The 144,179-nt window shown below is 47.7% G+C and overlaps 1 pseudogene; it reads right to left on the bottom strand.

Moving 5' to 3' along the window:
- Positions 1-57,381: 57,381 nt before the first annotated feature.
- On the bottom strand, positions 57,382-125,007 carry LOC141022738 (uncharacterized; annotated as a pseudogene).
- Between the last annotated feature and the right edge of the window lie 19,172 nt (positions 125,008-144,179).

Below are 144,179 nucleotides of genomic sequence, written 5' to 3'. Positions count from 1 at the left end.
TATCAGAAATTATTGTGTAGTTGCCAAACTTCCCAGATTGGCCACCTAGTGCTACCTTCAGCTGATACAGAAACCAAGTCCAGGAATCTGTGTCCTCCTTATCAACAATTCCAAATGCAATGGGAAATATATTATTGTTCCCATCTCTTCCAGTAGCAGCAAGGATCTGTTGACCAGTAGTGAGCTTTATAAAGCATCCATCCAGACCTATAACAAGTTAACACATTAGGCAAACTATTTGAAAACACACATGATTCAAACACACATTAGATACCAAGGAATTACCTATCGATGGTCTGCAGCCACTGAGAAACCCTTCTTTGCATCCATTTAGGCAATAGAATAATGCATGAAACCTAGGGTTTGTGCTTGGATGCTCCCTCAAATGTCTTGTTGTCACTATACACCTTGAACCTGGATTAGTATCTAGCACAGCCTGCAAATAATCCCTAATCCTGGTGTACTGGGCCTTCTGATCTCCTAACACAACATTCTTTGCTGCCTTCTTAGCCCTGTATGCCATGTGGGTTGATATTTCCACTCCATACTTGCTCTTTGCAGTGTTAATTATAGTAGTGATTGTTGTGCATGGGTCATTTCTGATTGCTTCCTCACAAAACTTTGCAACCCACTTAGCAGTAACTTTTGTGTTCTCTGACACAGAAGGACAAGTGTGCACTACATACTGCTTCCTTATGGTAAAAGTCTTCTCATTTGCAATCTGAGAAGCTGCTATATAAAAAGGGCATGTCTCATCTATGCATTGTGCTATAACCCTGTCACTGCAATTTCTATGGTACTCATAGTTCCTATTCTGTGCAATGTGCATTGTTTGAAGTGCATTCCTGAACTGGTACACATCAATGAAGCAAAGATGCTTCACAAATTGCTCAGCTGGGTGAGCTCTCTTCTCATCATACCCATAACCTTTTCTTCATCTTCTTAGCTCTGCTTTTCCTGCCATTGGGCATAACATATGCCAATGCCTCTGCACCATCATCATCTTCCACACCCAAGTCCATTCGTTTCTTGTCTTCATCAGAAGATGGTATCCAGTCATCCTCAAACAACTCCTCTACACTTGCATGTGATCTGCTTGTTGGGCCTTTTCTGTGTTTCTTCTTCTTTTTCTTCTTCTGTCCATCTTGCTCCTGCTCCAGATTACTCTCTTCCTCCAGAGTACTCTCTTCATCCTCTTCATCCCCTTCCTCCTCTTCTTCACTTTCAGGCTCATATAGTGCATCCTCCTCCTCTGTCTCATACATTTCCTCAACATCTGTGTCCCCTTCAAAATGAAGGAGTGGATCTTCCCTCTGTCTTTTCATCTCCTCAAGCCTAGCAAGGATATCACCATATTCTTCCAAATCATCATCATCACTGTCCTCCTCATTATCCATCACTGCAGCTTTTCTCTTCACAGAACTGACCTTCTCTTTATTTTCTTATTCTTTCTAAACATTTGAATTTCCTTCCTCCTTGTCTCCTCCATAACCTTTTCAATTTCCATTTGCTCCTCTGAATTGTATACATGATTTTCTTCCACTTGTACATAACCTAAAGCAACTTGCTCCTCCAAATTGGTGCTATGCTGTGTTTGAAACTGTATGGGCATTGGCTCCACTTCTGCTGCTTCTGAACTTGCTGCTGCTACATGCACATCTGGTGCACTGAACAGCACTCCTTCTTCATCTATCTGATACAGTTTGGGCTCTCCAATTTCTTCTAGAGGGATTTGCTGCTCAATAACATTGGAGCTGGTGTTTATACTTGCAGCATTGGGAGAACTGGCCCTAACAACTGTCACATTCAATATCTTCTAATTTTGTAATGCTATGTTGTCTAGAATTTCCTCAAGCTTGTCATCATCATCTATTTCTTCCATTCCTTCTATCCCTAGCCCAGGATCCCTGACATAGTACATGTAATCTTTAAATCCATAACCTTCTGTTTCTATCAGTGCTACTAGGTTGTAAAATGTTATGTCTGACACCATCATAGATCTCTCAATGTTGTCTCTGTCATGGAAATGCATCCTCAATTCCCAAACCTCATCATCCAGACTGCAAATAATATAAAGCACTAATGAAACACTAATAAAACTAATAACCAAATGTAAACCCTAGGGCACAGGACAAACAAAGCACAACATCAGAACTAATCTAAAAATGTCAACCCTAGGCACAGGACAAACAAAGCACATAATCTGAACTAATCTAAATAATGTCCTAGGGCATATGACAACAAAATCACAACATTTGACACTTGTACTGCATCTGATAGGATAGAACAATATGAACACTAACCCTAGGAGTACCCTGGCAACGCAATTGAATGGAGAATGGGAAGAGAAGAGCAAAGAAAAGTGGATCTCACTATACGCCGCCGAAGGATGACGCGATGTGCTGGCTTCCCGTCGGATTGGCCTTCACCGCCGCGGCGAATGCTCTGGCCGCCCTGCATTCCATCGAATACCATGGGTCCTCCTCCTCCTCTTCCTCCGACGGCTTGCTAGGGTTTGAGCTCGCGCACAGCTCGCCTAGATCCACTGCGGGTCCTCCTCCACTACGTACGATGCGTGCGGCGCTGCCGGGCGGAGAGCCGCCACCAGCATCTTCACCTTTCGCCGGACTGCGCATCTCTGTGTTTCTATGGAATGGCGACGGCACCAATGGGGGAGGGCGACGGCAGCGGGAGCGAGGAGGAGGGGGAAGAAGAATGGGGGAGGGCGACGGCGGCGGGAGCTAGGAGGAGGGGGAAGAAGAATGGGGGAGGGCGACGGCGGCGGGAGCGAGGAGGGGGAAAAGAGACGGATGTGGGAGTGGATGACTAAAGACGAGCCCAAACGGCGCCGTCTAACGCCGTCTAACGGCTGTCGGGACGGCCTGGAGTGCCACGTACGCGAAAAATGGGCCCCACCTGTCATAAACTCACTTAACTCAGCCCGATCCGCCGATCAGTGGTTTTTGCAAAACAATTACGCAAGACGTGGTGCTTTCTGCAGAGAATCTGTATCCTGGTGTTTTTCGCAAACCGAGCCCTCAAAGTGGTGGTTTTATGCAATTTACTCTACTTCTCCTGTCGCTGGTGCTTCTTCTTCTCGTCCGTCCTGCTACTTAACCAAAGTGCTTCTGCTTGCTGCCTCGGGTAAATAGGCTGTTCTGTTGCTTGTATGCCCGACGAGTGGTCATTGCATGCCAGTATGTCATTATGCTCTGACCGCTTGTTTTTTGTGTATTTCGCAGGTTTTAAGATCTCTTCTGTCGTTGTGTCGTTCGACTCATCAAGGTTTCTTCTTTCCTTTCTACTACATGTGTGCGTGCTTTACTTTCAGTATCTTCTATGTCATGCTGTCTGCCTTGGTGATCTTTTAAATATCTGTATTTCATGCTGATCGTTTAAATGTTCCGGATATGGTCGGGCGTTGTGCGTTGTTCGTTCTTGTGCTACTTATATTTCGTGTATGCCTATGAGCAGGATGTGTATGCTTGTTTCCGTTGTTATACCTGTTTTGGAGGCTGTGGGTAGCTCGATGCGCTTTGTCGTCCCTTTCGTGTCTGTGTGTAGTCTCAGAGAATGGCTCTGTTCTTGCTGGTGTAGAACTCGAGCTCCCAGTGGGACAGTTCTGGTCCTATGGAGAAGCTTGATGAAGAAGCCGAGATGCAGCTACTTTCAACCCCTCATGTTATATACCCATATATACACATGTCTCCTTGATTGGTTTTGTCTCACGCACAAGGCGAGCTCTAGTGGTAAAGCTAAAACTTCATCGCCTACTATTGAAGAAAAGGATGATGAAAATGACCAGGCTCAAGTGACCAGAAACAAAAGGTGCTACTTTTTATGTTGCCCATCTACCTAAGCAGCCACCTAAGTTACTTCCCGTGCCAGCAAGACCAAATAAACACGAAAATAAGAGGAGTTCTTTGGTGTACACTCATGCTACTCTGAATAATTGCTGCAGAATGAAGTGGCAAGCATAGAAGAAATGTAGAGCCAGTTTCCCTCGGATGCAGTGTATTACACTGAGTCTGAGGATACACAACAGTCTATTGAGGTTGGTTATTGCAATTAAAAGGTTTCTATAGATCTTAATTCTTTATGCTTGGCTTGTCTTACTGCATGCTCTTAGTTACAAGTTATGTTGGTTAATATTGATCATTTCGTGAATTAGATCCGGTAACAACCAACAAAATTAGTTCCTGTTGCTATGACCTGGGCAATGAACAACAGATGCAGTTTGCCTCATTTCTAATGTTCCCTATAAACACTGTTGTGAATGGAACAACTTGAATTGATCACTGCTTAATATGCACTGGAATTCCTTTTTTAGATATAATTTCCTATAATCACTACAAAAAAAAGACACATCCGTGACATTTTGGGCCAAACGAAACTTTTTTCTATCATACATATGACACTTCTATGATGATAATTGTGACAAAACCCGGTATCATCACAGATGTGGTGGGCTCCTACTTCTATGACAAAAAATCATGACAGAAAATGGGCCTTTCGTCCTGGGCGGGCCGGAGACGTAGCTGCATGACATTCTTTGGGCCGTCCATGACGGAAAAAACCGTGGTAGAAGCGAGGGCGAGGAAAATTTCGGGGAGTTCCCGGTTACGGTGGGTGGTCAAGGGACGAGCGATGCGTGTTTCTCTCGTACACGTGTGCGCGCGTGTGTGCGAGGCGTTGGCTCTAACTGAACCCGAGCGAGGCGTTGGGCTCTAACTGAACCCGAGCGATTGCACTGTAGGCTACGCGTTACTGAACCCGAGCGATCGATCGATGGCTGTTAACTGAACCCGATCGAGCGATTCCTTCGCTACTGCTGCTAACTGAAGCCGATCAATGCTGCCTCTCTGGATGAACAGTGAGCGTTGCGCGGGGGGGGGGGGGTTGGATGAACAGTGAGCGGTGGCGTTGCCTCTGGATGATCAGGACCCCGATCGATCGAGCCGGTTGGGGCTGGATGAACAGTACCCCGTGGAGGGCTGGATGAACAGTAGACGGTGGAGGGGTGCCCGTGGAGGGGTGGTTGAACAGTAGCCGGTGGAGTAGCGCACGGTGGAGGCTGGATGAACAGGAGCCCGTGGAGGCTGGAGGAGGTCGACGTAGCCCGTGGAGGCTGGAGGAGGTCGACGGTGGAGATGAACAGTATCTCGTGGAGTCCCGTTTTGCGGTACGCCACACCCCTCCCGATGAACAGGGCCCTTGTTTCGACCGTAGCGCTCCAACACAAGTCCGTTTCGTCCGTTTTGCGGTACGCCACACCCCTCCCTATCTACAAGACCCCCGTTTTGACCGTAGGAGGTCCGTTTCCTCCATTTTGCGGTACGCCAGACCCCTCCCGATGAACAGGATCCCGTTTCGAACGTGGCCGGTCGAACACAAGGCCGTTTCCTCCGTTCTGCGGTACGCCAGGCCTCGTTTCCATCGCCTGTTCCGTCCAAGCCGGTTGGCTCCACGCGTTCTGTTGCCTCTCGATGAACACGACGCATCCGTTGCCTCCCCATGAACACGATGACAACGCTGTTTCTCCGTTCCGACCCAGCCATGTACACGAGCCCTGGCCGTATGTATGCGCGAGTAGGCGTTCGAGACCCCACCCGTATGTACACATACGTGGCCGTATTTTCTTTCTTCCACACTGGCCGCTGTACGTACGTGTACATGCTACGTGCGCGCCTCTACTACGACACGTGCGCGCCTCTACTACGACACGTGCGCGCCTCTACATCGACCAGTATATATGTACGTATATGTTCGCGACCAGAATGACAACGCTACGTACGCTTCGACCAGGCGGGTCCCGACTGTCAGGCACTTCCTTGCGTGCGAAGATGTAGCTGGTGGGTCCCAGCAGTCAGGGGGCGAATCATTTTTTTGCCCAGACGCACTTCCTTGCGTGCGAAGGTGTAGCTGGTGGGTCCCAGCAGTCAGGGGGGAAATGTTTTTTTTGCGAAATACGGTGGCCCGTCCGGTGGGTCCCCGCTGTCAGGTGGAGGAATAATTATTTCGCGTGTAATAAGGAGGCATTTCCTTGCGGCCGCCGTGGACCCAGCTGTCAGCCTCTTCACGCACAGTACTCTTCCGATGGAAGTCGGTCGTTGACCACATTGACCACGCCGCGCCGAGAGCACCATGGCGGTGGTCGACGGCCAGGCCTAGGAAGGGGACGACGCGGAGCCGGGGAAGACGCAGCAGTGGATGCCCACGCGAAGAGGGGTACGAGGGTTCACTGGTTCGGCTGCGGTGTGAGGCTGCCGTCGCCGCAGAATAACAGGGGGTGTGGGTGAGTAGAGGGATGGCCTGGCTAGCGGTGGGGGTAGTAGGGGGCGGTGAGGCCTCCGCGGTATCACAGCCGGCCACGGGAGGCAGATGCATGCGGCACGACCGGCGCTGCTTTGGGCGGCTGGAGAACGAAGACCAGAGGTTGAAGAAGCACTACGGCCGTTGGATGGACATCGTACGGTCACTGGAGTATTGACTAAGTTGACAAAGCCCTCTGTCCCCGTCAACTTAGTAGGCCCACAAGTCAGCCTGCCACTATACTGGGTCCCAGCTAGCAGGGGGAGTATTAATTTTTTTTGCGTAATAAGGAGGCACTTCCTTGCGTGCGAAGATATAGCTGGTGGGTCCAAGCTGTCAATGGCGGTAACGTTTTTTTCACGAAATACAAAGGCCCTTTCGGTGGGTCCCAGATGTCAGGTGGAGGAATCATTATTTTGCGTGTAATAAGGAGGCATTTCCTTGCGTGCGGCCGTGGACCCAGCTGTCAGCCTCTCCACGTACAGTCCACTTCAGATGCATGTCGGTCGTTGACCATGTTGACTAGGCCGCGCCGAGAGCACCAGGGCGGTGGATGATGGCGGGGCCTAGGAAGGGAACGACACGGAGGCAGGGAAGACTCGGCAGTTGTTTCCCACGCGGAGGGGAGTACAACTGTACGAGGGTTTACTGGTTCGTCTGCCGTCGCCAGAGAATAACAACAGGTGTGGGTGAGTAGAGGGATGGCTAGGCCAGCGATGGGAGTACGGTGGGGCGGTGAGGCCTGCGCGGCAGCACAGCCGGCCGTGGGGAGGAGGGAGCAGGCAGTCCCGCCGGCGCTTGTTTGAGCGGCTGGAGCAGGAAGAGCAGAGATTGAAGAAGCACGACGGCCGTTGGATGGAAATCCAACAGTCACTGCTTGTGCGTCAACCTTTTTTTAGGAAAGCCTCAAATCTGTGGAAAAACAGCATACAGCCCATCTGCCATTATTTCTAATAATTTATAGCCCATTTGCTAATTCTTAAGGTTTTTTTGGAGCCCATATTATTTTTTGTTAGCATTACAGCCCAAATTGTGGCCACGGTTAAAAAATTATACGAATTTTTGCATATTTTGGTGCGGTCCGAACTGTTTTTAATCCCTAAATTTCGAGTCACATTCAAAATGATTTTAAAAATAAATGTATATCAATATAAAATCCAACAAATTGTCCACACATAAAAATAAATGCAATTTAAAATCTCGAAATGAAAAAAAGATATTTGAAACTAATTGCCGGTTTGATGTGTTTTAAAAATGTACAGCCCATTTCTCATTACTGATAGGCCATTTTCTCGGCCAGCCGAATGAAGCTCTACTCGTCTTGAAAGATTTGCAGCCCAACAGGCCTGACAAAGCGACTTACTTGGCAAATCACAAAAAACTGGGTTGTGGCCGTGGACCTAGCTGCGGCCGTGGACCCAGCTGTCAGCCTCTCCACGTACAGTACTCTTCCAATGGAAGTCGGTCGTTGACCACATTGACCACGCCGCGCTGAGAGCACCAAGGTGGTGGATGACGGCGAGGCCTAGGAAGGGGATGACGCGGAGCCGGGGAAGACGCGGCAGTGGATGCCCACGCGGAGAGGAGTACAAGGGTTCACTGGTTCGGCTGCGGCGTGAGGCTGCCGTCGCCGAAGAATAACAGGGGGTGTGGGTGAATAGAGGGATGCCCTGGGCCAGCGGTGGGAGTAGTAGGGGGCGGTGAGGCCTCCGCGGCATCACAGCCGGCCACGAGAGGCAGGAGCACGCGGCACGACCGGCGCTGCTTTAGGCGGCTGGAGCAAGAAGACCAGAGGTTGAAGAAGCACTATGGCCGTTGGATGGACATCGTACGGTCACTGGAGCTAGAATCGTTCATATTGACTAAGTTGACAAAGCCCTCCATCCTCGTCAACTTATTAGGCCCACAAGTCAGCCACCCACTATGGTGGGTCCCAGCTAGCAGGGGTATTCAATTTTGTGTGTGTAATAAGGAGGCACTTCCTTGCGTGTGAAGATATAGCTGGTGGGTCCGACCTGTCAGCGGGGGGATTTTTCGTGAAATACAAAAGCCCTTCCCATGTAGAGTCCACGTATAGTGCATAATAAGGAGGAACTTTCCTTGCGTGCGACCATGGACCTCATGGGTCCCAGCCGTCAGGCTTTCCACGTACAGTCCTCTTCCGATGACTCTCGTATGTTGACCACGCCGCGCTGAGCGCACCGAGGCGGTGGACGACGGCGAGGCCCCAGACTGGAATGACCCGGAGACTGGGAAGACGCGACAGTGGAGTCGCAGACGGAGAGGAGTGGGAAACTTGACTGGTTCGGGTGCGGGGTGGGCCTACACTCGACAGAGAATAACAGGAGGTGCGGAGTGGAGGGATGGCCTGGCCGTCGGCGGGGTAGCGTTTCACTGAGTTGCGCAAAACAACGCCGCTAGATGCCGAAGGCTGGAGCAGGCGGTTCCGGCAGCGCTGGGGTAAGAAGACGAGAGATTGAAGAAGAATGCCGGCCGTTGGATGTAAATCCAAGCCTTCTTAGGCTTCGACCTACTGGCCCACATGTCAGCCAGTCCATTTGTTTTTTAGTCCATTTGGTGGGCTGGGTGAAACAATGATGTAGCATCTATGCATCCCGTTTAAATCCCATTTGCATTTTTCTCGAAATCCGCGGACTTGCTGGGCTGGGTGAAAATATCATGTTGGGCTAGACGGAGAAATGTTATAAAAACATAAACACATGATTGCACATCTATTACTGCATTGGTCAGTAAAATCTTTGCAAGCTTATGTACGCAATCACTAGGAGTTAACTTGCCAAGTTATATATAAACAATTATTATTATTATTTTGTAAGAACTTTCAACTTACGAATAAAATATCATTTAAATTTGAGAGTTAATAGTACGTGGGTATTATTATTTTTTAGGCTAGATGTGGGACAGTTGAGTTGGTTCTAGGGAAAAGTACTGGGAGAAAACTCAGTTTACATTGAAAAAGAAAGTGGGAGAAAATTCAGAGACCTGCTGGGTCCACCTGAGGAGGGGAATATGTTGGGAGGAAGGAGATTCAAAGCACGGCAGCCGAGTGAACTAGTTTTTTTAACGAACAAGTGAACTAGTTACATACATAAGCAAATAGCCACTAAAAAAGCAATCAAGTTAATGGGTTCTTAAAAGAAATATTTCGGACAAAACAGATAATTACGACACATAGGCTAATGCATGAAACACTCAGATGATAAAGGTGCTTATAAACAGATAAAGTACAACATCTAGACCTTCCTGGCACGCTTGATCATGACGCTGCGGCTGTCCGCGTACTCGTCGGTTACGGGAAGCAGACACGCCCTCATGTCCAAGATTTGCCTGTACATGTCGTAGCATGCGTATGCGTCCTTGGCCGCGTAGGTTATGTAGGCTAGATTCAGAGGTACCTCCCACGTGTTTAGGTCATCTTCTTTCATGTTGGCATATCAGGGGTCGATGATGGTCTCAGCGAGGTCAACCACGGAGTCCTTCTCCTGCCCGTTGCTGATGATCTTGTATTGCTTCTGGATGTCGACAAGCTTGTTGCACCAGATGGCCGAATCGCCGCGTTCTTCCTTCTCTCCACTGTAGCGAAGGTGCACTCGGCGCTGCCGATGAAACGGGCGAATGCTCCAAAATTTGGTGCAGCCATAGGACTGAGGCGAGGCAGAGCTTCACCGAGTCCGTATCGTTGGTGTACATCACATTCAACTTGGTGTAGCCATAGGACTGAACGGCGAACTCAAAGGGGAACTCCTTGCTGAAGTCCATATCCAGCAGGCTCACCCCTCGGATCGCCATTGGAGTCTCTTCGAGTGAACGAGTGTGTAGGCGGCGACAACAGTTCGTTTTTCAGCTCTTGGGGAACTGGATTCAATAGTAAGCTGAGTGTGTACAGGCGACAACAGTTACTACCCCTCGCTCGTCCGCTGCACGCCCGGGAGAAGATGCACCCTCGGCGCATTCAAACGCCTCCATTAAGAAACCTATTCCGGCCACACGTCGGTTCACGAGCGGGTCTGTATTGGTATTGTAATAACAGGAGTTAGTGGTCACTTTACTTAAATTTAATTAGCTTTAATAGAAATTTATACTTAAAACAAGCAATGCATTGGCTTGTTCTATCAGTGCCACAGGATCAACATGCACAACAATTAGAATTATTATTCTCAGGACGCACACGATCAGCACATTTGTCGCACTTTCACAAAGATAATACTACCAAGTTTGAACTGTTTGTTATGTTTGTTGTCCTCTGCATCATCATGCCGTGTTTCCCAGCTTGCAAGATTCAGAACCAACAAATAAGATCCAAATAATAAGTACAACAAAGATGCCTACACATCTCATTGATTCCCAGCTTAAAAGATTCAAAACCAACAAATAAGATCCGAATAACAAGTACAACAAAGATGCCTACACATCTCATTGATTCCCAGCTTGCAAGATTCAGAACCAACAAATAAGATTCAAATAATAAGTACAACAAAGATGCCTACACATATCATTGATTCCCAACTTGCAAGATTCAGAACCAACCCATTAGAGCCTTTTGATAAAGTGAATATCGGGATTAAATCCATCTTGGCTAGCCATGTCATACAATCGAAGAACTCGGCGAATGCTCTTGACCGTCACAACATCTGTAGTTGAGTATTCCTGTTTGCACAACACAAACAAGGAGATAGGAGAGCATGATTTTGCTTTAATGGTGGCCTCCTTGAACTCAACATGCATCTCCACTAGGATGAGGTCTGCCTGGAGTTCCATGATTCAATTCATGCGCCTTTTTCTCCAGTTCACCTGAAATGAAGGAAAGATTGCATCATTCAGCTAGCAAGAAGTACTTGCTCTCGTGAGCTGGCAGGTTCTTCTTTAGTAGTTGCGCTAAAATTGAGGAACATTAAGGTTCGCTGTCCGGCTCATGTAAGGTGCAACTATAATTTTCTTATCCTTTTGTGCAGTTCCACTAAAATAAAGTGCCATTTTGGTGACAGTGACGGCTCCATCTTGTAAAGGCTAATAAAATGTTGCACGAGATTACCAGCAGAACTTGACGGAGATTTTGGAAACTCCAATCACCATTTTGTGCAGTTCCACCAAAATTGAGAGATGAACTGCACAAGACACTCATTCCAAAAAAAGTGTCTTGTGCAGTTCACCAAAAGGTCACACTAGCAACAAGGTGAAATGGATATCCCTATCTGCACAAAAAGATAGAAAGTAAACAGTTGCTGGTCAATAAGAATATACGAAACATATACAAAATGAAAAGAAGCATCTTAATTATGTTCATGGCAATCACGCAAGGACAGTAGAAATTTTAAAACGTCAGCAATGCTTCATGTTACCAGAAGCATTACGATCAACAATGAGATTCCTCAAATATGGGATTACTTTAATGGTGGCATTGCTTGTTTACCAGACACAGTAAATCAACAGCAGCTAAAGAGTTGGTTTAAGGGCATGGGACCGTGGGGACACCAGGACACTCAGCAGCGTAAAGGAGCAACTTACTTATCATACTGGGGAAAACAGCGGGAGTGCCATTTGTAAAACAGTTTAATTGCATCTTATCACTGGAGGCATTAGATTAACAATAACACTGGTTAGACATGTTCCTAAGGTAACAGTGTGATCGCTTCATTTTACATGCGCCCTTACATTAACAACAGCAAAAGGTTGGTATAAGGACATGCGACAGTGGACGCATCAGCACAATGTACCTACAAGGAGGCATAAAGTGGTGATGCCGAGATTGTTCATGCTATGTGAGGGCAGCAAACCTAATCCTGGAGACCTTGTACTATGTGAGGGCAGCAAATCTAATCCTGGAGACCTTTTACTATGTGAGGGCAGCAAATCTAATCCTGGAGACCTTTTACTATGTGAGGGCAGCAAATCTAATCCTGGAGACCTTTTACTATGTGAGGGCAGCAAATCTAATCCTGAGACCTTTTACTATGTGAGGGCAGCAAATCTAATCCTGGAGACCTTTTACTATGTGATGGCAGCAAATCTAATCCTGGACATACTCTGTTGACTTGTCCACCAGCCGCCACTTTCTATCCTTTTTTCAACCAATAATAGATCTATTCCTTATCCAGTTTGTACTGCGTTTTCCCATTATTTCCCTTTTCAACCAAGAGACCGGTTGGGTATCCGGTCTCTACTACTTTCACCATATTATTTCCTCTTTGAATCAAGTCCTAGATACATGCTACAACTTTCCCCCTTTCTTCATTGTTTGAACAAAGCCCTAGATTCGAATGCATGAAGTAGCTTTACCTCTAATAATACTAAAAATTTAGGTGGCTATGGAAGAGCTGATGGGAGTAGAAAAAGATGCACATGCAGACACGTGGGGAGCTGGGGCAGTAGAGCAAGGCCGCTTTCGAAGAACTTATACCTGAGGGTCGCCGGGATGTCGGCGGCGACAGGTCGGATCTGCGGACAATACGGCAGGGAGGAAGAAGGGTCGGAGGACCTCCCGAGCCGGCGCTGTGTCGGAGAGAACGGCACGGACAGAGGATCGGGCCCCTCCGGCAGCTGTGAGTTTCCTCCCTCGGTGGCGATGCCGCGTGAACGATGCACCTTTTAGTCCTCTACACACACCGGCCGAAGGGATCCGGCCGGATCTGTGACCAGTGGTGAGCAGAGAGAAAATGTCGCTACCGATGTCTTGTTTATATCTGGAGAGGATGAGAGAATGAAGAGAGCAACCCTAGTAAAGCAAGCGCTCAGGCCCCTGCATACATATATAGTGGAGTGATTATCTTTTCTCTCTCCACAACAAGCGTTTCAATTTGTGTACGTGGCATTAAAGAAAAGAAACTGTCTATTTAAGGTGACTACTGTACGACTCCTACTTACTACTAGTAGTACTACAGTATTGTTCACTTGTGCTCCCCGCCCCTCCATTCATTGAACAACCCCACGGGTTAATAAACATACAATAAGTACTGTATTTATATAGAACGAATAAGCTCGAACTATTTTCGCGTAGTTAAAAGTTGAGGGCGGGGCTTTTCCCGGGCAGTACGCGCGACAGTTTTCGGGTAGGCGGTTTGACAGAGAGGCGAGGAGGGTGAGCGAGTGGCGGATTCTCAAACATACTGCTGGAAAGGTCGGGCTGTGCGATTTGACGGTGTGTTACTGCTGGAAAGACTTGTGATATGACCACTCACTATAGTCATGAATTACTGGTGCTCCGACCGGGGTGATGCCCCCCTTCTGTTTGCGCGCTCTAATCTAGTGCATGACACGTCGACCCGGATGCTGGCTCTCCCACATGTCGGAGTAGTAAGAAGGAGCAAAGAATGATGCGGTATATACTAGTACTACTACTACTCAGGTCGGAGGAGTGCGAACCATGGCAGCCCAATGAACCAGAAGTGCGAACCACGGCAGCCCAGTGAACCAGCAGTGCGAACCACGGTAGCCTAGTGCCAGCAGTAGAAAACAATGTGGTGATATGGCCATAAAAAACAATGTGCTACGGTCCACACTGTAGCATGTACAGTAACACTCCTCTTTGTTTGGATCCCCGAGTTAGAGCTAGTTTGGGTTGAAATAGCCTCAAATTATCGAAACAAGAGGGGTTAGTTTGAGCTAGTTTGCTCTAACCCAGCTAAAAAAATAGCCCGGTGGAGAGGTTCTAGTTGGGTTAGTTATCCTCGGGCCCACTAAAAGAGAACTAAAAAAATCTCCCCTGCCCGCACTAGATCGCTCCCCTCCCCCCTCACGCACGACTCCTCTCTGTTCCCCATAGGGCCGCCCGCCCAAGCGCCGCTCGCCCTCTCTCTCCTCCGGCCGCCCTCTCCTTCCGGCCTCCGCCGCCCTACTCCGGCCGCCCTCTCCCTCCGGCCTTCGAAGGTCGCCCCGCTCCCCCTTCACCAGTTGTTTTTCTCCCTCTGTCGTGCGCGGCGACGGCGCATCTACCAGGGAGGTCGCGAGAGGGGTGAGTTTGTTCGTTCCTTCTCTATCTCACGACCATATCATTGATCTTGCTTGCTCTAGTGCTAATTCTGATTTGGAAAAGTAGATCCTGATCAAACTTGGTATAGATTTGTGGTGCACGCGTGGAATTGTTTGATGCTGCTTGAGGAGGTAATAAATCTTTCTAGAGGCCCAAAGATTCAGTTCACCTTTCTAGGTATTTCAATTTCAGGCTTGCATTATTTCTAGAGGCCCAAAGATTTAGTTCACCTTTCTAGGTATTTAAGTTTCAGGCTTGCATTATTTCTAGAGGCCCAAAGATTTAGTTCACCTTTCTAGGTATTTTAGTTACAGGCCTGCATTATTTCTAGAGGCCCAAAGATTAAGTTCCCAGTCGGCGGCAAGCGGCCCTGCTACCCATGCCGGTGTCGACCTCAACTCGCAAGGGCCGGCGTCGGAGGGGTTCCCGGGGCTTGGGCTCTACAGAGCCTTCCTCCAGAGCGACGATGGTGAGCTCCTCCCTCAGTGCGTGAGGTGCTCCGGGCTCCCTCCCTATCGTGAATGACTTCCGTGATGAGTTAGCTCATGCTTTGTTTCATGAAGGTTTTTTTTTATGTTGTGAAGCTTGATTGACGACTTGTATGTTTAAGTGGGATATCTCATTTGTATGGACAAAGTAAAAATTATCATGTTTTGCATGCTTGATTTGTATAGATGGTTCGTTTATGTCAATTGTGAGCAGGAGGAGGCCACAGAAGAGCCGGCCACACCAAATCCGGCAGGAAATAGGGTCCAAAGTAGTCAAATGATTGATAAAGAGCATTTATTGGCAATCTAACCCTGCCATCCATACACCTCTTTGGTTTAGAGTTAGTTCAGGGTTAGAATCTAACTCTAACCTCTAACTGAGTTAGAGTTCTACTCGTCTCGGTTCATCGCCATCATACTTTCCCCATTCCTGTGTTTTCAGTGTCCTGCGAATCAAAGAGGCCCTTTTTGCGGGAAAAATCAAAGAGGCCCTTAGACTGGTTTAGGTCCGGTCATTTTTTATAAACGTGTTATGTCCAAAATTTAATGAACGTGCTCTAGTTTCTATGAAAATAATCCGATTTCATGTAGTAATTCATTTATTTATTTATTCTTCTACGGGGGGTTTGCATGTAATTTGTGAGGTCTGAAATGTAAAGTACCCAGGCATATGCTCCGAGTCGTGCATGCACTACGACCCAGATGCTCTATGTCCCACATGTCGGCGAATGGGAGCACGTGGAAATAGCCTAGGAGTACATATAGGAGGATAAATGCGTGAAAAAATATGTACTGTGAAGCGTAGCTGCGGTTCGAAAAGGAGACCTAAAGTGATGACAGCTATAGGTCGCACGCACCCAACTAGTGGTACTAGACATACGACTAATTTTTCCCTAAAAAAAAGAGGCACGAGTGCTCAGTACTCCTATTCTATAAACACGAGTCCCAGCTGACAACAGCGTCCGTGCTACAGCTAGCTCCCCCCCTCGTTTCTCTCTTCTAATTCTAAACTCGGCCGACGCCCGGTGGGCTGGGTGGGTTTGCTCAACTGCGGCCCCACCTCATAGTGAAAACGTTACGACTGGAATAAAAATGCCATATACTCCCTCCGTTCCTAAATATAAGCCTTTTAGATACTATTTCAAATGGAATACAGCATACAGATGTATGTAGACATAGTTTAGAGTGTAGATTCACTCATTTTGCTCCGTATGTAGTAGTCACTTGCTGGAATCTTTAGAAAGACTTATATTTGGGAACGGAGGGAGTACTATACTAATAAAACATTAAGGCCACGAGGCGATGCAGTGCTGGTTACAGGAGGCAAGAAGAAGAGATGCATCCATCGACGACGTCGACATCCTCGACTCAGGGCGCCGGCCCACCGAACGGCGCCTAAGTAGCAGCGGCTTTCGTGGCCAGGTCGACGTGCTTCTGAACAATGGCGTCCAAAGATTCCAGCTGCTGGAAGAAGGCCAATGTCTTTTTGTCCTCGCTTGCCTTGTAGTGGCCTATGTAGACGATTTCCTCGTAGAGGTGGATGTGCAGGTCGACGGTTTCTTGCATGGCAAGGCGCTGCGCAGCGAGCGCGGCCTCGAGGTGCACATTCTTCGTCGCGACCTCCGGCACCTGCAGGGCCACCAGGGCTTGAAAGAGTTCGTCGCCATGGAGGCCGATGAGGGTGGCAGGCAATGAGGAGCCTGGGCGCGCGGGCTGGAGCAGTACGGCAAGGTCGTCCACGCGCTTCTTGACGGCGGTGAACTTGTGGATGGAGTTGACCATCATGTCGTCCATGCGAGAGGCGAAGCCGGCGTCGGTGAGGGCTATGATGCTGGCGGTCGCCAGCACCGTCTGGAAACGCTGCACGGTGCGGGTCCGCAGGCCGGCGCCTTGGATGATTTGGCACAGCCGACTGCCGCTCGCGTCCATCGCCTCCATAGGTGCTTGTGGCTTCTGGTCACTTCGTCTTGGATTGGAGTGAGCAGTGTTGCGCAGAGACTTGGGAGTAGATGGATTGGAGTGGTGGGGCGCCTTTATTATATGAGAGTCCAAACTCTGTTGCATTCACCAATTAATTCCCTCTGCATGTAATTGAGGATGCATCATTGACCGTTCAACGTCTCGGGAACCGCTACCCTCTCCCTCCTTGGCATTCAAGCACCTATGGACCCCTCGACGACGAGGTGCCTACGGTGACTTCATAAATTTCAAGATGATAGTGCCGTGCATGTGTGCGTTCATAGGGGTGAGTGTATGCGCATGTGTATGAGCGCTTGTGTCTGTACTGTGTCAAAAAAACATAAATGCGTGTCAAAAAGAGACTAGTCAGTATACTCAATAATGTGCACCTCGGAGAGGAAAACGATAGAACTAGTACGTATTTATTTACCATGCAGATTCACTCATTTTGCTCCATATGTATTCCGTCTCGGTGTAGTCTAGTCACTTGTTGAAATCTCTAGAAGGGCAAATACTCCTTTCTGGTTTACAGGGCTATACTAGCAAGTAGTTGTACGTACTAGTAGAATAGTGGGCTCACATAGCAATTTTGTCTCATGCAAGAGCCTGGCTATATGCGTGCTCCAATGTTCGCAACTGCAACGTTCGGTTTGCGCTTGGCTCTTCGCCTCTTCGAGAAGACGAACAATGATGTTACTACTACTGCTTCTACAGTGTCAAATCCAATGCTGCATATCCGTCCACCGCGAGCGGGACAGATAGCTTGTTGTAGAAGTACTACTAAGCAAAATCCTGTCCTCGTTTGCGAGCAACCGCGCGCATGGGCGAGGGAGAAGGCGTGTAGTAGTAAAATCAAGCTTCTCCTCGTTGTACAAGTTGACGCGACACATCATAGCACTGGCCCCACATGCTTGCCTCTAAGAGCATCTCCAATAGCATGTGTATATTTGGATGTCTTTATATTCATATAGACAATGGTCTAAAAAGATTTCCTTATATACACATCCAGTTTTGCATTAGAATGTCTATATACAGGGACCATGACAGGTGGGTCGTCGCTGGGGAGAGAAAGAAATCATGACTCCAGCTGAGTTTAGACAACGCCTTCACAATGTCCAGGCATGGACATTGTCGAGGTCGATTTAGAGGATGTGTATATTTGGACGACCATATAGACAAGCTGTTGGACGCCTATTTTGGACTCACGTCGTGGAAAACGAGTATAGACATCCATATAGACAAGCTATTGGAGATGCTCTAAACTTGGCTGAAAGACCCACAGTGTACAATATATTTGCTGCAACCTCTAACATTTACCCACCACAAATTAAAATATATGTGGTCGTATGCATCGTTCTGATGCAGAGGCCGGGGAGTCCCCCCTTTTCGAAAAAAACAAATTAAAATATATATTCCTGTCTTGACCAGATGAGCGTGCAAACTACAATCACCAGGGTGACAGGTAGGGCCAGAAGACTATTTTTTTTAAAAAAAACTTCAAGACGGCCACATAGCATGGAGCCGACCCCAACGATTTTAAGCTTACAGGCACGGTACATGCTATCCTAAACTACTCTACACATGAACTGCCACACGAGCGTCCAGGCTGCGCTTGGCTCTTCGCCTATTCGGGGAGTCGAACAATGATGGAGTACTACTGCACTGGAGGAGGACTACAGTATGCTTCTGGCCATCTGACACCGATTGAACTGTTGCATGTCCACCGTGTGCGGGAGGGAGAGCGTGTAGCAAAAGCTTCTCCTAGTCTTGCCAGCCACCATGCTCATGGGCGAGGGAGGGACGCTCCTGCCTTTGCGTGTATGACAGGTGGGCCCGACAGGTGTGTGGCCAACCTATCATACGGCTAAAGGCAGGTGCAGTTAAGTCCGCGAGGGAGAGGATAATCAAACTTCTCGTTGATGTACGAGTTGACGCGACACATCAAAGCACTGCACTTGATATATTTCAATAATTTGCGTTTACCGATGCATTAATTACAACGCATGCATGCATGCCGTGACTCTCCTTTTGATACTTGCATGTGTTGATTTAATGCACCTTGAAGTAGTATAAAATATGTGACGGTAAAGCTTTGTAATGCCCCGGCCCAAGTCAAGAGATGGTTGTGCACGAGGAGGGCGAGATCATGCAGACCGAACAGGACCCGACGATGGAGCTCTCTAAGGTCTCGATGGACCTCACCGTGCTCCACTGCCCCTTGTGCCTCCGCCCCTTGATGCCTCTAGTGTATGAGGTTCGAATACACCTCGTCCGTTCGGCTGATTGAGCAAGGTGCATGTTTCTTGATTGATGTGCTGTTCGATTGATTTCTGCAGTGCAAGGGAGGGCACCAGGCCTGCGCGGACTGCCGCGTCGAGCGCCCCGGGAACCAGCGACAGTGCCAGAAGTGCGAGCGCGGCGGTGGCTTCGATGTGCGGAACACGGTGGTGGACTCCGTCCTTTCGTCGGTGAGGGTGGAGTGCCCGCACGAAGGCTGTGGGCTCTACGTCACTTACCACAAGCTCGCCGATCACCAGAGCGTCTGTCTGATCGCGCCCTGCAAATGCCCCGTGCCCGTCTGTGGCTACGAAGGCCCGCCGCCGATGCTCTACCACCACATCAGCACCGCGCATCCCATGCCCGTGCACAGGATCCAGTATGGCAAGGTGCTCCAGCTGCAAGTGCCAGTGTCGGAGCCACGGCTCTTGCTGTTCGCGGAGGAGGACGGCCGCGCGTTTTTCTTGGTCGGCGGCGTGTTCGACATCGGCGCGCCTATCGTCGTGTCGGTCGTCTGCATCAGAGCGGGGGCATCCCCACTACCGCACTACGTGGCCAAGCTGTGGGCGAACGGCCCGCCGGGGGAGCCCAAAGGCACGACCGACGCCGTCAAAGCGGAAATGGAGGTGACAAGCAGCAAGGATCCCGACGACATCGACGTGCAGGAGCTGACCTTCTTCACAGTTCCGCCCAAGCTGCTGGCCGGGGTTAAGCTGGTATCCCTCCACATTCAGATTGACAAGCTCACGTCCTAAATGTTTCTACAGTGCCTTCTATTTATCTTAGTAATATGCTAATATAGGGATTACCTCGGTCTACTTTAGCTTACGAAATGGTGGGTTTTGGTGGCGATGCAGCAATTACTTCGACATCAGATCAGTAATTTTCCAACAGTCGAACGAATATTTTGTGTCTGTTGGATATAAAGTTCCTTTGGGTAAGAAGTACTACTTGTCATCAAAATGGATAAAAGGAGATGTATGTAGACATATTTTAGTTCTAGATACGTCCCTTTTTATCCATTTTGATGACAAGCACTCCCTCTGTTCCACAATACATGCCTTCCATTTGTCAAAATATAGATGTATCTAGACATGTTTTAGTATATAGGTACATCCATGATAGAGCCAATCAGATGGTTGAGAACACTACAATTCCTAGCTACAGATGCGTGTGTGACTCCCAGATGCAGAGGCCGGGGGTCATCGTCCTCCTTTTCGAGAAAAAACAGACGCGTGTGTGAGAGGACGAGTGCGTGCGTGCACCTCTTCTCTTCCTGTATAACGTACTAAACTCAGAGTACAAGTTTTTGTGGGTGGCACGATGGTGCGTGCGAGAAGTCCCGAGAGATAGGTTTAATGTGTCTGAAAAAAAGACTAGCCTAGAGCTCGCCACGCGGCTATTCCTGTTGAACGCCCCATTAACCGTAAGATATGTATACGACGGTGCCAGTTATTGCACGTACACAGCAGTACTCCCTCCTTTCCGGTTTATAGGGCTTAATTCAAAAATCTCACCAACCAAGATGGTGAGTGGTGGAATATTTTTTGTAGTTTGCAAAAGCACCTAATTAATGCTCTTGTTTTTCTCAAAAAATTATGTTTATCAATGCATTAATTGCAATGCATGCATGCATAAAGTACATGCATTGGTCAATTTTCTCTTAATACTTGCATGCAATGATTTAATGCACCTTGGAATCTGAACATGTGATGGGGAACAACCAAATTGAGCCTTATAAAATGGAAAAACTAAAATTTTGAGATAAGCCCTATAAACCGGAAAGGAGGAGTAGAAAAAGAACTACTCCATCCGGGAATAGTGCCACACTTCGAAACTAGAACCATCAATAAATTTGAGCTTGCGTCTCATCACATTCCAAATTACTCCATGCTATATTGAATTGCAAACCTGTTCACACGATCACAACCTAAATGGTTTCCCACTTAGGAGTGTGTTAGTACCACGCTATATTGAATTGCAAACCTGTTCACACTGATCACAACCTAAATGGTTTCCCACTTAGGAGCGTATTAGTACTCCGTTATAAATACTAGTATGCCAAGATGACTGCACATTCCTCCTCAACTCCTCATCCACAAAAACAAACAAGTCATTCAACATCCTTCCCTTGCGTCTGCCATGGCCAGCGTGAGTTCTGGGTCGAGAGATTGCCACCAGGGAGAGGCAAGCATGGAAGCGAAAGAACGAGAGATGTCCCGCCTCGCTGCGAGAGCAGCCGACATGTCCCGCCGCGCGGAAGTAGTAGCACAGAGGTCCCGCCGCACCGTCGATGCAGCAGACTGGTTCGGCCGCGCCGCGGAAGCAGCAGAGATGTCCCTCCGCGCCGCGAATGCAGCAGAGATGTCCCGCCGCGCCGTGGTGGCCTGGGAAAATTTCTCACGGGCAGGCGGCGACTATTACAGGCGCATGCATGCGATCGTCCATAGCTAGATGGATCAGATCTCCGGCTGGGCGAGGTTGTAGGACGACATGAAAGCCTCATTTGAACAGGCTACCGGCGTCATCCGGCAACTAAGGAAGGGCAATGAGAGGCTCCGGGCCGAGCGCGACCTGCTGAGGGAGAAGATCGTCCGAAGTGCAGACCAGTAGGAGGAGACCAGTGCCTTGTTGAAGAGGACCGGCGTCATCGTCAGGAAACTTATGGAGGAGAATGACATGCTCCGCAACGAGCACCAAAAGCTGGTGGAGGAATCCGTGGATGTTCTCAAGCAGCGTCTTGAGGATACGAAAGAGCTCATCACCGCTCACCGCGGAGACTAGTTCGCGCGGCCTGCAGCAACGCATCAAGAAAGTAGAGATTAGCGAGCCAGATCCTTGTCTTCCTTCTTCTTTTGCCCTTGTGTATTTCGGGCGTAGCCGCATGTGGCTTTTTAAATTATCTTTCTAATCATGTAAGACAATTAATCGTCCTTATATATTCATCAGTCTTGCTATAAGTCGCAGTAGATGCTATATAGGTCCGTCAGATCTTACATCAAGATCCGTGCTTTCAGATTTTCTTTTTTCTCTCTTAAATCTCAGTCGAGTGAGACATAGCCACGCCATTAAACAGAGGCTCGGGCGCCATTAATGGAGACCTTGGGAGAGAGGTGGACGGCAGATGGAGGTTAAAGGGATCTCCTCCCGATAAGCACGCAGGGGTCTGATCGCACGCCTCACATACTCAAATTGCTACCCTGCACGGCGCCTCCTAGCTAATAAAAAATGGGGATGCGTGGCGGCACGTAAATGGTACTAGTAAGTAGAATGCCCACAGTTTCAATAATACTTGTGTTTCCGATTGTAACGTGACAGCACTTGTTCCAAAATGACTTTGTTGATTGTTAATGTGTGCGCCTTCGCAAATCGGACTGCAAAATTACCACAGCATGTTGGTGCCATGTCATGGCACCAAGACAAGTTTCATTATTTTCATGCGTGTTTTGGATTTACAGGAATTAAAAAATTAAGTTTCTCAATGTTTCCAACCCAGCCACGACGCCCAGAATTTTGAATTTCATTCCCATTTCTTGCATGGAACCTAGAAATTTACCCGAGGACACACATGTGATTTTTCAACCAACTTTGGTGCACTGGAACATGTGCTTGTATTTCAAATTTGAATTATGCACACAAAGGTGACACGTTCCCTCCCAGAACCACGAGCCTTCTTGAGAGAAGCTCCGATTTGCAAGAAGCTTATACCAAAATTTGTTCCTATTCGGCCAATTTTTTTACCACGGCATGGTACTACCATGACATGACACCATGCCAAGTTTCATGATTTTAAAACCAAGTCTCTCAATGTTCTCGACCGAGCCACGATGCCCGGATGTTTGAATTTTATTCTCATTTTTTGCATGGGACCTAGAAATTCACCCGAGGACACAAATGTGATTTTTCAACCAACTTTGGTGCATGGGAGCATGTGCTTGTAGTTCAAATTTGAATTATGCACATTAAATGACCAAAAACTCAATTAATGTGTAAATAAGGCCAAACGAAGCCGGAATAATTCCAAAATTTAACAGGGCACTCATGTAGTTCTATGTTGCCTTTGTAAATAAACTCAAGGGGGACAGCGTATATCGTTTCGCACTCAAAGGTGGCACGTTCCCTCTCAGAACCATGAGCCTTCTTGAGAGAAACTTCGGTTTGCAAGAAGCTTATACCAAAATCTGTTCCTATTCGGCCAATGTTTTTACCACAACATGGTAGTACCATGACATGACACCCATGCCAAGTTTCATGATTTTCAGACGTGTTTTGGATTTACAAGAATTTTAAAACCAAGTTTCTCAATGTTCTCGGCCGAGCCACGATGCCCAGATTTTATTCTCATTTCTTGCATGGGACCTAGAAATTCACCCGAGGACACAAATGTGATTTTTCAACCAACTTTGGTGCACGAGAGCATGTGCTTGTAGTTCAAATTTGACTTATGCACATTGAATGACCAGAAACTCAATTAATGTATAACAAACGACAATTGAACCCAGAATAATTCCAAAATTTAACAAGGCACTCATGTAGTTCTATGTTGCCTTTGATAAGAAACTCAAGGGGGGGGGCAGCGTATATCGTTTCACACTCAAAGGTGGCACGTTCCCTCTTAGAACCACGAGCTTCCAAATCGGCCCAATTTTTTACGACAACATGTTAGTGCCATGACATGACACCATTCCAAGTTTCATGATTTCCAGGCGAGTTTTGGATTTACATGAATTTAAAATCTAAGTTTCTTGATGTTCTCGGCCGAGTCATGACGCCCAGATGTTTGAATTTCATTCTCATTTCTTCCATGGGACCTAGAAATTCAACCAAGGACACACATGTGATTTTTCAACCCACTTTGGTGCACCGGAGCATCTGCATGCAATTCATATTTAGATTATGCACATTAAAAGTCCAGAAACTCAATTAATGTATAAAAAGGCCAAATGAACCCGAAATAATTCCAAAATTTAACAGGGCACTCATATAGTTCTATGTTGCCTCTGTAAAGAAAATCAGGGGGAGGCAGCGTATATCATTTTGCACACAAAGGTGACACGTTCCCTCTCGGAACCACGAGGCTTGTTGAGAGAATCTCCGTTTTTGCAAGAAGCTTATACCAAAACTTGTCCCAATTCAGCCAAAAATTATACATATGAAAACAGGGTTAAGATTATCCCGAACATCTCGCTACCTAGACCAATAATGTACTATGATTTGAATTCAACATAAAATGTATACAAATATTTGAATTGGAGAGCGTATGGTACATGTAGTTCATAGTGAAATATGATTACTGCTATATGCATGTTTTTTGTTATCAAGATAATATTTAAATTATTGTATAACTTGACAACAATCGTATTCAAATAAGGAAAATTGATTCAAATTTAGTCCGTATGGTAGACGACAATATATATGTTCACATGGTGGAGTAAAATGTTCATATATGATGGAAGATCAAAATGTACGACTACATCAATTATAAACCGTAAGGTCACCTAACGATATATTCGAATTCAACATAACGTGGATTCAAAAATTGAAATTCGAGATCCTGGCATTTGTAATCATATAAATAGGGACATTACTCTTTCTTTAGTGGGAATTGATTTGTTTTTTGTTGTTGTTGAGGGAAGTGCGAATCGATTTGGTACAGTGCAGGGTAATCTTGTTCTCCCGATTTTTTTTACATTTTTCTTTTATTTTTTTCAATGGCATCTATAGCAATATAGTAAAAGGGGACATGACTCTCTTGTGTCTTGTATGAATTGTTTTTTTACACGTTAAGTTTGTTCTGCCGAACAAGGAATCCGCACCTTGTTATCCCGAAATTTTCAAGCTCGAGTATCTTTTGTCTCACCTGCTTTGAAACTCTCGCCTCTTCAACCCGCGCCGCGCCTTGTTATCCCGAAATTTGGACGCGCGCGAGAACTCCCTCCTCATCCGAAATCGGTCCCGCAGCCCAGACACGCGAAATCCCCCTTCTACCCCTCAGCTGGAAATGAAGCTCCACGTCGCGGTGTCAAAACCGGTGGGGGTACCTGGTAACTTACCCTACATTTCGGACAAGCGCGTCCCTAAGCTTGGCTCCCCCTCCCCCTTCGCCCCCCCATTCGTACACCGAGGCCGCCAAAACCCGCGAAACCCCACGCTCCTCCGTCGGCCTCCCGACCGCCGCCCAGCCGGAGACTCTTCCCCGACTACGTCGTCCACCGCAACAGCTCGCCGTCCCTCATCCACCGCACTGGATGAGGATCCGTTGTCGATCTCGTCGTCCCGCCGGATCAGCCGCCTCGTCCTCCACCTCCAAGGAGCTGCCCGATGTTCGCCTCATCTATCGCGCCACCTCAATCCCCACAGCGCCGTCTTGACCTGCCCCACCGGAACCGCAGCACCCTCACCAATTCCTCCGATGAAGCCGAGGCCAACTCGGCGCCACCAAGGAGGTTCTGCACTCACCGCTGCATTTTATCTTTTATTCGATCTCACGGGGCTGCCGGTGCTTGACACCGAGCAGACATGGCGGGTCTCCATCAACGGCGCCATCGCCGGCCACATCATCCACGACGTCTCTCCCCCATGTCGTTGCTTCCTCGGCGGCGACTTCCACAACGGCACTAGCTGCAGCTGCTCCGGCTCTCGCTCGCGCTGCGGCTCTGTTCTTGCTGTCAGTCGCGCTGCTGCACTGCTTTTGCTTTCGTTCGTGCTGCTGCTCTTGCTCTCGCTTGCGCTGCTGCTGCTGCACGACCTCCGACAACTACAGGAGTTGCTGCTTTAGCACTCGCTCGCGATGCTACTGCACGACTTGCTCTCTGCTAGTGTGTTCCCTGCTCGAGCGTCTGCTGATTTAGATCACTGCTTCTCTGCTACTAGTGCTCGAACGCCCTAAACATCTATTGCAATGCTCTATTACTAGTTCAATCAGTTTTGACAGTAAAATTCAGTTTCGACTGTAAAGTTCATTTTCTTCAGTTAAGTTCAGAGTGAAGAGTACTTACAGCATCTGTCGGAGCGGCCGTGGCGCTGCTGATGCGTTCTTGTCAGGACCGGTTTTTCGGGATATTAATTTCCCAGAAAATGGCCTTTGTGCTCACCAGCCCCAGGATTACTGTTAGCTGATGAGGAACCAACTTGATACAAGAATTCCAAGCAAAGTACAAAATATGTAGTACAAGACCATTGTGGCCTATGAGTAAAACACTTGGTTTCTAGTGATTAATGGCGGAAGCGGTTGTGGTTCATCTGCGTCTATGGGACTCCATTTCCCACAAGAACAGCTGACCAGGGTAACTCCTATCCTCGCGAGGCTGCTATCATCATTGCGTAGGTTCCGGGGCTGTCATCGCAATGCTTATCTCCATGCGAGAAATCTGGCCAAGACAATAGCCAGGGACAAGCCAGTGAGTACTTTGGAATGTACTCGCAAACATTATGAACACGGGTATAATACAATAAGGGATAATCATGCTCCGAAATATTCTATGATCATAACGTCTGTCATGAAATATACGAAATCCATGATGCACACATGCGGGTAAACTATGAATATGCAATTACGGGAGTAGGGTTATAGAATGCACCGATCGAGTGTCTGAAGCGACGCCTCAAAAGGATAATAAGATAAATCATGCCTCAGTCGGGCGTCTGAGCGACACCACATAAAGGGCTTATGAATAAAAGAAAATAACAAGCATGCCACAGTCGGGCGTCTGAGCGACACCACATAAAGGGCTTATGAATAAAAGAAAATAACAAGCATGCCACAGTCGGGCGTCTGAGCGACACCACATAAAGGGCTTATGAATAAAAGGAAATAACAAGCATGCCACAGTCGGGCGTCTGAGCGACACCACATAAAGGGCTTATGAATAATAAATAAATGACAAACATGCCGCAGTCGGGCGTCTGAGCGACGCCACATAAAGGGCTTATAAAGGATAAATAAATAACAAGCATGCCGCAGTCGGGCGTCTGAGCGACGCCACATAAAGGGCTTATAAATAATAATCGCAGTGAGTATCCAGGAGGTAGAACCGTCCCAGGGATACTTAATAATTCAAATAATGTAAATGGTTAGTCCATAATAATAATAAACATAATCCTCATATGTCATAGGTCATAATCAAAGTTCTAGTATAGCCGTTTCTCCATCCGAAGACCGTCACTATGTTCTAGTTTAACCGTTTCTCCATCTGAAGACCGTCACTATGTTCTAATTTAGCCGTTTCTCCATCCGAAGACCGTCACTATACCCATCTCAGACTGTAGTCCTTACCTATGAACATGGCTATCCGAAAAGATTTAACCTCTGTAGAGGGTGTACTCTATACCCACGCGTGACGGATTTACTTAGTCCATCGGGACTAATCCCGCCTACGGCCTTTTAATTGAAAACATGTCCGACCTGCACACACCAGCTTAACTTACTGGTGTCTGGAATCACCCACGGCACCTGTCAAGAAAAACTCTAAGTGGGGAGGCTACAACCTCGACGTAGCATGGGATCAAATTTATATCGCGCGCTGTAATGGGTGCCCCCCTCTCGGTCCCAACCGGAAACACCCATGCCCCCGGACCAGGTGGCATGCCTACCGGAGGCCTCCGGTATCTTCCACCATGGCCTCTCTGTACGGTGTGTGCTAGGACGGGGTTGACAACTTACTGAACCGTACCCTACCTGCGGCAGGGACAAGTGGTAGTACGAAACAAGTAGGGGGAGTTACTGAACAAGACTCGACCCACGTCCGACTCGGGAGGTCCAAGTATTCTCCGAATAATTAGCATAACCAATATATTTCCAATAACAGACAGAATCACCGCTCATCAAACCTCATCATGCCATACCGGACACACTCGTCTCGACGAGGAACTAGGGACAAGCTCGTGTCTACCCAAGACCACGACTTTCCCGGCTTCCTGCCGGTATGCATGAAAAGCTCGCGAGGATGATCACTATCACCAGCATATCCATTTCTAACAGGAAAGCATCTCCAATATGCACTCATGCGTGTGACTTTATCGTTACATAAAAATAACGTATGCTCCAAATCAAGGTGGTGTTGTAACCGTATCAAAACACCTCACAAAAATATTATGCCAGAGTTCAGAATGCTTGCCTTCAAGAGTATGCAAGGGGGTGCACTTTTTGAAAGTTTTCTTCTCTCTCCATTTCCTATTTTGAAAGATATTCAAATAACATACATTTCAAAAATAGTACAAAAAGTTGTCCCAAATATTTTTGAAATAAATCTTAAAATAAACTAGATGAAATTTGAGAGAGGTAGGAAAAAGAATCAACTCATTTGGAGTTTTATTTTAAAAGATATAGCCAGTCAAAGTTTGGTCAAAGTTCTGTTTTTAATAAAACCAGAAAAAGAAAACGTTTCGGGGGAGAATATGCTTTCGAAGCAGAGGAGACGTACTCAGGTGTTTATGCGACCACTTAAAAACGTGGTGGCGGGGCTGGGTCACTGACAGTGGGTCCAGCGGGCCCACTGGTCAGGTTTGACTAGTCTCTCCTCCCTCCTCTTCCTCTGCCCGAACGGAGGCGGGACTCCGGCGATTGGCGGCTCCTCGCGGGCTCCGGAGGGCAGGGATGGATCCGTGGCTCCAGGGCGGTCCTCCTGGTGGTCGAGGGGGCCGTGGGGGTGAAGGGAGTCGCCGGCGGCGAGCTCCGCGGCGGAGGAGGTTTCGGGCATGATTGGGGGTTTGGGCTGTGGTGGCTCTCGATCGAAGCTAAGAGGATGGGCGACTCCGTGAGGTCGAGGGGAAACGGATGGTGGTGTTGGATGCACGGGGGAGGGTCTGGTTGCGATGAATGGCACCGGAAGGTGGCAGCGGCCAAACCGACCGGAGTCGAGGAAGACGGCTACCCTCCGTCGAATGCTGGCCGTGGGGGTGCTATGGGGGTGGCCTGGGGTCGCATGAGTGCTTGGAGGAGCTCGGGGGCCTCCTTAAATAGGCGTTCGAGGTTGGTCCCGCGGCGGCCGTGGATAAGAACACCGGCGACCGTCGCTCTGTAGCTGCAGGGCGACGTGGCGGCGACGAGCGCGTGCCGACGAGTAAGCGGATGAGCTCGGGCTGTTCACGGGGGCAGCTGGCGCGCGCGGGTGGCTTGGGTGGCGCCGTCCATGGCAGAGCCCGCTGCCGACGCCGGCGTGCCACCAAGGGAGCCCTGACGGCGGTGCTGTAGGGCGCCAGGGGTGGCTTGGAGGGTTCTGGCGAGTGGGCGAGGGCAGGGCGTGGCTCTGCAGGCGAGCAAGGGCCAGGGGCGGGACGCGGCGAGGGCGGCAGTGCGACGCGGCGGCTCGGTGCGCGCGCGTGCAAAACGTGCGCTCTGGGCGCGCCCAGAGCACGCACGGGACGTGCTCGACAAAATGCCAGGGCAGCCTAGAGTGCTAGAGGGAGGCTGGCAATTAACAGGACTAGGTTAGGAGTAGCTAGGATCTTAGTGGACATGCTGGATGGGTCAGGGGCTCAAGTTCATAATGCCAACTAGAAAACATGCCAAAACTGTCCATGAAAACAAGGTGTTCGACAGAATGCTAAGTGTATCTAGGCAACTCTTGGAGTGGCCAAAATCTCCAGATCAGGGTCTCTCTAGATGAAGGTGATGATGGCAAGATCATTTGGCCAAAACCAGAAACTTGCTAGTGCAAGTTTTGCAAAACTTCAGTTTTGGACAGAAAGAAAAAGGTCTCATTGCATGCACTTAAAATCCTCCAATGGGTCCACTCTCCTGGACTTAAGGGTTTTGTAGGGTGGTTTATGAGTAGGAAAAGGCTCAGGGTTACTAGAGCAAAATAAAATAGGGTTGCAGTACAAATCACCAAACTGGGGCAGAATGAAGATGAGGTTGATTCACTCAAATATTTCAAAGAACATCACTGGGTTTTAGCATAAAGTTGAATCATGTGCATCTACTGACATCTCCAAACACTTGGAAGAATTTTTAAAAGAAAATTTAAATAGGTTGTAGTGCAAAAATACCTACTGGACCTGATTTGAAAAGTTGATGTAGAGCTCAAAATCTCCAATAACCAAAAGATATTTTTGCATAAAAGTGATGTGGAAACACCACATGACATCCCCAAATTTTGGTGAAAATTTTAAATGCATTAATCAAATGGTTGCAGTGCAACAGAGGCCCAAATCTATGAAAAATCATTTTGAAAGAATAAAGCCCAGATAAATCCACTGATAAAGAATTGTTTTATAGAGAGAGTATACAAGTCCAATAATACTTTTGGAAAGTTTCCACTTGAGGTAAAAACCCACAATATCAAAAGGTAAATCTAGACAAATGGAAAAGTTTAATCTCCTGGCAAAATTTTAATTAACAAAACAAGGTTAAAATTTTTGGGGTGTCACAACACTACCCCCCTTAAGAAAAATCTCGTCCTCGAGATTTGTTAAAAACTGTTTAAAAAAATAACACTCCCATTAGTTGGGACCCAAGAGTTTACTCATAGCACAAACTTAGGGTACAATCATAAGCTGCAACATACAAATAAACATAGCTATGACGTTTACAATGAAAACGGCAAATGGACAGGGTCCCTGGAGAACGTCTCTGGTACTGGGGCACACTCCTCTTCTATCGGGGGAAGCGGGTTGACCAGTCGATGAATGCGCCTCTCCTGGTCAGGCCTCAGTGGGCTGCCAATAGCGATCCGAGGATTTAAATCAGCGAGGCTCTGGAGATAACCCATTACCCGCTGAGTCAAACGCTCCTGAGCGATAACATACTGGGCAAGGTTGGCCAGTACTGGATCTCTCTCAATTCACCCACCGGGAAAAGATGCTACTTCTCCGGGTGCTGCACGACTCGGAAAATAATAATATCCTCGTTCGCTGGCGTAGGGTACCGCGAATCAAAGACGAGCGAGTGCTTCGTACGCAGCAGCTTCTATGGCCATATGCGGAGTCGGCATGGATTTCCCCACGAAGGAAACTTCCGTTGGGTCTTGGTTTGGGTTTGCGGGAGGGATGTGCACCACTGCCCAATATTTCGAGGTGGATGGGGTGATCCTCGATTTGAGCAACTCGTACTGGGGTGGATGGATGGCACTCATGGTACTGCAGGTAAAGTCCCACAATAATTTAACAAAACTACCCGGGGTTGCGTCTGGAGTTCTCAGATAAATACTGGGGGTCGGCATGGCAAGGAAAAAGGCTGTGAGTATTGCGCGCAAGGCGAGGGGTACTTGGCAAGGTCACAAGGTGGCCTTTTATATAGCATTGGGGCTGGGTTATCTACCGTGGTGAAGGGTAACTAGCTGTCGGTTCTGCTCTATGGGGTCGGGGTCAATGCCACAGATACCCATATCTCATAAATGTGACGCATTGCTGTGGGTGTCGTCGGGTGTGGTTTTGGTAGCTGCGCCCGGAATTTAAAAGATGCATCTGTACGCTGACGTACTTATGCATGGCTACTACTCCAAAAATAGGGGCGCACAAGCAGACAACATTTAATAATGGTGATACAGGATCACACAATTACAAGGCATGGAAAAAGTAAGGCTCGGTACTACTCGAGTGACTTAGTCTACTTCGTTAATGTCTAAGTGGGCTGGCCTTGCGGACGTCGAGGCTTCTCCACGGGTTTCACCGTTGGGATTAGCCGGATGAGGTTGAGGGGCTGCAGGGTCGGGGTAGTGATGATGACCATCGCGGGGGTTGTTGGCCACAATCCCGTTGGAACGTGTTCCCAAAAGGCGACGAAGCGCTTCTGGGGACACCAAAGCATTCTGATCGATGGCTGGGGCAGACCTCAAGGGCTTGATCGGGTGTCCGAACAGCACGACTGGGTTGTCGGCGTCGGGCTCCACTTCTCCTCTTGCCGGGGCTCGGCGAACCAGTTCTCCACGAGCTGCGATCAGATCAAGGGTGATTTGATCGAACAGTTGCTCTAGTGCGCTTACAAGCGCACCAGATGCAATAGTGCAGGATCTGTCTCATGATCTCCGTTGGCAACCTGGGGCGGCCTACCATACCCATCACGACTGGGGTAGTAGTAGAACGAGCGACAGTTAACTCTGGGCGACAAGTGCCGGAGTTGAACTATAGCTTCTCGAGCTGCCAGTTGGATGGCTTGTGGCTCAAAGGAATTTGTCCTTCCAGTGAACCTGTAGGGGCGTTCTGGCGATAGGCCCCTACCATAGATGTGCACAGTGGCCCAGAACTGACGGCTCTCACCGCTCATGAGTCCTTGGTACACAACATATTCTGGGGGCTCTTCTAATGCATAGGCACGGCGGGTGAGGTTTGCGAGCACAGTCACAAAACCTCCAAGGTTGGTCGCTGTGGTCTCATTGTGGACAATGGGGCCAGGCATCGTGGCTTGGTTTGGGAAAGGGGCTGTGCTGTGCTGGGTTGAGGCTAGCGTGCCCTTTTTATAGAAAAAGGGATGGAGTCTTCCTTCGCACGCTTGCGAATGAGACATGTTAGGTGTCGGTCACTGGCGCGTGATCGACAGGCTAGGCTGATAGGTTGGGCACGGACTGCCAAAAGCGTCGGGGTCACTGTGTGGCTATCTTACGTGAGAAGCTTGGCCGGGGTTAGGTTAAGGTCTGGTGGTTTGGTTAACCTAGGTTTGTTGACCTAGCTAAGATAGGCTCTGATACCAAGTTTGCCAGGACCGGTTTTTCGGGATATTAATTTCCCAGAAAATGGCCTTTGTGCTCACCAGCCCCAGGATTACTGTTAGCTGATGAGGCACCAACTTGATACAAGAATTCCAAGAAAAGTACAAAATATGTAGTACAAGACCATTGTGGCCTATGAGTACAACACTTGGTTTCTAGTGATTGATGGCGGAAGCGGTTGTGGTTCATCTGCGTCTATGGGACTCCATTTCCCACAAGAACAACTGACCAGGGTAACTCCTATCTTCGCGAGGCTGCTATCATCATTGCGTAGGTTCCGGGGCTGTCATCGCAATGCTTATCTCCATGTGAGAAATCTGGCCAAGACAATAGCCAGGGACAAGCCAGTGAGTACTTTGGAATGTACTCGCAAACATTATGAACACGGGTATAATATAATAAGGGATAATCATGCTCCGAAATATTCTATGATCATAACGTCTGTCATGAAATATACGAAATCCATGATGCACGCATGCGGGTAAACTATGAATATGCAATTACGGGAGTAGGGTTATAGAATGAACCGATCGAGTGTCTGAAGCGACGCCTCGAAAGGATAATAAGATAAATCATGCCTCAGTCGGGCGTCTGAGCGACACCACATAAAGGGCTTATGAATAAAAGAAAATAACAAGCATGCCATAGTCGGGCGTCTGAGCGACACCACATAAAGGGCTTATGAATAAAAGAAAATAACAAGCATGCCACAGTCGGGCGTCTGAGCGACACCACATAAAGGGCTTATGAATAAAAGAAAATAATAAGCATGCCACAGTCGGGCGTCTGAGCGACACCACATAAAGGGCTTATGAATAATAAATAAATGACAAACATGCCGCAGTCAGGCATTTGAGCGACGCCACATAAAGGGCTTATAAAGGATAAATAAATAACAAGCATGCCGCAGTCGGGCGTCTGAGCGACGCCACATAAAGGGCTTATAAATAATAATCGCAATGAGTATCCAGGAGGTAGAACCATCCCAGGGATACTTAATAATTCAAATAATGTAAATGGTTAGTCCATAATAATAATAAACATAATCCTCATATGTCATAGGTCATAATCAAAGTTCTAGTATAGCCGTTTCTCCATCCGAAGACCGTCACTATGTTCTAGTTTAACCGTTTCTCCATCCGAAGACCGTCACTATGTTCTAATTTAGCCGTTTCTCCATCCGAAGACCGTCACTACACCCATCTCAGACTGTAGTCCTTACCTATGAACATGGCTATCCGAAAAGATTTAACCTCTGCAGAGGGTGTACTCTATACCCATGCGTAACGGATTTACTTAGTCCATCAGGACTAATCCCGCCTACGGCCTTTTAATTGAAAACACGCCTGACCTGCACACACCAGCTTAACTTACTGGTGTCTGGAATCACCCACGACACCTGTTAAGCAAAACTCTAAGTGGGGAGGCTACAACCTCGACGTAGCATGGGATCAAATTTATATCGCGCGCTCTAAGGGGTGCCCCCCTCTCGGTCCCAACCGGAAACACCCATGCCCCCGGACCAGGTGGCATGCCTACCGGAGGCCTCGGGTATCTTCCACCATGGCCTCTCTGTACGGTGTGTGCTAGGACGGGGTTGACAACTTACTGAACCGTACCCTACCTGCGGCAGGGACAATTGGTAGTACGAAACAAGTAGGGGGAGTTACTGAACAAGACTCGACCCACGTCCGACTCAGGAGGTCCAAGTATTCTCCGAATATTTAGCATAACCAATATATTTCCAATAACAGACAGAATCACCGCTCATCAAACCTCATCATGCCATACCGGACACACTCATCTCGACGAGGAACTAGGGACAAGCTCGTGTCTACCCAAGACCACGACTTTCCCGGCTTCCTACCGGTATGCATGAAAAGCTCGCGAGGATGATCACTATCACCAGCATATCCATTTCTAACAGTAAAGCATCTCCAATATGCACTCATGCGTGTGACTTTATCGTTACATAAAAATAACGTATGCTCCAAATCAAGGTGGTGTTGTAACCGTATCAAAACACCTCACAAAAATATTATGCCAGAGTTCAGAATGCTTGCCTTCAAGAGTATGCAAGGGGTGCACTTTTTGAAAGTTTTCTTCTCTCTCCATTTCCTATTTTGAAAGATATTCAAATAACATACATTTCAAAAACAGTACAAAAAGTTGTCCCAAATATTTTTGAAATAAATCTTAAAATAAACTAGATGAAATTTGAGAGAGGTAGGAAAAAGAATCAACTCATTTGGAGTTTTATTTTAAAAGATATAGCCAGTCAAAGTTTGGTCAAAGTTCTGTTTTTAATAAAACCAGAAAAAGAAAACGTTTCGGGGGAGAATACGCTTCCGAAGCAGAGGAGACGTACTCGGGCGTTTACGCGACCACTTAAACACGTGGTGGCGGGGCTGGGTCACTGATAGTGGGTCCAGCGGGCCCACTGGTCAGGTTTGACTAGTCTCTCCTCCCTCCTCTTCCTCTGCCCGAACGGAGGCGGGACTCCGGCGTTCGCCGCCGGCGATTGGCGGCTCCTCGCGGACTCCGGAGGGCAGGGATGGATCCGTGGCTCCAGGGCGGTCCTTCCGGTGGTCGAGGGGGCCGTGGGGGTGAAGGGAGTCGCCGGCGGCGAGCTCCGCGGCGGAGGAGGTTTCGGGCATGATTGGGGGTTTGGGCTGTGGTGGCTTTCGATCGAAGCTAAGAGGATGGGCGACTCCATGAGGTCGAGGGGAAACGGATGGTGGTGTTGGATGCACGGAGGAGGGTCTGGTTGCGATGAATGGCACCGGAAGGTGGCGGTGGCCGAACCGACCGGAGTCGAGGAAGACGGCTACCCTCCGTCGAATGCTGGCCGTGGGGGTGCTATGGGGGTGGCCTGGGGTCGCATGAGTGCTTGGAGGAGCTCGGGGGCCTCCTTACATAGGCGTTTGAGGTTGGTCCCGCGGCGGCCGTGGATAAGAACGCCGGCGACCGTCGCTCTGTAGCTGCAGGGCGACGTGGCGGCGACGAGCGCGTGCCGACGGGTAAGCAGATGAGCTCGGGCTATTCACGGGGACAGCTGGCGCGCGCGGGTGGCTTGGGCGGCGCCGTCCATAGCAGAGCCCGCTGCCGACGCCGGCGTGCCGCCAAGGGAGCCCTGACGGCGGCGCTGTAGGGCGCCAGGGGTGGCTTGGAGGGTTCTGGCGAGTGGGCGAGGGCAGGGCGTGGCTCTGCAGGCGAGCAAGGGCCAGGGGTGGGACGCGGCGAGGGCGGCAGTGCGACGCGGCGGCTCGGTGTGCGCGCGTGCAAAACGTGCGCTCTGGGCGCGCCCAGAGCACGCACGGGACGTGCTCGACAAAATGCCAGGGCAGCCTAGAGTGCTAGAGGGAGGGTGGCAATTAACAGGACTAGGTTAGGAGTAGCTAGGATCTTAGTGGACATGCTGGATGGGTCAGGGGCTCAAGTTCATAATGCCAACTAGAAAACATGCCAAAACTGTCCATGAACACAAGGTGTTCGACAGAATGCTAAGTGTCTCTAGGCAATTCTTGGAGTGGCCAAAATCTCCAGATCAGGGTCTCTCTAGATGAAGGTGATGATGGCAAGATCATTTGGCCAAAACCAGAAACTTGCTAGTGCAAGTTTTGCAAAACTTCAGTTTTGAAAGAAAGAAAAAGGTCTCATTGCATTCACTTAAAATCCTCCAATGGGTCCACTCTCCTTGACTTAAGGGTTTTGCAGGGTGGTTTATGAGTAGGAAAAGGCTCAGGGTTACTAGAGCAAAATAAAATAGGGTTGCAGTACAAATCACCAAACTGGGGCAGAATGAAGATGAGGTTGATTCACTCAAATATTTCAAAGAACATCACTGGGTTTTAGCATAAAGTTGAATCATGTGCATCTACTGACATCTCCAAACACTTGGAAGAATTTTTAAAAGAAAATTTAAATAGGTTGTAGTGCAAAAATACCTACTGGACCTGATTTGAAAAGTTGATGTAGAGCTCAAAATCTCTAATAACCAAAAGATATTTTTGCATAAAAGTGATGTGGAAACACCACATGACATCCCCAAATTTTGGTGAAAATTTTAAATGCATTAATCAAATGGTTGCAGTGCAACAGAGGCCCAAATCTATGAAAAATCATTTTGAAAGAATAAAGCCCAAATAAATCCACTGATACAGAATTGTTTTATAGAGAGAGTATACATGTCCAATAATACTTTTGGAAAGTTTCCACTTGAGGTAAAAACCCACAATATCAAAAGGTAAATCTAGACAAATGGAAAAGTTTAATCTCCTGGCAAAATTTTAATTAACAAAACAAGGTTAAAATTTTTGGGGTGTCACAGTTTTTCATCTAGCACTTTTCGGTGATGTATTTTACATCATCTATTGCAGATGATATTAGGGTCCCACTTCAGATTAATGTTGTCTGTCTTGTCCTGCTTCAGCCTCGTCGCCGTACACCTTAGCGGAGCTGCTCCAATGACGGAACCGTCCATCACAGCGGATCAGTACCCTCGGCGCCGTTTCCAGAGGCCTCGGATCTTCTTCCCCGCCTCCGACAGTCACACCAGCATCATCACCATCCTCCACGTCCAACCCAATGATGCTGAGGTCCACAAGGCTATGCCAAAGAGGTTGTACACTCGTCGCATCACTTTGTTACTCTGCATTCTTGTCGATCCCTCAGGGATCCTTTGCTATGGAACTACTATTCGTGCAAATCTATTAGAAGGAGTGGAGCAAAGCAAAACTGGAGGTTTTTTTCCTTTGGTGTCTCTTTCGAAGAAAAAATGTAGGAATTTTATTCACTTGGACGTCCTTTTCAAATTAATATGCATGAAGAACAGAACTAATTGCATTACTGGCATAATAAGATTCTTATTTTTTCATTTTCACGTGGTTTGACTTTAATTTGACCACGTTTCTCCATTCCTGTGTTCTTCCAATTCATGTGAACCAAACACCCAGTTTGACTGAAATCCTATGTTTCCAAATGCTCTGTTTTGCATGTGCATTCCTATCCTATTCCAGTGTTTTTCCTTTCCCTACGTTTATAGAATCCTCCAATTCTAAGGAGCCCTTACAGTTTTACTTCATTTTCTGATAGGCGTCAAAGAAAACTCTGTGTGTTATGTCCTGCTCCTGCCGTGCCGTCATCCACCCCACCTGAGGTGCACCATCGACAGAAGCGTTCACTGCAGCAGAGATCCCCCCTGCAGACTTTCTTTTGCCGCCTCAGATCATCTTCCCCGTTGCCGGCAGCCACGCCAACTGCATTACCATCATCAGCTGAGCAGATGAACCTGAGGACTACACAGTTCCGGAAGAGAGGTCGCAGTCTTTCGTGTTTGCTTACGTTATACATCGGTTATTATTACCTGCTACTTTATTGTTCAAACTTGAGTTTTGAAATGCCCATGGGTCTCATATCGAGCCAGCAACGAATAGTATCTGTCTACTATCTGGTTCATCTGGGGTCTTCTATGTGGTTCATGTTGGGTGGGCAACAAACAATATGATCCATTGTCTATCTTTTTAAACAGAAGCTATAATCTACCTGCTATCATTAGTTTTGTATCCATCCACTCGTTTGCTACCATCAGTCTTGATTTTTTGCATGCACCCCTTAGGCCTTACAAAATCTAACTATTTTTTTATTATGCATGTCAGATATTGTACACAATCGTACTGAACATGTAGAGAAAAAGAGAAGACCGTTGCGTGGGAATATAATGTCATGCAGACGCCGCTCCATGGTGGGCGAAGTGGGCCCCCCTCCTGCATTTCCAGATTGTATTCCAGAGGAAGATAACTGTTGAGATGGAGATTCAGAAGGAGCCGACCACGCCGGTTTACCACCTGAGGTGTTTGCTCTAACCTGGCATGCTGATGTTGGTCATATCATGCATATGGCGCCTTGCATTGCTTACATTATACATCTTATATGTCATCAGCTTAGTTTAGATTTGCTTTGTGTGAATGCCACCTGTTTGGTTTCTATATCATACTCCCACCATTCCTAAATATTTGTCTTTTTAGAGATTTCAACAAGTGACTACATACGGAACAAAATGAGTGAATCTACACTCTAAAATATGTCTATATACATCCGTATGTGGTAGTCCATTTGAAATCTCTAAAAAGACAAATATTTAGGAACGGAGGGAGTATATGGGAATTATACAATGCCATCTTCTTTAGCCAGGCATCATATACGTGAATCATGCAATGCCATCCTGTTTAGCCAGTCATCGTATATGTGAATTGTATCGTGCCATATTTTTTTCCATAATGTATTCCATTTGTCAACAATGTTTATACATTCATCTACTCTTCTTGTGCATCAGCCATTTGAGTCGGTCATGGGAAAATCTGGAGTGAAAACAAGGTCTTCTGAGCAGTCAGTGCTACCTGTCGATGCAGATTTCTTGCTGGTTACAGATAGCTCCTCAGAGGAGGATTCAGAGACAGATGACCAGTCGTATCCCCCCACCCCCGAGGTGCATGCTCTAACTTGGCTGGGTTATATTGCTCCTATCATGCATATGGTGTCTTGCATTGTCATGCCATCTGCTTAGATTAGACATGCTTTGTGTGAATGCCTCCTGTTTGCTTTCTATATCAGATATGTGAATTATGCAATGCCATGTTTTTCAGCCAGTTATCATATATGTGAATTATGCACCGCCATGGAGCCAGGCATCATATATGTGAATTATCTCATGCCATCTTTTTTTATTACGTATTCTATTTGTCGACAATCTGTGTATATTGAACTAATCTTCATGTGTATCAGCCATTTGAGCCTCTTATGGAAAAATCAGGAGTGAAAACAAGGTCTTCAGAGCATGCAGTGGTACTTGTTGAAGCATATATCTCGATGGTTACAGGGAGCTCCTCAGAGGAGGATTCAGAGACAAATGACCAGTCCTATATCCCACCTGAGGTGTATGCTCTAGGTTGCAATGCTTATATTTCTCATATGATGCATATGGTGTCTTGCATTGCTTAGTTTAGACATCATATGCACAATATTGAATTCCATCTGCTTAGTTTAGAGATCATACATGCGAGTGCCAGCTGCTTAGTATATGAATCAATTATGTCAATTATATCATGCCATCCTGCATACTTAGACAACATGTATGTGAATATTTCATCCCAACCTATTTTAGAAAGACATCATATAGTTTTGTCATGTCATCCTGTTTAGGTACTCATCATATGTTGAATTATGCCATTATATCCTGTTAAGTTATCCATCATATATCTGAAAATGTGTCATGCTACCCTGTTTAGTTAGGCATCATATATGTGAAATTGTGTCATGCTGTCTTGTTTGGTTAGACAACATATATGCGAATTACCACATCTGTCTATCATACAATGTCTGTACATTCAATTTCTTTTCTTGTTTATCAGCCATTTGAATTGGAGGGGGTGATGGCAGTATCTAAGGGAGCAAAAACCCGTTCTTCATAGAAGACAGTGCTACCCGTCGATGCAGATAGAACCATGGTTGTACTAGCCCACAAACTAGCCCCACCACACATAATCGACACTCTTCCAGATTGCACAATTACACCGTTGGGTAGAGAACCAGCTACAACCCATCTAACCGCAACCCCAGCGGATAGTAACCCACTTCTAGTTGACAAAGCACCATGTCCACCACAGAGTACCCCCACACGAGCAGTTTGTAAAGCTACTGCAGTGCCCAAAGCACGAAGACCACCACAGCTAACCCAAACTCCACGTTTAAAGCAGAAGAGCAACTGTTCTCAGGTCAGATTCCATAGCTATGGTCCATACTCCTTTGCTGTTGCATCACTGTATTTACTCATACCAACTACTTTCGAATTTGAAGATCCAATTGAAACTCCAATGGCGCAACATGTATGTTTTAAACCTATTTCTTTAACTGGATTGCTGTTCTAACTTCTTGCTCTATGTTGATTTCAGTTTAAGTTGTATAAACAGTTATGTTCTCATGTGATGCACATTACAAGTGCTGCCAATGCTGTGTAGTTTCTCATGCTTATATTCTGTCTATGCTGCTGTGTCTTAAAAATATATGAGAACTGTGTCTCTATCTTGATTAGGGAACATAAACTAGAATGATATGGACAATACAGTGACCATAGTACATAGATATATGTTTGTTTCATGTTGTTATCCTGTCCACCTTACTACTGAACTGGTTTACCAGAATGAGTTTCGTATACTATAAGCTAAACCTGTGATGTGTCTGCTTGTTTCTCTTGTAGTATGCAAATAGAATATTGGAGAAGAGCACCCCACTATGCAATGGTAGAGAAAGTAATGCATATAAGGTTCAAGATAGTGAGACAACCCTGTTGCTCTCCAAGAAAGGTGATAAAAACGATCTTGTAGACAGTGAGAAAACCCCACAGTCCTGCGTTGATGTAGTGTTCGAGTTACTGGCCAGTACCGCTGGCACAAGCTCTTCGAACTCGCTGCCTGAATCACTTCAGCTTCTTCAGTCTCAGCTACAAGCTGAAAGGCATCAGTCAGCTGTGCTACGGCAAGAAGCCGAAGGACTGAGGAAGTCCCTGCAGAATTCAGATGCGTAGTTTCTTGTGCAACAGCAAGCGCTGGAGGATTTAAGTGCCAAACAAGAGAAAGTTAATAAGCTTGCTAAGCATCTTGCCAGCATTATGGGTACCCAGGATATTGTTTCTTGAACTCTTCTGAAGTGGTTTCAGTTCTGGACGTGTTTTGCTGCGGCGTTTATATGCTGCTTTGTTCCCTATATTTGCACTGGTGGCGAACTTTGATGCCCAGTGGATGTAATATGTGTAATAGCCGTGATAGCCTAGCATAAGTTGCTTGCTTATTTATTTCCTTGTTGTCTTGTTTATTTGTTTGCTTGTAGTCAGTGCAGTTCTTTTTCCACGGTTTGCTAGTGGCTGCAATAACCTATTTTTTAAAACTAGGCCACAATAACCATGGGCTAATATTTACTGTAGTGACACTGGGCCTCCTACGGGCCGTAGAAACAGTGGGCCTTCTATGGGCCGTAGAAACAATGGGCCTTCTACAGGCCGTAGAAACAATGGGCCTTCTACGGGCCGTATCATCAATGGGCCTTATACGGGCCGTATGATCGATTGGCCAAACATGGGCCAAACAGACCGCATTATGGCCGTAAACGGGCTAGAGTTGGAATCGTCCGTTCATGGGCCGACCATAACGGGCCATCGTTAATAGGCCGTATTTGGTCACGCTATGAAAATGGCCCAACGTATTAATGGACCACAAACGGGCCGACTGTAACCACGGGCTGAATTTGGCCCACAAGCAGAAAATGGCAGTAACGGGCCGTAAGTAAACGAATGCTGGAAATGAGCCCAAGAATAAATGGGCTCTGAGAAGGCCAAAAGATAACATGGGCTGGAAACGGCCCAATGGAATAACGGCCCGTTAATGGGTATAAAGTGATACACTATTCATTACGGGCCAGTTTCACCACGGGCCGTTAATGGGTGTAAAGTGATACACTGTTCATTACGGGCCAGTTTCACCAGGGCCGTTAATAGGCCAAGAGTTAGATAGGGCCTCATATGGGACGAAAGACGTCATGGGCCATACATGGGCCAGAAGTGAAAACGGGCTGGAATCATATTGGATGGCCCAGATGACGCTATTGGGCCTAATTCGGATAGGGCGTAACGGGCCTTGGGTTAGCGGGCTGTAAATGGGCTATATGCGAACATGCCGTTAACATGCTTTCCATGGGCCGGCCTGCCACCTTTTGACCAAGTCAAACGGGACGGCCTTTTCACAGGAATGGGCGTCTGTTGGGCCGTGCCACGTGTCGACGTATCATAGGCGCCTTCTGTGCAATGAGTGGATGACATCTGTCTCAACGATGAGCCGACACGTGTTTCCTCCAGCCAATGATGATTTTACACATGGAAAATCCCCATTGGTCGGGGCTGTTAACGGGTTATCGGATCCAAAACCCAACTCGATAGCTTAACGGCGTTCCGTTACGGTGGATGCCACGTGTCGGTCACCCTTGACGAAAGCATTTCTGTGACGCGCGATTTATCGTCATGGAAGTGGACACTTTAGTGATGATAATTTTGGTAATGTCATGGAACACTTCTACGACAGCACAGGTATGACTATCTTGATTCTGTCATAAAATCGTCATGGATGTACATGCATGACAGAAAACGCGACCTACTGTGACAAACACGTATCATCACGGAAGTGTATTTTTTTTGTAGTGAAGACATTTGTTGGTTCACAGAATTTCGATGGTTGCCTTCAGTAATGTCGACTATTTATTGTGTGCGTCTTTGCTATGCCAATTTTTTTCGATAGCAGCCTAGCAGGCATGGTTTACCCATAGGCTTCTGTTATTCTTATGTTTTTGGTGTCAAATAAATTGATGCCATTTTAGGCTATGCCTAACATTCTTTTCATACTCTGCAAATTAATAGCATCCATCTAAAACCACAGGCTACACCATCGGTGAAAATCCCCTACAGAATGATGTTGGATGTCCTTTTAGAATCTTTGGGCCTGCCATTGGCTGAGTATCGAACCAAAGTATGCGAGGATGGTTTGAAGTTACAAAGAATCCCATTTTCGTTCAGATATGCACACCTTTTCGTCATCTAGAATCTTTGCATTTAGGTTTATATTATTGATTCAGTTTTAGCTGTTTAGATCAAAACCGTAATCTTGTGTGTAGATTGAACAGATTATTTCTCACTTTGAGGACTCCATTTTGTTCATCGGAAAGTTTTTTCCTTGTGTCGTACTTCCAAAAATGAATTGAAATTACTAAGATTCATGCAAGTTACTTGGCGAAGAAAATTGTTCTCTGCATAGTGGATACATGTACTGATCATAGATTCAGATGTAGGCTAGGTTTCTGTTATCCGAAAACACACATTATATTGCCTTTGTTTTTACATAAAGATGTAGATGCTGAGAAGTATATTATTTTGATTGTTGAGTCGGTCTATGGTGTAACTTCGGGTTTTTTCTTTTGTGCATACATTTGTAAAGAAGTGACATGGCTTAAAAACCCATATTAAATGTTGTGAAAAAAACCATATTAAATGGTGTCCTTGAATAGGGAATAAAAGTGGGAGCAGATTGACTCTTTGTAGTGCTCGTTCAGATGTAGGTCAGGTGTTCTATTATCTAAAACAACACATTATACTGCGTTTGTTTTTACATCGAGGTGTAAATGTTGAGAAGTATATTATTCTTATTATTTTTACCATATGTGCATGCTCATAACTAAAACAACTAATTCATGTTCTTTTACAATGCGCACATGGATTCAAAAATACCCATGTACTTCCAGCGGCATGATTTTGAATGGGACTTTGTACTACCAAATTAGAATGTGTATATACATCTCATTACAGACAATATAATACCGTTGTTTCATACTAAAACGGATTAGATTTGTTACATACATATTGTTTCAAATAGAACTCTATGCTGCCAAGTTTAAATGTGTATATACATCTATTGTAGACAACAAGCCCCTGTTTTCCCCAACTAAGAGAGATTAAATTTGTTGTCATATGTGCTTGCCCGTAACAAAATCAACGAAACCATGGATTTCTTTTCATCACTAACATGGAATCAGCAGGTCTCTACGCTATTTGGCGCAACGATTTCGCGGTGTGATAACCATATTTTAGCATTCTATTATAATTATCTAATAGGTCCTTGCAAAATTAAAATATTTTCATCGACAACATGGCTTTAGCGGGTCTCTGCGCCATTTGGTGCAACAGGTCAACTAGTATACCAGAAGATGGGCACCGGAGGTGGGCCTGGGTGAGCACAACCCACCAGGGCGCGTCCAGGTGGGTTGTGCCCACCTGGTGGGCCCCCTCTGGTAGTTGTTTGCTCCAATAATTCTTAAATATTCCATAAAAAATCTATGTGAAGTTTCAGCTTTGTTTGGAGTTGTGCAGGATAGGTAGCCTGACGTAGGTTTCCAAGTCCAGATTTCCAGTTGCCAGAATTCTCCCTCTTGGTGTGTACCTTGCAAATTATGAGAGAAAAAGGCATTAGAATTACTCCAAAAAGCATTATTATGGATAAAAACATCATAAATAATAGTAAGAAAACATGATGCAAAATGGACGTATCAACTCCCCCAAGCTTAGACCTCGCTTGTCCTCAAGCGAAAACCGAAATCGAAAAACATGTCCACATGCTTTCAGAGAGAGGTGTCAATAAAAACAAAATACGGATATAGAAGCATCATGTTGATTATTATAACATCAACAAATTTAAACATAAGACTTTTATCATAGAACTTTTATCATACACTTCTCATCAATAAGTAACAGTTCATCACACAATCGAAGTATAAAGCAAAAACTATATTGAAAACGAACAAACTATGTTCTCAGCCAACTTTGCAACTACAATTCATCATGTTTTCAGCAAGGGCCATGTGTCGGAGCCTTTAGTCAAGTCCACATACTCAACCATCATATAGTCTTCTATGATTGATAACACTCATCGCGTACACATGAGCAAAACGTTTCAATCGGACACATAAAAAGATAGGGGCTTATAGTTTCGCCTCCCAACATATTCACCTCAAGGGTGATGTCAACAATAATAACTCATGCTATCTATATTCAACTAGACATATGTGCCTAGATCTTTCCTCACCACATATGATGCTTGCCAAAGGAGAAAAATAAAAAGGAATAGAAGGAAAACTTTGACTCTTTGCATAAAAGTAAATACATAAAAGTAAAAGATAGGCCCTTCGCAGAGGGAACCAGAGGTTGCCATGCGCTTATTTGTTTGTATGCTCTACCCCTTAGTGCAAAAGAATGTCACGTTGCATTACCCCTTGTGATAGCGACCTTTATTATGCAGTCTGTCGCTTTTATTCTTCACCATCACAAGTTCGTGCAATGCTCAATTTTCTATTACACTAGATGATCTCACACATTTAGAAGCAATTTTATTGCCCTTTTGCACCGATGACAACTTACTTGAGGGATCTTTCTCAATTCCGAGGTAGGTATGGTGGGCACTTGATAATAAGATTTGGGTTTAAGGGTTTTCGGATGCACAAGTAGTATCTCTACTTGGTGCAGAATTTTTTGGCCAGCAAAGATAGGGGGCAAGCATCACATGTTAAAGGATCTATGACAATATGACTTCTATGTGAATATAAACAAACATAAACCATTAAGTTGTCTTCCTTGTCCAACGTCAACAATTTTGGCATATAATATTTTGATGAGGGCTCACAGTCACAAAAGATTTCTAGGATAGTATAATTATATGTGAATCTTCTCTTCCCTTATTAATTCTTTCATGAGTTGCATCATTGACAAATGCTATATTTGTTAATCTCTAATAAAATTTTCTACTTACACTTTTCCTTATGTGGTGCCATCACCTACCATAGGATTAGTATATGATCTTATTCATTTATTTCCTTTCTTTTTTTCTTTCTTATTTATTTTCTTTATTTGCAACATGAAAGTAAAGAAGAAAAACTCAAACTAAACTTTATTACATAAGTTGCACACGATTACAAGGATAGATCACTAAGCAAACTCTCAAAGAAGAAAGGATCGAACTAAACTTTTATTCATTCTAAAGAAAAAGATCAAACTAAGATAAGTAAAAGCAAAAAGATAGTGGGATGATACGATACCGGGGCACCTCCCCCAAGCTTGGCGGAAGCCAAGGGGAGTGCCCATACCCGATACTCAATTCTCCTTTGGTGGTGAAGAAGATGGTGGTGGTGACGACAATTGTGCCTTCAACTTTTCATATTGTAGTTGAGGAGAGCAATTTCCTCCTTTAAATCATCGACTTCCAACTCCAGCTTCAAGATCTTGTCACATAAATTCCCTTTGCTTTTCTGCCGAAAACGAGAAGGAATAGATTGCTTTTTAGAACGGTTAGCTCTCTTAGGGATACTTGACTTCTTGAACTCCACGTGCATATCCCCAGGTTGAGGTAGAGGAACATCCTCCTCCTCTGAGCTTGAATCATCGCTCCTCATCAAGTGAGCATCCTCCTCGTCATCCGTAGTTCGACCATATGGAGATAGGTCCCCATAGGTCTTTGGGTCAGCAATGAGATGTGAGACATAGCTCTCTCCATCGGAGTCTCGAGACGACTTATTTTCAAAACTACGCAGAAAACATCAAGAAAAGAGAACAGAGGATTTCTCCACGATACGGTGATCAAGAGGTTCGGGAAGTATATATATAATTTTTATCTTGGTGGACAAGCATTCGGAAGAAAAACGGAGTCCGGAAGGTGTCCCAGGTGGGCACAACCCACCTGGGCGCGCCAGGCAAGCCTGGCGCGCCGTGGTGTCTTGTGCCCACCAGGGGACGCTTGGTGGAAGTTTGTTTATTTCCAAAATTCTTAAATATTCCAAAACTGATAAAAATTAGTTTTGCTGATTTTTCGAAGTCCATTTACTTACCGTATCACGTACCTCCTTATTTTCACGATTCTGGAGTGTTCCGGAAGGACTCTTTTATGTGTTCTTCTGATGTCAAAGTTTGGATAATATTACTTTCAACATTAATGGGTGTACCTAAGATATAATGCTTTATTCGTTGCCCATTGATAACCTTCGTGTTAGTACCTTCGGAATTATTTATTTTGATGGCCCCAGACTGTTAAACTTCCTCGATGACATAGGGGCCTTCCCATTTTGAGAGGAGTTTTCCTGCAAAGAATCTAAAACGAGAGTTGTACAAAAGAACATATTCTCCAACTTTAAACTCACGCTTTTGGATTCTTTTGTCATGCCATCTTTTAACTTTCTCTTTGAATAATTTTGCATTTTCATAAGCTCGGGTTCTCCACCCATCTAACGAGCTAATATCAAATAACCTCTTTTCACCAGCAAGTTTGAAATCATAGTTGAGTTCTTTGACTGCCCAAAATGCTTTATGTTCTAACTCAAGAGGCAAATGACAAGCTTTTCCATAAACCATTTTATAAGGAGACATATCCATAGGATTTTTATATGCTGTTCTATAAGCCCAAAGTGCATCATCTAATTTCTTAGACCAATTCTTCCTGGACCTATTGACAGTCTTTTGCAAAAATAATTTTATTTCTCTATTGCTAAGTTCAACTTGACCACTAGACTGAGGATGATAGGGTGATGCAATTCTATGGTTAACATCATACTTGGAAAGCATTTTACGGAAAGCACCATGAATAAAGTGTGAACCACCATCAGTCACTAAATATCTAGGGACTCCAAACCTTGGGAAAATAATTTCCTTAAGCATTTTAGTAGAGGTGTTTGATCAGCACTATTAGTTGGAATAGCTTCTACCCATTTAGTAACATAATCAACAGCAACCAAAATATGTGTATACCAATTAGAGAAGGAAAAGGTCCCATGTAATCAAATCCCCAAACATCAAATGGTTCAACAGCAAGTGAATAATTCATAGGCCTTTCTTGACGCTTACCGATATTACCTATTGTCGGCGTCCTGGACTTGGGGGTATCCAGTCCTGCCTGCCTGTGGCCCACCATGTGGCTCCATCAACGGCCTGGTACGGCCCAGCTTCAACAACAACGCAGCAAGACCCTCGCGACGGGCCAAGCCTCGCGAGGCGGATGACGCAGAGACCCCTGAAGGAGTTGGCCTCCTCAGGAGGGCTCCTAAGGGGCGGAGAGATCTATGCAGCTACCTCATGAGGTTCAGCTGACGTGAGCCATTACGACCAAGGCCAGGCGGGCGCAGAGCGCAGGTTTCCTCTTCGGTGCAAGGAAGGCAAGCCACAGGCGCAGAGTCCCGAGGAATCAGCCAAAGGTTTCCATTCTGGTGCAACAAGACCAAGACCGCCAGGACGGCAGGACGGAGGTCATCACCGAGCCCACCGCAGCGTCACGGCCAGAGGCTATTCGCAGGCGAAGACTACTTTTGTCAGGATAGACTGTACTGCTTGTCCCCTTTCAAATCCAGCCGTTGTGGAATCCCTTCCCATCATATTTGGGAGGAGGACCAAGGCACTATATATAAGGCTTAGCCACCACCATAGAGGAGGATCGATTCCTTCCAAAGCAACACACCAGCTCAAGAACACCTCGCCTCCTGAGGCTTGTTCGTCCCTGTACTAGTTCATCCATATCCCCTCGAGGCAATCCACCACACCACACTAGAGTAGGGTGTTACACGACAACGGTGGCCCGAACTAGTATAAATCTCTGTGTATTTGTGTCTTAGTGAGCTCTTCGCGCTAGGCTAGGGAGGATCGCGAGTAGGCAGGCTAGGCAGGTTGAGATCTCCGCACGCACCCCAGTGTTCGAATCTCTCACGGGTTGCCGGATCCTGAAATCGGACATTTGGCGCGCAAGGTAGGGGTGCGTCGGATCTCCTCTTCCATCGACCAGTCCTCCTCCGCTCCACCGACGCCATGGCCAACGCCCCGAGAGCCCACGTCGAGCACTGGGTCGTCCAGACCTCCTCGGCGGCACCCACCGACGAAGAAGACCTCCACTCCACCCTGCTCGCGGCCCGCGTTCCGCCGGGGGCAACCGGCCGCGGGGGGCGCGCGGTGCAACCTTCTCCTCTGGCGCCGCGCCGCAGCCGCGCAGCTGCGCGATCTGCAAACTACGCTGCAGCAACTGCTCCGCACTCACGCAGGGAACAAGCGAACATGCGGGGGGTAGACATCGTGGCCCATGAGCTTTTGCGCTGCAGGCTGCTTGAGAGCGGTCGCGACGCCCTGCTGGAGCGGTTCGCCGAGCTGCTAAATGCGGCGTGCAGGGGGGCGGTGTCATTTTGTACCCTCCCCACATCGCAGGTGACGGTGGGCGCGCGCGCTCATCCCCGACATAGCCGCGCGCCCTCTCCCAGGGACTACGGAGAGCCTCTCAACGCTAACCAGCCTCGTGGAGCAGCCCGCGCCGCCCCGAACGTGCCCCCTCGGCACGGGGCTGCTCCAGACGACACCACCAGGGGCCGTGTTGGAGCACCGGCCTCTGGCCAGCAGGACTAGACGATGACAGAAGGGGGCGGGAGCGTTAGGCGGCCGGGTGGCGCCCCTGGCGCGAGTATCCCGGAAGCCTACGTTCCTGTCGCGATGGATCCAAGGCACGTGCTAGGAGAGGGCCCCAGCCGATCCCCCACGCCAGGCTGGGCGCTGGATATACACGAGGCCGAGCTCTCCTTCGAACCACCGCCAAGCCCTGCCAACGTCCCCAACGGCGGCAACCTCTGGGTACAGTTAGCACCGCAGGGGCATGCTTACACTGACCATGGATCGCAGGTAAACCAAGATGCGGTGACCACCACGACCCTCAGGGCGACGGGCCCCCCTGAGGAGCGTGAAGGACGTTGGGAGCAGCGCAGGGGGGAGCCCAGTGGCAGGGCCCTCCTCGCGCTGCGCGGAGCAGGATCCAGCCTGGAGGTAGGTTCCCTGCCGGTGAAGGCGCCGGCGAGCCCTTACCCTCGGCAGGGGGCCTATGGTCGCCGAGGACGCCGTCAACGTCCCCTTGGCCCCTTGGTCTTGTCCTGGTTTCCGGTCTCCCCAACGGTGGTCAGGGGCGGCGCACGGCGGGGTCCTCGTTGGGCGACATGAAGCAAGGCTCCGTCCTGTGAAGGTCTCCGCTCGTGACACTCTCACATAATAATGAGTGGGGCTGTACACGCCCCGGAGTCTCTTGAGTGCCGCCCTGGGGCCTCACAAGGGCTCCCACACACGTCCTAGTGGAAGCACCATGCTCCGTGCTGGCCGTCGACACTGTCCCCAATGACTATGCCCAGCCAGTGGAAGCACTTAGCTCCGCGCTGGTGAGAAGACCGAAGACTGAAGACCAGTTAGGCACCGAACGCGGCCGCCTGCCTTTTGCCTCTCTTTTTTGTACTCGCTTGCCGACTTTTTGAAGCTGTGTGTTTTCTGTGTGTTTATAAAATGGGGGGAGTTTCTTTTTCTCGTGTCGCTCTCTTGCCTTCAGTTCTTGCGTTCTTTTCTTGGAGCTCGTGACCGCTACCCTGCCCTCTAGCACCTCGCGAGCGGGGGCTGGGTACGGTGTACGCGCTGGCGCTGATCGCTCCCCTCGGGGGCTCGGAAGTGCGGTGTCACATCCCTAGCCATGCTATGCACTTGGACTAGCTTGGTTGTTGCATCATGTCTAAATTTATTTGAAAGTTGAAATGGGGATTGCTCAAACCCTAGCATCAGATCAAATCAACTAGGTTCAAATAAAAATATTCTCAATGAACCCAAAACGCCCTTCAGAAAAGTTCATCATTTTTGGATTGGTTTAAAACCTCTGCCAAAAATGGTGCACATATTTCTAGGTCCATTTTGGATTTTCTACATAATTCATAAAGTATTTGAATTTGGGCATTTAAATGCTATAAATAATTTAAATGCTCAAATAATTCTGAAACTAAATGAGGGTTGTTGCATATATTTCAAATAGTGCCCAAAAATTATTTTCAGGATTTTACAAAATGATTTAGTATTTTTACTAATTCAAAACAGATCAAAACAAATAGAAAACAGAAACAAAATTAGCAGAGAGAGAACTTACCTGGCTTACCTGCAGCCCACCTGGCCCGGCACTGCTGGCCCAGCCCACCAGGCCCTCCACCGTCTTCAACCTCCTGCCAGTGGGCAGGAGGGCGTGTGCCCGCCGTGCGCGCACACGCGCGCGCCACCTCCTGCTTGGTTGGCCTCCCCGACCCCTCTGGACGACGCCACGTGCCACCCCGGGCCCCTCTCACTCCTCCCGCGTGCTCATCCCCTCCCCCGTCCCTCTCACGCGCACCACCGGGCGTTGCCGTCGCCGCCGCTTGCTGCCACCGCAACCACCGCCGTCCCCTTGCCCCGTGGCCGTGTCCCTGAGATCCGTCCAGACTCCAGCTACCTCTACGCCGACCCACTCAAGCTCGGACGACCCCAAGACGACGCCGCAGCCTTTCTTCCCCGTCCACGGCCTCTGGATGCCGTCGCCTGATTCGCCATCTACAACGCGTCCTCGAGCCCGCTTCGACGCCCCCTGCAACCTCCGTGAGCCACTACGGCGAACCCCTCTCTCCTCGTGCTTGATTTCTTCCTCTAGTCGCCGCCCCACGAGCACCCGACGCCATTGTCCACCATTGACGATGAACTCGAGCATCCCGAGCTCGAGTTACTCTGTATTTCCGTCTAGACGTAGCTTCTGCCCCGCTGGTTACCTTGCTCGCCTGCGTGCTCTAAAGCCACCGCCGCACTTGACCGAGCTCCGGCCGCCGCCTCGCTCGCTGCACTTGCCGCTACCGGCCACCCCAGACGCGACACAGCCACCGCTGGACGCGCCGCGTCGCGGACGTTCCAACAAGACCAGCCGCGCGTCCTCCCGTCGCCGGAGTTGGCCGGACGGGCAACCACGCCGTGTCCCGATTAGCGCCGGTGGCTAACCGTCGTTTTGGATGATGTGGACACGTCATTAGGGGCTAATGCGCCACTAATTAACCCCACAGTCACTGACACCGGACCCCACTGGATAGCTAATCACCGATTTAAAAATAAACCCTTTTGGTTAAAGCCACAGTCAATGACAAGCGGGCCCCACAGGTCAGGATTGACCTGGCCGACCCAGTTGACTTGCTAATGTCGCAGTGACGTCATGCTGACGCAGTATTTCTGTTTCTGGAATTAGTTTAATTTCCAAATAACCAGAAAATCCAGAAAAAGGCCTAAACTTCAAAAATTCATAGTAAATCAACCATAACTCAGATGGAAACAAATTATATATGAAAAATGATCAGAAAAATCCAACGAATCTGTTTGTGGCATTTGCATGCATGTGAGAGCAAATTATGCCCTCTGTTTAGGACAATTCAATTAAATGGCATTTAAGAAAGCACATATGGAGTTTGAATTTGAACCTAGTGTTCAAACCAACCCCATTTAACCTGTTGCTAGTTGCATTAGCTCAAGTCACATCATATTGCCATGTCATTATCATGCACCATAATTGTTGCATTGCATGGAATATGTTCTTCTTTGTTTGGCGGTATTTGCCCCCTCTGAGTAGACGTGGTTCCGACGATGAGTTCGATGACACCGATGAAGAGCTATTACTATCTTCAGAAGTGCCAGGCAAGCAAACCCCCTTGTTCATTCCGATACAAACCCACTCTCTCACTTCTGCTCTCTTTTACCGCATTAGGACAACAACGATTCAACTGTTACATGTTGAGGTAGTTGAACCCCTTTCCTCTGCATGACCTGTCATTGCCACAGTAAATAGATGAAACCCACTAGCATGAGTAGGAGTTGTTTGAGCCCTGATGTGCCTACTCATTCATGCTTGTTTGTCATGGCTGCTACTGTTAGAGTTGAGTCAGGTCTGATTCATCAGGGATGAATCGGAGGTGTGTGAACATGTCCTACTGTTGAGAGCTAAGTGTGTGAACACGATTTGGTAAAGGTAGCGGTGAGAGGCCATGTAGGAGTACATGGTGGGTTGTCTCATTGCAGCCATCCTCAGGAACTGAGTTCTGTGTTTATGATCCATGAATAGTTACTACCACACATTGGGCTCCGGGCGCTCCAAGCTCTCTCGACTTATTAATCAACCTGATCTCTGTCTAGGAGTTGCAACTAGTTTCTGGTGTTTGTAGGTAGTGTTAGTAGTCTACCAAGTGGCACCCGGTACAGGTGGGCTTGGGACAGACTAGGCATAGTGGCACGGTGTACCAAGTGGCACCCGGATGGTGGGCTTGGGAACCCTGCTCACATTGTTTGGGGCCGTGAGCGACACCCCGGCCGGATCTCCTTGCGGATGGAACCCGAATAGGCGATAAACCTAGACGAGAGACTTGTGTGGTTAGTCTGGTCGTGGCCGACACCCTCGCTGGGCTTCCGCTTGAAGGTTGCCGAGTACATGTCGTGTAAACGGCGATAAGTGGTGAGAGCGTGTGTGAAGAAGTACACCCCTGCAGGGTTAACGTTATCTATTCGAATAGCCGTGTCCGCGGTAAAGGACTTCTGGGTTGCGTGTACAGTTCATAGATAACTTGAAGTGGATACTCTAAAATGCGCAAGATAGTGTGAGTGCTATGGATGGCCTTCTCATAGGGAGACGGGAGCGGATCCATAGTGGTGTATTGATATGGTGAATATGTGGACTCGTGTGCGCCACCTCAAAAGAGTTACTAGCAGTCGTAGTTTAGGATAGCCACCGAGTCAAAGCTGGCTTGCTGCAGTTAAACTCCACCACCCCTTTGTTGATACCGATGCATATGTAGCTAGTTCTGATGTAAGTCTTGCTGGGTACATTTGTACTCACATTTGCCTATTTTATGTTTTTGCAGAGAGACATCAGTCTCGCTAGTAGTTCCGCGTGGACTTCAACGTTTAGCTTGTTACCTCAGCTACGATCTTGTACCCTTGGGAGGGTCTTGTAGATAGTCAGGCTTCTCAGCCTTTTCCATTTGTAGTTGTCTGTACTCAGACAAGTTAAGCTTCTGCATGTGCTTGTTGCTTGTATGCTCTGTATGTTGGGTCATGAGACCTATGTTTGTAATACCTGGCTCCTCGGAGCCTATTGAATAAATACTCTGAGTCGTAGAGTCTTGTTGTGATGCCATGTTGTATTTGCACATATCGAGCATATTGTGTGTATGATTTTGAAATGCTTGGTATGTGTGGGATCTGACAATCTAGTTGTTTATCCTTGGTAGCCTCTCTTATGGGGAAATGTAGTCTAGTGCTTCCACTGAGCCTTGGTAGTCCGCTATAGCCCGGTTTACCGGTGTCCTGCTAGCCCAGCACTACTGCTCCGGAACACTTAGACTGGTCGGCATGTGATACACTTCGTTCCTGTGTCTGTCCCTTCGGGGAAATGTCACGCGGTGACATCCGGAGTCCTGCTAGCCTACTACAGCCCGGGTTCCCGGAGTCCTGTTAGCCTAGTTGCTACAGCCCGGATTCACACGCTGCTGACCGACATGCTCGATGTTGTTTCATGTATGCCTGTCCCCGTAAGTTAGTGCCACTTTGGGTTCACGACTAGTCATGTCGCCCCGGGTTCTCTGTCATATGGATGCTAGCGACACTATCATATACGTGAGCCAAAAGGTGCAAACGGTCCCGGGCCTGGTAAGGCGACACCCGTGGGAATACCGTGCGTGAGGCCGCAAAGTGATATGAGGTGTTACATGCTAGATCAGTGTGACTTAGAATCGGGGTCCCGACATGCAGCCGCCCCGCGCACCCACCTTGCCACAATCTGGCAGTTGGCTCCTCACGAGGCACTCTACGGCAGGCCAGCAGGCCCCTCAAGAGGCGCAGGGCCTCGCGAGCTAGCTGCAGGCTCGCCTCAGGAGAAGGGGCACTGCCACGGCATCAGGCCTCACTCAGGACCCACGAAACCCAAGATAAGTCAAAAACAACTATCCCGTTCATCGGCCCGCAACCCTGCTAGGCCCCCCTCCGGGCGCTACTTCAAAAGCATTCAACAATCTCATATATCATAAGGGGCCGATACGTTCGAGTTTTCTTTGTACAGGTCAAAGCAAAAGAAATACATGCCTAAATGGATGCGCCTTCCTCGCCACTCCCATCCACGCTACTTGTGCTGAAGCTGCCGCCCTCCTCGTCGTCTCCACCCGCGCCAGCTCCTTCGGTTGCGAGCACGTTCGTGTCGTCCTCAGGAGTCAGCTCCCTCACCAGAGCATCCACATGATCGCCCACCCACTTGGCAAGCTTGTCTTGGGTGGCTGCGGGCACGGGGGCTAGCACGGTGCTGAAGTCGAAGTGGGAGTCGAGGTTTAGGAGGTTGCTGAAGATGCGCGAGAGCGCGCGTTCCCAAGGAGGCCCCGGCTCCTCTCCTCAATGAGCTGGCGGGCTTTTGCTGCCTGATCCTCCAAGCGGGTCACGACATCGGTGAAGAAGCGGAGATGGCTGGCATAATTGCTCTCGTGCGGGTGGGGCGCGCTCTTGTCACAAATGGCACCCAAGGCGTTGTTATCTCTGATAAGCAGACCCTGGAGCATAGGGCCATGTTTGCGCTCCAGCGCCTGGCGGCGGCACTTCTCACTCGAAGCCTTCTCCAGGAGGGAGGCGGCGTCCTCAGCCTGCTTCCGAAGAGAGGACATCTCGGCGCGAGCAGAATCCAGGGCAGATTCAGAAGAAGCCAGGGCCGCCCGGGCAGCGCCCTCGCGCTGCTTCACCGCCTGCAGCTCGGTCCTTAGGATGGAGGTCCGGCCCTCAAACTCAGCCTTGAGCAGCTCCAGGTCCAGGCGGTGCCCCTCGGCCAGTTCAGCACGTGCCTTCGCCACCTTCTCCTCCACCTCCACCTGGACCTGAGCTTCTCGGGCGGCGACAGCATCCTCAGCCGCGGCGACCTGTCTCTCCCTCACCACTAGCCTGTCCAGCGCCAAGCCATGGACCACGGCCTCTAGTGTCAGGTCCTCATGGCGCCTTAGGAGCTCCGCCTCGGCAAGGGCCACCTCACCTGGCGAGGAGGCCAGTAGGGCAAGACGCTCCTCGATTTCGCGCAGCAGGGCATCACTCAAAGACAGAAGATCCTACTCCCGCTCCTCAGCCGCCTCGCGACGGCGGTTGGCTGCTTCGGCCTCTTCCATGGCACGAGCGCAAGCTTCTCAAGAAGTCGCGAGTGAGGCCTCCACGCACGCTTCAGCCTCGTCACGCTGAAGCTTCCCAAGGTTGATGGCCACCTTCAGCCCCTGCCATTCGCCCTCCAAGCGGCGGTTTTCTACTTCAAGCCTGGTGTCCACATTGGCGAGCTCCCCACATAGATGGATCATCGTGCGCATCGCCTCACCAAAGAACCCGAAGCGCACCGCGCTGCGCCCACGAGCAAGCGCGAGCCCGTCGCCAAGACCTTCACCTGCTCTAGAGGTCGCTTGGGAGGCGCCGGGGGCTCCGCCAGTCGCCGGCTGGGGGCTGGCTGGCAGGGCCCCGTGGCTTGAAGACGAAGGCTGCCCGGAGGACGCCCTTGCCGGCAAGGACGAGAGGGAGGATCACCTGCGCACCCTTCACCTCGCAGACAGAATCGCGGGGAGAGGGAACAGGGGGCCCGGTTCCGGTGCACCCTCGCGGTGTCGGGCTGGAGGGAGCCGGGCTCATACCCTATGCAGGCTCAGGGCGCTGGGGGATGCACGCCCGCGCCGCGCTGGGGCTTGTGGGAGGCTCCGCCTCCCGAGGTTTGCTCTTCATGAAGATCCAGCAAAACCCCAGCCATGAGAAAACGCAGTACACTCGGAGATCAGGAGTGAAGGTGCTTACTCATCGGCGGCCACATATCTCCTCGGCTTTAGTGGCCGGCGGGTGCCATCATCGCGGCACGGCGACCTTTTCCTCTTCAGGAGCGACTCAAGGCATAGGCGGCGCCGACCTGGCCCCGGCGGGTGATCCTCAGGAGGGGGAGCGCCCGGTGTGATACCTGGAGCAGAGGTCCCGAGGGCAGGGGCGCCCGGCGTGGCCTCCTGGCTCACGGCCCCGAAGCCATTGGTGGGCTTCTCGTCGCCAGCAGCAGCTCTGGAGCCACCGGCCGGGGCGTCAGAGGCCCCTGCCTCTAGAGCCTGGGGTCGCGCAGGCTCCACAGCGGCCCCTGCCGGGACCCCAGAAGCTTGAGGCTCCTGAGCCTCTAATAAGGCCGAGCCTCCAGAGGAGTTCTCGCCGGCTGATGGAGCACGCGTCCCCCTGCCTCCACACTTGGGGCACGCGCAGCAGGGTCGATCAGGAGAGGAGCCACGAAGATTGGATTCTCACGGGGTCCCTCAATGCCCTGGGGAAGCAACCCCACTCATCAAACAGGGGCATTTGCCTCGCGAAGATCTCATTATTTGAGCACAGATAAAGGAGGCAGCCCCCCTGGAGGTCAGGAGGCTCGGACTCGCCAGTCAGGAGCTTGAGCACCACGCTCGGGGTATCAGCAGCAAGCGACGGCTCCTGCAGCCTCATCGGGTCCCCGGCGCTGGTGAAGTCCCACATCGGAGGGGAGCAAGGCGCTGCTTCACAAATTCCATCACCACCATTGGTGCCGTCACCCCCAGTTCCTGGAGCCTTGCCAACCTCTTCCAGACAAAAGCGAGGCGCCGGTCAGTGAGTTTCGCATGGCACCAGCCTAAGCTTGGCAAAGCCGGCGACCCAAGAATCGTGAGCAGGGAGCTGAACGTGCGGTCATCCATCAGAAGCCACTGCTTACGGAATCCCTCCTCGATGGGCGAGAGGTCGAAGTCGATCCCCGAGCCAGCGGTCGCGGCCACAGCTTCGAAGGTCGCGCACACGGAGCGTTGGCGAGCGTCCACCAGCCGGAGCATGAAGAAATGCCGAAACAAGGCCACAGCGGGAATGATACCCACCATGGCCTCGCAGAGGAAGTCAAAGACGACAAGGAGGATGACGGAGCGGGGATCCAGATGCAGCAGATGGATCTGGTAATGCAACATCACGATGTTGAAGAAGGGGGAGAAGGGAGGAATCAACCCAGCAAGAAGAGCATGAAGATGGATGGGAATCTTGGTGGCGCTCATCTCCCTGGTCTGCCAAGACACGGGGCGAGCGCATGGCGAACCTTGTCCATCCCTTCCTTGTTGATCACCGTCGACTGCTCGAGGGCAGGCTCCAAGGCCGGTGAAGGGGGACCTGCCGGCGCGCGTGACTTCACCTTCTTCCTCCTTGGCTTGGGAGCCATGGCGAATCCTAGGAGAGAGCAGGCGCCGGCACCAGATCTACAGATGCGGCGGCGCGATTGGGGAGGAAGAAACAAGAGCTGGGCACGGTACACCACGAAGGGCGAGTTTCTTTGACAGCGGGCGGCTGCTGGGTCTACCGGATATCAAGGTGGCGTGGGGAAGTGGAGACGCCCACGTCCCATCAACCGCCACGTGTCTTCTGGGCCGCAGGCTGTTAGGGACCGCGATGCTCCGCCCTTGCCCCTTGGCTTCGCCTGGAAGCCAAGTCTGAGCGCGCCTTGGGCCTGGGGGCTACTGTCGGCGTCCTGGACTTGGGGGTTTCTAGTCCTGCCTGCCTGCGGCCCACCATGTGGCTCCATCAACGGCCTAGTACGGCCTAGCTTCAACAACAACGCAGCAAGACCCTCACGAGGGGCCAAGCCTCGTGAGGCGGATGACGCTGAGACCCCCGAAGGAATTGGCCTCCTTAGGACGGCTCCTAAGGGGCAGAGAGATCTATGCAGCTACCTCATGAGGTTCAGCTGACGTGAGCCATGATGACCAAGGCCTGGCGGGCGCAGAGCGCAGGTTTCCTCTTCGGTGCAAGGAAGGCAAGCCACAGGCGCGGAGTCCCGGGGAATCAGCCAAAGGTTTCCATTCTGGTGCAACAAGACCAAGACCGCCAGGACGGCAGGACGGAGGTCATCACCGAGCCCACCGCAGCGTCACGGCCAGAGGCTTTTCGCAGGCGAAGACTACTTTTGTAAGGATAGACTGTACTGCTTGTCCCCTTTCAAATCCCGCCATTGTGGAATCCCTTCCCGCTCATATTTGGGAGGAGGGCCAAGGCACTATATATAGGGCTTAGCCACCACCATAGAGGAGGATCGATTCCTTCCAAAGCAACACACTAGCTCAAGAACACCTCACCTCCTGAGGCTTGTTCGTCCCTGTACTAGTTCATCCATAGCCCCTCGAGGCAATCCACCACACCACACTAGAGTAGGGTATTACACCACAACGGTGGCCCGAACTAGTATAAATCTCTATGTCTTTGTGTCTCTGTGAGCTCTTCGCGCTAGGCTAGGGAGGATCGCGAGTAGGCTGGCTGGGCAGGTTGAGATCTCCGCACGCACCCCAGTGTTCGAACCTCTCACGGGTTGTTGGATCCCGAAATCCGACACCTATTCTTTGACATTCATCACAAGATGAGACGTATTGACGGGCATCCTTGAAGAGAGTAGGCCAATAAAATCCAGACTGCAATACCTTATGAGCAGTTCTATCTCCAGCATGATGCCCTCCATAAGCTTCGGAGTGACATTTCCGTAGGATTTGTCCCTGTTCATGCTCAGGTACACAACATCTAATAATACCATCTACTCCTTTATAAAGATGTGGGTCATCCCAAAAGTAATGTCTTAAATCATAGAAGAATTTTTTCTTTTGTTGGTATGTAAAGCAGGTGGCAAATATTTAGCAACAATGTAATTAGCATAGTCAACATACCAAGGAGTACTATGAGAAACATTTATTGCAGCTAACTGCTCATCAGGAAAACTATCATCAATAGGAAGTGGGTCATCAAGCACATTTTCAAGCCTAGATAAATTATCAGCTACGGGGTTCTCAGCTCCTTTTTTATCAATGATATGTAAATCAAATTCTGGTAACAAGAGAACCCAACGAATAAGTCTAGGTTTAGCATATTTCTTTTCCATAAGATATTTAATAGCAGCATGGTCTGTGTGAACAGTTACTTTGGAGTCAACAATATAAGGTCTAAATTTATCACAAGCAAACACCACTGCTAAGAATTCTTTTTCAGTAGTACCATAATTTCTTTGAGCACTGTCTAGAGTTTTACTAGCATAACGAATAACATTCAATTTCTTATCAACTCTTTGTCCTAGAACAAGACCAACAGCATAATCACTAGCATCACACATAATTTCAAAAGGCAAGTTCCAATCAGGTGGTTGAAAAATAGGTGCAGAAATTTAGGCTTTCTTGAGTGTTTCAAAGGCTTCTAAACAATCATCATCGAAAACAAAATGAATATCCTTTTGCAAAAGACTAGTGAGAGGCCTAGATATTTTAGAAAGGTCTTTAATAAATCTCCTATAGAATCCAGCATGCCCTAGGAAACTACGAATACCTTTTATATATTTAGGACATGGCATTTTCCCAATTGCATCAACCTTAGCTTTGTCCACTTCAATACCTCTTTCAGAAATTTTATGACCCAAGACAATGCCTTCATTAACCATAAAGTGGCACTTATCCCAATTCAAGACAAGATTTGTTTGTTCACATCTCTGCAAAACTCGATCAAGATTGCTTAAACAATCATCAAAAGACTTCCCGTAAACAGAAAAGTCAACCATGAAAACCTCAACAATCTTTTCACAAAAATCAGAGAATATAGCAGTCATTCATCTTTGAAAGGTATCAGGTGCATTACATAAACCAAAAGGCATACGTCTATAATCATAGGTTCCAAAAGGACAAGTAAAAGTGGTCTTTTCTTGATTAGGTTGAGAAACAGGTATTTATGAAAAACCAGAATATCCATCAAGGAAGCAAAAGTGTGTGTGCTTAGATAATATTTCAAGCATTTGATTAATAAAAGGCAAAGGGTAATGATCTTTTCTAGTTGCTTTGTTTAATTTTCTAAAATCAATCACCATCCTATAGCCTGTAACAATTCTTTGTGGAATAAGTTCATTCTTACCATTAGGAACAACAGTTATACCTCCTTTCTTAGGGACACAATGAACAAGACTTACCCATCCACTATCAGCTATGGGATAGATTATACCTGCTTCTAGAAGTTTTAATATTTCCGTTCTTACCACTTCTTTCATCTTCGGATTTAACCTTCGTTGATGATCAACAACGGGTTTAGCATCAGGTTCCATATTAATTTTGTGCTAGCATAGAGTGGTACTAATGCCCTTTAGATCATCAAGAGTATATCCAATAGCAGCTTGGTGCTTCCTTAGAACTTTCAATAATCTTTCTTCTTCATGTTCTGAAAGGTTAGCACTAATAATAATAGGATATATCTTCTTTTCATCAAGATAAGCATATTTCAAAGTGTCTGGCAATTGTTTTAATTCAAACACAGGATCGCCTTTAGGTGGAGGTGGACCTCCTAGAGTTTCAATAGGCAAATTGTGTTTAAGTAGAGGACGTTGTTCAAAGAAAATCGTATCTATTTCATTTCTTTCATGCATATGTAAATCATTTTCATGGTCTAGCAAATATTTTTCTAAAGGATCAGTAGGTGGTACAGCAATAGAAGCAAGACCAATTAATTAATCCTTACTAGGCAATTCTTTTTCATGAAGCTTTCTACTAAACTTGGAAAAATTAAACTCATGAGACTCATTACCAAAGCTAACACTGACAGTTTGTTTCTCACAATCTATTCTAGCATTAACAGTGTTCAAGAAAGGTATACCAGAAATAATGGGACATAAGTCATCTTGTGGGGAACCAAGAACAAGGAAATCAGTAGGGTATTTTATTTTCCCACAGAAGACTTCAACATCTCTAACAATCCTAATTGGTTATATGGCGTATCTATTAGCAAGTTTAATAGTAACATCTATTTCTTCTATCTCTGTGGGTGTTATGTCATTCATAATTTCTTGATATAAGGTGTAAGGAATAGCACTCACACTAGCACCTATGTCACATAAACCATGATAACAGTGATCTCCTATTTTAACTAAGATGACAAACATGCCAACAACAGGTCTATGTTTATCCCTTTTATCAGGTTTGGTAATTCTAGCAGCTTCTTTAAAGAAGTAAATTACATGCCCATCCATATCTTCTTCCAAGAGATCTTTCACCATAGCAATGCTAGGTTCTACTTTCATTTGTTCATCAGGTTTAGGTGTTATAATATAGCTTTTGTTAACCACAATTGAAACTTTAGCATGTTCCTTTATCCTAACAGGAAAAGGTGGTTTCTCAATATAAGCAGAAGGGACAACTGGATAAACATTATATAGTATAGTTTCTTCTTTAACTGGTACCTTCTTTGATTTCTTCTTTAATAGGTGGGTGATATTTAAACCACTTCTCTTTAGGGAGTTCAACATGAGTAGCAAATGATTCACAAAAGGAGGCTACTATCTCAGAGTCAAGTCCATATTTAGTGCTAAACTTTTGAAAAGCATCGGTATCCATAAAAGATTAACACAATCATACTTAAGTTTAATACCTGACTCTTTACCTTCGTTGAGTTCCCAATCTTCAGAGTTGCATTTAATTCTTTCCAAAAGATCCCACCGGAATTCAATAGTCTTCTTCATAAAGGAACCAACACAAGAAGTATCAAGCATGGTTTGATCATTACGAGAAAGCCGAGCATAGAAATTGTAGACAACAATTTCTCTTGAGAGCTCATGGTTGGGGCATGAATATAACATTGACTTAAGCCTCCCCCAATCTAGAGCGATACTTTCTCCTTCATGAGGCCAAAAATTATATATATAATTCCGATCACGATGAACTAGATGCATAGGATTTTTTTTGGTGGAACTCCAATTTCAAACGATTACAATTCCATGATCCAATATCGTCGCATATCCTATACCATGCTAATGCTTTTCCCTTAAAATATAAAGGGAAAACCTTTTTCATAACTTCATTCTCGGGCAAACCTGCAAGCTTGAACAATCCACAAATTTGTTCTACATATATCAAGTGCATATCAGGATGTTCGGTTCCATCTCCTGCATAAGGATTAGCTAGCAGTTGTTCTATCATACTCGAAGGAATTTCATATTCAATATTTTCAGTAGGTGCAGTAGGTTGAGTGGTAGCTAATTGTGGTTCCGTACGAGGTGAAGATACCCCGAACAACCCCCTCAAAGGATTGTTTTCCATAGTAGCAAGTGACAGCGCCAGAAAATAGCATTGATGACCCACAAGTATAGGGGATCAATTGTAGCTCTTTTTGATATGTAAGAGTGTCGAACCCAATGATGAGCAGAAGGAAATGACAAGTAGTTTTCAGTAAGGCAATGTGTGCAAGTGCTGAAATTGTAAGTAGCGGAGTAGTTTGATAGCAAGATAATTTGTAACGAGCAAGTAACGATAGTAGTAAAAAAGTGCAGCAAGCTAGCCCAATCCTTTTGAGGCAAAGGACAGGCCAAAACGGTCTCTTATGATAAGCAAAGCGTTCTTGAGGGTACACGGGAATTTCATCTAGTCACTTTCATCAATGTTGGTTTAATTCGTGTTCGCTACTTTGATAATTTGATATGTGGGTGGACCGGTGCTTAGGTGTTGTTCTTACTTGAACAAACCTCCTGCTTATGATTAACCCTCCCGCAAGCATCCTCAACTACGAGAAAATTATTAAGAATAAATTCTAACCATAGCATTAAACTTTTTGATCCAATCGGTCCCTTACGGAATAGCGCATAAACAGGGGTTTAAGCTTCTGTCACTCTCGCAACCCATCATCTAATTGCTACTCCACAATGCATTCCCTTAGGCCGAAATATGGTGAAGTGTCATGTAGTCGACGTTCACATGACACCACTAAGGGAATAACAACATGCATACTATCAAAATATCAAACACATATCACATTCACATGATTACTTGCAACATGATTTCTCCCGTGACCTCAAGAACAAAAGTAACTACCCACAAGTGATAATCATGCTCATGATCAGAGGAGTATTAAATAGCATAATGGATCTAAACATATAATCTTCCACCAAATAAACCATATAGTAATCAACTACAAGATGTAATCAACACTACTAGTCACCCACAAGCACCAATCTATAGTTCCGGTAACAAGATTGAACACAAGAGATGAACTAGGGTTTGAGATGATATGGTGTTGTTGAAGATGTTGATGGAGATTGCCCTCCCCATGATGGGAGAGTTGATGGTGATGATGATGATGATGATTTCCGCCTCCGGGAGGGAAGTTCCCCCAGCGGAATCGCTCCGCCGGAGGGAAAAAGTGCTCACGCCCAAGTTCCGCCTCGAGACGGCGGCGCTCCGTCCCGAAAGTCCTCTCCTTATTTTTTCTAGGTCAAAATGACCTACATACCAGAAGATGGGCACCGGAGGTGGGCCTGGGTGAGCACAACTCACCAGGGCGCGCCTGGGCTCCCTGGCGCGCCCAGGTGGATTGTGCCCACCTGATGGGGCCCCTCTGGTAATTATTTGCTCCAAAAATTCTTAAATATTCCATAAAAAATCTCCGTGAAATTTTAGCTTTTTTGGAGTTGTGCAGAATAGGTAGCGTGACGTAGCTTTTCCAGGTCCAGATTTCCAGTTGTCGGAATTCTCCCTCTTGGTGTGTACCTTGCAAATTTTGAGAGAAAAGGCATTAGAATTACTCCAAAAAGCATTATTATTGATAAAAACATCATAAATAATAGTAAGAAAACATGATGCAAAATGGACGTATCAGCAAGCGCAGGCATGGAGTCCCGAGGAATCAGCCAAAGGTTTCCATTCCCATGCAACAAGATGAAGACCGCCAGGATGGCAGGACGGATGTCATCGCCGAGCCCACCACGCCGTCACGAGCAGAAGCTTTGCAGGCGAAGACCACCTTTCGTCAGGATAAGATGTACTAGTTGTCTCTCTTCAAACTTGGCCACTGTGGGATCCCTTCCCGCCTTCGTTTGGGGGGGAAGAGGACCGAGGCCACTATAAATATAGCTTAGCCACCACCATAGGAGGGGATCCAGTATCCAGAATCCAAACCCTCACCAGCTCACACAAGAACAGACCTCCCGAGGTTGTTCTTCCTCTGTACTAGTTCATCCTCAGCCCCTCGCGAGGCTAATCAACCCCAAAGCAGTAGTAGGGTTTTACACCGCAAGGTGGCCCGAACCTTGGTAAACTGCCGTGTCTCTTTCCTTTCCTATACATCGATCTAGGTCGTGAGAGCGACGAATTGGTTGATTGGGGAGGTTGAGTTCTTTGCACACACCCCAGAGTTCGAACCTCCTTTGGATCTATGGAGCCCTGAATCCGACACAGAGCACCACCGCGACCTCCTTCGCTCCAGGCACCACGACGGCCACGACCTCGCCCCTCCCTCCTCCTCTTGCGGCGGGTTCCGCCCCCGCATCCTGAGGTCCACAGTTTGTGGCCCATTATCTCCTCCACCATGGATGGAGTTACACGATGCACGGGAGAACTAGAAACTGACTTGGGCTTAGATTAATGAAGAAGCAAAGAAGATCTCAAAGGACAAGCAACTGAAGCTCCCTCGCCTGTGCACTTCTTAGGACCTACCCCAACGACGCCCCGGCAGTGCATTCAGGCCAGGCCTGGGGGCTCCTGCCGGCGCAACAAACCCTGGGTTCGTTGCCGAGACTGTGCATAGGCCCAAGAGTAAGATTACAACATCCGAGACCAGACCAAGTTCAAGAGATTAGCTATTCGGAGATTTAAAGTGCAGATCAGGAAGGCCAAGTTAGGACAAAGAGACAAGATGCCACCAAGGGAAAAAAACTCCCTTGCCCGGCAGGCGAGCCTGGCGAGGACGAGGATCGCCCCGAAGAAAAGCCACCAGGCCGCCCCGGCAGGCTTGCCAGGCACGAAAAAGGCGGGCTGCCCCGCCAAAGGCTTCACCGCTCCACCTCACAGCGATGCAAGTCATCGATCAGTGCGGTGTCAAGCTCCTGAGTGATTAGGTGGCTTCTCCTCGCCACATGGCGGCCACTTCCTACGGAAAACACTTCCAAATGACACCTGTCCTGAGACGTGTCAAGTAAGCAGGCGCGAAGCTGGCAAAACAGCCCGGCAAGGCTTGCCGGGCACGATGTGACATGACACTAAGCGGTGAATTTAATGCACCCCGATATGTCTGCAGGATTAGGTATGATAGCACTGTTTGCCATCATATCAGTGCATAATGACTTATTTTCCACTGTGGTGGCCCCTTAATCTACAAAAGGAGGCCCATGGCAATCATACGTAGAAGGGATTCGGATCCCCGACCACTCATACGCACGTAGTTTCTCTCACCCTAAGGCAGCCCTGCCGGGCAAGAGCGCTGCATTTTTCCACCATAATCCACCAAAGCAGGAGTAGGGTTTTACGCCTCACCGTGGCCCGAACCTAGGTAAAAATTTCCCGTGTGATCTCTGCTGTGCTGTGCTAGGCTTCTCTGCTCTTTGTGCAACATGCCCATCCCCCCGCCGAACCACAAAGGGGCCGATGGCCCCATAGGTGGCCGTGGTTTCCCACGACACCCACATAGCATCACAGGGGCCGAACTCGGCACCGTTCATCTGGTACACGCGGCATCTTAGATCCGGACACATGGTGATGTACATGGTCAAGGTCCATGCATGATAATATTGTTCTCAAATATGGCGGTCAGTAATATTGTGCAGCAAGTAGTACTACTCCAGTATAGATGAGGTAAAATAACCGGCTTATTATATATAGCAACTCTTCGCTACATGGATGAGATAGTCTGATATGGAAAAACAAAAATGGTGGGAGCTAGTGGGTTCATGTCTTCAAGGGCCTAGCTAGCTATATGCGTCCTCCAAGGTAAAAAGTACTAGTACTAGTAAGTAGTACTCCTTACTAGTACAATGAAAGAAAAGGCGAGAGGGTTAAAAAAATCTAATACTAAATTGTAGTACTAGTACAGTAAACATGTCCTAGTCAAGAAAAGAAAAGAACTAACAAGTACTACTACTCTAAAACACAACAATGAGAAAATGGAATACCTGGGTAGATGGTGATGGTCCGATCGTGGTAGATCATGTGACCATGTTGCACATCAGTGGTACCATGGGTAAAGACTGCTCAGATAGTTGATCCCAATATGCCAAAGTCAGCTACAAGGTTCTATGTTAGACCGAATCGCGGATGCAAATGCAAATCCAGGATCGGCGATCTTATTTTGATCGGGGGATGACTAGTCCCTACAAAATAATGGAGTACCGTTAGGGATGCAAATGATGGTTTGTGCATTCCGTTTGTAATCTCCAGTACCGTAGGATGGCAACCAGATGAAAGAAGTCCCCTGGCTTGTCACCGCGAAGATGCGGCCTACATGGCACACGACGTCTTCGAACGTGTAGGGGTACAAATCTATCGTGGCCAACATGTGCCAGCCTCTGCCATTACGGCCTTTTGCATTGATGGCAATCCTTATGTCGAACACCGCGATGAGATAGTAATCATCGTAGCTGCATCGCTTTTTCAGCGGGTCCGCAATTGCTATATTCTTTAATCTCATGTAGGCATCATCATACATATTCAAGCCCAGCCAGTCCGGAAGGCCGATCCCAATGGTGGAGAAGGGGTCTACGGGAACGGCCGCACTGCTGTGGATGTTGTGCAAAATGATGGTGGTATCCGGCCGGAGGTATGCAAGCCAATTTCCGTTCGCACCAACCCAGACCTACATATAAGACGGTGGGCAATAGAGAAATTACGAGATGGAATAACTAAGTACTATATTTAGAATATACACTACATGATCAAACTCCATGACTGACCTGCTCATCGGACAAAATCCGACTACCTCTTAACGTCAGCAACTCTAGCTGAGTTAACGCGTAACCACGGCCAGGTAGCGATGGACTATTCGATGGATAGTCCCGTAGAATAACCTTCCACTCAAGAACGCATGGAAGACCAACAAGCATGGCCTTTTACCAAGCCTGTTTACACACCGTCTTAAAATAGTTGGTGTAGGAAGCATCAAGTCTTGCAGCGGCGAGGACGTCGGAGCGGCAAGCGATTTCTCCTAGAGGATCGTCGTCCAAGGTCTCCCAGCCCCGACGAGGAGGAGAACCGCCTGGCGAATCCATGGGAGAAGTGATGAACTGCCTTGGTATCTTCGGGGGGAGGGGAACTGGCGAGGAGGAGATAAGAGCATAACCGCAGGGCCTCGTCCCTTCATTAAGGAAGTTATGAGGGCACGCATAGTGGTAGTGCATAGTGCGCTCACTACAAAAAAATACACTTCCGTGATGATACGTGTTTGTCACAGTAGTTCGCGTTTTCTGTCATGCATGTACATCCATGATGATTTTATGATAGAATCAAGATAATCATACCTGTGCTGTTGTACAAGTGTTCCATGACATTACCGAAATTATCATCATGGAAGTGTCCACTTCCATGACGATAAATCGCGCGTCATAGAAGTGCTTTCGTCAAGGGTGACCGACACGTGGCATCCACCTTAACGGTTTGCCGTTAAGCTACCAGGTCCGGTTTTGGATCCGATAATCTGTTAACAGCCCGGACCAATGAGGATTTTCGACGTGTAAAATTGTCATTGGCTGGAGGAAACACGTGTTGGCTCACCGTTGGGACAGATGTCATCCATTCATTGGACATGAGGCACCTATGATAGGTCGACACATGGCACGACCCAACAGAGGCCCATTCCGTTGAAAAGGCCGGCCCGTTTGACTTGGTCAAAAGGTAACGGGCTGGCCCATGGAAAGCATGTTAACGGCCTGTTCGTATATTGCCCATTTACGGCCCGCTAACTCACGGCCCGTTACGGCCTATCGAAATTAAGCCTAGTAGCTTCATCTGGGCTGTCCAATATGATTCCAGCCCGTTGTAACTTCCGGCCCATGTATGGCCCATGATGTCTTTTGGCCCATACGAGGTCATTTGTAACTCTTGGCCCATTAATGGCCCGTGGTGAATCTGGCCCGCAATGAACAGTGTATCACTTTATACCCATTAACGACCCATTATTCCATTGGGCCATTTCCAACCCGTGTTATGTTTCGGCCTTCTCAGGGCCCGTTTATTCTTGGGCTTATTTCCAGCATTCGGTTACTTATGGCCCGTTACTGGCCTTTCCTGCTTGCGGGCCAAATTCAGCTCGAGGTTACAATCGGCCCGTTTGTGGCCCTTTAATCTGTTGGGCCGTTTCCATAGCATCATCAAATACGGCCGATTAATGATGGCCCGTTATGGTTGGCCCATGAATGGGAGATTCCAAATCTAGCCCATTTACGGCCCATAATGCGGTCTATTATTGGCCCATGTTTGATCGATCGATCATACGACCCGTAGAAGGCCCATTGATGCTATGACCCGTAGAAGGCCCATTGTTTCTACGACCCTTAGAAGGCCCATTGTTTCTACGGCCCGTAGGAGGCCCATGGTAACTATAGTAAATATGTAGCCCATGGTTATTATGGCCTAGTTTTAAAAAATAGGTTATTGCGGCCACTAGCAAACCGCGGAAAAAGAACTGCACTCACTACAAGCAAACAAATAAACAAGACAACAAGGAAATAAATAAGCAAGCAACTTACGCTAGGCTATCACGGCTATTACACATATTACATCCACTGGGCATCAAAGTTCGCCACCAGTGCAAATATAGGGAACAAAGCCGCATATCATATACACTGGTTGTCAAAGTTGGCGACCAGTGCAAATAAACGCCGCAGCAAAACAAGTCCAGAACTGAAACCACTTTGGTAGAGCTCAAGAAACAATATCCTGGGTACCCCAAATGCTGGCAAGATGCTTAGCAAGCTTATTAACTTTCTCCTGTTTGCCGCTTAAATCCTCCAGCGCTTGCTCTTGCACTAGAAAGTATGCATCTGAATTCTGCAGGGACTTCCTTAGTCCTTCAACTTCCTGTCGTAGCACATCTGATAGATGTCTTTCAACTTGAAGTTGAGACTCAAGAAGACGAACTGATTCAGGCAGTGAGTTCGAAGAGCTTGTGCCAGCAGTAGTGGCCAGTAACTCGAACACTACATCAAGACATGACTTTTGGGTTCTCTCACTGTCGTCAAGATAGTTTTTATCAGCTTTCTTGGAGACCAACAGGGATGTCTCACTATCTTGAACCTTAACTGCATTACTTCCTTTACCATTGCATAACGGGGTACTGTTCTCCAATATTTTGTCCGCATTCTAAAAGAGAAACAAGCAGACACATCACAGGTTTACCATGTTGTATATGAAACTCATTTTGGTAAACCAGTTCAGTAGTAAAGTGGACAAGATAACAGCATGAAACAAACATATATCTATGTACCATGGTCACTTTATGGTCTATATCATTCTAGTTTTTGTTGCCAAATCAAGATAGAGACACAGTTCAAACAATATTTGTTCAAGACAAAGCAGAAGACACAGAATATAAGTGTGGGAAACTATAGAGCAATACCAACACTTGTAATGTGCATGACATGAGAACATAACTGTTTATTCAATTGAAACTGAAATCAACATAGAGCAAGTTACAACAGCAAACCAGTTAAAGAAACAGGTTTAAAACATACATGTTGCGCCATTGGAGTTTCAATTCCATCCTTCAAATTTGAAAATAGTTGGTATGAGTAAATACAGTGATGCAAGAGCAAAGGAGTATGAACCATAGCTACATAACCTGACCTGAGAACAATTATTCTTCTCCTTTAAGCATTGAGTTGGGATTCAGAGTGGTGGTCCTCATGCTTTGGGCACTGCAGTTCCCTTACTAACTGCTCGTGTTTGGGTGCGGTGTGGTGGAGATGGTGCTGTGTCAACTAGAACTGGGTTACTATCTACTGGGGTTGGCGTTAGAAGGGGTGTAGCTGGTTCTCTGTCCAACTGGGCAGGGGTACAATCTGCGAGAGTCTGGGTTACGTGTGGTGGGGCTGGTTCTTGGGCAAGCAACCGTGGTTCTATCTGCATCAACTGGTAGCACTATCTTTTCTGCAGACCGTGCTGTTACTCCCTTAGATACTGCCATCAACCTCTCCAATTCAAATGTCTGATAAACAAGAAAAGTAATTGAATGTACAGACATTGTATGATAGACAGGTGCAATGGGTAGTGGGGAATAACAGAGGGCATGAAATAATTCACATTTATGTTGTCATCAAACAGGATAGCATGACACAATTTCACATATATGATGGCTAACTAAACAGGATAGCATGACACAATTTCACATTATGATGGCTAACTAAAAAAGATGGAAAGACATAGTTCAGAATATGATGACTATGTAAACAGGATGACATGATATAACTATATAATGTGTTTATTAAATAGGTTGGCATGCCATAATTCACATACATGCCGCCTATGGAAACATGATAGCATGATATAATTCACGGATAGAATGACATAATTCAAAATATGATGACTGTAAACACTAAACAGGATGAGATGATATAACTATATGATGTCTTTATTAAATGGGTTGCTATGCCATAATTCAGATAGATGTTGTGTATGTAAAAATGATGGCATGATATAATTCAAATATATGATTTATATAGTAAGCAAGTAAACAGACGGCAATCCATATATGATGTAAAAACTAAGCAATGCAAGACAACATGCATGACATGGGTAATATAACCCTGCCAAGTTTGAGCATAGACCTCAGGGAGGAAATAGGACTGGTCATCAGTCTCTGAATCCTCCTCTGAGGAGCTCTCTGTAACCAGCAAGATGTCTGCTTCAGCAGGTAGCATTGTCTGCACCGAATACCTTGTTTTCATTCCAAATACTTCCATCACCGCTTCAAATGGCTGATGCACAGGAAGAGTAGTTGAATATACAAACGTTGTCGACAAATGGAACACGTAATTCAAAAAATGATAGCATGATATAATTCACATACATGATGATTGGCTAAACAGCATGGCATTGCATAATTCACATATATAATGCCTTTGCAACAAGATAGCATTGCATAATTCACATATATAATGTCTTGCAACAAGATGGCAATGCATAATTCACATATATGGTAATTAGACATTAAACAAGGGGCATTCACACAAAGCATGTCTAAACTAATCAAATGACATAGCAATGCAAGACACCATACGCATGATATGAGCAACATAACCCTGCCAAGTTAGAGCATACACCTCGGCAGGGGGGGGATAGGACTGGTCATCTGTCTCTGAATCCTCCTCTGAGGAGCTATCCGTAACCAGTGAGATATGCACTTCGTCAGATAGCATACTGTGCTTTGAAGACCTTGTTTTCACTCCAGAATTTTCCATCACTGGGTCAAATGGCTGATGCACATGAAGAGTACTCGAATGTACTAACATTCTTGACAAATGTAATATGTAACGAAAAAAAGGATGGCATGATATAATTGACATATAAGATGACTGGCTAAGCAGGATGGCATTGCAAAATTCACATATATGATGCCTGGCTAAACAAGATGGTATTGCATAATTCACATAAACGATGAATAAACTAAACATATGGCATTCACACAAAGCATGTCTAAACTAAGCAGATGACATATTTGATGTATAAAGTAAGCAATGCAAGGCACCATATGCATGATATAACCAACATCAGCATGCCAAGTTAGAGCGAAGACCTCAGGGGGTAAATAGGAGTGGTCTTCTCCTTCTGAACCCCCCTCAGAACAGATATCTTCCTCTCGATTACAATCCAAAATGGGTGGAGGGGGCTGCCTTTGCGCCTACCATGGAGCGACGTCTTCATGAAATTTTATTGCCATGCAAGGCTCGTCGCTTTTGCTCTACATGTTCAGTTCCATTGTGTACAATAACTGACATGCATAGGAATAAAACATAGTGAGATTATGTAAGGAGTGCATGCAGAAATCCAGAGTGATGGTAGCAACTTGTGGATAGACCTCAAACCAATGATAGCAGGCAGATAATGGCTTCAGTTAAAAAATACAGATAATGGCTTCTTTACTATTTGTTTCCCACCCAACATGAAACTCATAGTAGACACCAGCGATTAACCAGATAGTAGAGAGATACTATTGATTGCGGCCCCGATATGTACCCCAGAACCATTTAAAAACTCAAGTTTGACCATTAGTTTGGAGCTGACTCAGAGTCTAATCGGTGAACAGGACGATAAAGTAGCATGTAATATTAAGCGATGCATAATGTAAGCAGACACGAAAGAGTGCGACCTCTCTTGCGGACCCGTGTAGCGCTCGAGGTCATTTGCTCGGTTGATGATGGTAATGCAGTTGTCATGGCTGCCAGCGGCGGGGAAGAAGATCCGAGGCGGCAAAAGACAGTATGGAGGCCGGATCCCTACTGTACTGGACCCTTCTGTCTTTGGAGCAGCTGAGCTAGGGTGGACAACGACGCAGCAGGAGCGGGACAAACCACACAAGGTTTTCTTTGACAACTATCTGTAAGAGAAGTAATTCTGTAACAGCTCGTTTGAATTGGAGGATTCTAACAACTCAGGGATAGGAAATACACAATAATAGGATAGGAATGCACGTGCAAAACAGAGAATTTAAAAACACAACATTTCTGCCAATCTGGGTGTTTGGTTCACAAGAATTGGAAGATCACAGGATGCAAAGAAGCATGGTGAGATTAAGCAAACCATAAGAAAATGTACAGTTATAATGCTATTATGCTACTATCTCTTAGTCTTGTGGTTCATGAATAGGAATTTGAAAAGGAGGACAAGTGGATATTAAAATTCCTACGGTTTTTCTTTCAAGGAGACACTAAAGGAACAAATCCTACATTTTTCCTTTGCTCCATTCCTTTGAACCAAATGCATGAATAGTAGTACCATAGGAAACTTTCCAATTCCTATGTTCTTCCTTCACTTTTCCTTTCCAGCACTGGCGATTCTAGTACGCAAGCTTGAGCACGGAAAAGCCTGCACTCAAAAAATGTTTTTGTGCTACTTCTACTACTTTGGACCCAGGCCACGACCCTACTAGCTCAACTCCCAGGCCCATCGACAAATGCACAGCTCAAACGCGCAGAGATAAATAATGATGGCATTCAAGAGAGTCGATCACGAATAGCTAAGTTGCCTGGTACCTCACTGCTTGTTATATACACTACAAAAAAAAGACACATCCGTGACATTTTGGGCCGAACGAATTTTTTTCTGTCATACATATGACACTTCTATGACGATAATTGTGACAAAACCCGGTATCATCATAGATGTGGTGGGCTCCTACTTCTATGACAAAAAATCATGACAGAAAATGGGCTTTTCGTCCTGGGCGGGCCGGAGACGCAGCTGCATGACATTCTTTGGGCCGTCCATGACGGAAAAAACCGTGGTAGAAGCGAGGGCGAGGAAAATTTCGAGGAGTTCCCGGTTACGGTGGGAGGTCGGGGGCCGAGCGATGCGCGTTTCTCTCGTACACGTACGCGCGTGTGTGCGAGGCGTTGGCTCTAACTGAATCCGAGCGAGGCGTTGGGCTCTAACTGAACCCGAGCGATTGCACTGCAGGCTACGCGTTACTGAACCCGAGCAATCGATCGATGGCTGTTAACTGAACCCGATCGAGCGATTCCTTCACTACTGCTGCTAACTGAAGCCGATCGATGCTGCCTTTGGATGAACAGTGAGCGTTGCTGGGGGGGTTTGGATGAACAGTTCCAGGTGGGGGTGGATGAACAGGACCCCGTGGTGTTGCCTCTGGATGAACAAGACCCCGATCGATCGAGTCGGTTGGGGCTGGATGAATAGGACCCCGTGGAGGGCAGGATGAACAGGACCACCCCGTGCAGGGCAGGATGAATAGTAGACAGTGGAGGTCTGGATGAACAGTAGCCCGTGGAGGGGTGGTTGAACAGGAGCCCGTGGAGAGGGCTGGTTGAACAGTAGCCGGTGGAGTAGCGCGTGGTGGAGGCTGGATGAACAGGAGCCCGTGGATGAACAGTCGCAGATGGAGGCTGGAGGAGGTCGACGGTGGATGAACAGTAGCCCATGGTGGCTGGAGGGGGTCGACGGTGGAGATGAACAGTGTCCCGTGGAGTCCCGTTTTGCGGTACGCCACACCCCTCCCGATGAACAGGACCCCCGTTTCGACCGTAGGAGGTCCGTTTCGTGCGTTTTGCGGTACGCCACACCCCTCCCGGTCAACAGGACCCCCGTTTCGACCGTAGGAGGTCCGTTTCCTCCGCCTTGCGGTATGCCAGACCCCTCCCGATGAACAGGATCCCGTTTGAAACGTGGCCGGTCGAACACAAGGCCGTTTTCTCCGTTCTGCGGTACGCCAGGCCTCGTTTCCATTGGCTGTTCCGTCCAAGCCCTCCCGATGAACACGACGACGCATTCTGTTCCGACCCAGCCGGTTGGCTCCCCATGAACACCTCAACGACGCTGTTTCTCCATTCCGACCCAGCCATGTACGCGAGCCCTGGCCGTACGTATGCGCGAGTAGGCGTTCAAGACCCTGCCCGTATGTACGTACGTTTCTGTATTTGCTTTCTTGCACACTGGCCGCTGTACGTACGTGTACATGCTACGTGCGCGCCTTTACCACGACACGTGCACGCCTCTACATCGACCAGTATGTACGTACACGTTCGTGACCAGAATGACAATGCTACGTACGCTTCGACCATGTGGGTCCCGACTGTCAGGCACTTCCTTGCCTGCGAAGATGTAGCTGGTGGGTCCCAGCAGTCAGGGGGGCGAATCGGTTTTTTTTGACCGGACGCACTTCCTTGCGTGCGAAGATGTAGCTGGTGGGTCCCAGCAGTCAGGGGGAAATGTTTTTTTCGCGAAATACAGTGGCCCGTCCGGTGGGTCCCAGCTGGTAGGTGGAGGAATCATTATTTTCCGCGTAATAAGGAGGCACTTCCTTGCTGCGGCCGTGGACCCAGCTGTCAGCCTCTCCACGTACAGTCCATGTCCGATGGAAGTCGTTCCTTGACCACGTTGACCACGCCGCGCCGAGAGCACCAGGGTGGTGGACGACAGCGAGGCCTAGGAAGGGGACGACAGGGAGCCAGGGAAGACGAGGCAGTGGAAGCCCGCGCGGAGAGGAGTACGAGGGTTCACTGGTTCGGCTGCGGTGTGAGGCTGCCGTCGCCGCAGGGCCTGGCTAGCGGTGGGAATAGTAGGGGCGGTGAGGCCTCCGCGGCAGCACAGCCGGCCACGGGAGGCAGGAGCATGCGGCACGACCGGCGCTGCTTTGGGCGGTTGGAGCAAGAAGACCAGAGGTTGAAGAAGCACTACGGCCATTGGATGGACATCGTACGGTCACTGGAGCTAGAATTGTTCATATTGACTAAAGTTGACAAAGGCCCCCGTCCCAGTCAATTTAGTAGGCCCACAAGTCAGCCTCCCACCATGGTGGGTCCCAGCTAGCAGGGGGAGTACTCATTTTTTTTGTGCGTAATAAGGAGGCACTTCCTTGCGTGCGAAGATATACCTGGTGGGTCCGAGCTGTCAGCGGCGGTAACGTTTTTCGTGAAATACAGAGGCCCTTTCGGTGGGTCCCTGATGTCCGGTGGAGGAATCATTATTTTGCGCGTAATAAGGAGGCATTTCCTTGCGTGCGGCCGTGGACCCAGCTGTCGGTCTCTCCACGTACAGTCCACTTCAGATGCATGTCGGTCGTTGACCATGTTGACCAGGCCGCGCCGAGAGCACCAGGGCGGTGGACGACGGCGAGGCCTAGGAAGGGGACGACCGGGAGCCAGGGAAGACAAGGCAGTTGTTTCCCCCGCGGAGGGGAGTACGACTGTACGAGGGTTTACTTGTTCGTCTGCCGTCGCCGGAGAATAACAGCAGGTGTGGGTGAGTAGAGGGATGGCTAGGCCAGCGATGGGAGTACGGTGGGGCGGTGAGGCCTGCGCGGTAGCACAGCCGGACACGGGGAGGAGGGAGCAGGCAGTCCCGCCGACGCTTGTTTGAGCGGCTGGAGCAGGAAGAGCAGAGATTGAAGAAGCACGACGGCCGTTGGATGGACATCCAACAGTCAGTGCTTGTGCGTCAACCTTTTTTTTAAGGAAAGCATCAAATCTGTTGAAAACAACATACATCCCATCTACCATTATTTCTAATAATTTACAGCCCATTTGCTAATTCTTAAGGGTTTTTTTGGAGCCCATATTCTTTTTGTTAGCATTAAAACCCATATTGTGGCCACGGTTAAAAAATTATACGAAATTTTGCATATTTCGGTGCGGTCCGAACTGTTTTTAATCCCGAAATTTTGACTGACATTCAAACTGATTTTAAAAATAAATGTATATCAATATAAAATCCAACAAATTCTCCACGCATAAAAATTAATGTAATTTCAAATCTTGAAATGAAAAAAAAGATATTTGAAACTAATTGCCGGTTTGGTGTGTTTTAAAAATGTGCAACCCATTTCTCATTACTGATGGGCCATTTTCTTGGCCAGCCGAATGAAAGCTCTCCTCGTCTTGAAAGATTTGCAGCCCAACAGGCCTGACAAAGCGACTTACTTGGCTAATCACAAAAAAACTGGGTTGTGGCCGTGGACCCAGCTGTCAGCCTCTCCACGTACAGTACTCTTCCGATGGAAGTCGTTCCTTGACCACGTTGACCACGCCACGCGGAGAGCACCACGGCGGTGGACGACGGCGAGGCCTAGGAAGGGGACTACGCGGAGCCGGGGAAGACGCGGCAGTGGAAGCCCGCGCGGAGAGGAGTACGAGGGTTCACTGGTTCGGCTGCGGTGTGAGGCTGCCGTCGCCGTAGGGCCTGGCCAGCGGTGGGAATAGTAGGGGGCGATGAGGCCTCTGAGGCAGCACAGCCGGCTACGGGAGGCAGGAGCATGCGGCACGACCGGCGCTGCTTTGGGCGGCTAGAGCAAGAAGACCAGAGGTTGAAGAAGCACTACAGCCGTTGGATGGCCATCGTACGGTCACTTGAGCTAGAATCATTCATATTGACTAAGTTGACAAAGCCCTTCGTCCCCGTCAACTTCATAGGTCCACAAGTCAGCCTCACACCAAGGTGGGTCCCAGCTAGCCGGGGGAGTATTCATTTTTTTGTGCGTAATAAGGAGGCACTTCCGGTGGGTCCGAGCTGACAGCGGGGGGAACATTTTTTTCGCAAAATACGGTGGCCCATCCGGTGGGTCCGAGCAGTCAGGGGAAACAATTTTTTTCACAAAATACTGGTGGCCCGTCCGGTGGGTCCCCGCTGTCAGGTGGAGGAATAATTATTTTCCGCGTAATAAGGAGGCACTTCATTGCGGCTGCCGTGGACCCAGCTGTCAGCCTCTCCACGTACAGTACTCTTCCAATGGAAGTCGGTCGTTGACCACATTGACCATGCCGCGCCGAGAGCACCACGGCGGTGGACGACGGCGAGGCCTAGGAAGGGGACGACGCGGAGCCAGGCAAGACACGGCAGTGGATGCCCACGCGGAGTGGAGTACGAGCATTCACTGGTTCGGCTGCGGTGTGAGGCTGCCGTCGCCGCAGAATAACAGGGGGTGTGGGTGAGTGGAGGGATGGCCTGGCCAGTGGTGGCAGTAGTATGGGGGCGGTGAGGCCTCCGCGGTAGCACATCCGGCCACGGGAGGCAGGAGCAGGTGGCACGACCGGCGCTGCTTTGGGCAGCTGGAGCAAGAAGACCAGAGGTTGAAGAAGCACTATGGCCGTTGGATAAGTTGACTAAGTTGACAAAGCCTTCCGTCCGCGTCAACTTAGTAGGCCCACAAGTCAGCCCAACAATATGGTGGGTCCCAGCTAGCAGGGGGTATTCATTTTTTGGGCGTAATAAGGAGGCACTTCCTTGCGTGCGAAGATATAGCTGGTGGGTCCGACCTGTCAGCGGGGGGGACGTTTTTTTCGCAAAATACAAAGGCCCTTCCTATGGGTCCTAGCTGTCAGGTGGAGGAATCATTATTTTGCGCATAATAAGGAGGCATTTCCTTGCATGCGGCCGTGGACCCAGCTGTCAGCCTCTCCACGTACAGTCCACTTCCGATGGATGTCGTTCATTGACCACGTTGACCAGGCCACGCCGAGAGCACCAGGGCGGTGGACGACGGCGAGGCCTAGGAAGGGAACGACACGGAGCCAGGGAATACTGGGCAGTTGTTTCCCACGCGGAGGAGTACGAGGGTTTACTGGTTCGTCTGCCGTCGCCGGAGAATAACAGCATGTGTGGGTGAGTAGAGGGATGGCTAGGCCAGCGATGGGAGTACGGTGGGGCCGTGAGGCCTGCGCGGCAGCATAGCCGGCCGCGGGAGGAGGGAGCAGGCAGTCCCGTCGGCGCTTGTTTGAGCGGCTGGAGCATGAAGAGCAGAGATTGAAGAAGCACGACAGCCGTTGGATGGACATCCAACAGTCACTGCTCTCGTGTGTTGACTAAGTTGACAGGGCGTTGCGTGTGCATCAACCTTTTTTTTATGAAAGCATACGCGTCCACCTGTAGTAGGTGCACAAGTCAGCCTCAAATCCGTGGAAAACAGCATACAACCCATCTGCCATTATTTCTAATAATGTACAGCCCAATTGCTAATTCTTAAGAATTTTTTTGGAGCCCATCTTCTTTTTGTTAGCATTACACCCCATATTGTGGCCACGGTTAAAAAGTATACGAAATTTTGCATATTTCGGTGCGGTCAACTGTTTTTCATCCAGAAATATCGATTCACATTCAAACTATTCTGGAAAATAATTTATATAAATATAAAATCCAAGTAATTGTCCACGCATAAAAATCAATGGAATTTAAGATCTTGTAATGAAAAAAATTGAAACTAATTCCCGGTTTGATGTGTTTTAATAATGTACAACCCATTTCTGGGCAAACCGAATGAAACACACCTCGTCTTGAAAGATTTGCAGCCCAGCAGGGCCGATAAAGCAAGTAGGCCTTGTTTGGGTATTTCTTAAAAAAAAAGAACTGGGCTAGCCATTTTCAGCAAGAAAAAAACACAACTGGGCTCATGATGTGGTAAACATAAATAAAACCCTGGGTAGACGGGCCACAGCCCCCGCACAGCCCCGTTGTTACCCTGATCCGTCGCTAAAACTAGTATAAATAACAACTGCTTGTTCCTCAAAAAAAAACTACGCGACTTGCTGGGTCCCTGGTGGCAGCCGCTCGTAGTGTCATTCTCTCGTTTATTGACTACGTTGACAATGGCGTGAGCCCCAGATGTCCAACCATTAGGAGGAACCATATTTTTGGGCTTGTACTATAGAGGCACTTGCTTGCGTACTGTCATGACGCTGGTGGGTCCCTACTGTCATCCTCTCCACGTACAGTCATCTCCTTGTTCCTCTCGGTTGTTGACGACGTTGACAACGCAAGAGGGCGGCGCATCACGCACGGCGAGCGAACCAAGGCCGCAAGGCGGAGGACAACGGCGAGGCCTCGGACAGAACGGACAGGAGCCGTTGAAGATGTGCCGGTCCAGTCGCAGGCGGAGGGGAGTACGACGGTTGACTGGTTCGGGCGCGTGTGCGTGTTGGGGCTGACGTCGTCGGAGAATAACAGGACGTGTGGGGGAATAGAGGGAGGGACTGGCCAACGTTGGAGGGTACATACGGTAGGGCGGTGGAGGCGCAGCCAACCATGGGAGGCGGGAGCAGGCGGAGCCGACGGGGTGGTTTGGTTTGGGCGGCTGGAGGAAGAAGACAAGAGATAGAAGATACACGACATATGTTGGATGTCAATCCAACGGCTGGTAGGCAGAATCGTTTGTTGACTAGCTAGTAATTCGACACCACCTTGGATAGGCTATTTCCTCGCGGGTCCCAAATGTCAGAATCCAAATCTGTCATGGTCATGCAACCTTTCCGAACGAAGGGAAGGTAAGCGGATCCGTGATGTTGGTATATTTTCGTTCAGAGAAAAAAAAGAACTTTTGCAAAGCAGTAACCGATCCTCACTCTCTTTTTTGTTTCATTGTCATTGCGATTGTGTTTTCCTTTCAGTGGTGTCCTAGTATTCGTCAGTTTCATGATGGACCAAGGAGAACCAGGCAAAGATCTGCCGATATTGGAGCAGACGCGGGAGGCTGATCCCCACGAGACAGAGAGCTCCAAGAAGATGGAGGCAACCACCGAGCTGACCCCAGATACGCTCACGACCACTACTGAGATGGTCAACGCCCCGTTTGAGGTTACAGCCCCCGTGGCACTGCAGGAGCAGTTTTCCCCCTTCGAGGATGTGTCCCCCCCCCCCCCCCCCGCTGAGCTGCCCAAGGTGATTTCCTTCTTTGCTGATCTCGATTGTGGTTTTTCATCTAAGTATGTCATGATTTTTTTTAGAAAAGGAAGTATGTGGTGATTAATAATGCAAAATTTTATTAGCTTCGATGGCATGCTATACATAGTGGTTTAAATAACTTGTGTTTCTTATACTGAAAAGTAATTCAGAATTTGTTTCTGTTTCAATTAGAGCCCTGATGCAGACAAGGATTGTGTGGTTGTACATGTCACTCGCTATGAGGCGGAAGACCTGAATATACGCACTGGGAAAAGATAGTTCTTAGGCTATTGGATCCTGGAAGCCATTTGCGGTTATACCAATGAAGAGTTGTATTCCAGCCTCACTGTTGTCAGGCGTGTTGTCCAGGATGTACTGAAGCACAAGAAGTTCAAAGCTACTCCTTCGTTTGTGAGGCATACTGTTCTAGTCAAGCTTACGCAGGAAGATGACGTGGCATGCCTCCACAAACAAGTTTATCAGTGGCAAGGCCACAAGGTTGTCTTCATGAAGGTTCACAGGATTGAGCTGCTGTGGGACGTCCTCGATGATGTTCATGGCAAGGTCCGTCTTGTGTCCAGCCCAAATTAGATCGAGGCATGAAATAGTTGCCCCAGCTAGTGTTTAATAGTACTTTGGATTGTGTCTAATTATCCGAACCTTGCCTGTTATCGACCCCTCTGGGGCTAGTACTCTGTTTGAATCCGTCTATGGGAACTGCTGCTACTTTTGTGTGCCTGTGAATCATGTGAGAACCATCGTAATTGTTGCCGAAACAGATGCATCCTCACTAGTTTTTTCATGAATATGGCATGGTAAGACATAAGTTGTCACGGTTTATCATACGAGCAGTGTGTGTTTTGATGAAATAGAGCACTTGTTCGAGAACCGTGCACCGATGTATACATAAGTACTTGTAAACACTGTTGGTGCTACCCCACTTGTAAGCAGTTGTGCAAAACAAGGCACATTGGCTCAGCTCGCTTCAACACTAGGCTATCGACCAGCTAACAATCAACAATCTGCTGTCTGACATATAATCAACTATGTATCTTGTTACAGTGGTTCATGCAGTTAATTGAGGCCACAATGTAATAAATTCCAAACGTTCACACGCTAGTCCAGCGCTCATGTGGAACACTCACATTAAACTCGTCTTCATAAAAAACTTGAAAAGCATAAGTTAAGCAATTTTATACATCTCAATGATTCATAGAACATAACAAACATATACTAGTTCACAGCAAAAGACAAAGTTGTGAGAAGGTTTACAAATCAGGAAAAAACAAGCAAGGCTTCTCTGAGCAAAGGGCCTCCCGGCAGGCTTAAATTTCCTGGAGTTCACTCTGGTTTTTTCTTGTTGCCACCATTCAAGGTTAGGTTCTCTCATTCCAGAATAACCAATTATAATTGTGGTCTCAGCTGGAATGCTGAACTGAACCATGCAGTGTACTGACCAGCTAAAATGCTTGTGCATTCCACTAAATTTAAGCACCGCTATTTGCAGAAATAAGCAGACCACAATGCCTCTTGTCCGCGCACATGTCCAAAAAACCACCGTGCAGCCATGCCAGCTAGTCCTCGGTCCATGGATGAACTGGTAGAAAGTGCATTCCGGACTAGGATGCAGTTGTTTTCGCTCGTCCCTGCACTGCAATCAGGAAGTAAAATGTACGAATCGGCTTCTTTTAGATTGCATTGGTCATTCTACCTTAGTTACTAGTACCAATGTAGGGATACCTTCAAGACGGGAGGTTAAACGATGGCTACGAGGGATAGCCATCTCATTTTGCGCAGTTGTACTAAAACTGAGGTGTGTGCTTTTGATTGCGCGGATAGAAACGATACGGAGACAGACATCCCGAAACGATATGGAGACAGACATCCCTGTTTGCGCAAATACGAAATACGGTTATTTAAACAGTGACAGATATTACTACTTTCCCCCGTTTCCTCTTGGAACCAAGTCCTAGATTCATGCTACAACTTTCCCACTTTCTTCCCTGTTTGAACCAACGCTTTGAGTCGACTGTATGAACTAGCTTTACTTCTAATAATAGTAGAAGTCAATGTGGCTTTGGAACAGCGGACGGAAGTAGAAAAGGATCCACACGAAGGGAGCTGGGGCAGTAGAGCAAGGCAGGTTTCGAAGGAATATATACCTGAGGGTCGTCGGCATGTGGCAAAGACGGCGTCGGGAGGCCGCATCTTGGCCACAATACCGCACGGAGGAAGAAGGGGTCGGAGGCCCTCCTGAGCCGACGCTCTCTCGGAGAGAACGGCACGGCCGCCGATCGGGACGCGCGGGCAGCCGTTGGTCTCCTCCCTCGCCGCCGACGACAGTGTGAACGATGCACCTACACCCCTGCCCCTGTCGAGGTTGTCCGGCCGGATTTGTGACCAGCCGTGAGCTGAGAGAGAGTGTGGCCGCCTATGTGTTGCTTAGATCTGGAGAGCATGAGAGAGTGAACGAGAGGAACCCTAGTAAAGCAAGCGCTAAGGCTCCTGCTTTTATATATAGTGGAGTGATTTTGTTGTACCAGCTTCAAAAAAATGCGCTCCTACGTGTACCCGCGAGTGGGTGTGAGAGAACTAGTGCGTGCGTGCACCGCTTCTCTTCGTGAGAGTACAATATACTATACCCAAAGAACGTTCGCCGCAAGAGTAATAGTATAAGTGTGTGACGTGTGAGCTAAAATAAAATGTGCGCGCCGTCTTTTATTTTTTAGAAGTTCTGAGGGTAGGGTGTGAAGAGCACATCTGTGCGTGACGTCTACCTGCAGATAGACGGTGGGTGCGACATGCGAGTCTGCAAGAGTACTCGGGAGAGTCGTGACTCGTGAGGGTGCGTGTGCGTGAGAGAGAGGGGGGCACGTATCAATGCAATGCATGTGTCCGTAAATCATTATCCGACAAACGTTCGCCACAAGCCTTTTCCTGACGAACGCCGTAAGAACCGTTAGATCGGCATCCGACAGTGTCAGTTTTGCCATGTCATTTAACAGAACAGCCACTCCTCCTACACACAAATCTTCCACGTGAGTGTTAGCAATTGCCGTATGCTCCCTCCATTTCGAAATGCAGTGCATATAGCTTTATTGAAAATGCGAACCTCGCAAACTTTTATCGAGTTTTCGTGTACCAAATTGCACATGTAGAATACCATGTATATATCATTTCATTCATCTTCGAGAGGTAACTATAAAGATGGGTGAGGAGTCTACAAAGAAAGACCATCGTATCACCCGCAGCAATTTCAAGCATCCTTTAGTGTCGAGGAATATCATAGGAACTCTATATGATATGATTTTTATAGGATTTTTTCCTTTAGAGCCAATTGGTTCATAGGAATAGATTCATATACTCCACATTTCAAAGGAAATAAACATGATATCATTTCTATAGCTTTAGAGCCACTTGGTTCATATGAATGGATTCCTATACTCCCTTAATTTCAAAGGAAAATAAACATTAGTGTATATTCAATAGAAAAGTTCCTATTATATGAACCAAATTACATCTCTTTTCTAATCCCTCCTCATAGGAATTGAGATACATGTCATCTCTAGATTCAATAGAAAAGTTCCTATGATGTGAACCAAATGACATCTCTTTTCCAATCCCTACTCATACGAATTGAGATGCTCCATGTCATCTCTTTCCCTACAACTACCATGTATACATCTTCTATTCCTAAATAGATAGTACAACCCACTAGTAGCTTTTTTCCAAACATGCAACTATGGCACAAGAACTATATAGTGTGCCAATAACTTTGAAAGATGGTCGCTGGATGAAGCTAACCCGACAGTGCAGAGATAGGCAAATCCGAGCACTACTGGCCGTTGGATATCATCAACATTCCACCAGATCTGCCACATATACAATTTAGAAGAATCCATGGTTGAACTTAAGCATAATGCACAAACCTCAAAACACAAGCACTTCTCCTTTGTTCTAGAATCTTCTGTATCATAATTGATTTTTTTTTTCTAAATGAATTGCCATTATTTGTTTTTTACTTTATGATTTACAATGCACAACCCCATGAATCTTAACATTTTTTATAAAACTAATTGATTTTGAATGAGATGAACTATAAGAACTAAACGAACATCTACATCATGCATATATGACTCAAAGCTTTACATGCTATAGTGTGTATTTATTCGTAATTTGGTTTCGAAATCTCATGCGTTCAATACATGTGTACCTTACTAGTTTTGAGTAGAGTAGCAAATTTCACGCGGCCCCGGGTATATCAAAATGCAGGGCCCATGCATCATTGCCTTTGGGTTGTACGTACTATATCTCCACTGGTCCCCGAACCCAAAATGCTGCCTTGTTCCCGTAAAACCAAGCGGCCCACACATATTTAAGGCGTCGACTCGAACCCGTTTACTACGACGTGGCCCCGCACGCCGTAGTACTCCTACAAACCCTACTGCCGCACTCATCATCGGTTTTCTTCAAGAGGACGAGGGAGAAGCCGATTTGTAGTGGAGGCGCTTTAAAAAAAAGGATCTGTAGTGGAGACCCCTACCCTAGGGTGCCCTAGGTAGCTGCCGCACGCATCATTGTTTTCTCTTTTCTTTATGCTCTTGCGCCCTAGAGTGAAATGATGGTTGCTTCGTCCGTCCAGCTTAATGCGGGAAAGGTGGGGCTTTGTGATTTGACCCCTCATCACTCATTTTCTACTACTGCGGCGCTACGACCGGGGTGCCTCCAATTCCAACCGCTGCTCCGAACTGTAATTTGGTGCATCGCACGTGGAACAAGACGGTGGATGAGCCACATGTCGGCCAAAGGGGTCCTGTTAAGTGTGTCGCCATTTCGTGTGCGGACTGACCCTGCTTGAGTTGCTACGCCAACACGACAGGAGCAGCCTGCCACTTGGTTTTGCTCCTTGGTGAATCCCGACTATATTGATCTAAAAAGATACGTGCTGAACTACCCTCTCCGTCTCGTTTTTTTATTTTTAGGCGTCTCGGTTTATAGGGCCTGCGCGTGTTTTTAGGTCATCCATTTGACTAACTAAATATGAGTTACTATGTCACAAAAAGTATATCATTGGATTCTTAAGCGGATGTAGTTGTATTTAAAAGTCGAGGGCGGGGCTTTTCCTGCGCGGTAGGCGGGGCAGTTCCGCCTAGTCGGTTCGACAGAGACGCGAGAATACGAGGGAGTAGGCTGCTGCAAATGTAGGGCTGTGTGATTTGACAGCGAGTTACTGCTGGACAGGTGGGGCCCCGTGATTTGACTTGCCATTATCATTTCAACTGCGGCGCTACGACCGGCGTGAGTCTCCCGATTCCTGACCACCTCCATACAGGTGCCTCTCCCAATGCTCCACCATGTAGTAGAGGCTGGCTCTTGCATAAGAGCCCACTTCTCCACTTTTTCCTTGCCTCTCTTTCCTCCACATATGCAAAAATGCCATGTAAAGCGCACTATTGTACTTACCTTTACTTGCTCCTACAGGTGCTTAAGCTTGCCACATCGGCATAAAGTCTGATGTGCCAAGTTAATCAAGAAGAGAGAGACTAGTTTGGTGACCCAAGGAAGAAACGGTGCTAAGCGCGTGTACCTAGGTGAAAAGACAATTTTGAGTCTATAGCTAATTAAATGAAGCAAACTTAGCAACACCATTTCATTGGAAGAGGTCACTCCTTGGCAAATGCAATAAATACTGGTACTCCCTGTGTCCCATAATATAACAACATTTTTGGCACTACACTAGTGTCAAAAACATTCATATATTATGGGACACAGGGAGTACGAAGAAAGAGATAGAGAGGAGTAAAAAAATACACTTATAGCCAACCTTGTTGTAGTATGAGTGACTAAGTGATGACTATGTATGACATGCCAATATCAGATAGCCTAATGCACCATGTTAAATCTCCAAGGGCGCGACCGCGCGAGCGATGCGACGGTCGTGGTAGGCGCGACCATGATACAGGCTGCTGGCAGCCTTGGATCTGAGATCAAACGGTCGCATGCTAAGTTGCTGAAAATTTGCAGAATAACCCTCCAGGATAGGATATTCACCCATAGGTCTAGAATCACGCCATGCAACCGTTCGATCCCAGATCCAAGGGCTCTCGGAAGCCCGTATCATGGGAGAATGGAAAGCCACTACCCTGCCGTTCGCACGCTGGCAGTTCGCTCCTACTCGTCCCCGCACATCCTTCAATACTACGGCGGTTCGCTCATAGTCATCCTGTCCATTCACATACCGCAGTTCCACTAATCCTAACCCTCCTCTCAAATCCATGGCGTCCAAAATCTCCATGATCGGCGGTGAGTACAAGGTTAGAACCATCACCGGCGATGAATTCGACGTCATCTACACCCGTTCTTCCGCGACGGTGAAAGGATGCCTTTCTCGCTTCAGATGCATGTTCGAAAACTCAGATGATGAGTGGGTCGCTGGGCTAGATGTTGAGTACACCACAGTGCTGGGATGAGAGAAGGATCTAAAGGACGAAGAGAGGAAGAAGCCCGCCGTGATCCAGGTTTGCGTACATAACGTTTGCTTGGTCTACCACATATGCCATGCCGACGTTGAGTGCCTGGATTTTAAGAACTTCCTCAAGGACAAAACAGTGAAATTTGTTACTGTAGACTTTAAGAACGACAAAGAAGTCCTGGGTCGGATAGGCCTCGTTGTAGGCAACCCCTTCGACCTCCAGAAGAATCGGCTGGTGCGCTCTCGTCAGCCTTCAATGCTGACCCTGGCAGGAACCATGGTCCATCCTTCGTACCGTAAACTGGAGAAACCTCATTACACGTTTCATCATCATGCATGGCAGCGGAATGTACTAGATATAGACCACATCCACTACGCTGCAATGGATGGCTACCTTTGTTTCAATATCTACAAGGGTTGGATGAAGAGCAACAGCCATGTGTGCGGTTCAAGCAAAGAAGTATCGGCCAAGAGGAAGAGGGACAAGGACGAAGTCGAGGACGTGGACGAGGACTCCGAGTAAGGTGGCAGTGTCGTTGCTCATGGTGGTTCTAAACTTCTAATGCAGTGTCTACCGGATTAGTTGCATAGTTTAATTTCAGGTGTGCTTAGTTTAATTTGAGGGGTGTGTTGTGCTGAGCCCCCAGCAGAACTATGTTATGTTTCTTCTCGTTACTTTAACTCTTCAGTATGTACATACTACTTGTATTCCATTAATAGAATTTAGCACCCCAATTAAGCACGTACTAGCTTTTTTAATAGCACTATATGCATAATTTGGCGACGAGCGCTCTCTATATGTACCACCTTTTTTTTAATTTCAACTTTTGATCCATGGCGCAATCCATCGATAGTACTACTGTACAAAAGTATACATTTTTTAAAAGGCTAGAGTACTGTTCACCACATATATAGCCAGTTAAATTCTCAACCTAGAACGACGTGCATGCCATGTAGTAAACTGATACGGAGGAAGTATAGTAAAAATGAGGTGATTTTACCGAGCGATCGGCGGGGGAGCATGGCCTGTCATGCGGTCCCAGATGTCATGATGTACCAAGGCGATGCGCGTGTCCCTCTTGAGGCAGAAGCAATAATACGTGGTTTGAGATGATGGTGAACCGAAGTGTGAAATAATGGTTGCTTCGTCCGTCTGGGAAGGTGCGGCATTGTGATTTGACGTCTCATTGCTCATTACTACTACTGGGCCGGTACGAGTGGGGTGCGTCCCCCCTGTTGTTCTGCACTGTTATTTGGTGCTTGACACGTCGACCCGGTTGCTATATGTCCCACATGTCGGCGACAGGAAGTACAAAATTCATGAAACGGAGCGTCGACGGAGGAGTATACTACAGAATTCATGAAAGGGAGTGACTTAGTTTTGGAAAAATCTGTTTTTACGGAGTACGTACCCACTAGGGTTTATAGGGCTCATCTAAAAAACATTTGTTTTTCCGTTTGATAAGTCTCAATTCTACTATACTAGTAGTAGTACCATTACATGTTGGATTTCGAGGTGCGTTAGATCACCCGACGCAAGCAGTGTCAAGAGGAAACTAACCAATGCATGTTCAAGTTCATGGAAATTTAGTGGTCATTCATGCATTCATTCTAATTAATGCCTCGGTAAACATAACTTCTTGAGAAAAACGAGCGTACTAATTACTTGTGCAAACTACGAAATTAATTCGACCACTCACCGTCTACCTTGGTTGGAGAGATTTTGAAAATGAGCCATAAACTGGAAAGGAGGGAGTAGTAACTTTTGTCTCGATTACTATTTGTGGCCTTGTATAGATGCAAAATGTATTTTTTATATAGTGGCCTTGTATAAGTAAATGGAGGGAGTACTAACCAAAGTACGTAGTAGGGACGAGGAGTAAACGGAGGGAGTAGTAAAATTTTCTCCTCGTGCTGCGAGCCACCGCGCGCGTGGGCGAGGGAGCGGGCATAAGAGCGTACAGTAGTAGTACTACTACTACTACTACTACTCGTAAGCAAGCTTCACCTCATCCTGCGAGCCACCGCGCCCATGGGCGGGGGAGACGGCGTACTAAGCAAGCTTCTCCTCGTTCTGCGAGTTGACGGGACACATCAAAAGTTCTCCAGTGTATAGAGCCTTGCCTCTAAGGTAGGCCCCACATGGTTTGCCTCTTTTTTTAATTTAACATAACGCGTCAAGTCGCAATTTGTTTGTTCACCCGTGGTAGACGATCCTCCCTCCACCAAGTGGACAACCAGTACACGTGCCAAATTACCACCTGGGCTGCCTTTTTTGTACAGAAATGAGCTCCACCGTGTACCCGCGCGGGTGTGGTTGGGAAAGAGACGGGAGTACGTGCGCCGTGCGTGCACCTCTTCTCTTCGTGCACGCCCCCCACCTACGTGGGTGTGTGTGAGAGAGATACAAACCTAGACATAATGCGTCGTCCATCCCCATGCCTCCGCCCAGTCCGACCACTAGTCACCACCACGCCCCACTCCTCCTCACCTTATCTCTCATCTTTCTCCCTCCATTTTTATATACAAGGGGCCACTATCAAAATTACAATTTGCAGATATACAAGGCCACTAACACTAATCGATGCAATATTAATGGTGTTTGCCTCGTGGTACTAGCAAAGGAGGACATTAATTATCCCTTGCATGCATGCGGGAGTTTGTAAAAAATGCATCTTGATGTTCTGTGCAATGCAGGGGCATCTTGCTAGTCCATGAAAACAACACATGGCAAAATTCCACGGCGAACGAGGGATTTGAATCTGTTGGGAGGGGTTGTTTGGATCTTGCCCGGGGTAGCCAAAATATTGGCGACCCTTATGTCCACCGGTGCCTTTGCCACCGATGAACGAGGAATGGCTCAGGTGCTCATGCTGTCATGCATCCTCCAGCGCCCACGTTGGAGACGAGCTCGCACGAGCTATGTTTTTTTGTCCCACAACGCCGCCCGAGCCGCCCGCAGACCGACCGGCGACCTGCAAATTACGCCATCCAACCGTAGCCGCACACATTATGACAGCAACTCAACCAACCGGACGAAATTCACGCAAACACGTAGACAAACTGATATTTCATATAAACAACGACAGAAATCATATAAAATACCGAATTTTCATACAAACATGATGGATTTCATTACTTTCAAATGAACTACGCGGTGCTAGTTCTGGACAGCACAGGTATATAATACCTGGCCTAAATGGTCGCCCGCCGATCGATTTGTGTTCCTCATGTCCGGCAGCACGATCACCGGACTGCCGGGAGCCCCGGAGGTATATGCTTCAGCGCAAAGGACGGCTCGCTTCCCCACTGCCCAACTGATATCATTGGCTGGTGCCAAAGATGATGGTGGCCGGCACCGGTTCGAGTTCATCACCGGTCACTACTTCGCCATGGCCGGCACCGGCTCGAGTTCATCCTAACATTCCCCTCTTCCGTGGAGCCCATGCGGGGTCGACGAAGGTCCTCGCAACAAAAGGATCCGACAAGACACCTGCTGTGTACGCCGGCGTCGCCTCCGCGGTGGCCTTCATGGGACCCAAGCGGCGGCGGCCTCCCGTGTTCTACTTCTCCTCGATGATGGCGGCGGACGCGGAGGCGCTGGCCACCGACTCGTCGCTCTCCACGCACCCGGCTTCTGTCGCTGCTTGCATGGCGCGGCCGCCGGCATGGGAGTCTCGGCCACAGAAACGGGAGACGCGGTACGAGGTGGCGGCGTGGACGGCAGCAACGACGCCCGTGCGCCGCTCCTCGTCCAGCTGGCCTGGAGCGGCGAGTTGCTGAACCGCGCGCCGGCTTGGGGCGGCAACTGGCTCCATCGGGCGAGGGGAGGGAGGTGGATCATCGAGCTGCATAGCTCCTATCCGGCGGGCTATCCAGCCGGCTTGGATGCGGAATAACTACTCTTCGTAAGCCATTGTAAGAGTGGACAAAATGGTGGAGGAGATAGGGGAGCGGCGGAGGTGTGCGATTCTTGGCCGGCGTTTGGCCTCATTTAAATAGGAGATTAAATAGACGGCGGATGGGAGGAGCTCAGCCGGCGTTGCGTTTAACACCGGCCCAGTCATGAACGGACGTGTGTCCAGAGTGGGTTTCTCGGCTTCCACACGGGCGGGTTTCATGGAGGCGTTTGAATGCGGCACGGAGGCGTGTTCAGCCGGGCGTGCCGCGATTGGCGCCCTCGACTCTGACCTAGGACACCGCGCCGTTATTCCACCGACGTGTGGGCTCTTTGGGTGCATGGCCTGCATGTCAGTGACCCAACGCAGGCAGCGCACAGCAGAGGAACCTTTGGTGGGCCAGGGCGGTCAGAAACGGGCATTTCATAAACCGATGATTGTTCATTGAGTGTGGCGTCATCTTTTTCATGTAGATAAGCCTACTATGTTGATAGCCCGTTCGATACGTTGTGATTCATAAAGACCGCTGCAAACATCAATGTTCTGCTTATCACAGATAAGATTGATTAATACCCGTAACAATCCATGTCCTTAACAAAGGGTGCATGCACGTATAGGTTGAGCGTGTCTCTTGCGTCGTGTGCTGTGTGCATGTAGGCGTGCGAGTGTTGCATGCGTGCAAGGGTACGTTTCAGTGTTGCATGCATGGGCGCATACGTGCGTGTGTTCGTGAGTGCATGTGTACGTGTCACTGTTGCACGCTAGCATGCGTGCGTGTGTACGTGTCAGTGTTGCACGCCTACATGCGTGCGTGCATGCGTACGTGCGGGGTGAGGCTACACGTCAGTCGACTGACTTTTTAATCTCTGGTGATTAGATTTTCCAGCCGTTGGATATGAAATCAAGGGCCTCCAGTTTATCATCAAACTCCACCCCCCCTGAGCCGCCAGCCACCCCGGCCGAACCGCCAGCCCCCGCCGCCCGGGGCCGGCCCGCCCTCCCCGAAACCACTCCCCACCGCCGGTCCGCCGCCGCACCGGCCATCCCTCTAGCCCCCCCCCCCCCCCCCCCGCCGAGCTTTTTCTCTGGGGATCCCCACCCCACCGCCCAATGAACGCCCCCAACCGTTGGTGACTGCCAACCAGAGGTCTCACGACTTCGAATACCCACCGACCACTAATTTATTACCATTTCTGTCCTTCATATACGCGCTGACGGGTGGGGCCTATGGTAATGTGCGCTGCTGAATGTGGACCGTTTGACTGGTTAATTGATCGTGTTATCAACAAATTACGGAGCTGTGTGGTGAGCCAGTGACCGTATGATCATCCTAAAATGTACTCCTATTTTATTAACACAGTACAGACTCAAACTACCATTTCTTTCTTACATATACGGGCTGACAGGTGGGCCCCAAGGTTACGCGCCCCGATGGTGCAACACTAGTTGCGCCGCGTGGAATGTTTGACTGGTCAATTGATTGTGTCATCAACAAAATACGGAGTTGTATGGGTGAGCCAGTGACCGTATAATCATGATATGTACTCCCGCTGTCCCAAAATATAAGAACGTTTTTAACACTACACTAGTGTCAAAAACGTTCTTATATTATGGGACGGAGGGAGTATTTGTTTAACACGGTACAGACGCAAGGGCTCATCGCCGGAAAATACTGAAATTAACACAAGATAAATGCGAGCACCGGGACTTTAACCTTGGTGGGCTCGAGAAACCACTGTCCTCTAACCATCCAACCACATGTTGGTTAGCACGACAAAATGTATGTGGTGACTGTGATGAGCTTATTCTGAAGTCCAGTGACCATATCGTGCTTTCGCTTCAAATACAATGACCCTAAGTGTCGTCAACAAAATACGGAGCACGCATCAAATGCAAAGTCCGCCAGTGTCATCAACAAAATATGGAGACGTATCTTGAGCTAGATACCGTTGTACTATTGTATATGCTTATTTTCTTAGTGGCCGATTGCGTGTGTGGTGTGGTGGGCACATCATTTCTAGTTGTGGTGGGTCAACATGAAGACTCATGGGTCGGTTCCATCCTGCACCACATATAGGTTGGACCGAGACGTGTTATACGAAGACCCATGTGGAGGACTCGGCGTACAACACGAAGCTACCAGAGTCACGGAGGACTCTATCCCCACTGGTGATAAGCCGACTATATATGATTTGTAACCCTAGGCCCTTAGTATGTTATACAAGCTTGGGGGCTAGTTCGTCGATAGTATACACACACGCACAATGCCTGGTATTCACGTGTACTTTGTACACACCCCTATCACTAATATACAGTACCAGGAGTAGGCTCTTTCTTCAACTGCAAGAGTCTGATCCGAACTAGGGTAAAACTTTGCCTCGTATTACCATCCAGCCTAACAGCCAGGAGTATCCTACCGAATGATATGATGAAATCATATCTGCCAACTACTAAGAGAGAGGTGTGTCGGGGGGGGCAATGTGTGCGAGAGAGGCCTAAAGATAATGTGCGTGCGGGAGACATGTAGGCACATATATGTGCGTATAGAGGGCTAGTAGAGACCGTGCATGTGTATATATGCATGTGAGAGAAATAGTGTTTTCCATCTGATATTAGTGAAAAGAGTGGTACATAGTAGTCAGAAAGAGAGAGAGAGAAACAGAGAGAGCATGTGCGTGAGACACCCCGACACCCTGAGAGAGATTGTGAGCATGTGTGAAAGAGAAATGCTGATGCATATAAAGTGTGTGCACTTATGCGTTAGATAGAGAGATATATAACACGTTTGTGAGAACGGGGCGAGGCATAGTGCATCTACGTGTAAAAGGCGGTTCTACGCATTAAATTAAAATATAAATTGCATTATTATTTTTGGATGAGATCATGAATTTTGCAAATTGCGTATGGACGAAAATCGGTCTATCAGACACCCATACTCTATTGAATTCTAGCATGTGCATGTGTTTATTTCATATTATCGATCCATAGAGTGAGAGCGGTTTGAAATACAGGCAATGGATGCTCTTGCAATTCATATATAAACATTAATTAGTGCACTCCATGTGTTAGTGTGAAGCACTTCATACATTTGTCACTTGCATGGATACATTCCAAATTGCTAGCTACAAAATAGAATACATGTCGAATTCAACATAAAGGGGGTTTCGAAGATTCGAATTCATAGGAAGTGCATTCATCTATTTGAACCCGAGATAATGGCATTTGTAAATCATATGTAAAAGGGGGCATCAATCTTTCTTGTGAGTTTGAACATGCTATATATATTCATACGCATATCTAACTTTTTTTTGCAACCAAGGAGATTATATCTGGAACCATGCATGAATTGAGGTAAGTTGCATATTTTTTAATATATACTCGTGTACAATGTATATTCAAATGTACCCCCTCCATTCCAAAATAATCGTAGCTTTAGGATTTTCAAGAGTAAAGATTTGTGAAGTTTGACAAATCCTGAAAGTTCAATTCAAGAGAACCGAAAATGTTAATGCTTCTGCTCCCAAATATTGAACGAAGCGCCAAATAGGCCTCTGGTCACCCGAAACCGCGCGAGACTAATGTTTTGGTGGTAGGAAATTACTGTCCTGACTCTGGCCCGTGTAGCCTATCGGCCCGATGTCCAAAGGTCTAAACCGGGGTAGGTTTGTAACTTCACCAAGACGCCAGTCTCAACCGCCTCCGAGAAGCATTCATACGCCGTGGGCGCCTACCCATGCGCTCAGACGAAATCTATCCCGCCCACATTTGGGACACCTGACATGACTGTCCTACCCCCAACCCGCAATATGTCCAAAATTTTAGATGGAGGCAAAGTTTGTAACTTTCCCCAAATTTCAAACAAGCGCGTCTCAAACCGAAACATTGTTCCCCCTTAGTTCCCCGCCTCCCTCCATTTCCCCATTCATACTCCGTGGGCGCGAAAACGCCCTCTCCACCAGCCGCGAAGCCCCAGCCTCCTCCGTCCTCCACCCCATAGCGGCCAATCCACCGCCGCCCTCCTCCATCACGCCAGAGCCGGTACCCCGACGTCGTCGTCCAACGCAACTGCAACCGCAACGCCCTCAAGGACTTAGCAGCTGAAGCCGAGGCAGAGCTGCCTCCACGACGCCGACGCCGATGTGCGCCGTACCAGAACCACTCCGACCACGCCGTCCTGCGCCTCACTGCTGCGGCTCCACTGTCGCAACCGTCCACCACACCGGAAATGTTCCTGCTACGCCGTCGTTCGCCGCCTCGGATCTGCTTCCCCACCGCCGACAGACGGCCACCGCACCACACTCAACAACTTGGCCATGGGTTCGTCCAAGGCTGCACCGTCCTCCACAACTTCTGGTTTCCGGTGAACAACAAAAAGATCGTCGGAAAAATAGAAGGAGGACACAACACTGTCAGCAGAAAGAGGTACTCCTCTTCCCTTATTCGTGCAAATCTTACGTCTCCGCTCACACCGTATTCATCCCACGAAAGAAACTAGTTGAGCGCTTCTTACTGCATCTTCTTCGTGATACTGAATGCACAAGGTTTCCTCCCTTTTACTATTTCACCTTTGCTAGAGGTCAGTAGCCCGCCTGGATTTCAATTCAGGGCCAGTCAAACCGCAATTAAAAGAAGCAGCACCCGCTTAGGCGCGCGGAGCACCTAGTCCGCCTGTTCCCCGGGGAAACGGTGCATCGGTGTCTATCATAGGGGTGTGGGGCGCAAGAGCTGCTTGCGCCTGATCTGGAGGTCGGCAGGGCTTGAATGTGTAGGAGATATGCCCTAGAGGCAATAATAAATGATATTATTTATCTCCGAGTTCATAATTATGTTTATGTTCCATGGTATAACTACAATGATTCTCGAGTCTGCAATATCCACAAGGCTCGGAGGAAGACTCATATGCACGTGTGGAATAATAAACGGTAAGAAGTATTCCTAGTCTGGCCTCTAAGACTAGCTCAAGTGTTGCATGATGGTTCTGTTTTCCTGATCATGGGCATGTCTATGCCAGCAATTTTGAGGGCACAATGTTAAGAGAACATTTGTGTTGAATCGACCCGGATTGATGTTATGCTATGAGATTCATTCATCACAAGTTAATGGTACATAACACAGAGATGGTTAACGTTTGCATGATTCCTTAGACCATGAGAGTATCGAGTTTCTTCATGCTTGCTTCATGAACTTTGGGGTTTGTTAAATGTCATCCGTAAATGGGTGGCTATTACGGCGGCTTACGGGTTCGTGGAAAAGTGTGTCAAGTAACTTGATAGCTCAAGATTGGGATTTGCTCCTCCGACGATGGAGAGATATACTTGGGCTCTCTCGGTGTTACGGTGTCCATCATCGTCTGGCCAGACACTTTGTGATTTGATCACGGGGATGCCGGAACACGAAACGAGAAAAGAGAACAAAACCGGTAACGAGGTAACTAGCATAGTGGACAAGTTGTTGATCCACGGGAATGCCAACATGTATCACCTCGGGTATTTGCAACATATCGCGAAGCAACAGGAATAGCACACGACAACTGGAGGTTCACTCGAATATTTATTCGTGTAGGTATAGGGGTCAATATGGGTGTCCACGGCTCCGATGTTGATCATTGATCGGAAGGGGTTTCGGGTCATGTCTACACTTCACCGAACCTATAGGGTCACACGCTTAAGGGTCATCTATCTGCTAAATACTAGACAGGGAGTCTAAGAGAAAATCACCGAAAAAGTTTCGGACACCGAAAAGTTTCGGACAGCGGAATCGTACCGCAGAGAGAGGTCATCGGATAAGTTTCGATGATACCGAAAAGTTGTTTCGGGATACACCATTAAGTCAAATTGGTTTTGGCACATGCCTGATAATTCTTGGAGGATGCCAGAATCATTCTGGAAGCTTTTTGGAATTTTCTGAGATAAAAACCGGAAATGTTCCGGAGCTGCCGGAGCCACTTCAGATGCGTTTCGCAGATGAAAAGCACTAAAACCGGAATTGTTTCGGAATGCGTTGAAAATCATTTTAGTGGGTACTAGAAATGTTCTTAGCCCACATAAATATTTTCAGTTCGATCAGACGCTGAAAAATGTAGCCATGAATAGTGAAAATCAGCTTTATGGTTACTTTATGGAAAGCCACCTTTTGGGGCTTTGCTCCAAAAGATCTTGGGGATGACATGGATGGATAGGAGCCATTTTTTGGGCCCCTCCTGGGGGTGTGGCCGGCCACATGGGGTATCCCCCCTTGGGGAGCCTCTTGTTCATTGGTTTCACTCCTAGGTCCTTGTGGAAGGACTTCATTCATGTGCATTTTGGGTTTTTTGTGAAACTACCCTACCCCCTTGGGATTTCCTATAAATAGAGGTGGAGGGGAAGCCCTCCACACTCATCCCTTGCTCTCATACACATGCCATGCATTATCTGGCTTCTTCTCTCCCTCCCACGAAAAGAGTTTCGTGGAGCCGTAAGGCTGTCTGGGTTCCGGCAGGAACTAGTTCTGGACGGTGAAGCCCTGCCAGATAGATGACACCGTATGTGTGCAACTCTGTAGAGAGATCGTAGTTTCGATCTTAGTTCGTGAGTGCCTCCCGAAGGGCTGTCCATGTGACCGTCCGAGTTTCGAAGGTCCTCCCGAAGGGCTGTCCGAGTAACCGTTCGAGTTTCGAAGGTCCTCCCGAAGGGCTGTCCGCGACACCGTCCGGGGGGGCTGTTCGACCGCCTCCCGGAGGGCTATCTGAGGAGCAGATGAGGGTATAGATCCTCGCGGTTGGGAGGTTGTAAATCCTAGCTGCGGGGATCTGCACCACCGATCATCATCGACTCTACTTCCCGCTGCGCTACGAGTCGGTAACGAAAAAGATCAAACCATGTATGGAGTCTCCATAGTGGTCCTGGGCTGGTGCGTAGGTCGGAAATTTTTTGTTTTCTGTCGCGTTCCCTACAGTGGCATCATGAGCCGTGCTATGCGTAGATGCAGGTTGTGATGTAGAATACATAGAGATGTATGGGTATTGCATAATATAATTAGGTAGTAGATGAGATCTATTGCTGAAAATTATTTATGCGGGTGACAGATGAAATCTGTTACCCGACATTCTTGTTACTTCCCTAGAATTTGCGTTTGCTCAATCTCGAGACAGCATGGTGGAATTTGACAAAGTTCTGGCAGTCCGTGATCCTGATTGATCATGGAAGTGCTATCAGTTCTTTGGGTTCTGCCGTAGTCAAAAGAAAGATGAAATTCGCAGATGAAAGGGCATTGCAGATATGATCTGCACGGGGGTCATGCGTATGACGAAGTTTAGTATGGGGCTCGATATTTAATTATCTCGTGTTTCATACACCCCGAGATGTTAATCTAGCAACTTGAATAATCATACTTGATGATAAAACGTTGGTAGCTGCGGTTTAAGTCAAAACCTTAGAAGCCACGGAAAATAAAATTTTGCATAAACCGATTAGAGGCGTCTAACTTGGTTTTGCAGGATGTGCATGTGATGTGGTATAGCAGTGCTCATACTAATTCGATTATGTATGAGATGACTATATGATGTAATTTGATTAACATGACCTGCGTGTCATGATTCGGCATGATGGCTGGAGCCATATGATTGCACTTTAATGACCTGCGTGTCAACCTTGTTGTAATGCATTATTTTGTCAGCTATAGAGATAGCAATATTATATGGTGCATCGACAAGGTGGTGGCAATCTTCGCGAAGGTGAACACCGACGCGAATGCCAAAGACGAAGAAATGAAATACTTCTCCGTCAGAAAGGGCTATACCATATCATGCTATTATGAATTGCCTGAGATGTTTATCCCTTATGATGCACCCTTCTTGATTGGGCGGTAGTCGCTTTTTATTAGGGTGATCTCTCACTTAAAATATCAAAGTAGTTAGTGTTCACCCAAGTGTAGCACCGTCTGAAATTCGTATCTTTTCGGGGTGTGCCATCTACACATGAGCACGAACGAATCGAGAGGAATGAGGCGGGTGATGTCAGACCTCGCAGCAAGATCACTTGGTTGTTTTTGATGTTCAGGCAGGAGAGTCCTGGGCTCGGAACACGCCCATCGAAAGATGAACAAGAATCACATAGAGATGTGATCGGCAAGTTGGCCTACCGATTGAAATTCGTGTCATCAGTGATGAACCCGTCAATGGCATCGAATAGAAATATGGATCTTGAATCAATCTAAATCAATTATGAGAGATATTGATTTGAGTGGGAGCGCACTGTTGAATTAACATGTTTAATTCTTAGTGCAATTAATTATGAACATTGTCTAAGTGTTTCTTGCATAATAGTTGTAGAATAATGGCTTGCATTTCCACCTTCCCTATTAAAATTGAATAACTGTTAAATATCTGGTTAAAACTTTACGATTGGTAACGTGATATGAGGATTGTCCTCAAAAGTGCCGAGAAGGACTTTGTCCTATCGCATGCTTTCCGTATCCTCCCGCTAATGCTATGGATCATGTGACTCTCGTCCTTCGATCCAAAAGCTAGAATTCTGTTACGGTCAAGTGGAATATGTTTGCTTCCATGAAACCCAAACTTCGAAAGTTGGGATAGTTATATGATATTCATGGAACTGAAAACTATTTTCAGATACAAACAAAGAAATGTTTGTTTGCAAGTATTAGTAAAAGTGTTTACTATGCATTTGACTGTTGGGAAAGGGATCCAGAAGAACGCCTGTCATATAATGAAAGGTGAATAAAACAACAACTTAAGGAGAAAGGAAGTGTCCAAAGGGTGTTAGTATGACTTACACGCCTAGGAAGTCCGGGGCTAATGCCACTCTTAAGTTGGGTGCTTCTTCTGAAAGTAGGAGAAATACTAAAAGTTAAACTGCTAGAAGTATAAAGGCAAAAGGAAAGAAGACTGGAATATCCAGCTCATGTATGAATGTCATACAAGTTTTTGATGTATAGAAGGTTGGTCAAAGATATAGTTCTTGCGAATTATGGTTAAACATGTTAATCACTAATTCTTGGGTATTGTGAGTTCATCACAAAAATGCCCGCTCGATTGCATTCTGTTGCAACTCGATGTAAGAACTACTATGGCCTGAAAGACTAGCTAGAAATGAGGTTAAGGTATACACAGGGAACATAGTAAATGTGACTATACCTTCCATCCTTGTATTGCCGTCTGTATTTATTTTCATAATTCATTTAGAGTTTTACAAACTCTATCCCATTGCATAAGGTATCTTGCAAGAAGGTTGTTCATAAGAGAACTTTTTATGTTCGATGTTATGAATAACACAAGGCCCATACTTTCATTATGAATGAGATGTATGTTATGAATATTGATAATAATACAATACCTCTGGGTTTACTTTCATAATTCATTTTAGAGTTTCATACACTCTAGCCCATTGCACAATGTTTGTTGCAAAAGAGTTGTTCATAAAACAACAATTATTGTTAAGTATTATGAATAACATAAGGGCCATACTTCCATCATTGATGGGACGTATGTTATGAATATTGAGGGTAATATGACACATCCATAACACTGACGCTAAATGTCGCAAGACTAAAAGAATACCACACAAGTGTGGCACTACATTTGGTCACATTGGAAAAACCCGCATGGAAAATTCCATTATGATGGATTTTGAAGTCTTTTTGATTTTGAATCATCTGACACTTGCAACTTTCCTCTGAAAAGTGAAGTGACTAAAATACCGTTCACAGGCCATAAGGAACGAACAACAAAATTATTAGTGATCATACATTTGATGTGTGTAGTCCGATAAGTGTTGTTAGTGGTGGATTTATTTATCTTCAGAAATGACTCAAGTAGATATATGGATATCTACTTGATGAGACGTAAGTCTGGATCTTTTGAAATTATTCGAAAGGTTCTCAAAAATGAAGTAGAAGTTATTGTAACAAGAAAATTATGTTTCTGCAATTTGATTGCACAAAGGAATATTTGAGTTACATGTTTAGCGAATGTCTGATGAGTTGTGAAAGGGGTTTCATAAACTTGCACCTCCCGGAACACCACTGCAAGTGGAAAGTCCGTGGAGATGTAACCAAACAATTTATGACATGGTAAGGTCAAAGATGACATAAATAAATTTGCCATTATCCCTTTTAAAGTGATGCTTTAGAGACTGCGGCTTTTACACTGAAAAGAGCTACATCGGGTCTGTTGAAATGAAGCCATGGTATGGTACGCCCAACCATGTTATATCTTTTCTTAACATTTGGAATATGGGGCTTGTGTAAAAGGTTACAAACCTATTCCAAATCAGACAAGTGCTACTTTGTAGGTTATACCAAAATGTTGGGTATTCCTCCCTCACTATACCGAGGCAAATAGTTTTGCCGCGAAACGGTGTGCTTTTAAAGAGAATGGTTCTTTCAAAAGGGTGAGTGGGAGAATAGTGCAACTCGACGTGATAAACAGTATCTACATCATCAGATCAAAGGAAAGAGACCTTGGAAGTAATTCCAGAGTTTCCTACTGCGACTGATACGGAAGTCTCTACAATAAAATGTATGAACTTCGGTCGAACTTGCAGCTGAACCACGTAGGCAAGGCTCGTGCAAACCTCTCAGGTGTGCAAACGAGATATTGTTGTTAGACAACATTATACCTACGATACACAAGGAAGCATTGATGGGCCCTGACTCCGGAATTGGCTAAATGCCAATACAACCCGAGTTAGTTTCCATATAAGTGATTCAAGATTAAAACCTTGATACACCTTTCGGAAGACTTAGAGTCTAACGAATATTTATGGAACTTAAAACTGATACGGATAAAATGTTTTATCCATAAAACTCGACTTGTTGAAATAACAAGTTCAAGAGTTGACTACGATGAGGTTGTTTTCATCGTAGGGATGCTTAAAGTCGGTTCAGGTTGAACTAGCAATTAATACATATTTCAATCATGAGATATGAAACATGGATGATAAAAGGATTTCCATCTGATGGAAATGAAAGCTAGGACTTGCATATGACACAGTCCAAAGTAATTTGTCAATCCAGAGGATGCTAGTAGGTATGCAAACTTCAGAGTTCCAGCAATGGACAGAAGAGAGTAAAATGGAGTTGGAATCTTCGTGTTTTGATGAAATGGTCAAAGGGGTTTTGACTTCATCAATGGGTAACGAAGATGCTTGTAATTCAAGATAGTAAGTGGGAGCGTAATAATATTTCTAAAAACCTTATGTGCTTGGCACATTGGTAATTGGAAATAAATTTCTTGACACAAATTAGGTTCATTTGAAAATAGTTTTTCGATGAAGTGCTTAGGCTAAATAGCCTCAATATTAGGCATGATGATCTATGGAGATAGATTTACCTAATGGGGCTAAGCAATGAATACATATAGACAAGATGCTAAAACTTTTTAGCATTTAAAATGCCAAGGAGTGATTCTTGCCAAAGTCACATGGAAAGAGTTTTTGCAAGACTCGGTGTCCGAAAACACTGATGAGTAAAATACATGATGCAGATTCCACACACTTTTGTGTTTGGATTAATCATGTATTCCATGGTATGTAAAACAACCAGATATGTCCGATACTCCCAAGGTGTTGCGAGTATGGATACCAAAGTGATCAAATTACTGATCATGGGACAACAGTGAAAGATGTCATAGAGTACTAGAGTAAGTACTGATGACATGGTTTTCTCGCAAGCAGAGATCATGAAGAGTTCGTTGTAAAATGTTACATCGATACAGTCTTCATCTTTTCTCCATGCGATTTTCGATTTAAATTAAGGGTTTTGTGTAACACACAATGTGGTGCACAGTTAGTTGGAATTTGTTCAAACTAGTTACTGTGGCGAATTCTATAACAAGGGCTAAGTATGTTGACGCTTTAGAAGCGACAAAGAAAATGTTGAATCATATAGTTCATTCATGAACTTAGTATAGTTCCAAGATGGCTTTTGACAATGGGACACTACTGCAGGTAGTTGCTCCATAACTCAGTCTGAGGAATCCAGGTTCGACCTGTGATTCACATACATACAAAGCCAAGTCCACACAAAATATGAATTTTGTGAAAACGTGAAAATGTGAGGACATGCAAAGATACACACGGAACTGAAGTCATCAGATCCGTTGGACATCAGGCTATACCACAAGCGAAGCATAGTTACACCGGTGTGCCACAGGTGTGAAGTGCATTAGCATAAGCTAGATTATTGACTCTAGTGCAAGTGGGAGTCTGTAGGAGATATGCCCTAGAGGCAATAATAAATGATATTATTTATCTCCGAGTTCATAATTATGTTTATGTTCCATGCTATAACTGCAATGATTCTCGAGTCTGCAATATCCACGAGGTTCGGAGGAAGACTCATATGCACGTGTGGAATAATAAACAGTAAGAAGTATTCCTAGTCTGGCCTCTAAGACTAGCTCAAGCGTTGCATGATGGTTCTGTTTTCCTGATCATGGGCATGTCTATGCCAGCAATTTTGAGGGCACAATGTTAAGAGAACATTTGTGTTGAATCGACCCGGATTGATGTTATGCTATGAGATTCATTCATCACAAGTTAATGGTACATAACACAGAGATGGTTAACGTTTGCATGATTCCTTAGACCATGAGAGTATCGAGTTTCTTCATGCTTGCTTCATGAACTTTGGGGTTTGTTAAACGTCATCCGTAAATGGGTGGCTATTACGGCGGCTTACGGGTTCATGGAAAAGTGTGTCAAGTAACTTGACAGCTCAAGATTGGGATTTGCTCCTCCGACGATGGAGAGATATACTTGGGCCCTCTCGGTGTTACGGTGTCCATCATCGTCTGGCCAGACACTTTGTGATTTGATCACGGGGATGCCGGAACACGAAACGAGAAAAGAGAACAAAACCGGTAACGAGGTAACTAGCATAGTGGACAAGTTGTTGATCCACGGGAATGCCAACATGTATCACCTCGGGTATTTGTAACATATCGCGAAGCAACAGGAATAGCACACGACAACTGGACGTTCACTCGAATATTTATTCGTGTAGGTATAGGGGTCAATATGGGTGTCCACGGCTCCGATGTTGATCATTGATCGGAAGGGGTTCCGGGTCATGTCTATACTTCACCGAACCTATAGGGTCACATGCTTAAGGGTCATCTATCTGCTGAATACTAGACAGGGAGTCTAAGAGAAAATCACCGAAAAAGTTTCGGACACCGAAAAGTTTCGGACAGCGGAATCGTACCACAGAGAGAGGTCATCGGGTAAGTTTCGATGATACCGAAAAGTTGTTTCGGGATACACCATTAAGTCAAATTGGTTTTGGCACATGCCTGATAATTCTTGGAGGATGCCAGAATCATTCTGGAAGCCATTTTTTGGGCCCCTCATGGGGGTGTGGCCGGCCACATGGGGTATCCCCCCTTGTGGACCCTCTTGTTCATTGGTTTCACTCCTAGGTCCTTGTGGAAGGACTTCATTCATGTGCATTTTGGGTTTTTTGTGAAACTACCCTACCCCCTTGGAATTTCCTATAAATAGAGGTGGAGGGGCAGCCCTCCACACTCATCCCTTGCTCTCATACACATGCCATGCATTATCTGGCTTCTTCTCTCCCTCCCACGAAAAGAGTTTCGTAGAGCCGTAAGGCTGTCTGGGTTCCGGCAGGAACTAGTTCTGGACGGCGAAGCCCTGCCGGATAGATGACACCGTATGTGTGCAACTCTGTAGAGATATCGTAGTTTCGAGCTTAGTTCGTGAGTGCCTCCCGAAGGGCTGTCCATGTGACCGTCCGAGTTTCGAAGGTCCTCCCGAAGGGCTGTCCGAGTGACCGTTCGAGTTTCGAAGGTCCGCCCGAAGGGCTGTCCGCGACACCGTCCGTGGGGCTGTTCGACCGCCTCCCGGAGGGCTGTCTGAGGAGCAGATGAGGGTATACATCCTCGCGGTTGGGAGGTTGTAAATCCTAGCTGCGGGGATCTGCACCGCCGATCATCATCGACTCTACTTCCCGCTGCGCTACGAGTCGGTAACGAAAAAGATCAAACCATGTATGCAGTCTCGATAGTGGTCCTGGGCTGGTGCGTAGGTCGGAAATTTTTTGTTTTCTGTCGTGTTCCCTACAGAATGGATGGCCGGGGGGCGGTGCCAAGCACGGCGGTGCGGTGAGGTCGAGGGGAGGGCACAGGCAGGGGAGGGATACTGGGCCGGTGGTCGCTGGCGTTTTGAGGAAGATCGTCAACACTGACTGGCTGGAGGTAGAAGAAGGCGATCTGCCCGTTCTTTGTACATCGGACGGTGCAGAAAAAATGGACTGACCTATTTGCTTTCAGTCGACTGTTATTTTCATAGTATCCTGTAGTAATTTAGTGTGCCATGCATGTTGTAGAGCTATCATATGTCTCCCGTCATTTATTTCTCACCGACCTGCTATCTGCTACCTTTACACTGTACTAATTGTGCACACACTTCACCCGTACTCACACTATTGTTTTTTTATGCATGGGTATTTCAGACTCTGACGCAGTGTTGATGAATGCAGAAAATAAAAGACAGAAGTCGCTCCAGTGTAATTCGAAGATAAGCACTAAGCGTTTCAGCGCTCTAATGGGTGCAGTGTCAGCAGTTGGAGACAGTAAACGTAGCTCTGCAGTTGATGATCTCAATTGCCACACACAACCATCCCAGGTGCTTGCTTTAACTTCGCGCTGTCAAATGTGGTTGCATGTTGCATATGGTGTCTAGCTTGTATTGCTTCCAATTTGGTTAAATTGCATCTGCTTACTTTACACATTATACCTTTGATAATGACATGCCTTCCTGTTTTTGATACATACTACATATGTCTATTAACCATGTTCGTACATCAAACTAATGCTCTTTTGTATCCCTCGTCAATCACTTATGATGAGACAGTCACCCGAGTGGGTTACTGTGAGACGCCCTACTCGTTTAAAGAGTGCAGTGTCATCCTCCCCACATGATTCTCAAGAAACAGCAAGGCTAAATGAAGATAGTCAACGTAGCTCTCTAGTTGATCACCGCAATTCCCCCACACCACCATCGCAGGTGCTTGCTCTTACTTGGCAGTGTGATATGTGGTTGCATGTTGCATATGGTGTCTACCTTGTAATGCTTCTAATTAGGGTAAATTGCATCTGCTTAGTTAACACATTATACCTAGGACATGCCTTCCTGTTTTTGGTACATACTACGTCTTTCTATTAACCATGTTCTTACATCAAACTACTTTTCTTGTGTATCCCTCATCAATGCTCCTAATTTGTTAAATTGCATCTCCTTAGCTTACACATTATACATGTGAATATGACACGCCTTCCTGTTTTTGGTACATACTACATCTGCCTATCACACCATGTTCTTACATCAAACTACTGTTCTTGTGTATCCTGCGTCTATTGCTTATGATGAGACAGTCACGCGCGTGGGTTAATATGAGACGCAATACTCTTATAAAGAATGCAATTTCATCCTCTCCACATGATTCTCAAGAAATAGCAAGCCTAAATGAAGATATTGAACGTAGCTATGTACCTGAAGACCGCACTTCCCCTACACCACCATCACAGGTGCTTGCTCTAACTTCGCAGTGTGATATGTGGTTGCATGTTGCATACGGTGTCTAGCTTGTAATGCTTCTAATTAGGGTAAATTGCATCTGCTTAGTTTACACACTATACTTGTGAATATGACATGCCTTCCTATTTTGGGTACACACTACATCTATGTGTTAACCTTGTTCTTACATGAAACTACCTCTCTTCTGTATCCTGCATCAATCACTTACGATGAGTCACCTTTATTCGTTGCATATTGCATATTATTTCCAGCCTATTGCCATGTATTGCTTCTAATTTGGTCAAATACATTTGTTAGGGCACCCTTTTAATTTGGCAGAGTGATATTGGTTTCATCTTTCATATGGTTTCTAGCTTGCATCGATTCTAACAAGTTCAAGCACCTTGTGCTTAGTTCACACTTTATACATCATACATGTCAATATGTCACGCCGTCCTGTTTTTCATACATATTCCATCCTCCTATCATGTGGCTGCCTTACATGAAGGTAGTATTCGTCAGTATCATGCATCAATGAGTTCTGAAGAGCAAATTTTATTCCTTTTTCTTGTGGGTTTGACTTGACAAGGCAAAATCAAGAAATAGGAAGGAAAAGAGTAAGGAAGGCGATGATGGTGGTCCTCTGCAGCAACGTAAACGGAGCATCTGTACCGATTCTCCTTGTACTGATAGTGCATTACAAGGTCCAAGTCTCCCCTCCCCTACTCCACCATCCAAGGTGCTTGCTCTAACTTGGCAGTGTGATATCTGGTTGCATGTTGCATATGGTGTCTAGCTCATATTGCTCCTAATTAGTGTAAACTGCATCTGCTTAGCTTACACATGATACATGTGAATATGACACGCTTTCCTGTGTTTGGTACATACTATATCTGTCTATCACACCATGTCCTTACATGAAACTACTCTTCTTGTGTATCCTGCATCAGTCACTTATGATGGGACACCTTTAAGTTGGTAGTGTGATATTGGTTTGCGTCTTGAATATGATTTCTAGCATGTATTGCTTCTAGTTTGATGAACGCCACCTATGACGAGACAGTTTTAACTTGACAGAGTGATATTGATTGCACCTTCCATATGGTGTCTTGCAGTGTTTCTAATTTGTTGAAGTGCCTTCTGCTTAGTTACCACATCATAGGTGTGAATATGTCAAGCCGTCCATTTTTTCGTACATATTCCATCCTCGTATCATGACTTTGCCTTTCATCAGAGTAGTGTTCGTCAGTATCATGCATGAATGAGTTCTGAAGAGCGAATGATATTCCTTTTTCTTGTCGGTATGACCTCACAATGCAAAATCAATAAAGCTGAAGGAAATTGGCAAGGCATTGGATGATGGTGGTCCTTCCGAGCAACTGAAACGGAGGTTCTCTACAGATTCTACTCCGCCATCCTCCCAACAAGATTCACAAGACAACACAAGGCTAGACAGTCAACGTAGCTGTGTAGATGATGAGCACATCTCCCCTACTCCACCATCACAGGTGCTTGCTCTAACTTGGCACTATTATATGTGGTTGCATGTTGCGTATGATGTCTAGCTTGTATTGCTTCTAACTTTGTTGAATTGCATCTGCTTACTTTACACATAATGCCTGTGAATATGACATGTGTTCCTGTTTCTACATCAGACTACTATTCTTGCATATCCCGCATCAGTCACTTATGATAAGGTACCTTTAAGTCGCCACTGTGATATTGGTTGTGTCTTCCATATGATTTCTAGCATGTACTGCTTCTAATTTGTTGAAACGCCATACAGTTTGAACTTGGCAGAGTGATATTGGTTGCATCTTTCATATGGTGTCTAGCTTGCAGTGCTTCTAATTTGTTGAAATGCCTTCTGCTTAGTTACCACATCATAGGTGTGAATATGTCACACCATCCTGTTTTTCATACATATTCCATCCTCGCATCATGTGTTTGCCTTTCATCCGAGTAGTGTTCGTTAGTATCATGCATGAGTGAGTTCTCAAGAGCGAATTTTATTCCTTTTTCTTATCGGTTTGACTTCACAATGCAAAATCATTACAGCTGAAGGAAATTAGTCCGGCAGTGGATGATGGTGGTCCTTCGGAGCAACTCAAATAGGGGGTCTCTACAGATTCTACTCCGCCATCCTCCCAACAAGATTCACAAGACAACACAAGGCTGGACAGTCAACGTAGCTGTGTAGATGATGAGCACATCTCCCCTACTCCACCATCACAGGTGCTTGCTCTAACTTGACACTATTATATGTGGTTGCATGTTGCGTATGATGTCTAGCTTGTATTGCTTCTAACTTGAATTGCATCTGCTTACTTTACACATAATGCCTGTGAATATGACACGTGTTCCTGTTTCTAGAACATACCTGTACATGATGAGCACATCTCCCCTACTCCACCATCACAGGTGCTTGCTCTTACTTGGAACTGTTATACGTGGTTGCGTTTTCCGTATGATGTCTAGTTTGTATTGCTTATGATTATGTTGAATTGCATCTGCGTAGCTTACAACTTATACCTGCAACGATCACTTACCCATAAGACACATTTAACTTGGGACTGTGATGTAGGTTGCATCTTGCATTGTCTTCTAGCTTGTACTGCTTCTAATTTCTTGAAATGGTAGTTACGACGAGACACTTTTTACCTGATAGAGTGATATTGGTTGCATGTTCATATGGTGCCTAGCTTTCATTTCTTCTAGTTTTGTTGAAATGCCTTCCGCTTACTGTTTTTTCATACATATTCCATCCTCCTATCGTACGTGTGAATATGAAACGCTGTCTTTTTTTTGCATATATTCCATCCTCCTATCCTGCGCTTGCCTTACATCAAAGTAGTGTTCGTCTGTATCATGCATCAACCAGTTATGCAGAGCTAATTTTATTCATCTTCTTGTGGTTTTGACTTCATAAGGCAATATCAGAAAATAGGAAGTAAAAGAGTAAGTTAGGGGATGTTGGTGGTCCTCCGGACCGACGCAAATAGAGACTCTCTAGATTTGCCACTGCTACTGCTAATGAAGTTGAAGTCCCAAGTCTACATGATGAGTTTATCTCCCATACTCCACCATCGCAGGTGCTTGCTCTAAGTTGACAGTGTGATAATTGGTTTCATGTTGCATATGTTGTCTAGCCTGTATTTCTTCTATTTTGATTAAGTTGCATGTGCTGAGTTCATAAGTTATACATGTGCATATGACATGGCTTTCTGTGTCTAGAATACACTTCATCTATCTATCATACCATGTTCTTACATCAAAGTACTGCTGTTGTGTATCCCGCATCAGTCACTCATGATTGGACGCTTTTAACATGGCAGTTTGATAGTGGTTGCATCTTGCATTGATTTCTATGTTGCACTGCTTCTAATTTTTCGAATTGCCACTTATGACACGACACTTTTAACTTGGCAGAGTAATATTGGTTGCATCTTTCATATGGTGTCTAGCTTGCATTACTTCTATTTTCTTGAAAATCCTTCTGCTTAGTTTGCACATCGTAGCTGTGAATATGTCATGCCGTCCTGTTTTTCTTACATATTCCATCCTCATACGGTTGTCTTACATCAAAGTATTGCTTGTCTGTATCATGCATCAATGAGTTCTGAAGAGTGATTTTATTCTTTTGTGTTGTGGGTACAGCTTGACATGGCAAAGTCAAAAAAGAGCAAGGAAAATAATATAGTAGGGAGTGCTGTTACTCGTCGGGTGAAACGGAAAAGGTTCTGCCGTCGAGATTCTGCTGGTACTTATAGTGCAATAGAAGGTCCAAGTCCACCGGCTAAATCTACAAACACAGTATCACCTGCTCCACCAGCTGCAACATCCGCTTCAACTGTACCAGCATCTCAACCAGTTACTCGTTCGTTTGCTCCGGAACTGGACAGTTCCCAAGCTGCCTTCACACCTAACACTACTTCCGAAGCACTGCTGACACAACAGGACTTGGCAAGATCAGATGAACCTCATGAGCATCAACACCAAGACGGTACCTGACTGAGTCAAGTTGCAGTTGCATGCTCCTTTATATGTACTCTCACAGTTTGATGTACACTAACACTTTCCATATTCGTTGTTAAACTAGCACCACGGCGCAAGCGGAAACAGACATCAGGGATAATGTTTGACAGATTAACAAAATCTAAAGGAGGAAGAATGGAGATCCATTTTGAGGCAGGTTTAAAAAGGCCACGTGATGCTACAGAGTCAGCCAAGTTAGTATCAGAGGCAGCCGTTGCCGTTAGGTGTCATGCACGTATCCTCCCAACGTGGATCCAGTACAGGAATGAGAAAGACAATACCCAGTTTAACACCTTCCTTGACCATTTATCCGTAAGTAATGTTATTCATCGCAATTAGTAATATTGTCTTGCTCCGTCCCATACTTTCTAGCTTCCTCCTAATAAGACTCACATTCTTTTTTCAACAGATGAGGTTCAAGTTGGATCCGAAAGATGATGCAACTAAACAAGCATGCACTCATGTGTTTTAGTCTGCTCTGCGACAATATCGGTACCACCTTAGAAAATCTCACTTTGAAGGCAAGGCTAACAATGAAATCGCCCAAACATCTCCAGTGGAATATATTACAAATGAAGAATGGACAGCCCTCGTTAAACACTGGTCTGATCCAAAGTATCAGGTAGGCTATATGTATTTGATCAGACCACATATTGAACTTGTATTTATGTATGTGCCTTACAAGTGTATCTTCTTCTAGGCTAACTGTTTGAAGAACAAAACCAACCGTTCTAAAGTGAAATTCCAACAGACAACAGGATCTCGTAGCTATATTGCACACTGCGAGGCTCTTGTAAATAGCTGCTACTTCCTTCTTTTTTGGTGCCATATTATCGTATCTATATTGACTTGTTCCAAATACAGAGGAAAGCCCGTGCGGACCAAAAAGAACCTGAACCAAATGCAGTGCAAATCTGCAAGGATTGCCACACCAGCAAGATGAAGGGCATGAGCACACCAGTTCAAGCCGCTGTTGTAAGTCCTTACTCCTCCTGCCTTGAACTGATTGGTACTGTGATGTGTTCATTTAACTACTTGGTTTGCAACCAATGTCAGTTACTCTGTTCACTTTTATTCACAGTTGTCTTAACGTATCATTTCACCTTACATGGTTTAAAAGAGATGAAGGATATTCTTTTGGTCTTGATCTGTAATCTAGTTGTTATGTTCACGTGCGCACACAATGATAAAATAGCCTGTTTGTTTTATATCTGTTTGCCCATGATATGAATGATGTCATACTATGTTCATCCTACTTTAAACCATGTCTCTTTATCCTTAGATGTCAACGAATGTGAGGAAATAGACAATACAGTAGGCATGCTACATGGACATATGTTCCAAAAGTGATTTTATTATGTAGTTGGCACTACAATACATGCTAATGTATTACAGTAGTTCACCAAAATAAGTTATGTATAAACGTTTAACCTACTTTGTTTGTTTTTGTCTCATTAGTAACTTATCTGGTACACTAATCTACAAGTTCAAACTTTCAGGAAGCTATGGAACAAATGATTGAACAGCCACAACCACCTGAAGGTGACGAGGCTACTACAGGCACAATGTCACCTCTTGCTGCAGTGCGTCAGTATCTCTCCACTAACATTGCAAAAAGCACCTTCCTGCGTAATTCTGGGTTGGTTGTCAAGGTAACCTCGTCCAAATCGCCTACTGAACATAATCTTCCTGCTAGACAGAGTGATATATCTGCGCTCCAGACACAAGTCCAATCCCTAATGGACGTTGTTTCGGAAACAAGAATAGTGGTTGAGAAATGTCATCAAGATATGAATGGTTTTGAAACCAGACTATCAGACATTCGCTTCGTTGTTCAAGAGCAATGGCGGAAAAAAGGTGGAGATCGTGCTGCTCCATCAGATTCTACAGCCTGAAACATTAGCACTCAGGTCAAATGATCCGTGCTTCTATACATCTGATGGTGCTTTTATCTGGAAGGACTGTAAACTTTATGCCAATAGGCCTTTTGTTGTATGGTTCGAATTTATTTTGTTGTGATACAACATTTATGATGCCGCCTCAGGCTGCAGTAATTACGACGCTATTTTTGTATAGTGTAGGTTTATCTTAGTAATGTATTCGGCCGAAAGCTTCGTAGGAGCCCAACATGCGAACATTCGTCGGGCCCATTCCAATTGGGCTAAAAACGATTACGGGCCGAAATTGGCATGTAGCCCACTAAAAATATCTGGGCCTAAATCAGCATAAGCTTTCATATTTTTCTGGTAGGCATGTGCCCATAGTGGGCCTTTAACAGGCCTAAACATAATTTGGGCCTTCAGTAAAAATAGGTCGTTTACAGGTGTAAATATCTCGAGCCCATAAAAAACATGGGCCTTTAATAGACCGAAAGTGAGATTGGGCCCATTTACGATGCGGATCTTTGACAGGCCGAAATTCGGACGGTCCGTAAATGTGCCGACCTAATACACGGGCCTTTAACAGGCCGGAACTTCAGTCGGGCTAGATTATCGTCATTTTTATATGGGTCGTTAATGGGCCCGATATGACGTTGGGCCACATATGGCCCATGGTTTACGTACGGCGTTAACAGGCCGAAAATGACAACAGGCCGAAAGTGGCCCAAAGCTATAGTGGGCCTCTAACAGGCCGAATGTCAGACATGGCCGAATATGACCCAAATCCTTCACGGTCGTTTATGGGCTGAAAGTTTTGATGGCCTGTAAATGGGCCCAATGAAGCCGGACCTTTAACAGGCCGGAAATACACCGGGCCGTAATTCGGCCCAATTACTTAGCGGACTGTTAACGGGCCAGAAGTGACAATGGGCCGCGTTGATGACAAGTTTAGGACAGGCCGTTGACGGGCCGATTTGATAGAGAATGTTGGGCCTTTAGCTGGGCCGGCCCATTATGGTCTGCAGAATGTTGGGGGCCTTTAGCTGGGCCGGCCCATTGTGGTCCGCAAAATCTTGTGGGCCTTTAGCTGCGCCGGCCCATTATGGTCTGCAAAATCGTGTGGGCCTTTAGCTGGGCCGGCCCATTATGGTCCGCTAAATTTTGTGGGCCTTTAGCTGGGCCGGTCCATTATGGTCCGCTAAATCTTATGGGCCTTCGGTTGGGCCGACCCATTTAAACTTTGTGGGCCACTTTTGGGCCGGTCCACGTGTCAACATATCATAGGCCCATCTCGACCGTTGGATGAGTGACACCTGTGCCAACACGGAGCTGACGCGTGGATCCGTCAGCCAATGAGAATTTTACACGTGGAAAATCGGCATTGGTCGTGGCTGTTAACAGGTTATCGGATCCAAAATCCGACCCGATAGCTTAATGGCGTTCCGTTACGGTGGATGCCACGTGTCGGTCACCCTTGACGAAAGCACTTCTGTGACGCGTGATTTATCGTCATGGAAGTGGACACTTCCGTGATGATAATTTTGGCAATGTCATGGAACACTTCTACGACAACACAGGTATGACAGAAAACGCGACCTACTGTGACAAACACGTATCATCACGGAAGTGTTTTTTTGTAGTGATAGTAGGAGAAACTAATTGTATTTCACATTACTACGTGTGCTCAGTGGACAATATATATAACATGTAGAGTAAGAAAGAGATGCAACAAGTATACAACCTCTTTGGCGAAGCCATGTCAATCTCAGCATGATTGGGTTGGTCAGTGAGGATGATCCGGCTGACTTGGCTATCGGAGGAGGGGAAGAAGATCTTAGGCATCTTGAGATGGAGCCCGGGGTACTGCTCCGCTGTGATGGAGGGTTTCATCGTTGGAGCAGCTCCGGTGAGTTGTACGACGCCGAGGCTGAAGCCGGACAAGAGAGACAACGTTAACCTTAGTGGAATTCTAATAGCATCTCCAATATATGTCGTAAAATACATAACCACAAAGTGCTAGATGTAAAATACATCAGCCACTCATCTTTGAACTTAACTGTCGAAACTGAATTTAACTATCGAAACTGAACTTAAGTGTCGAAACTGAATTTTGCTATCGAAACTGAATTTTACTATCGAAACTGAACGCACTAGTAGCAGAAAAGCAGTAGCAGCAGCGCGTGCGAGAGCCGGGGCAGCTGGTCATGTAGCAGCATGAGGGTGAGGCTACACGTCAGTTCACTGACTTTTTCATCTCTGGTTAGTCGATTTTCCAGCCGTTGGATACGAAATCAAGGGCATGCAGTTCATCTTCAACCTCCACACCCCTGATGCGCCAGCCACCACCGGCCAAACCGCCGCCCCCTGCCGCCCGCGACCGGCAGTGTGCCGCCCCGCCCACCCAGAAACCATTCCCCACCGCCGGTCCGCTGCCACCCCGGCCATCCCTCTCGCCCCCCATGCCAAGCTTTTTCTCCAGCAATCCCTACGCCACCGCCCACCACCGCCGGCGACCACCGCCCCCACCCTGAACCCTAAGATAGATAGTGGGGTACCTCTCGAGCGACCCCCCTCCCCGCTGTGGCTGGTTCTTCCTTAACTCCGGCGAGCCTCCCCCCCTGAAAATCGACTGACCCAAAAGTCGATTCAGTCGACTGAAGTGAAACCAAATCGGAGCAGCATCGCAAGCAAGAGCAAGAGCGAGAGCAGCAGCGCGAGCAAGAGCAATAGAAAGAGCAGATCAGGCAGGGGACGGAGAGCAAGAGCAGAGCAGCAGCGCGAGCGAGAGCTAAAGCAGCAACAACTCCTACTGATGTGGACGTCGCTGCCGAGGGAGCGGCGCCGTGGAGGAAGTGGCCGGCGACGCCGCTGATACATCTCCAACGTATCTACTTTTCCAAACACTTTTGCCCTTGTTTTGGACTCTAACTTGCATGATTTGAATGAAACTAACCCGGACTGATGTTGTTTTCAGCAGAACTGCCATGGTGTTATTTTTGTGCAGAAACAAAAGTTCTCGGAATGACCTGAAAATCCACGGAGGAACTTTTCAGAAAATATAAAAATACTAGCGAAAGAATCAAGGCCAGGGGGCCCACACCCTGCCCACGAGGGTGGGGGGCGCGTCCCCTCCCCCTGGCGCGCCCCCTGCCTCGTGGGCCCCCTGGATGGCCACCGACCTCAACTCCAACTCTATATATTTGCTTTCGCGAATAAAAAAATCAAAGAGAAAGTTTCATCACGTTTTACGATACAGAGCCGCCGCCAAGGCCTAATCTCTCTCGGGAGGGCTGATCTGGAGTCCGTTCGGGGCTCCGGAGAGGGGGATTCATCGCCGTCGTCATCATCAACCATCCTCCATCACCACTTTCATGATGCTCACCGCCGTGCGTGAGTAATTCCATCGTAGGCTTGCTGGACGGTGATGGGTTGGATGAGATTTACCATGTAATCAAGTTAGTTTTGTTAGGGTTTGATCCCTAGTATCCACTATGTTCTGAGATTGATGTTGCTATGACTTTGCTATGCTTAATGCTTGTCACTAGGGCCCGAGTGCGATGATTTCTGATCTGAACCTATTATGTTTTCATGAATATATGTGAGTTCTTGATCCTATCTTGCAGGTCTATAGTCACCTATTGTGTGTTATGATTCGACATCCCTAAAGTGACAATAATCGGGATACTTCTCGGTGATGACCATAGTTTGAGGAGTTCATGTATTCACTATGTTTTAATGCTTTGGTCTGGTACTCTATTAAAAGGAGGCCTTAATATCCCTTAGTTTCCATTAGGACCCCGCTGCCACGGGAGGGTAGGACAAAAAAGGTCATGCAAGTTCTTTTCCATAAGCACGTATGACTATATTCGGAATACATGCCTACATTACATTGATGAATTGGAGCTAGTTCTGTGTCACCCTATGTTATAACTATTACATGAGGAATTGCATCCGACATATTTATCCATCACTGATCCAGTGCCTACGAGCTTTTCACATATTGTGCTTTGCTTATTTACTTTACCGTTGCTACTGTTACAATCATTACAAAACTTCTACTATTACTTTTGCCACTGTTACCGTTACTATCATATTACTTTGCTACTAAATACTTTGCTACACATACTAAGTTATCCAGATGTGGTTGAATTGACAACTCAACTGCTAATAATTGAGAATATACTTTGGCTCCCCTTGTGTCGAATCAATAAATTTGGGTTGAATACTCTACCATCGAAAACTGTTGGAATCCCCTATACTTGTGGGTTATCAGCCGCCGTGGATGGAGCCGCGCCTTGTCGGCTCGGGACCGAGCGCCGATAGCACCGTGAGATCGAGTCAAGAAGAAAATGCGGCGATTAGTGCACAACCTCTTTGGTGGCGCCGATTAGGCCTCAGCTTCATCCGAGGAAACAATGATGATTGAGGGAGTCCTGGACTAAGGGGTCCTCGGGCGTCCGGCCTATAGGCATGGGCCGGACTGATGGGTTGTGAAGATACAAGACCTAAGACTCTCACCCGTGTCCGGATGGGACTCTCCTTGGTGTAGAAGGAAAGCTTGGCGTCCGAAGATGAAGATTCCTTTCTCTATAACCAACTTTGTACAACCCTAGTCCCCTCCGGTGTCTATATAAACCGGAGGGTTTAGTCCAGAGGTAGAATCACAATCATACAGGCTAGACTCCTAGGGTTTTAGCCATCACGATCTCGTGGTAGATCAACTCTTGTAATACTCATATTCATCAAGATCAATCAAGCAGGAAGTAGGGTATTACCTCCATAGAGAGGACCCAAACCTGGGTAAACATCGTGTCACCTGCCTCTTGTTACCATCAACCTTAGACGCACAGTTCGGTACCCCCTACCCGAGATCCACCGGTTTTGACACCGACATTGGTGCTTTCATTGAGAGGTCCGCTACGTCGTCACTACAAGGTTTGATGGCTCCGTTAATCATCTACAACAATGCAGTCCAGGGGGACACTTTCCTCCCCAGACAGATCTTCGTATTCCGCGGCTTCGCACTGCGGGCCAACTCGCTTGGCCATCTAGAGTAGATCAACAGCTACACGCCTGGCCACTAGGTCAGGTTTGGAAGCTTGAATTACGTTGATGATATCCGCGGATACTTGATCTTCGACGGATTCGAGCCCATGGCAGCTGCTCCCTGCCACCACGATGAACATGACCTAAATCTGTCATTGGACCGTGCCCAGGAGATAGCACCTGTAATTGCTCTAGCCCTGGATCCGGAGCAGATTGCGCCATCCGAGGACGGGAAGCTCAACCCCGCCACGGAAGCCGTAGACTCAGCGGCGTTGGAGCCACACACAGATCCAAGCTTGAGCGGGGTCTGTATTACCGGAACCTCGGATTCGTCTCCGGCCATAAGTTCTGAACCGCGTGCATCCGCGCCCATCGAACCTGATCAGGCGCCGATCGTTGAATGCAGCTCCGCGGACATCCTCTAGCACTCACCATTAGGCGATGTGCTAAACTCATTAAAAGCCCTCTCCTTAGCAGGGGACTCTCAACCGAACTATATACGGTTTGAATTGGAAGCTGATGACGAATTCCGCTTCCCACCCACCATCCACTGCATAGCCACTGTCGAAGACTTAACCGACATGCTCGATTACGGCTCCGAATACATCGACGGTATGGACGACGATGCCGGAGAGGAGCAGGCACAAAAACCACCACCTACAGGGCGCTGGACAGCCACCTCCTCGTATGACGTGTACATGGTGGATACACCCAAAGAGAACAACGGCGATAATGAGAAGGATCCAGTCAAGGATAAACCTCCTGAGATACAGCCAAAGCACCGATGTCAGCGGCGCCGCTCTAAACCACGCCGTGGAAAAAGCAGCAATACCGCCATAGGAGAAAATAATACTCCAGACGACGCCGAGGATAACGAAGACCCCGTTGAGCCAACGACCGAACAGGATGAACGGGAGGATGGGCGAGTCAGCCCTAATGAATAGGCCGTTAATGAAGACTCGGAGGACAGCAACTATCTTCCACCCTCCGAGGATGAGGTGAGCCTCGGCGACGAAGACTTTATCGTGCCTGAGGAACCCATCGAGCAGGAGCGCTTTAAGCGCCGGCTAATAGCCACTACGAGGAGCCTGAAAAAGAAGCAGCATCATCTTCAAGCTGACCAAGATCTGCTCAATGACAGATGGACTAATGCCCTAACAGCCGAGGAATACGGCCTCGAGCGCCTAACCAAAAGTTACCCGAAGCAAAAATTGTTACCCCAATTCGATGACGAGGCACTGGAGCCCGTCCCACCAGCTCGCAATGCGGCTGACCGACCACCACGTGGCCGGGACAAAGCGCCAACTCAAGACGAACACCAGCCCGCACTACCTTGCTATAAAAACAGAGACACAACAGCTCGGGGATACACATACGACCTGCAGCGTGACCTGAGAAATAGAGCAGTTCAGACCAGATCGATCTACGGATCACGGGGCCATGCCCCGATGCGTGACGATGGCCATCCGGCTATACGTGATAAACATAACCATGCCCGGGCCGACAACCGCAGACAGACTCCATCCGAGCTACGTCGCGACTTGGCCCGATATAGATGTGCCGGACACCCCCTTTGCTTCACCGATGAAGTAATGGAACATGAATTCTCGGAAGGGTTTAAACCCATGAACATCGGATCATATGATGGGACAACAGACCCCGAGGTATGGATTGAGGATTTTCTTCTCCATATTCATATGGCCCGCGGTGATGATCTTCACGCCATCAAATACCTCCCGCTAAAACTCAAGGGACATGCGCGGCACTGGTTGAACAGTTTGCCCGAAAACTCAATTGGCAGCTGGGAGGACTTGGAAGACACTTTCCACGACAACTTCCAAGGTACATATGTCCGACCTCCGGATGCCGACGACTTAAGTCACATAGTTCAACAGCCCGGAGAGTCAGCGAGGAAATTCTTGACTAGGTTCTTAACTAAAAAGAACCAGATCATCGACTATCCGGATGCCGAAGCCCTAGCGGCCTTTAAACATAGCTACCGCGATGAATGGCTCGCCCGACACCTCGGCCAAGAAAAGCCGAAGTCCATGGCTGCCCTCACGGCTCTAATGACCCGCTTTTGCGCGGGCGAGGATAGCTGGCTAGCCCGTAGCAATAACAATACAAGTGAACCTGGCACCTCTGAAGCGAGAAATAGCAACGGCAAGCCCCGATGCAACCGACACAAGCGTCAAAGCAACGGTGACAACACTGATGACATGGCGGTCAACGCCGGATTCAGTGGCTCTAAGTCCGGTCAGCGAAAGAAGCCATATAAAAGAAACAATCCGGGCTCGTCCAGCTTGGACCGCATACTCGATCGTCCATGTCAAATCCACGCCACTCCTGATAAACCAGCCAATCATACCAACAGAGATTGTTGGGTTTTTAAACAGGCCGGCAAGTTAAATGCCGACAAATGGAGAAGGGGTCGCAAAGCAAGGACGATGACGAGGAGCCCCGGCCACCGAACACAGGGGGACAGAAGAAGTTTCCCCCCAAGTTAAAACAGTGAACATGATATTCGCTACCCATATCCCCAAGAGGGAGCACAAGCGCGCGCTCAGGGACGTCTACGCGCTGGAGTCAGTCGCCCCAAAGTTCAACCCATGGTCGTCCTGCCCGATCACATTCGATCGCAGGGACCATCCGACCAGTATCCGTCATGGCGGTTCAACCGCACTGGTACTCGACCCAATCATTGATGGATTCCATCTTACGCGAGTCCTCATGGACGGCGGCAGCAGCCTGAACCTGCTCTATCAGGATACAGTGCGTAGAATGGGTATCGATCCCTCAAGGATCAAGCCCACCAAAACCACCTTTAAGGGAGTCATACCAGGTGTAGAGGCCCGCTGTACGGGCTCACTCACACTGGAGGTGATCTTCGGGTCCCCGGACAACTTCCGAAGCAAAGAGTTGATCTTCGATATCGTCCCCTCCCGCAGTGGCTATCACGCACTGCTTGGACGAACGGCATTCGCTCGATTCAATGTGGTGCCACATTACGCTTATCTCAAGCTTAAGATGCCCGGACCACGCGGTGTCATAATAGTTAATGGAAACACGGAACGCTCCCTCCGTACCGAGGAGCACACCGATGCTCTTGCCGCAGAAGCACAAAGCGGCCTTTTCAAGCAGAACCTTAATTCGGCGGCCAAGCTCCTGGACACTGTCAAACGAGTCCGAACAACTCGGCAGCAGGACAGTCCAGCTCGTCAAGAGCTTCACTAGCAATTTGGCCTCTGCCCTAGTTCCGACCAAACAGCGGCGTTCGTACCACGCGTACATAATTACGCACTCAAAATACCATGGGCATAGACGGAGGCACAACTAGATCATGGTCCATAGTACGGCTCAACCTCCCTTGGATCCACATAATTTCACCTTTTCTTTTTCATCCTTTTCAGGTTTCTTTTTTCCTAGGCCTTTTTGGTGGCCTGACTATCGGACCCAGCGAGGGATGGATACACCAAGACGGCAAAAAGCATCAACGTATACGGGAATCTCTAGGTAGTCTTTTTGACGATCACCCTACCTGTTTTCAGGACCCGCACGCAGCTCTCCCTTGGTCGTGGCATGTTAAATAGCCCTGCTGCTTATCGCACTACTTGTATAAATACGCTTTGATGTATTAATCAAACTATAATGGAAAATAGTTTGCGGCCCAATTTCTGCGGCATTAGCCTATTACTTTTTTATTTTTCTTGATATTCTTATCAATTGCACCCGTACACTCTCGTACGCCTTAATTCGCCAAGGGCTTCATTACACCCCATAATACGGCAAAAAAGTCCGAAGACTTTTTTACAGTATAGTTCGGCACCCCGAACTTTAGTATTATATGCATCGGCTCCGAATCATGTCTTTGGTCAATAGTTGGGTTGCCCGGCTCCTATGCTTACTACCTTACATTCCGCTATATCGGCTAGGGTAGTAAAGGGAGAACTACTGCGATTGTGTCCTGGTTTACCCGGATGAGCACCTCAGTAGAGAAAGCCAAAAACTGACTGTCATGATGCGGCGTGAGCCGGTCAGCTGTTCGAGAGGCTACAAATCTTTTGCAATTTTTTCCGTATTATGCGACGGATCGGCCTTTACCCGATCAGGTGTTTACAGCACCCTAGTTTGGATTTACGAATACTAGGGGCTGCGCCTAACATTCTATTGTCAAAGGGTGATAAAGCCACATAGTCCGATTGCCTGGTTCGTTGCGCTAAACACCTCCTTCAAGGACCAAACCTTTGGATCAAGAGTGTTTAGATTTTATCCCGAACACCCCCATACTACCTACGTGGGGGCGGAAGCCGACGACTGGCCAACTCTCAGATTTAATAAAAAGGGCCGCACAGGAGGTAAAATTTCAAATAATAAAACAAGCATTATATTACATATCAGCCTTGTTCACCATACCGGACAGGACAACATGCATGTATTCATTCAAAAATAATGTCCTTAGCACATTGCTCCGCCACAATGCGGGATCCCTCCAGGACATCATCAAAATACCGCTCGGGAGTGCGGTGCTCCTTGCCAGCGTGCGGTCCTTTGGTCACGAGCTTGATGGCATCCATCTTCGCCCACTGAACTTTGACACGGGCGAAGGCCATCCACGCACCTTCGATGCAGACCGACCGCTTGATGGCGTCAAGCCGGGGGCAGGCATTGACCAGCCGCTTCACGAACCAGACTATCAGATCCTTCATGGCCAGTTCGGCCACCCTATGCAGTTCGACCAGCTGTTTTAGCTGATCGCTAAAGGGCGCCGGATGTTTCAGCGCAAGGTATTGCGACCAGAACAGCTTCTCCGTTGAGCTCCCCTCTTCGGCTTGGAAGTATTCCGCAGCGTCGGAAACACTGCGCGGCAGATACGCATGCGCCCCTAGAGAACTCCAAATCTGGGCCTCTTGGATTTCCTCGAGGGCGACCTGGGCTTCCACCCGGGCATCTTGTGCGCTCTGGCGAGCCTTGGCGAGTTCGGACTCTTGATCCGCACTCTTGTGCTCCAAGGACTCGCATTTCTTAACGGCATCCTCGAGCTCCTGCTGGACTTCATCAACCCTGGCCTCATGTTTTTCACGGGCGGCTTGCTCCTTTGCCGCTTTCTTTTTGGCCTCGGCCAGCTCCTTTTTAAGCGCCTCCACCTCAGTCACCGCTCCTACAAATATCATCGCACTACGGTCATTACAAATCATCTATCCTTTCTGAAATACAGAAGGTCTTGGCACACCTTGCTTGTCCTTCAACTGCTTTTTAACATGGCCGAGCTCTTCCTCGGCCCGCTCCAGACTCTGCTTCAATACAGAGACTTCGGTAGCATGGGAGGTCGCAGCAAGCAACGAAGCCTGCTTATTCACATGGGCACATATGGTTAGTCTCCTGCGAAAAATGTTTGATCCTCTGTCCGGCTTTTCTTTTTGACCACCGGACAGTGTCTCAGGGGCTACTGTCTATATTGTGACTTCCTTTTTACATACATACTTTACTTACCTCAAAGCCCGTTAGAAGGCTTGTGCAGGCTTCGGTCAGTCCGCTCTTCGCGGACTGTATCTTCTCAATCACCGTACCCATAAGGGTACGGTGTTCCTCAACAATGGAAGCACTTTGCAGCACTTCCAGTAGAGTATCCGGTGCCTCTGGTTGGACAGAGGTCACCGGCGGAATGGGCACACCTCCTTCTTTAAAAGGAGGCTGCCTGCCAGATTCCGGAGCCATACTAGCCTCCGGGACCGTATTCGGCTGGGAGCCGAATTGGATATGGCCCTCATCGCCAGTATCCATGGGGATTTGCTCCCCCATGTGTCCGGCGGCCGAGGCTTCACCCTCTGGCACCACCCTGATGGCCTCTTGCGTCTCTCCCTAGCCTGGGATCATTCGGGACAACACCTTGGTGTCATTCATGGCCCTGGGAGAGGAGGCCACTGGAAGGGACCCGCTGTCCATCACCTACGGGTCCAGCGAATTCCCCGAAGATGAGGATCGCTCGAGGACGGAACGAGCCGGACTGCAAGTGCATGACTCAACATGTTAAAACTATGAAGTAGAGAGGCTGGATATATGAATGCGTCTGGGTCTCTGAGTAGTCACGATTCGGCCAGGGGCTCATCTCAGGGATGCCGCTTTGGGCTGCTATCGATGTCCCACGCGGAGTTATCCGTGAGGGAGACCTTCCCCTTCTTGGACGCCTCGGCTCCAGATGTGTCGAGGCCGCCCTCTTATTCCTTCCCCCCTCAGGGGGGAGTTGCTTTCTTCCTCCTCTTCGTCGTTGTCCTCGGCGGCGGAGGGGTGGGTCTCGGTGTCTCCGGACGTCACATCCGAAGCGCCCTTGCGGTGGAGACCACTTCTGATCTCCTTGGCCTTCTCCTCCGGCGCCTGGTAGGGCGCCGGAACCAGCATCTTCGTCAGAAGCGGGATGAGCGGTTCCTCGGGCAGCGCAGCCAGACACTTGATACACTCCGCTTTCTTTATCCAACCCTACAAAAATAAATAGGAGGCTCAAGCATCTTCCCTGAATAAGCAAGTAAAGGATTCACCTTGAAATGCGAAAAAACTTACCGGACTGGTGGGATGGGTCAGACTGTACCCACGGTCTTCGGTTTCCTTCGGCCACATTTCATTGGCCTTGAAGAGCACCTTCCAAATGCCTTCGTGCGTGATGTAGAAGAAATGTTGCAGGGTCTGGTGCTCGGCTGGATCGAACTCCCACAAATTACAGGTCCGGCTTTGGCATGGAAGTATCCGTCGAACTAGCATCACCTGGATCACGTTGACAAGCTTGATGTTCTTGTCCACCATGCTCTGGATGCGCGCCTGCAATGCTATCAGCTCGTCCGACGCAGCCGAATTCAGGCCCTTCTCCAGCCAGGATGTGAGCCCCATTGGGGCTCCAGACTTGAATTCGGGAGCTGCGGCCTGGGTGGCGCCGCAGGGTTCTGTGATATAGAACCACGATTGCTGCCACCCTTTGACGGTCTCCATGAAGGAGCCTTCGAGCCATGTGACACTGGGCATCTTGCTCACCATGGCGCCTCCGCACTCTGCGTGTTGGCCACCCACCACCTTCGGCTTCACATTGAAGATCTTTAGCCACAATCCGAAGTGGGGGGATGCGGAGGAAAGCCTCGCACACGACAATGAATGCCGAGATGTTGAGGAAAGAATTTGGGGCTAGATCATGGAAACCCAACCCGTAGTAGAACATGAGTCCGCGGACGAATGGGTGGAGAGGAAATCCCAGCCCGCGGACAAAGTGGGGGATGAACACCACCCTCTCATGGGGCTCCGGAGTGGGGATGATCTGCCCCTCGGCCGGAAGCCGGTGGGCGATTTCCTTGGCCAAGTACCCCGCCTTCCAGAGCTTCGTATGTCCTTCTCCTTGATGGAGGAGACCATCCACTTGCCCTGCGCTCCGGATCCAGACATGGTGGGAGTGCTTTCTTGGGGCGGAAAAGATGAGAACTTGGGCGCTGGAGCTCGAGAATGGGGGAGGCAGAGAGAGAGAAGGCGTGGGTGAAAGGGGTGAATCCTTATCTCTTTATAAAGGAAGTGAATATCAAGCGCCTCCCACTCGCACTAAAAACTCGCCTATTCCCAAGGGCCGTGCGGGTGGCACGGTTGGATTACCCACGCCCGTATTGATGAGAATCCCGCAATAAAGGGACACGATCTCTGTTTTGACAAGCCGTGCCAATAGAACCGCATCTCAAAATATGGAGCGACAGGCTGATAAACGGTTCGAAATGATGACTGGGCGGACACGTGATGTCACGTTACAAAAAGTTGTCAGCATATTGGACTCGTGTAATATTATACTCTCCGTAGTTGTGTGTGGTACTTGTTTTGCAGAGCCGAACATGCCTTCTGTGTTCAAAGACTATTTTGGAGTATTCGGAGAAGGAACCCGCCTTGCAATGCCGAATACATTCTGCACGCCGGACACCTCGTCATTGAAGTCTGGTTAAGGGGCTACTGAGGGAGTCCTGGACTAAGGGGGTCCTCGGGCGTCCGTCCTATTGGCATGGGCCGGACTGATGGGTTGTGAAGATACAAGACCGAAGACTCTCACCCGTGTCCAGAAGGGACTCTACTTGGCGTGGAAGGCAAGCTTGGCGTCCGGATACGAAGATTCCTTTCTCTGTAACTGACTTTGTACAACCCAAGTCCCCTCCAGTGTCTATATAAACCGGAGGGTTTAGTCCATAGGCAGAATCATAATCATACAGGCTAGACTCCTAAGGTTTTAGCCATCACGATCTCGTGGTAGATCAACTCTTGTAATACTCATATTCATCAAGATCAATCAAGCAGGAAGTAGGGTATTACCTCCATAGAGAGGGCCCGAACCTGGGTAAACATCGTGTCCCCCCTCCTGTTACCATCAACCTTAGACGCACAGTTCGGGACCCCCTACCCGAGATCCGCCGGTTTTGACACCGACAATGATGCTTCTCTTTCAGTGGTGTAGGTGAGGACGGCGATGTGGGAATGGAGGTGGCGCGAAAGACGAGGGGAACATCGGGGCAGCTCCTAGGAGGTGGAGGACGGGGTGGCTGAACCGGCTAGACGACGAGATCGATGAAGGATCCTCATCCGGTACGATGGATGAGGGACGTCAAGGTGTTGCTGTGGACGACGTCGTCGGGGAAGAGGCTCCAGCTAGATGGCGGACGGAGGAGGGTGTGGGGCTTCGCGGGTTTTCGCAGCCTCGGTGTATGAATGGGGGCAAATGGGATGTGAGTGGGGAACCATGGCTTAGGGACGCGCTTGTCCAAATTGTGGGGTAAGTTACAAATATACCCCACCGATTTTAGCTAGGCGGTTCTTTCGGTTCAGGGGTATCACGGGCATTTCGCGTGTCGGGATTTCACAGGAGGTGGGAGTTTTCGGGCGCATTGTAATTTTGGAATAGCAAGGCGTGGGTTGAGATGGAAGGAGTTTTCGAAGGACAATGAGACAAAGATATATCTTAAATATTTCGGGGTAACAAGTCGCGGGTTGAAATTTCTGGACAAGCCTAACGAGTACTGTACCAAATCAATTCGCACTTCCGTCGATGAAAAAACAAAAAGAAATCAATTCTCACCACACAAGAGAGTCTAGTGCCGTGTACTGTACCAAATCAATTCGCACTACAAATGCCATTCAAAACATTGAATCCATGTTATGTTCAATTAAAATATTTTCGCTACGTGTATAATGCATGCAACCTGCTATACTCAAATGAACATTTTAGTGCATTCCAAACGTATATACTACCTCTTCAACATGAACTAAATTTGAATTCGTTTCTCTATTTGAATACAATAATGATTGTTGTGAAGTAAAACCATTTGGATTCGTTTCTCTATTTTAATAAGATCTACAATCATCATTATTGTCAAGTTAAACCATCGTTTGTGTATTATCTTCACATCACACCACATGATTACTGTCGAGTTAGATATGAACTATGTGTACTATATGAACTTGAACTCGATTTTTTGAATCCACTTTATGTTGATTTCAAATCACAGTACATTTCAAGCTCTAGCTAGATCTTCATAATCTAAACCATGTCTGATATGTATAATGTGTTTATCACATAATGTATGGTGCCCTGCCCCCTACGCCTACAAGTATTTAGATGTGAGTTGCAAACACCTCACATTACCACAAATTCAAATAAAATGTGAGATTGTTTGATATATAGTATTGTTTAGATTGTTTGATATTTAGTTGTAAGCTGCAAACGCCACACATTATCACGAATTCAAATAAAATGTGAGATTATTCGATGTATAGTATGGTTTAGATTGTTCGACATTTAGCTGTGAGTTGCAAACACCATGCATTATCACATTATGGTATAACATGTGCAAAACCACAGCACGCGTATCACCGCTATATTCATGCATGCATATGTTTATAGCACTATGATCTCCTATTCAAATATATGAATTCACTTTCATATCAAATTTTGATCTTTGTTAGTCTCTTACACCCACACAATCCTCTAACCTTTGTAGCTAGCACTAACTTTCTCTCGTGAATGCACACGCCCTCCTCGCCCTCCCCTCCCTTAGCATTCTATCCATCGCGCACATTTATTTTTTTTCTTTAGGTCGTTCTCCCACAGTCTCCACAACTCCTTTCCGACACACACCGATCGATAAACCTCTCCAGCGATGTCTTCCTACAACATACACACGCACCTTCCATCTCCTCCTTTCTGTGTCCATGCCTCGTGTCTCTCATACGGTCCCACACACGTGTAAACTCTCGCCCCTCTTTTCATCGATCGCACAATCGCACACTCCTCCCCCTATGTAGCTAGTAGCTCGGCCTCTCGCACCACCTCCTAGCTCCATTCTCTCTGTCTATCCGTCTCACTGGGCCTTATTTGCCTCTAAAAAATGGATGTACACCGACCGATCTCCCTCTATACATATAGCTAGCTAGGTCCTTATAACTCATTTTTCCCCACACGTCGATCGACCTACCTCATTAGTTATGTCTCTCCCTTCCTCCGACAAACAACAATTGATCTACCGATCTAGTTAGGTTTTCTTACCAAACACATGGTTCCCCTTCATTATCCATGCATGCGTCCCGACACATCTATCACGCACAGGCACACACAGAAACACATCCCCACTCTTATTGACAATATTGCAGTTCTACCCTCAGTTTTTCTTGTAGGCCTCTCCCACCATCTTCGAGAAGCAACTCCATCACCCATCCAGCACTCTACCCCTCTCCCTCCCTCCCTCCCTCTCTCCTCTCTCTCTCTCTCTGTCCCAACCTATTTCCCGTCCTTCAGTTATGTACGGATGTCGACCGATATCCCTCAAGACATAGCTGGGTCTCTCCTTATCAACACATATACGAGTCGTTCTACCTCTCTAGTTAGGCCTCTGCCTCCCCCTCCCCCCCACAGACCGATACATCGAGCGCTCTAGTCATGTCTCCCTGCCACACACAGACTTGCCCTGTGCCCTCTGGCGTTCTGGTAGGTCAGTCGCCCTATATCTTTGACTTGCACACACACAATTTCGATGGCTCTCTTCATCGATCTCGCTGAGGGGGTCCTGGATTAAGGGGTCCTCGGACAGCCGGACTATATACTTTGGCCGGACTATTGACTATGAAGATACAAGACTGAAGACTTCGTCCTGTGTCCGGATGGGACTCTCCTTTGCGTGGAAGGCAAGCTTGGCAATTCGGATATGTAGATCTCCTTCTCTGCAACCGACTCCGTGTAACCCTAGCCCCCTCCGGTGTCTGTATTAACCGGAGGGTTTAGTCCGTAGGACGACAACAATCATAATCATAGGCTAGCTTCTAGGGTTTAGCCTCTACGATCTCGTGGTAGATCAAATCTTGTAATACTCATACCATCAAGATCAAGAAAGCAGGAAGTAGGGTATTACCTCCATCGAGAGGGCCCGAACCTGGGTAAAACATCGTGTCCCCAGCCTCCTGTTACCATTAGCCTTAGACGCACGGTTCGGGACCCCCTACCCGAGATCCGCCAGTTTTGACACCGACATTGGTGCTTTCATTGAGAGTTCCACTGTGTCGTCGCGGTAAGGCTTGATGGCTTCTTCGATCATCTTCAAAGATGCGGTCCAGGGGAAGGTTTTCCTTCCCGGACAGATCTTCGTATTCGGCGGCTTCGTACTGCGGGCCACCTCGCTTGGCCATCTGGAGCAGATCGATAGCTATGCCCCTGGCCATCAGGTTAGGTTTGGAAGCTTGAACTATACCGCCGACATCCGCGGACACTTGATCTTCGACGGATTCGAGCCCATGTCAGGCGCACCGGACGGTCACGACGGGCATGACTTTGATCGGTCATCGGACACTATTCAGGAGATCGCGCCTGCGGCGGCGCCGGGAATCAATCCGGAGCAGATCGTGCCCTCCGAAGACGGGTGGATGGACCCCGTCACGGAGGCCGCGCAATCATCGGCGCTGGAGCCGAACACTGATCCCACCCCCTGTGAGGGTGGTGTCATCGGACCCTCGGACTCGTCTCCGGCTACAGGATCCGAACCGCGTGCGTCTGTGCCTATCGAATCTGGTTGGGCACCGGTCATGGAGTTCACCGCCACGGATATTTTTCAGCACTCGCCCTTGGGTGACGTGCTGAACTCATTAAGGTCTCTTTCCGTGTCGAGAGATTCTTGGCCGAACTATGTGCGGCTTGAGTGGGAAGCGGACGATGAAGAAATTCGTTCCCCACCCACCACCCACTTAATAGCCACAGTCGATGACTTAACCGACGTGCTTGACTTCAACTCCGAAGACATCGACGGTATGGACGATGATGCAGGAGAGGAACAGGAACCACTGCCTATAAGGCGCTGGACAGCCACCTCATCATACGATATATATATATATATATATGGTGGACACCCCCAAAGAAACCAATGGTAATGAGGCAACGGACGATAACCCTCGGAGAAGCAATCCAAGCACCAGCGTCATAGGCGCCGCTCCAAGCCCCGCCATAGCAAAAACAGCGATACCGGCATAAGAGATAACAATCCGGATGGTGCCGAAGACTAAAACAATCCTGCCCAGCCAGGCTTCGAGCAAGCCGAGCAAGAGGATGGGCAAGCTAGCCCTAAAGAACAGGCAACAGATAGAGAATCAGAGGATGATAATTACATGCCTCTCTCCGAAGACGAAGTGAGCCTTGGCGACGAAGAATTCATTGTGCCTGAGGATCCCGTCGAGCAGGAGCGCTTCAAACGCCGGCTTATAGCCACTACAAAAAGCCTGAAGAAAAAGCAGCAACAGCTTCAAGCTGATCAAGATCTGCTAACTGACAGATGGACCGAGGTCCTGGCTGCCGAGGAATACAGACTCGAGCGCCCTACCAAAAGTTACCCAAAGCGTAGGTTGCTACCTCAACTCGAGGAGGAGGCGTTAAAGCCCACACTACCAGTGCATGATGCGGCTGACCGGCCACCCCGTGGCTGAGACAAAGCGGCATACCAGCCCAAAGTCCAGACCGCACCCCGTCACCAATCAAACGACAATACTAAGGCCCGGGGCTATACGAAGGACCTGCGAGATGTATTGGAAAACAAAGCAGGACAGTCAAGATCGATCTACGGATCACGGGGGCGCGCCCCAACGTGTGACAAGGATCGTCATGCCGGATACACTAACAAATCCGGCCAGGCCGAATACAATGAAGCCCGGCACAGAGGCGCTGCACATCCCCTATGCTTCACTGATGAAGTAATGGATCATGAATTCCCGGAAGGGTTTAAACCCGTGAACATTGAATCATACGATGGTACCACAGACCCCGCGGTATGGATAGAAGATTTTTTCCTCCACATTCACATGGCCTGTGGATATGATCTACACGCCATCAAGTACCTCCCACTAAAACTAAAGGGACCGGCTCGGCATTGGCTGAATAGCTTGCTAGCAAACTACATCAGGAGTTGGGAGAACCTGGCAGACGCATTCCTTGACAACTTCCAGGGCACTTATGTGCGACCACCGGATGCGGATGATCTAAGTCACATAACCCAGCAGCCCGGAGAGTCAGCCAGGAAATTTTGGACCCGGTTCCTAACCAAAAAGAACCAAATTGTCGACTGTCCGGATGCCGAAGCCCTAGCGGCCTTTAAGCATAACATCCATGACGAGTGGCTTGCCCGACATCTCGGCCAGGAAAAGCCAAAGTCCATGCCAGCCCTCACAACACTCATGACCCGATTTTGCGCGGGCGAGGATAGCTGGTTGGCTCGTAGCAACAATACAGCAAGCAATCCTGGCACATTGAAAGCCAAGGATAGCAACGACAAACCATGGCGCAACAAACACAAGCGCCGCAAAAACGGTGATAGTGCCGAAGACACGTCAGTCAATGCCGGATTCAGCGGCTCCAAGTCCGGTCAGCAGAAGAAGCCATTCAAAAAAAACAATTCAGGCCCGTCCATTTTGGACCGCATACTCGACCGTCCATGCCAAATTCATGGCACCCCAGGAACACCAGCCAACCACACCAACAGAGAGTGCTGGGTCTTCAGACAAGCCGGCAGGACAGATGCAGAAAACAAGGGGAAGGGGTCTCAAAGCGATGACGACGAGGAGCCCCGATCACCGAATACAGGAGGACAGAAGAAATCCCCCCAGGTGAAAACGGTGAATATGATATGCGCAAGCCACAGCCCCAAGTGGAAACGTGCACTAAGGGAAGTCTATAAAATCGACCCAAAGTTTAACCCATGGTCCTCTTTCCCGATCATTTTCGATCATAGGGACCATCCTACCAATATCTGTGATGGCGGTACGGCCGCACTGGCCCTCGACCCCATCATTGACGGATTCCACCTCACACAAGCCCTTATGGACGGAGGTAGCAGCTTGAACCTGCTATACCAGGATACAGTGCGCAAAATGGGCATCAACCCCTCAAGGATCAAGCCCACAAAAACCACCTTTAAAGGTGTCATACCAGGTGTAGAGGCCTGTTGCATGGGCTCAATCACATTGGAAGTGGTCTTCGGATCTCCGGACAATCACCGTACCGAAGACTTAGTCTTCGACATCGTCCCCTTTCGCAGTGACCATCAGGCACTGCTCGGACGAACCACGTTCGCTCAGTTCAACGCGGTGCCACATTATGCCTACCGTAAATTAAAGATGCCCGGTCCACGCGGCGTCATCACGGTTAATGGCAGGTCCGAACTCCCCCTCACTGCCGAAGAGTCTACCACCGCTTTAACAGCAAGAACAACGGATGGCACCTTGCAGCCGAACCTTGAGTCGAAGACCAAGCTCCCGGACACCATCAAAGGAGTCCGAACTACTGCACGGCAGGATAGCCCGGTTCGCCCGGAGTTTAATTAAAAATACTCCGGAAAAAGATAATACAAGCCACATACTGCGGCTCAACCGCCAGGTGGCGCAAAACCATTTCTTGCATTTTTCTTTGCAGGTTCACCTTTACGTAGGCTAGGATGGATGGCGTGGAAACAGTTCGAGCGCGTAAGGGAATCTCTAGATATTCCCCTCTATGATCATCCGACTACACCCTGGATCCAAACACAATTTCCTCATGCCTGGTATCAGCAGGTTCCACAATCATATTTCCTTTTATCACATCATTTTGTACTTATACGCATTGACGTATCATTCAAATACAACATGTGGATTTATGTGATGCTCATCTATAGCTATTTCTTATTTAAAACTCTTTTGTTAAAAGGCGGCTGCTTATCGCAATATGCCTTAATATGCCAGGGGCTTCATCATGCCCATACTATGGCAAAAAAGTCCGAACACCTTCACGGTAGTTCGGCACCCCGAACTTATAGCATTATATGCATGAGCTCTGAATCATGTCTTGGGTCAATAGTTGGGTTTGCCCGGCTCCTATGTTTTGGTACCTTACGTTCCGCTATATCGGCTAAGGTAGCACTGGGAGAACTACTGCGATTGTGTCCCGGTTCTTCCGGACGAGCACCTCAGTAGAGAAAGCCGAAAACTGACTGTCATGATGTAGCGAGAGCTGGTCAGCTGTTCGAGAGGTTCTAAAATATTTAAGGATTTCTTCCGCATAATACCATAACCAATGCAGCGTGCGACGGATCGGCCTTTTCCGATCAGGCGCTTATAGAGCCCCTCGTGCGGTCTTCCAAACACTAGGGGTTGTGCCTACCTTCCTCAAAAAACTCCTATGGCTAAGTGAGAGCGATAAAGCCCTATAGTCCGATTGCTTGGTTCGCTATGCTGAACACCTCCTTTAGGCACCCAAAACTGGGATAAAGAGTGCTTAGGTTTATCCCGAACACCCCCGTACTCACTACGTGGGGGCAGAAGCCGACGACTGTCCGACTCTCAGGATTATTATATAAAACGGTCGCACAGTAGGAAAAACTTTCATACGACAAGCAATAAGTAATGACCTTGTTCAAATATTACAAAGGAAAAACATGACCGTATTCACGGAAATATAATGTCCTTGGTGCACTGCTCCGCCGCAAGGCGGGCCCCTTTCAAGGCACCTTCATAATACAGTTCGGGCTTGCGGTGCTCTTTCCCCTCTGGGGGTCCCTCGGTCATTAGCTTTTCTGCATCCATCTTCCCCCAATGCACCTTGGCACGGGCGAAGGCCATTCGCGCACCTTCTATGCAGACCGACCGCTTGATGACTTCGAGTCAAGGGCAGGCACTCGCAATCCGCTTCACGAGCCCGAAGTAACTGCTTGGAATCGGCTTGGCAGGCCACGGCCGGATAATCAAGTCCTTCATGGCTAGCTCGGCCGCCTTATGCAGTTCGACCAGCTGCTTCAGCTGATCAGAAAATGGCACCAGATAATTCGGCGCCGGATACTGCATCCAGAAGAGTTTATCCGGAGTATTCCTCTCTTCCGCTCGGTAGAATTGGGCGGCGTCAGATATGCTGCATGGCAGCTCCACAAATACCCCTAGAAAAATCAAAATTTAAACTCTCAACTTGATTTTCTCCTTTCAAAATACTCGCTTTGTACAGAAAAAGCCTTACCAGCCGCAATCTTCCTCGCCTCCTGGATTTCCTTCAGGGCACCTTGGGCCTCCCCCCGGGCATCATTTGCGGCTTGGCGAGCCTGGGAGAGTTCGGATTCTTTCCCTGCTAAACTCTGCTCCAAGGTCTCGCATTTCTACATGGCCTCTTGAAGCTCTCGCTCAGCCTCAACAACTCTAGCCTCGTGTTTCTCACGAAGAGACTGCTCTGCGGCTGCCTTCTTCTCGGCTTCGGCCACAGCCTTCCTGAGAGCCTCAATTTCGGCCGTCGCTCCTAGAGCACATTATAAAAATATTTTCATCATGTACACTTATTCATTTGTGCTACATTAACAAGGTTTCTACATACCTTGATTATCCTCCAGCTGTCTCTTCACTTGGCCAAGTTCTCCTTCGGGCCGCTCCAGACTATGCCTCAGTCCGGATACTTCCGCAGCATGAGAGGCGGCTGTCGCTACAGATGCCTGCTGATTAAAAAGAGTGATAGATGTCATCAAGTGAGTCTCCTGCGAGCATGAATGTGATCCTCTGTTCGGTTCTTTCTTTCACCGAACAGTGTATCAGGGGCTGCTATCTATACCATGACACTCTCGCAAAAACTCATAAAACATACCTCAAAGCCTCTTATGAGGCTGATACAGGATTCATTCAGTCCACTTTCAGCGGACTGAATCTTCTCAATCACCGCACCCATGAGGGCACGGTGTTCATCAACGATGGAGGCACCCTTCAGCGCCGCCAATAAAATATCCGGCACCTCTGGTTGGACAAAGGCGGCCGGTGGAGCAGGCATACCTCCTCTAGTTGGCGGAGGCCGTCTATATGACTCGGGGACCTTATGGGTCTCTAGAATCGTGTCCGGCTGGGGTCCGGATTTAAGATGACCCCCGCCGTCGACGCCCACGGGAGCTTTCTCTCCCGTGTGTCCCGCCCCTGAAGTATGGCCTCCTAGCGCCGCCTTTGTGACCTTTTCCCCTCCTCTGTGGCCTAGGTCCTTCTGGAACGAAACCTCAGTTTCATTCCTATGTTTGGAGGAGGAGGCCTTCGGGGGTGTTCCGCTCCATAGCGTCCGAACCCAGCAGATCTTCTGACGAGGATTGTTCGGCGCGGGGCTTCGCCGGACTAAAAAAACACGGCTCAGATTAGAATGTGATGCTATGACAAGTCCGGACGCATGAGTGTGTTCGGATTTTATACTCACGAGTTCACCAGGGGCTCGGCCCTGGGATCCCACTCCGGGCTGATATCGGTGGTGCCGGTGGACTCCTCTTGTACAGGAGTTTTTCCCTCTTAGGTGGCTCGGCCTCCAAGGATGTGGAGGCCGTCCTTTTCTTTCTTCCTCCCGCGGGTGATTCGTCTCCTTCCTCCTCCTCATCCTCTTCGGAGGAAGAATGGGCATTGGACTCTTTGGATCTGCGTCCGAAGCGCCATGACGACGGAGGCCGCCCCTGGTCTTCTTGGCCTCATTTCCGGCCTTCTTCTTCGGTGCCTTGTAAGGCGCCGGGACCAGCATCTTCGTCAGAAGTGGGCCGGTCGGTTCTTCTGGTAGCGGGGCCGGATAGTAGATCCGCCCCGCCTTCTTTGCCCAGCCCTAGGAAATTTGGGGGGAACACTTCAGTCATTTTCTTCAAGAATATGCGAATGAAACATACGAACTGTCAACAAGCGATCACTTACCGAACTTGCCGGGCGGGACAGTTGGTACCCGTGGTCCTCGGCGGAGTCCGACCATGATTTGCCGGACTTGAAAAGCACCTTCCAGATGTCCTTATGCGAAGAGCCAAAGAGCTCTGACAAGGTCTGGTGCTTGGCCGGATCAAACTCCCACAGATTGCAAGCCCGGTGTTGACAAGGTAGAATCCGGCAAACTAACGTCACCTGGACTATATTGACGAGCTTGATGTCCTTTTCTTCCATATCTTGGACGCACATCTGGAGCTCCGATAGCTCGTCAGACGAAGCCCAGTTCAGGCCCTTCTTGGGCTAGGATGTAAGCCGCAGGGGGCGCCAGATCTGAACTCTGGGGCGGTGGCCCATTCCTTGCCACGCGGCTATGTGATGTAGAACCACTGCTGCTGCCACTCCTTGACGGAATCATTGAAAGCACCCGTTGCCAATGTAACGTTGGGCATCTTGCTCACCATGGCACCTCCGCATTCGGCATGCTCGCCGCTCACTACCTTGGGCTTCACATTAAAAACCTTCAGCCATAAGCCAAAGTGCGGCGGGACGCGGAGAAAGGCCTCGCACACGACGATGAATGTCGAGATATTGAGGAAAGAATTGGGAGATAGATCATGAAAATCAATCCCATAATAGTACATGATGCCGCGAACAAATGAGTGGAGGGGAAACCCTAGCCCGCGGACAAAATGAGGGAGAAATACCACCCTCTCGTGGGGTTCCGGGGTGGGAACGATTTGTCCCGCCGTCGGAAGACGGTGGCTAATTCTCTTGCCCAGATACCCTGCCCCCCGAAGCTTTTTGATGTCCTTCCCCCGGACGGTAAAGGCCATCCACTTGCCTCCTACTCCGGATCCGGACATTTTTGGGAAACCTTTTTGACGGAGAAGGCGGACGCTTGAGCGCTAGGGCTTGAGCAAGAAGGGACGGATGCGCAGAGGGAGAAGGCGTGGGTGAAAGAGGGAGTTCTTATCCCCTTATAAAGGAAGCAGGGATCCTGCGCCTCCCCACTTGCCCGTTAAAATCGCTTACTCCCCAAGCACCACGTTTGATGGCACGGTTGGGTTACCCACGTCCGTATTGATGAGGATCCCGTGATAAGGGGACACGATCTCTGCTTCGACAAGACGTGTCGATAAAACCGCCTCGCGATATGTGCGGTGGCTGGTTGTGAAAAATGGTTCGAATAAAGACCGGGCCGTGGTGTGACGTCACGCTATGAAAAGCCGTCAGCAGATTAGATTTGTGGAATATTGCGCTCTCTACGGTGCTATGTGGAATTTGTTTTGCAGAGCCGGATACGATTCTTGTGTTATAAATCTTCTATGGAGTATTCGGAGAAGGAACCCGCCTTGCAATGCCGAAGACAATCTGCGCGCCGGACTCATCGTCATTGAAGCCTGGTTCAGGGGCTACCGAGGGAGTCCTGGATGAAGGGGTCCTCGGACAGCCGGACTATATACTTTGGACGGACTGTTGACTATGAAGATACAAGACTGAAGACTTCGTCCCGTGTCCGGATGGGACTCTCCTTTGCGTGGAAGGCAAGCTTGGAAATTCGGATATGTAGATCTCCTTCTCTGTAACCGACTCTGTGTAACCCTAGCCCCCTCCATGTCTATATAAACCGGAGGGTTTAGTCCGTAGGACGACAACAATCATAATCATAGGCTAGCTTCTAGTGTTTAGCCTCTATGATCTTGTGGTAGATCAACTCTTGTAATACTCATATCATCAAGATCAATCAAGCAGGAAGTAGGGTATTACCTCCATCGAGAGGGCCCGAACCTGGGTAAAACATCGTGTCCCCTGCCTCCTGTTACCATTAGCCTTAGACGCACAGTTCGGGACCCCCTACCCGGGATCCGCCGGTTTTGACACCGACACTCGCACCCACCCACTTGATCCCCTCTTCGACTCTATCAATACCTATGACCCCTCCCTCTCTTCTCGTGGACCGCCCCCTCTATATATGATATAGACAGGCCTCTATTTCACACACATTGCATGTGTCAAATTTTTGTTTGAGATGTCATCGACACATATTCCCACAAATACATTCACGAAATCACACCCCCCTAATAAAAAAACACTCACGAACGCACACGCCTTCTGTCTAGGTTTATCTCTCTCTCACACACACCCACGTAGGTGGGGGATGTGCACGAAGAGAAGAGGTGCACGCACGGCGCACGTACTCCTGTCTCTTTCCCAACCACACCCGCGCGGGTACACGGTGGAGCTTATTTCTGTACGAAAAGGCAGCCCACGTGGTAATTTGACACGTCTACTGGTTGTCCACTTGATGGAGGATCGTCTACCACGGGTGAACAAACAAATTGTGAGTTGACGCGTTATGTTAAAAAAGAGGCAAACCATGTGGGGCCTACCTTAGAGGCAAGGCTCTATACACTCGAGATGCTCTATACGTATTACTTTTATATGTCTCGTCAACTCGTAGAATGAGGAGAAGCTTGCTTACTACGCCGTCTCCCCCGCCCACGGGCGTGGTGGCTCGCAAGACGAGGTGAAGCTTGCTTACTATGCCTTACGCCCACTCCCTCGCCCACGCGCGCGGTGGCTCGCAGGACGAGGAGAAAATTTTACTGCTCCTTTTACTCCTCGTCCCTACCTTGGTTAGAGAGATTATCATATTGTTTGGAATATATGTCCTTTAGTAGATTTCAATATGAACTACTAGTACATACTCCAAACACTGATGTATATAGACGTATTTTAGAGTGTAGATTCACTCATTTTGCTCCGTATGTAGTCCATATTGAAACAGACGTAATAGTACGCACTCTCCCTCGCCCCTCGACCCTCGCCCACGTGGTGGACGTGCAACAATTCATTCGGTCTCATATGGCCAGAACGATATATACTGCAGTACCATTATTGCTCAACTTCCCGAAGAGGCGTAGAGCCAATCGCAAGGTTAATATTTTGGAGATGCCAAGCGCAAGGTTTATAGGAGAACGAGTAGTACTAGTACTAGTAGTACGTAACAGTGGTACGTACTGTACGAGGAAGAAGGCAACAAGATGTATGTTTTGCGTGACAGTCTCTTCTTACAGGACGTGCTAGACCTAGTGGACCTCATTGTTGCAATGGGACTACTCCCTATCATAGATGGCACGATTCAGAGTGGTGGGCAGCGGGCATAATTCGGAGCTGCTTAGTCTTAAACCCCATGAAGAAGTCCCATCGAAAGGAATAGCCATCCTCTACATGTGCTCCTATGTAAAATGAGTAAATGGGACAAAAAGAGAAAGAGACAAAGTAAAAATAAATCACCAGCCTTAGATCCAGCCCTATTTTATCAGTGAATCATATTTATACGTCGTGATTGACATGGATATATTATTAACCATGCTACGGAGGTAGAAGCGGATTTTTATTTATTCACGGAGGTAGCAGCGGATGGATATTCAACGAGGAGTGAAATGATGGCTGCTTCCTCGGTCAAACATAGAGAAAGGTGGGCCTCGTGATTTCACGGCTTATTAGTCATTATTACTGCCTATACTCTTTGCCCATATATAATAACTGTGTGGTAGTACAGTAGTGGGCTATACTTTTAATAACCATGCTCGAAGAAGAGGTGCACGCACCCACGCACGTAGTGTACTAGTATCACTCTTTGCGTCTTTTGCGTCTTCCCCAACCACACACGTGACACGGTGGAGCTCATTTCTGTAAGATGATGCAGCCCATGTGATAATTTGACGCGTCTAGTAGTAGTTACTCACTTATAAATAATGGAGGGTCGTGAACCACGCATGAACGATGCCGCGTCATTTATAAATAAAGTTTTTTATCTTCAGTGGCACGTACACAATATAAATAAGTTCATATGGAGAGAAAAGGAAACCGCTCCACTATATACATAGCCAGGACGAGCCTACACGGTTGCTTGCTGGGGTTGCTCTCTTCACACTCTCGCACAAAATGACTGTGGCCACATCTCTAACATCCTGGCGGATCACATCCACCGGGGGAAGGGGTGGATGCTTAGTGTAGATGTGATCGCTATAACCGACGGCGAAAACCCACTGTCGGCACGTCCTGCTCAGGGGTCCCCGCCGTTCTCTCTCACAAAGCCGGTGAGGTTGCCTTCTTCCCTTGCTCACTGCCACGACGTGGTCAATTGCCGCCACCGGCCGCCCTCCTCTAGGTTGAGCTACGTCCCGACATCCCTCAGGTACAACTTCCTTTACAGCCGGCTTGCACCACTGCTCCAGCTGCCCACATCACTCCATGTGGATATTTCTCTACTTCTTTGCCCCGCACATACCTCTACTGGCTTCTACGTATTGTATTTGTGATGAGTTTATGTCTCATCAACAATCCCAGTAATCTTATTCTAATCACACTTCTTCAATTTCTTTGCCACAGGGATGCTCATCTAGATTTTGGTGAAACTGCACAAAATGATCCGATGGTCAAACGGTTGCAAACTTCATTTCTTGGGAAGCTCCAACGTTGCGAGAAAATTAAAGCCTGGTTAGGGTTTACGGTTCAAGGGCTAGGGACTGCATGGATCGTTTTTTTCTTTAGTTGTCTCTGTTCCAAAATAAGTGTCAACTTTACTAGTAGTACAACTTTGTACCGAAGTTTGCATAAAGTTGAGACACTTATTTTGGAACGGAGGGAGTACATATTGGCTATGATCTGTCAATCATTGAGATGCAATAGCATGCATGTAGTCTCCTTTGTATTTGATGAAATGTTGCAACAGGCAACCTTGGATGCAAGATACATGAAACAGAAGCTGGAAGCTTCATAGCATTGTACAAAATTATCTCGCTGAAATTATAGTACGTACTATACTAGTACTATGTAAAGAGTTAGGTGTCGCACAGTGTCCAAAAATATGGTGATAGTGTGAGGTTGGCCATGTAATCACTGAGCCTACGTGTTTTCATTGCTTTCGCACTCTGCTGTAAGAATGGAGAAAATTGTAATCTAGTAGTACCTCCTTTCGCCGAAAGCATGGGACATCCAGCAGTCGTACCACCTTAGTAATAATGACCAATGAGCCGTCAAATCACATAGACCCAGTAGTAAGTTGGACAGACGAAGCAACCATCACTCTTGAATCCGCTTCTCCCTTCAACGCAGGCGCCAGTGAGAGGTCGTGTCCACTCTTCCCGGGCATGAATGCGGCATCGATTCTTTGGAGCGGCGCTGACCATTTCGGGTGGGAAGCGCGCGCGGGCGATGGAGGGTCTTTGGGTGGGCTAGGCTGGTCAAGAGCGGGCGTGGTAGCTGTCTGCCTGTCTCGACCGGACGCCCGGAAACGAGAGGATGCACCGACTCTCGCGGCTAAATCGTACACTACACACCATCTCTCTGTAGGAGTAGGTCGATGTGTCACTCTCTCTAACACACACATGTTGTTAAACACACACACACGCACACACACACACACACACATAGGTTCATACAATAGGAATATCGTGCGAGTGCGAAGCCACAGGAAGTGAGATACAAATGGAGTACGTACAAGAAGAGAAGAGGTGACGAATATTCCATCAAACCTGGACTGAGGAGTAGTACTCCCTCCAACTAGGTGTTAAGTCATCTTACGAAAATCAGATATTCCCAAAATGTTTAGGCGTCGTCCATTAACTTTGCATCTCAATCCCCTCCTGGCCTCGTTGCTAGCGAGTGTTGTTACTTAGGGAGCGTTTGGATCCTTAGCAAGAACAGTTTATAGCCTAGCCGGGCAAGGTTAGGTGTTTGGAACTGTTAAAATATGTTAGCTTTTGTGGGCCATCTAGCTTGGGTGGGCTAAAAAACCTTGCTAGCTCAGGAGAGCCAGATCGGCTCGCTTCCGACGGCAAACTTCATCCATAGAAAAATCGGCGACCCACTCATGACAACGATTTTCACGGGGCAAGGTTGGTAAGAAAAATAACTAAATCGTTTGACCAGGCAAGGTTGGCAAAGTGAAAGCTGGCTAGCTAGGCTAGCCGAGCAATTTCCTTGGAGAATCTCCAATGTATGGAGGCAGTGCAGCCTCTAAGTTGGGCCCCACGTTAGTGCCTCTAAGCATGAATGAAAGTTCCACAGTGTATACCTCCAAGGTGGAGCCCACCATAAGCCTACAGCAAATAAAAAAAATCCAAGTTACAACTTCTCATCCGCGTGCATGCAGGTCTCTTTCCTCCTCTCTTCTTTTCTTACATTTGTTTATTCACTTGGAGGCTGCCTCTAGTGTTGGAGGTGATGCTAAGCATAGAGGCGGACAAACTAAATCGTGCAGTGTATAGAGGCAGACTATAAATCCTTAGAGGCGGCCTTAGAGGCGCAAAAATATCACATTGTGGATGCCCTTACTAAGGCTAGCCATAGTGGGAGTAACTTGAAATATTGCTTATGTGGCATGGAGTTAATGAGGAAAGAGATGCTTGTGGTAACATAATATGTTACTGAAACATAACACACCCTGAGGTAAAATGAGTCTATATCTCAATTAATGAAGACTTGCATGTTACCATCCATATGTTACTACCCACTATGAAGGTACTAGTCCAAGTTACTCACAACTATGACCAGCCTAAGCAATGTAACCAAACTCTCCTTACTCTGCCTTGTTATCTCCCCCGGAAACCCAATGCATGCATGGAGCGCAACTACGCATTGATCAGTCAAGAAATCAAAGTCGGCTTGCATGCGAGTTAATACGTGGCCCTGCATGGTAGCTAAAACGGCATCTCTTAGTTGTTGTGATTAATTGTTGCGTTTAGAGTTAGAAATCAGGGCTTTTATTAGCGGAAGGACTGGTCAAGTTTCTCCTTCTCCTCCAATCTGCTTGCACCTTGGTCCCGCTGCACCTTTTAACGTGACTTATTACACCTAGACGGAGGGAGTAGTACGAGATATGGTGGCACACTAACTTAGGTCGAATACAAGTGCCCAAAGTTGTGTGCATGTTATAATAAGGATTCACTTAAAATAGTACGTGAGCGAACCGAGGGATCAATTGGACAGTGTTCACGAGCAGTAGCGAGATGTGTGAGGTAAGATACACCGCTGGCGCTTTTAATTTTTCTTATTAATTTGTTTGTTTCACCCTCTGACTGGTGGGACCCAACGTACTACGTGGAGAGAGGTAAGGTGACTATGGCTGCATTATTTCTGTTGCTTTAAATCCCAAAAGACCTCACCACCAAAGCCACATGACACGATTATGATTTAAATCCCAATGACTCCCATGCAAAAAAAACACGGCATGCTTGTCACACGAATGCAGGAATGTATAAAAGGTTATTTTCCTCTTGTTAAACATAATGTGAGTGTGGTGTAGCTGGTTAGCCTGTTCGCTCATCAAACTTGAGGTCTCGGGTTCGATAACCAATCTTGAGGTCTCGGCTTGGACTTCTTTCTTCCACCCAATGATAGGTAGGCCCCGCATGACAGAGAGAGAAAGTGATCTAGGGCGGTGCCAGGAGGATTCTTTGACTGGTCAAAATGGATGGATACGGAGCTACACGATCTCATTGTGACCGTATAATCACCTCATCTCGTATACGTTGCAGCCTCGGCGCTTGTTTTCTAGGGTTTGCACTCTTCACACTCTCTCTCCACTATATATATACACGTTGGAGCCTCAACGCTTGTAGTTGCTCTCTTCACACTCTCTCGCCCTCTCCAGATCAAAACAAGACTTCGTTGGCCTCTCTCTCTCCCCCCTCACTGCTGGTCAAAGAGCCGGCAGGATCCATCCGCCGGGAAAGGAAGATGGCTTAACGCTGTCGCCATCGGCGAGGGAGGGAATCCACTACCGGCGCAGCTGTTCTCTTTCACCCAGCGGCGGCGCGGGAGGGCCTCCGACCCCTTCTTCCTCG

This window comes from Aegilops tauschii, chromosome 5 (genome assembly GCF_002575655.3).
Source record: "Aegilops tauschii subsp. strangulata cultivar AL8/78 chromosome 5, Aet v6.0, whole genome shotgun sequence".
Taxonomy (NCBI): Eukaryota; Viridiplantae; Streptophyta; class Magnoliopsida; order Poales; family Poaceae; genus Aegilops; species Aegilops tauschii.
This window is presented reverse-complemented; position numbering and strand designations above follow the sequence as displayed.